The sequence below is a fragment of the Lissotriton helveticus genome, chromosome 1_2, assembly GCF_964261635.1.
Source record: "Lissotriton helveticus chromosome 1_2, aLisHel1.1, whole genome shotgun sequence".
Taxonomy (NCBI): domain Eukaryota; kingdom Metazoa; phylum Chordata; class Amphibia; order Caudata; family Salamandridae; genus Lissotriton; species Lissotriton helveticus.
In genome coordinates this window covers 83,722,522-83,866,700 of record NC_136058.1, presented here as the reverse complement: position 1 = coordinate 83,866,700, position 144,179 = coordinate 83,722,522, and the positions used below count along the sequence as shown (strand labels likewise).

The window sequence follows — 144,179 nt, the reverse complement described above, 5'->3', positions numbered from 1 at the left end:
TGCGGGGGGAGCTGAAAGGAAAGTTCTTGTGGTGATGGCAATGCTGGAAGTTGCACAATTGCTTGGGCGCTGACGAGGCTCACCTATAGCCGAAATGCATCCGCCCTTTTGGAAAATAAAAACTGCTTCCTGAATTCCCCGTTGTGGCTTCTGCTTCTTGATAAGGAGATTTCGTGGCATATATATATATATATATATATATATATATATATATATATATATCAATCACGGTTTACCACATCTGGATTCAGGTCGCTTTCCAAACATCTCGCGGACACGGACCAGTTAAGTGCAGAATTATTTATTCAGGCAGAGTAATCGCATGACGTTTCGGCTCCGTGGAGCCTTGCTCACATGACAACGTTCACAATGCAAAAGCTCATTTTTAAAGTGCAAGTGACCAATCAAAGTAACACCACGTGAATGCAAATAGTCATGGAAGAAAGCTTCACTGAACGTTCCCATCTGACCGTAAAATACAGGCTAGTGAATTTTAAGAATGAGAAAATAGTGGCATTAAATTAAAAGCACTCATAATTAGTCTTTGTTATATCAGTAAAATACCTAGGCCACGTGCTGTGGAGTCAGTATACCTACTCGGTTGTTGAAGTAATTATCGCTACAGATTTTCAACACATGAATTTAAATTAAGTTCAGAGACATTAATATTATGCCCAATTTATACAATATTCATGTTTTTTAGACACCAATGATTGACAACTACTTGGATAAATATAGCCAGTTCAACCCAGGCTGTCACACTGAAGGATCAACGCATAATGTGCAAAATCCGCTGTAAAGTGCAAATATGCAATGTAAACAGCAAACCACAATTTAGGTATTGTGGTAATTCAGATAAAGTGCAAATGCATATATTAATGTGCAAAGTCGCATGAGGTACAACATCGCCATTAGTACAGTTGACCTATATGTGCAAAACTCGCAATTCGTAAACATTGATTAAATATCTTGCGGATCCAAAAGTGTCCCCATTGGAATAGCACAATGGAGACCAAGTGTAACAGTACAGGGGTCAATTATATTATATCTACCATATGTCAATTATAAACACATAGATGTTCCCAGAGTGCTCAAATCTCTACTTTTCCAGACCCTCTCACAACCTGGAAAAAGATAGGATGCTTATACTAGTATAGCTATTTGAAGAATCTTTCCTATGACCTAACAATAGTGAAAAAATTATATGAAATTAATAATCAAAGAAAAGGTGTCCAAATTTAAAAAACTGTGATATTAAAATCATGTTTTACATTAATTATATCAAAAAATCCTCGAGAGTAGCAGTTGCACAATAATCTTGCCAAAGAATACATACATGTAACAGGTAACTAATTCATCCTGGACCGATAGTACATGTATAAGACATCATTATACTGTGTCTAATCATTACTAGTACAAAGTGTACAAGATCAAATGGTTAGAAGCTAAAATCGCCATTTTAGTTGACCTAGGTCCCCTGTTGTTACGGTAGACAAGTGTACATGTTCTCAGTTATATTGAGGCCCCTGGTACCTTAGTATCTAATAATAAAATGTAGCGGGTCTCCAATTTCCGCAGTTTAGCTTCCCTATCACCACACCGTCTGCCTGGTTTGATGGAGTCAATGACAAAATATTTTAAGCTGGTGTTATCGCTATGGTGTTGCTCACGGAAATGCTGTGCCACCGGGTATGTATTATCCTGATTAGTAATTGCTCTTAAATGTTGGAGTATGCGCTTATGTACCGCTAAGTTAGTACTCCCAACATACCTCAGGGAACAGGGGCATTCTAAGACATATATGGCAAATTCCGTTTTACATGTCAAGACCTGGGTGATTGGGTGCACACGTCCACTGAAGCCGTCCCTGAATGACTTTTTATTGATCCCATGTGTACAGGATTTGCAGGTTTTACACCTGAAGAAGCCGCTATTGTTGTGCAGCCAGGTCGTTCTCTCCAAAGTTTCAGGGCAGGTATCAGCCAACTGATCTCTGAGCGAGGGTGCCCTGCTGAATGTTAAGGATACTCTGCTGGGTAGAGTTGGCCAAATTATAGGATCATTAATCAAAATAGGCCAATTTTTGTTGATTATATTGAAAATTGCCTTATGTTGTTTGCTGTAACCAGTGATAATTCTAAAGATCTTACTTTCACTGGTCTTGGATTCCCCTTCCTTTTTCATCACATTCTCCATGGGGTTGGTGTCCTGGCCATAATTGGCTAAAAGATCCTGTCTGTTAAGCCCCATTGATCTGGCTCGAGCTGTCTCAATTGATTTTTCAGAGTATTCTCGTTGTAAAAATCTTATTTTACTGGCTAGTTGAGCTGCCTCTAAATCAGAAGAGTTGCTGCAAATCCTCCTCAAGCGCAACATCTCCTCATATGGGAGACTGGCAATCAGATGGGACGGATGAGCACTGCTGGCGTGCAGGATACTGTTGCCAGCCGTGCTCTTGCGGTAGAGTTTAGTCTCAAGTTTACCTTCTTTGACATACACCTCAGTGTCTAAAAAGGTGATAGATTCTTGGCTGAGTGTGGCAGTAAATGCTAGATTGAGATCATTAATGTTGATATCACTGATGACTTTTTTAGCTTGTAATTCGCTACCTCTCCAGATAACAAACAAGTCATCAATGAATCGAAACCATCCGATCACAATAACTTCAAAAACCTCTTTGTGTGTGGTTTTGAGGACCAGTTCCTCCCATGCTCCCATGTGCAAACACGCGAAGCTAGGGGAGAAACTGGCCCCCATTGCCACACCCTGTAATTGCCAATATAGGAGATTGTTATACATAAACTCATTGTTATGCAAGCAGAATTCCAACATTTGTAACAGCATGTCCTTGTGGTCCCTGAACAATTCAGTACGTCTGGACAGATAATGTTTGACAGCTGACAAACCGTCCATATGTTTTATACTGGTGTAGAGAGCTGTGACGTCCAGTGCCATCAGCCAATCACTCTCTACCCACTGGATATGTTGGATCTTTTGCAGAAAATCCCCAGTGTCCTGTACAAAAGAATCTAGTGAGCGAACATAACCCTGAAGAAAAAAATCAATATACATCGATGTACGTTCCAATAGGCCACCCCTGGCACAAATGATGGGCCGTCCAGGCGGGTTCCCAACGTTCTTATGTATTTTGGAGATAAAATAAATAAGGGGGGTTACTGGGTTCTCAATTTTCAGATATTTAAATTCATCGTCCGATATCATTCCACTGCTTTTCCATCTTAACAATTTGAGGTGGAATTCACTTTTAATACTGTTGAGTGCCAAAATGTTGACTCGCTCGTAACACTGTCGATCATTGAGTTAGAGGTACGCCTCCTTGTCGTAGTTGGCTCTGGTCATCAAAACAATGTTTCCCCCTTTGTCACTGCCACGAATGACAATGTTTTATCCTTAGAAAGTCGAGAAAAAAGTGATGTATATTGTTGCGTCTGTTTGTCATATTTATTCTTGAGCGAACAGGTATTTTTGTACAGATCCTTGAGTCGTTTTACTGTATTTTCCTGAAAGATGTCAATCGCGTTGCGTGGCATAATAGGGTTGAATACCGAAGGGGGTTTGAACGGGGTCTGGCAGGATATGCGATTCCCCTCTTGGTCAACCATCCCAATGGTGTTGCGTTTGGTTTGATGTAGGTCATATCCTGCCCCTTCCGTATCCCATAATTCAACAATGTCCTCTGGGATAAGGCCACTAGAACTGTCCGTTAAAGTAGCCACATTTGGTTGATGTATTGGGCCTCTTGATTTAGGTTTAATGGCATAGAATGTACGCAGTTTGAGTTTACGAATCGCCTTGTAAAGATCGCATCTTGTAGCGGGATAGTTAAAATTACAAGGGGGCGCATAGGTAAGTCCCAAATTGAGGATGTTTTGTTCTTTTGTTGTGAGGCTGAGAGGAGTCAAGTTGATTATTGTGCGGTTGTGTGAGCCACTCATTGTTGATGTTTCAATGCTCCTTGGCCTCTGCCCCTCTTGGGCTTTCGATAATTGCCGCCTCTTCCTCGCCTTGAATCGCCGACGTCGTTTGTAGTTTGCCCATTGTCTCTGTAATTCCGTCAAGTTCGGGGTCTTAGTGTCAGCAATCTCTCTTGGCATAAAAAACTCATTTCTTGCCCAGGTGACGGTTTGGCTTGAGTGCCCATTACTGCATTATTACGGCGTTCGGGTTCAGATTTAGTATCAACATCAGAGCTAACTGCAGAGGCAGAAGAGTCTGTCTGTTCCTTCTGTCTTCTGCTCTGTTTGAATTTAGATTGTGTTTCAGGAGCAGATCCACGCATATCATCATATTTCTTGCAGAATGTGAAGATCTGACCAAGCTCATAGTCATTGCGATCCCGCTGAAACTTATACGTTTTTCTTTCTTTCATGTTTTCTTCTTCTTTTTTTAAATGTACATTCATCTCATTGGTTAATCGCGTTTTCTCGTCCTGCTCGCCCATGGTCTCAAGTTGTTCGTAAAGGGCTGCTATTTCAACAAGTAATGCCGCCCTGTCGATGTCGGCATACTTGATAAGCACTAACACTTGTCGACGTGATGCTTCAAGATTAATTTCAGCCCACTCCTTCATTAAATCCGGATTTGGGTCCTCACAGGGGGGGCGCTGTTAAAATGCGCAAGCCGCGTGATATGCGATTCACGTCTATGTAGCGCTGTAGGGATTTAGATTCCGACCATTTGGCTTGTTCATTTCTGGACTTCTTTTCAAATATCTTAAATATATCTTTCAATGTGCTGCTGCTACTGCTAGTGGCCACATCATTAACCCTCCCTCGTATGTTATCAGGGATGGGTGAGCTGTCGGAAAACATAGTAAGTGCTGCTGCCTCCCGATCTCGAACGTTGTCAGCCGACATCTCTGCAAATATGTATGTAGAATCGTGTTTGGCGTCTTATTCAAACTCAATATATTAGTCGTAGTTCAAAGCGCCAACTCGCACTGTACTCTTCCACCCAGTATTCCGCTCACTTGTTCAGTTGATGTGACAAACGATTTCCCTGGCGTGTTTGCGGCTCTTCGTTTCCTCCGATCCGCTACGCCGCCCAAGGACTCAGTAAAGCAGATTTTCGCGGCTGCAGGGGATCAAACGCCAATCTCCTTCCGGAGCACAAAGACCCAGGACACGCCCAGACACAGTTCCGATTCACATATATACACATTTATACACACCAGTCCCGGTTGTAGGATATGCCAGGCCAACTCACGGGCGGTCCAAGTTGGGGCTACCGGCAGCCCGATATATGATTTCACCACTATGCTGCTCCACAGATTATTCGGACACACCACGCTGCTCGTGAAGATAATTTATTGCAGGAAACCACGCGTTTCAGCTCTCGCCTTGTTCACATTTCAAAGTTGTGATACATCGTGATTGTTTTAAATCCCCCGCCTCCCATAGACAGAGGACTAACACCCTATTCGTGTGGTATTCGTCATCAACCATGGCAGCCATTTGAAATGTTTAAAGCTCATACTATTCAAATGCAATACAATCCTCTTTTAAACATCACAGTTGATATGCACAAATATTTGGAGTGCCACATATTTTATACTATTCTGTTAGACAACTCATCTAATATAGTTTATATATTACCCTGTTACGGCAAAAACGTATTAGCGCTGGTATCCATTGCATTTGTAGTATATTTAAATGAACTGAGAACTGCAATGAGGCTTGCAATAAAATATTGCCGACAGATCTCAACAATACAACATATCATTGTATCTTTACCTAATAAAGTTTCGATTCAAATACCCAAATCTCACGTGTGTAATGTTGACACGCCCCAGTGGGCTAAAATATTCAATTCAAATACAAGTGTATGTTGCCAATTTACAATAGAAGCCTCCGTTCTAAATATAAAAAGAGTTATAACAAGTAGTGAGGCTTGTAGTAAAACATTGCCAACCGATATCAATATTGCATCATATCAATGTGTCCTGAACAATAAAGTTATTATTCCGTATACAACTCTTCAGCCCCTTCGCAAAACCATCCCGCCCCAGTGGGCTTGAATACTCTGCAGACAACCACCTGCACAATGTTCATGCATTCTAGTATGTTCTGCCCAAGTGGGCATCATAGTCTAAAGTTAATTTGAAGGGTCGATTCATAACTGTCATAATGTCCATAATAATCCAAGAGCTATCCATCTCCTTGGGGTACCATGGTCAACACAAATGCCAATTCTTACCTAAAATCAAAAATAAAGTTATGAAAAACATTAAAAACACATGGAGCACCGCATTCAATATATATACATTAATACTTCATTCTATCAGGTGTACCGCTAGTTCTTTGCTTGAAAATCCATTGGGCGTCATGCAATCAAACTTAATAATGTACCTTGACTCCAATTTCCGCAATGACAATTCTCTGTTACCTCCTCTGATTCCCAAATCCACCATATCAATTACCACCATTCTCAAAAGATTCACATCTTGGAAATGGCAGTCAAAAAAATGTCGTGCTACAGGGTATTGCTTATTGTTCTTAATCGCACAAATGTGCTCCATCATTCTTTCTTTGGCACTGTGTATTGTGCTGCCCACAAACCATTTATTGCATGGACATATTAATACATACACACAATACATGGTATCACATGTTAGGGCCTTGCGGATTGTAAACTCCTTTTTCGAATTAGGAATATCAAGTGTAGAACAGTCAGTGCTTTTGCGACAAGTTTTACAGTTCTTGCAACACCTAAACCCAGCTCTGATCTCGCACATCTGCATGGACACCTGCTCCTCCCAACAGCCCATGAATAAATTTGCATAGCTGGGGGCGAAGCAGGTGCCCATCGTGGTGCCCTGTGACTGCCTGTACACTGAGTCGTCAAAGATAACAACATTGTTGGTAAGACAAAATAAAATCATGTCAACCAACATTTTTGAATGTTGCAGCAGAGAGATAGATCGTGTTTTCAAAAAGTGTTCTACCGCCTGTATTCCAAGATCATGCGGATGCTTATGTAGAGACTACACACAACCAGGGTAACCAAAGTATACGATGTTTCCCATTGTGTGCCATCAATTATTGTCAAACTGTGTGTGGTATCCTTAAAATACGCAGGGAGGGCCACTACAAAAGGTCTCAGATAATGATCGCTATAACATGAGGTGTTCTCTAAGAGCGAGCCCATAGAAGAAACTATGGGCCTGCCCGGAGAGTTTTCAGCATTTTTATGGAGTTTAGGCAACAAATACAGAATGGGGCTTCTTGGGTGTGAGCATTTCAGATAGTTAAACTCCTGTTGGAGTGCTCACACCCAAGAATCCCCATTCTGTATTTGTTGCCTAAACTCCATAAAAATGATGACTAAAAATCAAAAAAATAAAAAACTTTAATAAATACTAGAATATTAATTATAATAATGTTGTTTTTAAAATACTCCCCCACCCTAAACCCCTATTTTCCCTGCAAACAGTGCCAGTACTTTTACAATTTTAAGTTATTTTCGTGGTAATGGTATGTGTTGTGTTATTTTACATTGTAAACGTAATTATAATAATACACTATTAAAGTTTGTTGTAATAGATTCGTAGTAAAAACCTGTGTTATAATGTATTTTGTGTTGTACATATTTAGTTGTAATGGTACGCGGGGTAACGGTTTGCGGGCTAACATCATATATTCGAACACAACAATTATACATTTCCCCTGTGCCAATGGACTTTCCTTCAATACAGCAGTTTGAACTGCAGTCAGAAACTTTTCTGTAGATGCAAAGCGCATTTCCCCATTGGAATATATATGTGATTTAGATGCAATTGGTACTGTTTCTCTTTCATTAAATAAAACATATGCAACCACTGTAACCTGCAGTTATGTGGATCACTAAATTAGTAGAGTTAAGGCCCCATTAGGATGGCGGGTGGATTGTCCCCGCCGGGCCGGCATTAGTCACCGCCGGCCCGGCCGGGGCAATCCCCCCGCCATTCCCGTGGAAAAGACCCTCGCCATATCACAATGGCTGGTGGGTCCACGGCGGACGGAAAGAGGTGTTCAATAAGGTGGCAGTGTCTGACAGACACCGCCAGCCATATTACAATGTGGCCTTGGATATGCCTTTCCGAAGCAGCATTGCCGTCACGGAAAGGCATGCGGAGTCTACCAGGGGGGCCCGTTCGGGCCCCCAGGGACTCCGGGGAAGAGGGTGCATATGGGGGGTCCTTTCAATGAACAACGTGGCAGGCACTGTGCGGTGCCTGTCACAAGGTGCATTGTAAGGCACAACCTGCCTCTGTGGCATTGCGGCGGGCGGTGCTCTCTGCACCGCCCGCCACAATGTTGCAGATGCCCAATGCAGCCGCCAGTGTGGCGGGTGAATGCAAATCGGGAGTGCGGGACCCCCGCACCCTCAGCAGGCAGTCCCGGTTCCCGAGGGTATGGCGGGCAAAGTCAGCCCACCATACTAATGGGGCCCTAAGTGTTTAGAGTAACTGTTTACATTCAAACATGTCTGCATGTAAAGTCAGAAGAATAATAGTATGTTCAATCGACGAATCTTTAGCAGAAAATGTAGGACTTATGAAATTGTACAGCGGTCTAACTCGTTGTGCATAATCTGGAATGTACGCTCTTCTAAAATTTAGAAATCCCAAAAGCGATTAAATTTTTTTTAAGGTATTTGGTGGTTGCAATAGAGCACATTTCTCTATGAAATGTGGTGCCAGACTCCTGCCTTTATTGATAAGTCATATCTCAAAAATAAGACCGAAAGATCTTTGAAAATTTTATTTATGGCCATTATCAGCAAATTCCAAAATAACATGATCCATCCTGGCTAAATGTGCGGTTAAATCGTCTGTGATGTAAATGTCATCAATGTAAGACAATGCTTGCAAAATTGACATCACTCAGGCAGCAAATAGACCTGGACTGTTCTTATAGCCCTGATGGAGTCGACAAAACCTTACATGTACTCCCATTGTTGATAAAGCAGTCAAATTCTAGCTTTCAAGTGTGTTGGACCTGGCCCTTTTGGCAGGCTCACCCCTAAACTAGCCTAGAACCTGGTGTGGGTGATTTTAGGCCTTGGCGCACTTTTTCATTGTGGTACAGTGTAAAGTGCATGAGCTCTCTGTGTATATATGGTGAGTGACCTGCCCTCCCATAGGAATGAATGGGGAATATGTATGCCCATGGTAGTTCCTGATGTGTGGGGAGTGCAGGGTCGAGTTTGATATGTGCGAACTCGTGAGATTGAATGCTGAATAATGGTGTATGCGGCATGGTTGTGTCTTGTCTAGAAGTGCCACTTTGAGAAGTTGGCATATTTGTGTAATTTGTGCCTGGCTTGTGATTGGCTGGTGAGCCTGGCCCAGAGTGCCTGGGCCTGCTTGTGGATTGACTGTCTGGTTTGAGAGTGACAGGGGCTGCAGAGCCCCAGGAGGTTGTCTGAGTCAGCCCGTGGATGAAAGGCAGCATCTGCTGCCAAGGAAGTGGGTGGAGATAGCACCTGAGAGTGAATGAGGCTGTGCCTGCCTGCCACAATGCTGGCTCCACCTCCCCGCTGGGCGACTGTCACCTCTGTCCCTGATACTGAAAGGAAGTCCCTATAACCAGTTCTAGCTGGTTCTCACACTGCCTGCACAAAGACTTCAAAGACTTTTCTCTGTATAAGAAGGGGCTGTGTTCCCTTCCAAAATGTTCTTGTTTTTGGACTTGAATCTGCCAGGGGCGTGCTGCTGCTTGGGCCCAGGGAAATCCCTGGGCCCTGCCCAGCCCCTGGATACCTGATGGACTGCTGATGTCTTGGATGCCTGGAGACCTTTTACTGGGTCCCCTATGCTTCACTTTACTGAAGGACCTTGCTGGACTTGGGGACCTTTACTTGTTCCTAGCGCTGGGAGTGCTTTGCTTTCACCCCTAGCGCCTGGTGGCACTTTATCTCTGCCTTTAGCGCTGAGAGCACCTTATTTTGCTGTTTTAGCGCCTGGAAGCGCTTGTATGCTGTCCCTAGCGCTTAGGAGCGCTTTATCTTTGTCCATAGCGCCTTATGTGGTTCTAGCGCTGGGGAGAGCTTTGGCCGGTGCCCACCCGGCATTTGCCTAGGATTGAGGGGCCTATCGAGTGCCCACCTCAATTTGACTGATTGTTTAAAGCCGGTGCCCACCCGGCATTGCCTCGTGTTCTCACCGCCGTGGCCCGGGGGCCTGAAGTTGACCAGAAGCCGAGGAGAAAGAGGCGAAGGGGCCGCGACCTGATTGGTCATTCGTTGGGGAGCCGCACTCTGATTGGCCTCTGCCGTAGGCCTGTCCCAGAGAGCCGCGCTCCCGATTTGCTGCAGTGCCGCAGAAGCTGTGACGTCATTGGAGGCTCCTCCCGGGAGCCGCACTGCCATTGGCTGGCTCCCGGGTGTCTGGAGAAGCCGCCATGAGAGCCGCGACCAGGGAGATGTTTGGAGCCCCGTGGCCGAAGAGAAGAGGAAGCGTTGCCTGATGCGGGGCTCCCGTGTTCTGAGGGAGCCCCGGGAAGAGAAGGAAGCCGAGCGGCGCGAGGAGAGCCCCGCAGAGGAAGCCTGCGAGCCGGTGAGTGGTGCCGGTACGGTTTGGAGCAGCAGGGAGCGTCGGGGCACATTGCCGGTGCCCGCTCCCTCCTGCGAAGTGCTCCCTGCGATGTGCTTTTATTGCCCCGTAGGCTCTCGCGATGGCCCGTGTCCTGCCCTCTGTCTGGGGGGGGGGCATAGTGGGTGTAAGAAGGGCGGCCCCGGTTGACAGTGGGTCGCCCCAACGTTGAGTAGAGTCCATGAGTGCTCCGAGGGGCATGAGTGTGTGGGGAGCCTCAGAGGGCTCCAAGGCGCCTAATTGTTTCAGGGGCCAGAGTGCTCCTAGGGGGCATAGTTGTTTTCAGAGCCTGAGGGCTCCATGAAACATATTTTATTTTCAGAGCCTGTGTGGCTCCAACGTTTGACCAGTGTTTTTAGAGCCTGTGTGGCTCCAGCAGTGGGTGCAGTCACGCCTAACGGTCAGTGAAGGCCCTGTCGCAGTTTTTATTTCACAGCTGCCCAGCAATTAGTGCTGCCCAGCAATTAGTGGGCAGCTGCACCGTTTAGGTTTTGAGTGTTCCCAGGTGCCCAGCAAGTAGTGGGCACCTGCCACGTTTTTGCCCCTGACATTGAGACACAGGGCGTCCTAGCCCCAACAAGGCCAGTTGGCCTAGCGACTGCCACGGGTGGTGGCTTATGTAAATTTTGCGCAATTGTATGGTTATTGCACCTCTGAATGTGTTTTCTTGCATCATGTGTTATTCCTGCACCTCTGAATGTTTTTAGATATCATGTGATTTTTGCGCTATTGTATTGTTCTTGTACCTCTGAATGTATTTTTATTGCATCATGTGCTTTGTTCTTAACACCGCTGAATGTGTAGGTTTATTCATCATGTGTTTCCCTTTACTACTCCTCTGAATGTATATTTATGCATCATGGGTAATGTGTTCCTTTCTAGACCCCTAAACGCTGTGTGATACTTAGGTGGTTGTTCTTTCTTGTACAGGTGGTCCTAGTAAGGTCCTGGTCCCCTGCGTGACATTCTCCTAAGGTGTTTAGGGTTGCGTAGGTGGTACTTACCTGTTCCCAGTATTTACTGGATGTGATTTACAACTGTTATTTTGTGCTATACTTATTCTAAGTTCTAAAAGTGCTATTTCTAAAAGTGTTGATTCTGACAGTGGCCCATGTGGCCCTGTCTTGTGAATAGTCCCTTGTGAATATTGCCCGTGCCAGTTGGCACAATGTACATGTGTGATTTCTATCTGATGTGTTTTGACAATACAAAAGTTATTTTCATATAACCTTGTGTGGAGTCCCTTTTGTGGTGTGCCTAGGATGTTGTTGCTGTTGTGTGCTGGCGCAAATACTTTACACATTGCCTCCGAGTTTAGCCTCACTGCTCGTGCCAAGCTACCAAGGGGGTGAGCAGGGGTAATCTTGGCGTGTGACTCCCTCACCCTGACTAGAATGGTAGTTTCTGCCTGGCTTTGGTGTCAGCCTTAGCCTACCAGAAATAGCCAGTTCTAACATTGGTGGCAGCGGTGGGATTTGGATTTGTGTTTGCGCAGTGCCACAGCGACAACTGGCTACATTACAAAACTCTGCATTTTTATAGATAGTCACATGTTTGGGATTATTGTTTGTGATTTTGTTTTTCCTCAAGAGTGTCATTTTCAAATGGTGTTCCTGCGCTTTATGTTTAGTGGCAGATGAGAGAAAATGACAGGGCGGGACGCCAGTAGAGGGGGAGGTTCCCATAGATTAGGAATCCCTTGCTGGGTCCAGTGTCCAATCCCTATTCCTGTTCCTTTGTGGGTAGATGGAAGAGAGGGAGTGTGGAGGAGAAATGGCTTGCTTGGGAGGGTGGTTATCCCCTGAGTGTAGTGTGTGTGTCTGGATTCCCCAGTATGGTAGGATCCAGTGGTGGCAGCTTAAATGTGTCCAGTGCATGAAGTCCCATTCCCAGTTCCCAGAGTATGGTGCCTGGTGCTCAGTAAGAGGGGTACAGGTTGAGAGTCAAGGGCAGTGAGGAACTGTCTCACCAGTCTGGAGGGGGAGTGTGTGGATGAGTGCTGTGTTGAACTGGAGGAGTTGGTGTGAGGTTTTTTTAAGGAGCTTGCACGTGAGGTGTACCTCTGGTGGTATGCAGGAGGTCATGCAGAGGCACTGGACAAGAAGGTGGATGTCTGGCGGTGTGCTAGATGTCTTGCAGAGACATTAGGGAGTGATTCTAAAAGTAGTGGCTTGTGTATCTGATGATCCTGTGTAGGTGAAGAGGTTCATATGTAGCCCAGCTAGGTCCCATTAGGATGGTAGGGGTGTAGGGGCTCACGTCCTGTCTCAGTGGAGGCGGAGTGAGTGTGGGACGGTGTGTCCCACGTTGGCCCGAAACCCTGTCTCAGGGCCTGGAGGGTTCCCCCGGAAGCGCCAGGTCAGGGGCCTAGCCTGTACTTACAGGTCATTTGAGGAGGATCTTCCTGTGTCTAGAGGACGGGGAGTGTCTGTAACCAGAACTCCGGCAGTCCTGGTGTTGAGGGGAACCGCTCCTAAGTAGAGGGTGCAGAACTCTGGAAGGGGGTGCAGAGGGACGGTGTACTTCTGACCCCGGTGCAACCTGAGGGTTTAGATCCTCGGTTGGGAGATTAGGAAGCTTCCAGGTCAAGAGGAATCTCTACCAAAGTAGATCAGCTGAAGAGACTGAGGGGGCTGCCCTTGCTGTGTGATCTGGGGCTCACCTGGAGTTTGTTGTTTCCGCTAAGGTAGAGGAAAGGGGGCTTTGCTGTGTGCTGTGTCCCCCCACCTGCTTGAAGAGGGACTGTGCTGTGTGCTTTGTACCTCAGAAGTGAAATGGTTTCCAGGTGGTAGACCAGTGGTGGAGTGAGATCCTAATCTGGTAGGAGAGTTGTGTTCTGGTGGGTGCTTCCCTGTGAGGGTGCGGGAACCCAGAAGTAGAGGTAGGGTGGGGCATTCTTGCCTGTGACCTCTGGTCTGCCTGGGGGTGTGGACCCTAGGTTGTTGGATCAGTGGTAGTTGTAGCTACCCTGAGAGGGAGAGTGGAGAGTGGCTATTGTGTGCCAGGGGTTACTGCCCCCCACTCTGTGGTTTGGACAGGACCTGTGATATTTGGATGGCCTAGGGCCTGGTCCTGGCTGTGGATGACTAGTGTGTACCAGTGGAGTACCCTAGTTGTGCCAGAGAGCTTTTGTTGAGAGAAAACCATGTAGGTTCAGAGTGGCGAAAAACTGGAGGGTGTCCCTGCCTTGCGGGCCCGTGTCCGTGTTTTGTCGCCCAAAGCAAGGAAACCCATCAGTGGAGTGATTGATCTACCCTGCGTTTTGGCTGGAAGGGGGTTGTGTTGGACCTGACCCTTTTGGCAAGTTCACCCCTAAACTTTTTGCTTTTTCCCAGCCTGTTTCTAGAACCTGGTGTTGGTGATTTTAGGCCTTGGCGCACTTTTTTACTGTGGTACAGTGTAAAGTGCATGAGCTCTCTGTGTATGTATGGTGAGTGACCTGCCCTCCCATAGGAATGAATGGGGAATATGTATGCCCATGGTAGTTCCTGATGTGTGGGGAGTGCAGGGTCGAGTTTGATATGTGCGAACTCGTGAGATTGAATGCTGCGTAATGGTGTATGCGGCATGGTTGTGTCTAGTCTAGAAGTGCCACTTTGAGAAGTTGGCATATTTGTGTAATTTGTGCCTGGCGTGTGATTGGCTGGTGAGCCTGGCCCAGAGTACCTGGGCCTGCTTGTGGATTGACTGTCTGGTTTGAGGGTGACAGGGGCTGCAGAGCCCCAGGAGGTTGTCTGAGTCAGCCCGTGGATGAAAGGCAGCATCTGCTGCCAAGGAAGAGGGTCGAGATAGCACCTGAGAGTGAATGAGGCTGTGCCTGCCTGCCACAATGCTGGCTCCACCTCCCCGCTGGGCGACTGTCACCTCTGTCCCTGATACTGAAAGGAAGTCCCTATAACCAGTTCTAGCTGGTTCTCACACTGCCTGCACAAAGACTTCAAAGACTTTTCTCTGTATAAGAAGGGGCTGTGTCCCTTCCAAAATGTTCTTGTTTTTGGACTTGAATCTGCCAGGGGCGTGCTGCTGCTTGGGCCCAGGGGAATCCCTGGGTCCTGCCCAGCCCCTGGATACCTGATGGACTGCTGATGTCTTGGATGCCTGGAGACCTTTTACTGGGTCCCCTATGCTTCACTTTACTGAAGGACCATGCTGGACTTGGGGACCTTTACTTGTTCCTAGCGCTGGGAGTGCTTTGCTTTCACCCCTAGCGCCTGGTGGTGCTTTATCTCTGCCTTTAGCGCTGAGAGCGCCTTATTTTGCTGTTTTAGCACCTGGAAGTGCTTGTATGCTGTCCCTAGCGCTAAGGAGCGCTTTATCTTTGTCCATAGCGCCTTATGTGGTTCTAGCGCTGGGGAGAGCTTTGGCCGGTGCCCACCCGGCATTTGCCTAGGATTGAGGGGCCTATCGAGTGCCCACCTCGATTTAAGTGATTGTTTGAAGCCGGTGCCCACCCGGCATTGCCCCATGTTCTCACCGCCGCGGCCCGGGGGCCTGAAGTTGACCAGAAGCCGAGGAGAAAGAGGCGAAGGGGCCGCGACCTGATTGGTCATTCGTTGGGGAGCCGCGCTCTGATTGGCCTCTGCCGTAGGCCTGTCCCAGAGAGCCGCGCTCCCAATTTGCTGCAGTGCCGCAGAAGCTGTGACGTCATTGGAGGCTCGTCCCGGGAGCCGCACTGCCATTGGCTGGCTCCCGGGTGTCTGGAGAAGAAACCATGAGAGCCGCGACCGGGGAGATGTTTGGAGCCCCGTGGCCGAAGAGAAGAGGAAGCGTTGCCTGATGAGGGGCTCCCGTGTGCTGAGGGAGCCCCGGGAAGAGAAGGAAGCCGAGCGGCGCGAGGAAAGCCCCGCAGAGGAAGCCTGCGAGCCGGTGAGTGGTGCCGGTACGGTTTGGAGCAGCAGGGAGCGTCGGGGCACATTGCCGGTGCCCGCTCCCTCCTGCGAAGTGCTCCCTGCGATGTGCTTTTAGAGCCCCGTAGGCTCTCGCGATGGCCCGTGTCCTGCCCTCTGTCTGGGGGGGGGCATAGTGGGTGTAAGAAGGGCGGCCCCGGTTGACAGTGGGTCGCCCCAACGTTGAGTAGAGTCCATGAGTGCTCCGAGGGGCATGAGTGTGTGGGGAGCCTCAGAGGGCTCCAAGGCGCCTAATTGTTTCAGGGGCCAGAGTGCTCCTAGGGGGCATAGTTGTTTTCAGAGCCTGAGGGCTCCATGGAACATATTTTATTTTCAGAGCCTGTGTGGCTCCAACGTTTGACCAGTGTTTTTAGAGCCTGTGTGGCTCCAGCAGTGAGTGCAGTCGCGCCTAAGGGTCAGTGAGGGCCCTGTCGCAGTTTTTATTTCACAGCTGCCCAGCAATTAGTGGGCAGCTGCACCGTTTAGGGTTTGAGTGTTCCCAGGTGCCAAGCAAGTAGTGGGAACCTGCCACGTTTAGGCCCCTGACATTGAGACACAGGGAGTCCTAGCCCCAACAAGGCCAGTTGGCCTAGGGACTGCCACAGGTGGTGGCTTATGTAAGTTCTGCGCAATTGTATGGTTATTGCACCTCTGAATGTGTTTTCTTGCATCATGTGTTATTCCTGCACCTCTGAATGTTTTTAGACATCATGTGATTTTTGCGCTATTGTATTGTTCTGGTACCTCTGAATGTATTTTTATTGCATCATGTGCTTTGTTCTTAACACCGCTGAATGTGTAGGTTTATGCATCATGTGTTTCCCTTTACTACTCCTCTGAATGTATATTTATGCATCATGGGTAATGTGTTCCTTTCTAGACCCCTAAACGCTGTGTGATACTTAGGTGGTTGTTCTTTCTAGTACCGGTGGTCCTAGTAAGGTCCTGGTCCCCTGCATGACATTCTCCTAAGGTGTTTAGGGTTGCGTAGGTGGTACTTACCTGTTCCCAGTATTTACTGGATGTGATTTACAACTGTTATTTTGTGCTATACTTATTCTAAGTTCTAAAAGTGCTATTTCTAAAAGTGTTGATTCTGACAGTGGCCCATGTGGCCCTGTCTTGTGAATAGTCCCTTGTGAATATTGCCCGTGCCAGTTGGCACAATGTACATGTGTGATTTCTATCTGATGTGTTTTGACAATACAAAAGTTATTTTCATATAACCTTGTGTGGAGTCCCTTTTGTGGTGTGCCTAGGATGTTGTTGGTGTTGTGTGCTGGCGCAAATACTTTACACATTGCCTCCGAGTTTAGCCTCACTGCTCGTACCAAGCTACCAAGGGGGTGAGCAGGGGTTATCTTGGTGTGTGACTCCCTCGCCCTGACTAGAATGGTGGTTTCTGCCTGGCTTTGGCGTCATCCTTAGCCTACCAGAAATAGCCAGTTCTAACAAAGTGCAATACTTTGACAGAAAAAACCATTGGAAATGTTTAATGTAGTTTTGTATTTTTCATAAGTACGTTATTTATCAAGCCCGTGCTGTTGGAATACTGTACAGGAAAAGTCCATGTGTGACTGTTGAAATATTGATAGTCTAACAATATACTGTCACATGGTCAGGATAGGCCTGGTTAGAAACGCTGCCATTTTACATGCTTACGTTTCTTAAGGGGCCTTCTCTTTTACACACAGTGACTTTTGAGATACTTTTGCATGTGTGACCATGCAGGATAACAGGAATCTGCATTGCTTACATTTCTGCTTTGTAGGCATTCTATCACGATACCTTGAACATTCAGTACAAGTGATAAAGTTCCCAGTGAAATTGTTATTTATGTTTTTGTCCAGTATGCTACAACCCTAACCAACAAGAATTAACAATTGCGACCTGACAGGGGTTGCGACATGGTCACATGGGTGCTGGTATTATAAATACAGAACCACTTCCTTGTTTAGGCAGAGGAGCACTCAGCTGACATCGCGGGGTCAATACACACAAGAAATCCAGCTCACCAGATTCCTGCATACCACCACGAGGGATGTCCAGCTGTACACCAAGACTGATGACATTTACTCCCAGGTAATGGGGAGTTAGTCCACCCTGGCAGAGATTTGGAAGATCACCTATCCTAGGCAAAACAAGGATCTCCCCATGGGGTACCCTCTCTAATTCCACATATCAAATTGTTTGAAACCGACTAGACACAGTCAACATACTGGGAAACTGCAGACATGCGGTTACACAAATGTTGTTGTAACATGGCCTGCTCCAGACGGGTGGAGACATTACCTTCTTGGTAAAGGCTTGCACAGCATTTAGGACAGAGGTATTCAATTCATGGGGTACATTCCCAGCAGTCAATGCAACTAACAGACTGTTTCAAACATACACTGAAGATACAGTATCTAACAACTATATAGCTTATGAAGCTCTAGAAGTACCATGAACTTATCAAGAACATCAAAATTGGTTTAAAGGTGCCTTACCACATACACATACAAATGTTAGACTTGGTGTCCTTTCAATGAGGGAGTAAAATTGTCAGTTACACACCATATCCATATTTAGATGATCTGGGAGTGCCAGCCCTGTGTACATTGTCCACAGATCTGGTCAACACATATAGATGTTTAACACAGTTTGTCATTTAAACAATGAGAATAAATCATGTGAGGGCCGCTCAAGCTGCATAACCACTATTGGCTACACCAGGCATTAGTCCAGAGACTATAAGTGCTGTTATGGGTAAGATTCCCAACAGATGGAAGAGCATTCCATTCTAGATTACACAAAAAACAAGTCTGCTTCAAGCAGTGTTTCCTCATACAGGAAAACCACATAATTCTAACAATATGCTTGCCAGTGGGAATGGCTACCCCGGTGGAGGACTCCACCACATGAGGTACAGTCTGTGCTGCAGTAATTACCAAAAATATGGTACACGTTAGTTAGCTGTTTTGCAAGATGTGCTTAAAAAGATTTAAAATGAGTACGGGGCATCCACTGCCCTGGATTTGGGGAGGAAACTGATGGGAAATGTTTGCCTCAGTGTCAGCCATTATGTTAAGAAACAACAAAGGGGAAGCAATAGCATTGGCTATATGCCAGCAACTCACTAGTTTGGCTCCAGGACAGCAGGAGCGCAAATTAATACAAATTATTGAAGAAACTTACGCAAGAGTGGGTAGACATAATTTGGGAGTCAGGCCTAGTAAACCTCAAATTAAGAGTAATTCTGAAAAGGAAAACTCTAAGCATACACTGACTCCTCCAAGAAGAAGTGGGATAATAAGAAGCATAAAGAAAAGACTAAGTCGCGGGTGGATCTCCACAACAAGTAGACACTGAAAAATGCTACAATCTGCGTAAATGTGATAACATTAAATTCCCTGACCGGTATCAGGCTCCTGATAAACGTTCATCTCGTTACTTTGAGGAGACATTCGAGAAACGATTGGAGAGAAGTATATGGTCAGAGCACAGATCAGAGGAGTATGTGAAACCAAAGAAGGACTCAAAAGGCTCATCTGCATAAAAAAAGTAAGACCAACCTAAACAGTCAAAACCTCAATTCAAAAAGAAGGTAGTAGCAGGACATAAAGTCAAGCATGCCATGGATATTGAGCACACTACCTATGTGCAGGGAGTGGGTTCTGACCATGCTGGACAGCGCTGCAGAAGTCACAATAGTTCACCAGAACCTGATGGATTGTCTGGTGGCAGTAGCGTTGAGTGACTATATCTAGGTGAAAACACTGGATACTAAGGTGAGCGTCCCACATCGTTTATACAACTTGCAACTCCAGTTGGTGAAAGAAGCACCACGAGACATTAATGTTCTCTTTTGGCAGAACTTGTCATTCGGCTATGATATTGTCTTGGCCGAAATGGATTGGCCACCTGAATTGGTGATGGATTGCCCAAACAGGAACACAGAAATGTTACTTGCCTTCCCCAACATCGTTCCAGAATCAGTTAAACATTCAGATGCCACGGTGTGGCCGTTAGCTCATACGTTATACCACAGACATGTGGGTTGGGATGACTGTTCTGCTTATCATTCAATACCATTCAGGTCAACACAACAACCTCAAAGACAATAGCCCATTAAAAGTGAGGCTAAAAAACAAGTTAGGGGGATTCTCACACACCTTGAAAACCAAGGTGTAATAGAAAGTTGCACCTCTCCTATTAATAATACCTTGTTTTCAGTCATGAAAACTGACCATTCATATAGCCAAGTATTGGATTACAGACATATAAAAAGAGCTACACGTACAGGCGGTATAAAATGCGTACAGCACTAAAGACCAATATAAGGTGTAAAATATACATAACAGCACTAGGTATCTCAAATGGATTTTTCTGCCAAAATATAGCACCTGGAAGCAGGTATTTGACCGCATTTTCTGCCCTGGGTTCTCACAGGCAGTTCTGTTGGTTGCCCCATGGGTAAAACAATAGCCCCGGGCTTTTTTCAGGATGGGTAACCGAACTTCTACAACAATTTGATGATCAGGCAGTGTCCTATATCAATGACATTTATTTGATGGATGTTGACCTTTCTACGCACTTGGAAAGAGTAGATCACATAGATCTGGGATTTGCTACAAATTTAATTTCAAAAACTCAAAAAATGGCCAGCTCAGTGTCCTGTTTCTGGGATATAAGCTGTCAAGTGAAGGTAGAAGCCTTGCAACCCACTTCTTAGGGAAGTGTCCACTATTACAACTACCAAACACTCTGAAGAAACTTCAATCCATAGTAGGATTTTTAAATGTAGGCAGAAAATACATTCCAGATTATGCAGAACGGGATAACCCATTCAAGGAATTAATTCATCCAGACTTTTCAAGCATACATTGGACATCTGAACACATGCAGAGTTTATGCTCAGTATAAGCTGACATGCCAGCTTCAAAACACTTACACACACATGTAAACGCCACAAACTTGGTGAGCCGGGTCATTGTGGGTTCATCAGGGTACATCTATGTTACATTTAATAACAGTGATACTGTACCAATTGCATATAAATCACATTTATACATCAATGCTGAGATGCATTTTGCATCGACCCAAGAAATTCTGACAGCGATACAGACAGAGAGATATATATATATATATATATATATATATATATATATATAGAGAGAGAGAGAGAGAGAGAGAGAGAGAGAGAGAGAGAGAGAGAAAGAAAGAAAGAATTGGATCAGGGGAAATGAATAACGGTTGTGACTCTGGTGCCAGCCTTACAGGCAGTCACAAAAGCTAGCATTCCTAGCGCATAAGCATTGCATCTGAGATGGATACGGTGAGCCAACTCACTCCCTGCAACAGATGTAGACTACCAATTTGACTCTACACTACAAACACAGGCATTTCTGCAATATGGCCACGAGTATATCCTCTGCCTAATGAAGTTATGGCTCTTGAGCAGTATGATTACATCATACTATACTGATGGTTCTGCACAGCTTGCGGTAGGGACAAAGCAACAATATTCTGCAGTGTGCGCTACCGTAAAGGGGAACATGCAGGATGGAGAATTCCATACTGACAAGACCTACGTGCAGTCACTTGGGGATTGCACAGCTCAGCTGGCTGAACTTACGGCTCAAATTCTGGTACTAGAGATTATGGATCCTGAATTTCTCATACTCATTATGTTTGATTCGTATTATTGTGTCCAGTCTTACAATGACAATCTACATTATTAGAGCCAGAATGGATTCAGAGATTTTAAACGGTACACCATAAAGCATAAAGCGCTTTGGGGGAAGTGGCTAAGTTAAAAGAATGCTTGCCTTGAACTCATGTGATTCAGACTTTGAGTCATCAGCATGTAGGGATACACGTTGTAGGGAATTCCATGGTTGATGAAGCTGCAAAAGCAATAGTGCAAATTACTGCTGTCACTGCAATGGATCACTGAAATAATATCGACTACCAAAATATCGACTACCCAAAATATCGAGGAAAAAATATCTACAACCAAAATATCGAGTTTGTATGTACAAACAGGTAAGTACAAAAATATCGAGTACAAAATATCGTTTACAAAAATATAGTTGTAAAAAATTTAATTACATTCATATAAAAATTAATTACTAAAATATAATTAACAATACTTAAATTAACTTTTAATAATTAAATAATTAATGAAAGTAAAAAAATAATATTTTTTTAATCATATTTCCTAAAACATATATATATATAGTAACAAAATTTAATCAAATAATAGCCAATATTATTAACGTACAAATACAAAAGAGTAAAAATTACTATTCCCACTGCAAAGAGTGCAACAGTGGATATATGACGTTACAACGCAACTTTTACAACGCACTACCATTACAACGTAAGTATTGGTAAGTATATAATAATTCTTTTTAATTTAAATTATTTAAAATTATTTAAATATAATTTAATTTAATTTCATTAAATTAAATTAATGTAAATTTAATTTTACTTTATTTTTACACTGTACCCCTGTACCCCTGTACCCCAAAACTGACCCTGAACCCTAAAAAAACCCTTTACCCAAAAACTAAAAACTGACCCTGAACCCTAAAAATACCCCTTTACCCAAAAACTAAAAACTGACCCTGAACCCTAAAAATACCCCTTTACCTAAAAACTGAACCTGAACCCGAAAAATACCCCTTTACCCAAAAACTAAAAACTGACCCTAAACCCTAAAAATACCCCTTTACCCAAAAACTAAAAACTGACCCTGAACCCTAAAAATACCCCTTTACCCAAAAACTAAAAACTGACCCTGAACCCTAAAAATACCCCTTTACCCAAAAACTAAAAACTGACCCTGAACCCTAAAAATACCCCTTTACCCAAAAACTAAAAACTGACCCTGAACCCTAAAAATACCCCTTTAATTTAACATAATTAGCAATTAATCAATTAAATTAAAATAATTACCAATTACATTTTAATTAATTAACAAATATTATTTAATTACCAATTAATTAAATATTACTACCAATTAATACATTTACATATTTAATAAATAATAATTAAATTACTTCCCACCCTATTCCCCTATAAACCCACAACCCGCTACAGGAAATACATTATTTTAATTTACATAATTAGCAATTAATAAATTAAATTAAATTAATTACCAATTAAATTTTAAATAATTAACATATATTATTTAATTACCAATTAATTAATTATTACTACCAATTAATAAATTTACATATTTAATTAATTATAATTAAATTACTTCCCACCCTATTCCCCTATAAACCCACAACCCGCTACAGAATAAAATTACACAATAATTTTAAAAAAATCATTAATTAAAAATAATTATAACATAAAATGACACTTTTCACACATAATATAACATAAAAACACTATAAATAATTACATATTATATAAAAAACGATATTTTTTACTTTCGATATTATTTACAGTCGATATTACTTCACTTACCTTAAAAACGATATTTTGGCTGTCGATATTCTGTCCTGTCGATATTTTCTCCAAACGATATTTAAAACTCGATATTCTGTCCAAACGATATTTTGGAGTCGATATTATGTCTGTGTACCCACTGCAATTACTCGTTCCAACCCGAGAGTAGATAGAGACATCATGATGGCTGGCAACACATCACACCCACTTGCTGAAAGACACCAATTTGCTAAAAGGCTTTCCAACTAAGTACTCCTACCAGTTGAGTGCGCAAAACATACAATTTTCTCATTTTACCAGAGTGGGGGCTATAGTAATACCGAATTCAGATCGCAGGTTAGGTTTAATCCTAGCAGCACATGAGAGCTTAGCATCTGCACACTGGGGTGGTGGCTACAATGTCACTATTGCAGCCAGGTGTTTACAAACAGGGTAAGGACTTTCTCCTTAAGTCTCCAGCAGTTGAAGGGTTATACCGTAGAGCGGCCACCTCAGACAACTCTTTTGATCTCAGACATCTTAATTGTATTCATCTGGAGCACTGTGGCCCCTTACAATCAGATGAGGCTTACAAATTCATCTTGGCGGCAGTGGTTTACTGCTGTTGATTCCTATGGGTTTAGTCACAGCGATCGGCTGAACTGTTATCTAAGACTTGCAAGTTTTAATCAGGATATTCGCAGTTCACACATTCCATTCGGACCAGGGGATGGCGTTCACCTCCAAGGCTTACAAAGATACCATGGGAAAATTCAGTGTGACCTAGAGTACTTCTCCCCAATCATCCAGAGGGAAATTTGGTAGTGGAGAGGAAGAATTGGGACTTAAAGCAGTGTTTAACAGTGAAGGTATTAGGCTATCACCTTTATGGGGTCAAAAGTGCACTAAACAATCCACCTAGAAAATCCTTGGGTGGACATACTCCCTACAAGATCCTGTTTGTGGTTAAGCAGCCATCTTAGAATGGGTACTAGGGCATTGTAGAGGCAATAGTGAGAAGTAGTTGGCAGGGTTCTGAGCTTACCCTGATGATGCTCGATGGTGTAGTTGTACTCTTGCAATTGTAGACCACAACATTCGATGCAAGGAGGCATTTTTGCTTGTGGATTTCCAAAAATAGTCATTAATGCTTGATGGTCGATCACAAGTGTGAAAGACTTCATGTAGAAGAATATGTGGAAATGTTCACAAGCCCACACCACTGTCTGGCTTTCTTTCTCAGGTTGTAAGTATGATCAGGTTGGGACAAACTTTAGATGGCAGATGGAAAAATACGACTTTGAGCATTTAGGTATCTGCTATGCTGTGTAAGGATGATGCCCAACCCAACTGGGCTAGCTTCAACAACAACCTCAGTAAGAAGCTTTGGATCGAAATATGCCATTTCAGTAGTGTTCTTAATGGCTTGCTTGATTTTCCAGAAGCTTTACTCGCATTCATGTGACCAAGGAAAAGAAACATTCCTTTTAGTCAAGTCTTTAAATGGGGCATTGACTGTGGTAAAGTATCATATACATATGTGTCTAGAGCAGTAGCTGGCCATGCCAAGGAATGAACGTAACATAGAAACATCTTGTGGGGGACTGACAGTTGACAACGCTTGCAATTTGGTAGGATTGGGTGTCAAACCCCATCAGAAAAGATATGGCCAAACAATTTTAACTTTGTCTTATAAAACTTGCATTTCTTGGCATTCAAAGATAAACCGGCATCAGTGAGCAACTGACACACTTGCATGAGGGCTTTGTCATGCTCCTTATGTGTAGCTCCGAAAACCAATATGTCATCATTATAATTGAAAACATTCATGACAGGCTGTATGATACGTCAATGGCATCTTGCAATAGCTCTGTAGCTAATGACACACACAAATGTAGTCTCTTGTAATGGAACAGACCAACGTGTGTAGAAAAGGTTGTAATGTACCTGCAATTCTCCTTGAGTTCCAATTGATGATATCCTTTATTCAGATTTAGGCATGAGAATAGCTTTGCACAATTCAATTGTGTTATGATGTTGCCAATGTGCGGCATGGATGTCATTCTGTGTCAATTGCCTTGTTTGCTTGATGCATATCTGTTAGAAATGGGGGTCTCTAATTGGCAGAGGTAGGCACCCTTGTCCAAGTAGGGACCCTTCCTTCTGGTCAGGGTAAGGAAATAACATACTTTAAATAACTTCTGCTCACCTCCTTAATATCTTGGCACGAGCAGATAGGCGTATCCCAAAGGCAGTGTGTAAAGTATTTGCACTCCAAACACACAATAACACAGTGAAAACACCACTAATGGACACCACACCAGTTTAGAAAAATAAAGTATCTATCTAAACTAAACAAGATCTAAACAACAAAAATCCAACATACAGGTAACATGAATGTGAGGTTTAAAACAGTTACTTCAAAAATAGCACTTGCAGAAACAAATAGCTCCACCACCTCAGGCTATTACGACATTGTGACAGGCATAAATCCAAAGTATGGGGCCAACCGTGAGATGCCCGTCATCGGGCACGGAGTTACACAGACCCCCAATCAACATTACCTTGGAAACTAAGTCTATGGACGATGCACAGCATTGTGGTAGTGAGGCGTCGGTGCTGAGGAAAAGCCAGTTCCCTGGTTGCCACAGGTGGTGTCAGTGGTGAGGCATCGGTTCCTGTGAAGCAATGCAAAGTGGAAAAGTTCATAAAATCACCCTTGTCGGTTATCGGCTCCACGATAACGTGATCCTGGCACTGGCGCTGACGGCACCAGTGCAAGCACTGATGTCGGGAAGGCCGATAACTGCAGGTGTCAAGAACGTCATAGCTGCAGTGCATGCAGAGCGATATGTTATGCACTTCACGAGCGGTACCCCTGGCCCAGGTGTGCGTCGCAGCATCGCTGACGGTGTCGCAGTTGTTTTTCTTGCTTTGCGGCACCAACCACACACGTCTCATTTCCCAGGAACTGGAATTTGTGCTCTTTCAATTGCAGGAGTCTAGGGGCTGGTCAGTGGGTTGCGTGTGAAGTCTTTGTGGCTTTGAGACTGCAGAACAGGAGGCAAGCACACACAAGACCTAGGAGATTCTTCTTCAAGCAGGTTCACAGCAAAGTTCCAGTCTTTGTCCTCTCCTTGGCAGAAGCAGAAGCTGCGGGCCAACACAGCGAAGCACATACAGCAAAGGGGCAGTACTCCTCCTGACAGCTCTCCAGATCTTCTCCTTGGCAGAGGTTCCTCTTGAGCCCAGAAGTGATCTAATTCTCTGTGGTTTATGGTTCAACACTTATAGACAATTTTTTCTTTGTTCTGTTTGTGGCAAGGGCCTCTAAACCCAATCCAAACCAGTTCTGTCCTCTCTGGGGCAGCATGGCCACAGGAGGTAGAGACAGCATTGTCTAAAGGAGACAAAGCTTATTTAGGTGCACGTGAAATCTTCCTACCTCATTAAGTGCCTAAATTGGCATTTTCAAACACACAGTTTAAAAACCATCTCCCCAAAAAGATGTGTTATTAAATTCTTTGGTAGAAAGTCTTCTAAAATCTAAGGATCTCCCCAACACGGCATGTTCTGCATATAACTTGAGGAGGCTGGTATGGAATTTAGCCAAAAAGGAGGATATTATGCAAACAGCTGAGGCATTGATTAAGCAGAGTGATCAGGGCATTCAGGGTGACATGAATATGATTATTAAATGGAATTTTATAACAGAGTCTATCGTGGGGAAATTTTCTACTGGAAAGATCAGGAAAATTAACACTAATTTGAATATACATAAAATATGGTTTTTCCCTATACGCCCGTAGATTTTGTCAGACCTACACAGTGTATAAAGAAAACCTGAAGGAACTTAAGAAGAACTACAAACAAGAAATATGGAAAGCAAAATTTAAATATCAAACTGGGATTTGGAATAGCTTACTATCCGCCACTAAGCAAAATAATGCAAAAAAAATGTGGGGGGTTATTAATATCCTCGAAAGGGGAGGCTGTAGGGCTTTTTCTGTAAATATACCCAAACCCAGTTGGGTAATGTTTATAACCAATTTGTATGGTGTATCGGTTTAGGAGGTTAAAAAAAACACTGGGACAGGTTGGCTTCAGGTGAGGTAAATAATATATCACTAACTACTGCAGAGAATGGAGAGTGTCTCGATTAGAACTCTAATGATCATGTTATTGATTCTAGTCCTGATCCAAATTTTGATTTAGAAATTCCAAGCTGTAATCAAGTATTGACCCTGTTATGTGGGCTGAGAGCAAAGGGTGCTCCAGGACCTAATGGGTTACCAAATGCCCTGTTTCGTGTTAATAGTGATCTGTGGGCAGGCATTTTGCATAATTTATTTAGGGATGTTTTGACATTGGGGGTTGTTCCTGGGTTGTGGCAAGGTAGCATAGTGTAACCAATTTATAAAAGCGGCACTGTATCAAACCCCGCTAATTATCGACTAATTTCGTTGACTGATGTCGATGCAAAGGTGTTTGCTTCTTTTCTTCTAATAGAACTCTAAGACTGGGCTATGAAGGAGAGTATTATTCCATTTAATCAGATTGGTTTCCAGAAAGGTCAATCCACTACCACTAATTTGTTGGTTCTAACTTTGCTTACGGAGAATGCTGTCTTGAGTTAGCAAAATGTATATATTGTGTTTATTGACCTTAAGGCAGCATTAGACTCTGTGCCTCGAAACTTATTATGGAAAAAACTGTCAGATCTGAGAATCCCAAAGAAATTGTTGAAAGCTAATATGCTTCTGTATACCAACCCTTGAGTTTAAGTTAAGATTGGGGAGGGTAACTCCTTATCAGGGAGGATTAGAGCATATAATGGCCTGAAGCAGGGCTGTGTTCTTTACCCCTGCTTATTTAACTTATTTTTATCAGATCTTTCACATCATTTGGATGTTGCTAATAGGCATGTTCGAAGGATGTGGGAGGGCAAATTAGTTACCTCCAGTATGCTCATGATACGTTTCTTGTGAGTCATACCCCCATCGGCCTACAAAGACTTATTACTGCCTTTGATGATTATATACTGCAGAATGGCCTTGAAGTGAATGTTAAAAAAACTAAAGTGATGAAAATTGGTGTAGTTAAACAGAAGTTTATTCCCTGGAAAGCCAGAGCAGGTACAATTGATATGATTAAGACGTATAGATATTAAGGTGTGATATTTGACAATCATATGTCTTACATTTCACCTTAAAGATCTAAGGGCCAAGACTGTGACATTGATCCATGCTTTTAAATGTTTAAAGAAATCACTGAACTGCCAATCATATGAGTTTATTCTTAAAGTAATCAAAGCCAAGTTACAACCTACCCTCATTTATGGTTCTCCGATTACTAGAGGAAAAGATGTGAAGGTGCTTGACTTACTGATTGTTAAGGTTTTTAAAGCACCCTTTGGAATTGCCAGGTCAGTGTGTCAAGCAGCAATTAGATTGGAATTCATTCTCCAAAGACAGTGTCTGGTATGAAAAGGATCTTTCCTAAAATGTATGGCTGCATTGTTAACATCAGCCCCTGCATCTTTAGGGAATATCTGTTGGCAAGAAATTGATAAATCTGCTTACACTGCGAAATGGAGAGCTTATATTTTAACATCCCTACAAGATATCGGCCTGCAAATTGAACTGCCAGCTCTGAAAATGCCCAACCATAAATGAATTTAAAAAAGCATATTAAAGAATAATCGTTCAAATTGGATAAAATTGCTTTAGCTGAGAAAAAATATGCATGGTACGTGATCTCTTCATATCAATCCCCGCGTGTTCAGCCATATTTAAATGTTTTCTTTTCTGTAAAGTTTAAAAATATATTTTTAAGGCTACGTATGGGTATAAACCCAAAAAAGGAGGGCACTCGATCTTGGAACAAACAGTGTTCGGATTCTAATTGTAGATTTTGCGGATGGGCACAGGAAACTCTATTTTTTAGACCTAATTTTTTGATGAGTGGTGTGAGATCTGCCCGACAGGCATTAATCATGTCATTATCTGGTGAATCGGTTCCATTACTATGTCAACTGGTAAAACTTTTAATGGCAGTTGAAAAATGTCTAATATAGGGCAGATCCCATCTATTTTTTATGGTCTTGGTGCTATTAGTTTTAACGCCATAAAATGTTATTACTTAAATATTTTTTTCCGATGGTATCAATGTGAAATGTAATAACAGCTGGGTTACCATCGCAGCAAAATCATGCACTTTTTACGCATTAGCACTTTGAAAGGAAGGGGAAATTAATGTTTATTGGTCAATAATATTTCTCTGTGATATCTATGGAAATAGTATGCAAAACACACCATCACTTTAAAATGTATAATGTACAATAATATTCTGTGATTAAGATGTAAGGTGGCTAGATTTGGGCTTAACGATAAGGTTTTAATTTGTATTTATGGGACAGTTTTTTTGTATTATGTGAAGAGAAGATCTTTTGTTTTAAATGTAAATGTGTTTTCTTGGCAACATAAGATGTTGTGACTGCAATGATTTTAATTAAACAAGCAATAAAGATCAAGATTTAGATGTCAAATTAGTTTGTTTGATGTCGATTTGCCTCAACTGATGTGGTAGCTTGGCCTTATGGGTGTGCATTGAACGCCGCTTTTGGAACGCTCGGGCAGAATTTGGGTAATTTCGCGTTCCGCGGAGAAGGAAAAATGTGCTCAAAATTCTGCGTTCTGCGACTTCGTGAAATTTTTTGCTTGTTCACGTTCTCAAAGTGCGTGTTCGCGAGATAGTTCCCCCCGAGCACGCAAACAGCGATTGCGAACAGGAAAAAAGCACGCAAACAAGCAATTCCGTGTGTTTGCGAAATTTGTACGTGTTCGCAGTGATTTTTTACTGTTTCGCAGAGATTTGTGTAGCGCAGTTCCGTAAATTCCGCCCACCCCTGCTGGAAACTGCAAGTGTGAGTTTAAACAACGACAAGAATAACTGAAAATATTGGGATGAAAACCCGGAAGCTTTCCCTCTTTTTTAAAACGGAAATGACAGAATAACTAAACACTGCTGTTATTCGCAAGCGAGTCGGAAAGAGAAGCCAGAGGCAAGCAAATTAGAAAATCAAGGTAATTTCATCCAAGGGAGTCTGCGGCTCCCTTTGCTGATTTTTTAGCCAATTAGACAAGAGCACAAGTGCATTAAGTAATTTTGCTCGCACATTATAGCTGCCATTGCCTTCGCTGTTAGAAATGATGTACATCGGCGTTCGCTTCTTCTAAAGAGACAGAAAACTCGCCATCTTACTGAATAGAATTGTAACACTGCCATTGTTTCTCCACAGATTCCACAATTTATGGAAACTGTCGCGAGCGTCTCCATAATGTTTACAAACGCACATGAAAAGTCTTGTGCCCATTTAATGCAAGATAATTCAAAAGCACTAGAAACTGCCCATTGTTGAGACAATAGTAACCCCTGTGCTGTTATTTGACAGATTTCTTCAATTCAAAAAGTCCCTTCATAACAAACTCCACGAGACGTTGACTGCTGGACACAAAGTAAGTCCATTTGAATGTAGATGTACACTCTCATTCAATTTCTGACATCAGTTGGTTGACCCACTTGATCTATTCTGACATTTGCTACTCCTTTTCTTTTCTTTCTGTTAATCTTGATCTTTTTAAGAATAGAACACTTCATTCAAGTGATATCCGAGATCAGCTGATCTTTAGCATTAGGTAAGCTTTTCTGGTGTGGTTGGTGAGACTGATTTTCGCAAAAATGTGCCTGGTTGAGATTTTTTAATTTTTTTATAATCCTTTTTTTCAGTGTGTGCCTCTGAAGAGAACCCCCATTTTGATTAATGTGAGGTTCGAAACGCGTCGACCAGTCTTTTTCCAAACAAGTGTGGTTATACATATATGTTCTGGTTTCTGCCTATACAAAATTAGTAAAATTAAGTAGATCTGCTCTGTGCAGAAACATGGTGTTTTAAAACATTCACACTGTTTGATGATTTAATATTGACCCTTTCTAAACCACTGTCTATTTTATGAACGTTGAGTTGCTTTATGTTATTTGTTGTATGTTGTCCTAGTCTTGGTCTGAATGTCCTCAAAGAAAGTTGTCATTTAAATGTATTGTTGATAGGTCTGTTCAACCAATTTTTGTTTGTAATGTTTACTTAATGTCCTTTGCGTGTGTTTTTGAAAGTGAGACTCATATTTAAATGAGAAAATAGATGTGTTTGCTCTTATGCAAATAAAATAAAAGCATTTTGGATATGAATCTACTCGGGCCTTAGATTCAAGTCTGCGCACCCATGGGCATTTGTTGTTAAAAAGAATAATCAGTATTGCCAATTTTGTTGTTGATTGGTTATACTGAAATGGGGCTGCACTTTGACTCCACGTATGACAAATGTTGATTCTGCACTTAGACGGAGGCACACGTGCCACGCACAAGCAGTTTGCTGGACCACGTCGAACTGTCTAAGAAAAGCACTGTCAATCTTTGGATTACTTATCCTCTATCCCGTCATCAGTTGTAGCATCTTTCGCAGCCTGGGTACTCGCCAATGACAACACCACACATGGAGCTAAGTATCACAAGTCTTTATTCTTCTGCATGTAAACCTGAACTCAACCTTCTAAACCTGCATTCAGTTCACTATGCTTTAATGCTTACACATCACAGTTCTAATGGGTCCATCAGGAGCTACAAAGGTTTCATCATTACATACTCACACGACACTAGTCACCTGTCTCTTTTCATGTTCCACACTTCCCCCCCTTTTACTCTCTGGGCTGCGCTATTCTTACCTCTCTCACTATCTAACCCATATGTCTGATTCTCATCCCTTACTTTTGTGCGTATTATGCTCTCTCAGGACGATCGCTTTCTCAGGTGTTTCTTTATCATCACTCTCATCTGCTTCCCTTTTTTTTCTTGCTAGGTTGTCTTGCGCCACTCTTCATCACTCTAAAACATCTGTCTTCTCCCTATCTCTCTCTCTTTTGCTGAGCAGTCTTTTTTTCACAATTTACACGTCATCATCCATTCTATCTTGCTTGCCTCTCTTACCTTCCCAGCCCTTCTCCCTCTCTCTCTGGCCCCCTCTTTGTCTCCTTTTAGCTGTCTCTTTCCCACCAGCCTCTGTCTTTATCACATCTCTCTCACGAGTCTCTCCTTCTATATCTCAGCTGTGTTTAACTTATCTCCCTCCCACAAACTGACTCTCTTTCTCATCTGCCACTTACTTACTCTTCTAGCTCTTCTCTCCCCTTCTATCTCAGCTGTCTGCCTATCTCTCTCGCACCTGTCTCCTCCACACTATCACCCTCCGTTATTCATTATAGTTTGGAAGTTCACTCCTCATTGTAAATTTGTATTTTTTTTTCCTGTACATTCCTCACTCCTGCGTGCTTTGTTGGATTTTGTATCTATGTAACCTTCATTTTTAGTCTTCTGTTTTTCTTTGTAATGTTTTATTGTGTTCCACTGTTCTCTTGTAACGTAACTGGTTATATTGTACAGCGCTCTGACACCTTCGGGTAATATCCGCGCTTTATAAAAATGCACTAAATAAAATACATTTGAAAAAAAAACATCACACTCACTTCACCTCTGCCAGCATCAATGATGCATTTTGCAATTTTGAGTGTTTCACTGGTGCTGGAATATCCCACCAAGTCAGGCAGCAGCTGCTGTGTTGTGTTCTGTAGCCTTTTCAAGTTGGATTCAGAAGTGGATGGGGGTCCCTGTTGTGTCGGGCGCAGGGTTAATGATGACATTTGGGAGCTGCAGTACAGGTACGTTAACTTATAATAACGACAGGAGCCAGGGATGTATATTAACTGGAAGGCTTTGTCTCTGCCGCCAGACTGGCTTATGTTTACGTGCCCCTTACTTTTATTTAACTCTGGTCACATGACCAGCACGTCTAACGTGCCCCCATGAGATCATCACGGTCACAACATTACATTCCTCTTAAACAATAAACAAAACAGCAAAACAACAAAGAGTCACAGGATGACAGAGTGAAAAATCAGCAGTATGTAATTGGGAGTTGCCCCAGCACTCTCACATGGCCATGAAAGTATATGAAACAGTCTTACGTGCAATAGTCCTTCAGCTGGCAGAATGGCTCAGGGTTTTTTCACAGTAGATACTGGGACTGGCTTCGCCCCGAGGGAACATCCGCTCCATCCCTGGACGTGTCTTCTCCGGAACTGCCTGCCAACGGAGCAGGAGGCGTTTCCAGCTCCGCATGGCAGGGGTTGAGAGGCCAGGAGTCATCCGAGCCGCTGTAGTCACCATCATCACTTAGGGGTATACCTTCCATGGAACCACTGCACCTGTCCTCATTCTCCGGTTGAGCAGAAGGTGATGCCGCAGACCTAATGTGATATTTCTTGAAATGAGCAACATTGCGATTCACCGTCTCACATCCTCGGGTGGCAATGACCCTGGTGCCTTTGACATTGACAACAGTCCATGGCATTTTCTCGTAGGGTAGCTGAAACTTCCCTGTGGAAAGTCGATTCTTGAGTAGCACCAAGTCTCCTTCCTTGATCTGTATCGATGAGCGTTTCTCCTCTGCCTTGCTTGGGCATACACCTGCTTGCCCCGAGCATCAATCTTTGGATCATCCGGGTTTTGAGGTCAACAGCCAGGGTGATGAGGTATCGAATCCGCGACTACCCGGCCCATCAGCAGGTGAGCCGGGGCTTCTCCCGTGGTGGAGTGAGGAGTCTGTTGGTAGCTGCGGAGGAACGTGAATTCCGCCATTTCTATTGACTGTCTCTTGTCGTGGGCAATTCTGATTACTTTGTTCAGAGTCCTCATAAACCTATCCGCTTCACCATTGGCTTGTGACCATCGGGGGGTTATTCGGCGATGTCAAATGCCACGGGTAGCGAGATCTGCAGCCATTTCTTGTCCCTGAAACAGAGGCCCAGTGTCAGTGCGCAGCTCTTGCATCAGTCCATGAGCGGCCATAATTTTTTCAGTTTTGGGTATCACTTCTGCGGCACTGGGGGATGTCACGATCTCAACCTCCAGATACTTGGAGTGGTCATCAATGGCTACTAGAGTGTAGCGACCATCAGGCAGACTGCCAAAATCAATGCTGACACAGGACCAGGGTAGCCTCGGCTGAGGCTCCGCAATGACAGGAGCAGGACGGGGCATGTCTCCAGTGGCTTGACAGGATGGGCACAACCGAACAGTGGCCTCCACCAGCACGTCCATCAGCGGGAACCACACCTTGGTCCGGAGCCAAGATTTGGTTTTTACCATCCCCTGATGCCCCACGTGGGCTAACTGCACACACCGGTCCATTAGCGATGTAGGAATGACCAACCAATGTCCTCTCAGCAGGGAACCCGTTGGGTCTTCCGTGAGTTCTTCCCTGACATGGTATAGACTTTCCATGATCCGCTGAGCGGGGACCGTTAGAATTTTCCAGTCATCCTTAACCTTGTGCCAGTTGTTGCGTTGTAGAGCCAACTTAGCCCGCTGTAAGCATCAATCTGTGGACGTCGTCTCTGCCAAATCCTTCATGGACAGAGGAATAGGGCATGACCGGGCCGTGACACATCTCACATATTCTTCCGTGTCCGCCGCTTCTTCCATTTCCTTGCTGGTAGCTGCTCGTGGATGTCGGGACAAGTAGTCCGCTGGATTGCGGGACCCCGGTTGGTACTCTACTTTACAATTATAGTCTTGGAGCAGGAGCATCAATTTCTCAATTCTCGGCGGAGGCTTTGTGGAGGTTCCTGAGAAGAGAGCCACGAGAGGCTTGTGGTCCGTCGTGAATGTGAAGGGCTTTCCATAGACGTACAGGTGAAAGTGACGACACCCCCAGTGAATGGCGATGGCCTCTTTCTCAATTTGTGAATATCTCTGTTCCATTTCAGTGAGCGATCTGCTTGCAAAAGCCACCGGAGCCCAATCTTCCTCTAGATGGCGTCTCTGCAACAGCACAGCCCCAAGGCCCATGGGACCGGCATCCACTGCTATTTGCATCACTTTCGCAGGATCAAAAAACGCCAGCGTGGTCGCTTCCGAGAGGGAGTTTTTGATTTCCTTGAAGGCCTTCGTCTGATCCGGACCCCACTTCCATGGTACGGAGTCCTTGGTAAGCTCTCGTAGCGGCAACGTTAGAGTGTTGAGATCCCGGATGAACCTCCCGCAATAGTTTATCGTGCCAAGGAATCTGGATTGACCCCTTCTGTGGAGAAGGTGTATCCGAAAAATTGGAGTTTCTTCTTCAGGAACTCGCACTTTTCTCTATAGAGAGTGAGTACTCCATCTCGTAGTCGGCGAAGCACTTGGGTGAGCCGGGCATTATGTTCTGGGAGTGACTTGGCATGCACCATGATGTCCTCACTTACGTTGATCACCCCAGGGATGTCCATGATCACCTCATGTATAATGTTTTGAAAGACTTCAGCGGTGTTTGATACTCCAAAGCTCAGCCTGGTGTAACGTCGTAACCCCACGTGGGTTGAAAACGTGGTAATGTTCTGTGATGCCTCATCGAGCACCAGTTGATGGTACCTTGACCATAAGTCAAGCTTTGAGAACCAACAGGCTCCAGCCATCTCCCCGATAAGATCATCAATTGTCGGGGTAATGTGGCGCTCTCGTTTGATTGCCGCATTTGGTAAGCTCATATCAATGCAAATCCTCACCGCGCCAGGCTGCTTTGGTTTCCTCGTGACCACGATGGGAGAAACCCACGGGGTGGGCCCAGAGACTTTCTCTATAATTCCAGCCGCCTCCAATTTCTTGAGTTCTTCTTCGACTTGCGGTCGTAGGTGGAATGCTATCCTCCGGTGTCGTAGGGCGACAGGTTGGACTGTGTGATCAATGTGAAGATGGACCTCTTTTCCTCGGAATTTGCCAATCCCTTTGAAAACTTCTGAAAACTCGTCTAGTAACTGCTGTATGGATTTGTGATGTACACTAAAAGCGAATGACACTATTCCCAGGTCTTCGGCAGCCCGACACCCTAGCAGCATCCCTTGGCCATCTTCAGTGACGTATACATTGGTGTTGACAGTGCGTTTGCCAGTCATGCACCGCCCTCGGAACTTCAGAGGAGTCTCTTGTCCGTATGCGAACACCGTGATCGCTGAGGGATATAGTACGGGTGCGGGACGTAATGTCCGGTGTAGGGCAGCTGCCATGATATTGATGGTGGCACCGGTGTCCACCACAGCCATGACTTCTTGAGATCCCACACGGATGTTACATTGTTGCAAACGACGCGCTTTGTGGGTGGCGGTGCTAACCATGTGTACCTTGTGTACCACCTTCTCTTCCTGCTCCTCATCATCGTCCATGTCGCTTGGGGACTTGTCCCCCTCCACCACTGCATTGGCCCTCTGCCTGGGCCTTCGATATTTCTTGGCTCTGCATACTTTTTCAAAGTGGTTGAATCACCCGCACCCGGAGCATCTCCTCCCTTGTGATGGGCACTCAGCTGGTTGATGCGGGGGCCCTCCACAGTATCCACACGTCTTGGCTATCCCGGCCGTCACGCCGGTAGGTCCTTTCTTGCTCCATTTCGTCGTGGGGTTGGTGGTCACCGCATTGACTGGTTCCGTCTTCACCGGGACTTGGAGGGCGGCATCCATGTGGGCAGCACGGGCTTTGGATAGCTCTTTGGTACGCCCTAGCGTTAAGATGTCAGCGAGAGGCTTGCCCGATTCTTCAATCAATCAATCAATCATATATATATAAAGCTCACTACTCACCTGTTAGGGTCTCAAGGCGTTGGGAAGAGGGGATGCTACTGGTCGAAAAGCCATGTTTTGAGGCGTTTCCTGAAAGTTAGGAGGCCCTGGGTCTGACGTAGCTGGAGTGGTAGAGAGTTCCAGGTTTTGGCGGCGAGGTGTGAGAAGGATCTTCCTCTGGCGGTGGTGCGGCGGATGTGGGGGATGGTGGCGAGAGCATGGTTGGCGGAGCGAAGATGGCGTGTGGGAGCGTGGAAGGAAAGTCTGTAATTGAGGTAGGCTGGACCGGTGTTGTAGAGAGCCTTGTGTGCGTGGGTCAGGAGCTTGAAGGTGATCCTTTTCAGTACGGGTAGCCAGTGTAGGTCTCTGAGGTGGGGGGAGATGTGGTTGCGGCGTGGGACATCAAGGATGAGAAGGGCGGATGCGTTCTGGATACGTTGTAGCTTGGTTTGTAGCTTGGCCGTTGTTCCTGCATATAGGGCGTTGCCGTAATCCAATCTGCTGACCAGGGCGTGGGTGACGGTTTTCCTGGTCTCTACGGGAATCCACTTGAAGATCTTGCGGAGCATGCGGAGAATGTTGTAGCAGGAGGAGGAGATTGCGTTGACCTGCTGAGTCATGCTGAGGGTGGAGTCCGAGATGAAGCCTAGGTTGCGAGCGTGGGTGGTGGGTGAGGGTGCGGTGCCTAGGGAGTTGGGTCACCAGGAGTCGTTCCATGCTGAGGGGTTGGTGGCGAAGATGAGGATCTCTATTTTATCGGTGTTTTGCTTGAGGTGGCTTGATTCCATCCAGTTGGAGATGGCGTGTAGTCCGTTGTGTAGGTTGTTTTTGGCAGTAGTGGGGTCTTTCGTGAGGGAAAGGATCATCTGGGTGTCGTCTGCGTATGATACTATGTTGATGTGGTGTGTCCAAGCGATGTTGGCGAGAGGAGCCATGTAGACATTGAAGAGCGCTGGGCTGAGGGAGGATCCTTGAGGGACGCCACAGATGATCTTGGAGGCTTCAGACAGGAATGGCGGAAGGCGTACTCTCTGGGTTCTGCCGGTGACAAATGATGAGATCCAGTTGAGAGCCTTGTCGCGGATTCCGGCGTTGTGGAGTCGTGTGCGGAGGGCGTGATGGCATGCTGTGTCGAATGCGACAGAGAGGTCAAGCAGGATGAGTGCTGTGGTTTCTCCTTTTTTGAGCATGATCCTTATGTCGTCTGTGGCAGCGATTAGTGCGGTCTTGGTGCTGTGATTTTTTCGGAATCCGGATTGGGAGGTGTCGAGCGCCTTGCTGTCTTCTAGGAAGCGAGAGAGCTGGGTGTTGACGACTTTTTTGTTGACCTTGGCCGAGAAGGGGAGGAGGGAGATCGGCCGGTAGTTCTTCGGGTCGTCTGGGTCCGCCTTGGGCTTCTTCAGTAGTGTGTTGACTTCTGCGTGTTTCCAGATTTCCGGGAAGGTGGCTGACTCGAAGGAGCTGTTGATGGTGTTGCAGAGGTGAGGAGCGGTGATGTTGCTAGCTTTATTGAAAATGTGGTGAGGGCAGGGGTCCGATGGGGATCCTGAGTGGATGGAGGCCATGGTGTGAGTGATGTCTTCTTCGTTGACGAGGGTCCAGGTGTGGAGGAGGTTGGTGTTGTTCGGGGCGTCGGCTTCGTGGGTGTCTGCGGTCTGTTTGGGGCTGAAGCTGTTGTGAATTTCTTCTATCTTGTGGCGGAAGTGGGTGGCGAGGGAGTTGCAGAGCTCTTGTGACGGAGGGAGTTTGTTTGAGCAGGTCCTGGGGTTTGAGGGACGCAGTGGCGGGAAGGCTGAGAGCGTCTCAGGGAGAGCCGGCAAGGGGAGCACACAAGGGGCGAAAATGGCACAAAAAAGGCACAAAATGAAAAACGATCGCAATAGAAGCACAGTAAAAGCAAGGCACAATAAAACAAGGAACAAATACACGAGTCTAGGAACGCTTACCAGCAGCCCACAAGACACCAGGTATGAGGCGCAGGCGGGTGCCTGCGAATGGAGGAGGGCCTCGAACACGTGAACAGCAGCGTGGGCGGGGTCAGGGATGTCGTGTTGTGCTGGTCGCGATCAGCGCATGAAAACACAGGACAGCAGGTGAGTGTGTTTACTTTCTTTATTGTTCTTGTGGGAGCGTGTCACAGCACGTCTGTCCTCTTCGTCGTCCTTGGCTTCTCTGTCCACTTCCTGTCCCTACAGGATGTGGTGTCCAGTGACCTGGTCACTGCCCTATGACCCACAGGGTCCTAGTGCCCTATCGTCGGTTGTCACCCTACAGTCAAGGCTGCTACAAGGGACACGGGCACAGCTAGGTGGTGCTGCGCTCGTGGGGGAGCGAGCTCCTGACCAAAGGCAGGTCAGAGGTCACTGCATTCTCGAAGTTTGGCTGAGGCACACCCATGAATTATTTGACCCCTTATCTCTCTGGTAACGTCCTGGAACCCACAAGTGGATGCAAGGTTCTTCAGCCTCGCATGATACGTGTCCAGCGATTCTTCCGGAAGTTGTCGCGCTTGTCTGAATATGAACCTCACGTAGTCCTGATTGGCCATTGGCTCAAAATGCCCATTGAGCGAATTTATAAGTGTGTGGTGGTTCTTGGGTGTGACTTCCACAAGCGTTTTGGCGATGGTGTGTATGTCCTTCCCTTCTACGTGTAGTAACATTGCTCGTTTCTGATCCTTGTGTACCTTGGTGAATTCAAAGAATATTTTTAAGCGATCTACCCAGTCTTTCCATTTGGGCGCAAGGGAGGATGGCGATCCTTCTACTACGAAGGGCTCTATCGGTGGTATTTGAGACATGGTTTGGCCTCAGAAACCTGTATCGGTTACTCTTCCTGTCGCTGGCACTCTCCACTGACCACCCACCTTGGGATTCCTGGCCGTGATAAGCAAGTTACTCCTTTCCAGGTGCAGCACAGTTGTCTGCGGGGAAAAGTGGGTGCTCCCCTTAACAAAGCGTGTGTCCATGTGCCGCCCTGTGATCTGTTCACTGCGCTCCCTGGAAACGTGCGCTCTTTGAAATCCCTTTCCGGTGTCCCCACTGTACGTTAAGTGTTGTTCCACAGTTGGCCTTATGTGCACATGGGTGCCCCTTTTCGTGTATTGGGCCTGCGTGAAGGATGCAGTGGCTGGGCAGCTTGGAGTCTCCAGCGAGGCCTTCCTCCGCCGTTCTGGGCGTTCTTGTGGGCATGGCAGAGTGCCGGGCCTGCTCGAAGCTCTCCGCCACGGCCTGCACCTCGCCCCATGTGGCAGCACTCGCGCTGGGAAACGCGCGCACCAGAGTGCAGGCCTCACACGAGCCGGGAGCAGGGATCAGGGGAGGCAGCACGGGAGGGCTGAGACACCGGGAATGAGCGTGGTCGAAGGCCGCACGCAGCCGCGGAGGTGGTACAGGCGGCGGGCGGTCCCTCCGATATGCCAACGCTGAAACAGCCTCACCAGGCCGCGCTGACACGAGTCCCTGCACGGGACGGGGGCACCACTCCAGACTGCAGGTGCCAGGGGACGATGTCGCCAAACACCGGGGCACGAGCGCCGCGAGCACCAGGTCACGCTCGCGGCCGCCTCTCCGAGGAACACGAGGCACGACCATCCTCGTCGCCAATTGTTGTGTCAGGCGCAAGGTTAACGCCGACACTTGGGAGCTGCACTACAGGTACGTTAACTTATAATAACGACAGGAGCCAGGGATGTATGTTAACTGGAAGGCTTCGTCTCCGTCGCCAGACTGGTGTACGTTTACGTGCCCCTTACTTTTATTTAACTCTGGTCACATGACCAGCACGTCTAATGCGCCCCCGTGACATCATCACGGTCACGACATTACAGTCCCATACACAGGACCACCTGCGCCCCGGTAGCTGCGAGAGTTATGCTTTACGCCCCTGTATATAAAACTAAATGAACATTAGGCAGGGACGTTATCAGTGAAGGAGTAGTTTCTGTCCTGTAACTCCAGTTCTGTAGTAGGGGTATCTCTGTTATAGTCATAATCTAGTGAATAGTCCCGCCCATGTGCGTGGACCCCGGAGCAATCAAAAATAATCTCTTACAGTGTCAAAAAATGCAGAAATGCATAGACACTTAAGAGAGAATTTAAAGACAGATAATGCAGCCAAAAAAGGCTACACTGTCCAGTACTTCAACTAGAAATTCCACCACAAAATCCACAAAACAGCAAAGCCTGTACAGATTTCCCTTGCTTAACAGCAAAATCCCTCAGGAATGATAGAGAGAAGAACCTGGACAGACAAGCCCCATAGGATGCCATTATGTGGCTTAAATAGGATACTGTGCCTTTAAGGAACCTTCCAGAACCTTCTCCCAGTATCCCAGAATGCATAGCAGGTCCAACTTAGTTTCAGTTCTTTTTGAAGGCGTAAAAAACGCCAGATCTGTAGCATTATGTACCTGAACAAATCTCCACCGGGGAGGAGGGAGGGCGCTTATGACTATAACAGAGATACCCCTACTACAGAACTGGAGTTACAGGACAGAAACTACTCCTTCTGTAGTAGGGGATCTCTGTGTATAGTCATAATCTAGTGAATAGAATGGCAAGCCCATCCCCACATCAAGCGGCGGTGGAGAATATGAAATTACGCCACTATTGTGCGAACAAATTCCGCAGCGAAGCCTGCCCAACCTGAGCGTCTGCCCTGGCATCAGTGTCCAGGCAGTAATGCTTAGCAAAGGTATGAACCGACTTCCAAGTGGCCGCCTTGCAGATCTCTGCAAAGGGAACATTACAAAGCATAGCTGTCGTGGCAGCCTTGCCTCTGGTGGAATGAGCCTTAGGTTTACCCCCTAAGGTCTTATTAGCTTTGCAGTAACACAATTGTATGCAGGACACAATCCACCTCGAGATGGACTGTTTAGAGGTAGCAAGACCTGTCCTGACTGAGCCATAATTAATGAACAATTGGTCTGACCTACGAATATCTTTAGTCTTATCAAGATAAAACTTCAGCACCCTCCTCACATCCAGGGAATGTAAAGACCTTTCCGCTGGAGATGACGGATTCTGAAAGAACGTAGGCAAAGTGATAGTCTGATTGATATGAAAATCAGAAACAACCTTGGGAAGAAATTTAGGGTGAGTACGCATAACAACCTTAGCAGCATGAAATACAGTATAAGGTTCTTGGCAACACAACGCCTGAATCTCACTCACCCTGCGGGCCGATGTAATGGCCACGAGGAACGCCGCCTTCCAGGACAGGTGCTGCAAAGAAGCCTTATGAATGGGTTCAAAAGGCTCCTTCATCAATCTGGACAGCACCACATTCAAGTCCCACGAAGGCGAAGGAAGCCTGACAGGAGGGAACACTTTCTTCAAGCCTTCCAAAAAATCTTTGATCACAGGGATCTGGAAGAAGGAAGTCTGTGAAGGGCCTTTCCTGTAGGCAGTCAAAGCAGCCAGATGAACCTTAATGGAATGGACATTAAGGCCCGACTGCGCCAGATGTAGCAGATATGGAAGGATGACATCTTCCTTGCATGTCGTAGGGTCATAGTTCTTAGACTTGCACCAGATGCAAAACCTCTTCCACTTGTAAGCATAAGAAGTCCTAGTGGAAGGTCGCTTAGCCTCCTTCAGTATGTCCATACAATCCTCTGGGAGATTCAGATGGCCATATTGCACTATTTCAGGAGCCATGCCGCCAAACTCAAAGACGAGAGGTTGGGGTGAACCATCCGCCCCCCGAACTTCGTGAGAAGGTCCGGCCTGCACGGCAGCTGCATGTGAGGAAGGAGAGAGCGGTGAAGTAGGTCCGTGAACCACCACTGTCTGGGCCATTCCGGGGCAATCAGAATCATTCTCGCCCTGGATTGGGACAGCTTGATGAGAACCGCCGGAATCAGGGGAATTGGTGGAAAAGCGTACAGAAAGCTGTTCGACCAGTTGATCCATAATGCGTTCCCCAGCGTCCCCGGCTGGTAGTACCTGGAGGCGAAGCCTCGGGATTTGCTGTTTTCGGCGGTGGCGAACAGATCCACGTCTGGAGTACCCCACCTTGCGAAGACTTCTCCTAATACTTCGTCGTTTATGACCCATTCGTGGTTTTCCTGAATGAGTCTGCTCAGTTCGTCTGCCTGAACATTCTGCACACCTGGCAGATGGGTGGCCGTTATCGCCAGTCCTCGAGCCAGAAGCCAGTGCCAGATCGTCTGCGCCTCCTGCGACAGAGTGCGCGATCTCGAGCCCCCCTGCTTGTTGAGGTAATACATCGTTGTCGTGTTGTCTGTCTGAACAAGCAGAGAGTTGGTCTGAAAGGACGGGTGAAAAGCCTTCAGTGCCAAGTGCACAGCCCTGAGTTCCAGGAAATTGATGTGGTACGTGGACTCCATCTGGGACCACGTCCCTTGAATTTGTAGGTCTCCGGAGTGCGCTCCCCAGCCCTGGAGAGAAGCATCCGTCACGATAGTCTGTGTGGGAATGTCCTTGTGGAAGGGAACCCCTCTGAGGAGATTCTCCTTCGAGCACCACCACTTCAGAGACTGAAGAGCATGCAGAGACAGTCGTATCTTGTCGTCCCAAGATCCTCTCCTCTGGTCCCATTGATCCTCCAAGCACTCCTGCAGCGGTCTCATGTGCAGCCGCGCATGTGGCGTCAGGAAGATACACGAGGCCATCGATCCCAGCAGAGAAGACACCGTCCTCACTGTCGTGGATGGAGCAGACATGAGAGCCTGAGCCTTCCGAAGGAGTGATAAACGTCGCTCTTCCGAAGGAGACACGCTTGCTGACAGCGTATTGATGGAGGCTCCCAAGTACTGGATGCGCTGGACCGGAATCGGGACCGACTTGGACATGTTGATGTGCAACCCCAGCTTGTTCAAGAGAACGCACGTCTTCTGGAAGTGTGCTTGAGCTTCCGAGAAGGAGGAGGCCTTGATCAACCAATCGTCCAGGTACGGGTAGACAAACACCTTGTTCTTCCGCAGGTGTGCCGCTACCACTGCCATACATTTCGAGAATGTCCTGGGTGCAGACTTCAGCCCGAAGGGCAGCACCGTGTACTGATAGTGATTGGTGCCGACTTGAAAGCGCAGAAACTTCCTGTGTTTGCATGCAATTGGCACGTGGAAGTATGCGTCCTGTAGATCTATGGCACACATCCAATCTCCTCGTTGCAACTGAGGGTAGATCTGATGCAACGACAGCATGCGAAACTTTTCTCTGCGAATCCACTTGTTTGCCTGTCGCAAATCCAGAATGGGCCTGAACTCGTTTTTGTCCTTCTTGCGGACAAGAAAGAACCGAGAGTAAAGACCTCTTCCTCTTTGAGACAGAGGTACGTGTTCTATCGCCCTTTTCCTTAGCAGAATGTCTGCCTCCGCCTGAAGCTCGCGCAGTTGATACCGCGAGCTGACGGGAGGAATCGATGGGGGAGGGCTGGTGAAACGCAGACTGTATCCATTGCAAACAATATTCAGCACCCACTTGTCCTGAGTAATTTTTCTCCACTCTGCCAGAAAAAATTGAACGCTTACCCCCACCGGAGCGGGTAACGGACGAGGGGGAAGTAACTGCTCAGGGTCGAGACCCGGCCGGGCCCTTGGAAGCGGTAGAGGACTGCTGTCTACCTCTACCCCCCTGGCGTTTCTGGAAGGGCCTCCTGTACTGCTGCTGCTGTTGCTGCTGCTGATGTTGTCCGGCAGACTGCCCCCTTCCACGACCTTGCGACCCGAACCGCCGTTGGAACTGGCGGTAGGGTTTCTTCTCTTTGGGCTTCTCCAAGCCCACCGCCGTCAGGGTCTCTGCCTCGGCCTTCATCCTGGCCATCTCGTCATCCGCGTGTTTTCCGAAGAGTGTATCTCCGGAAAACGGGAGATTCGCCACACGTTGTTGTGCTTCTGGCTTAAGAGACGTCAACCGGAGCCAAGCATGGCGCCTCTGGTTAATCCCGTGGCAGTATCCGTGCGCAGACAGCAAGGAGATATCCGCCGCGGCGCTAATGGCCTGGTTAGAGACCAGCATCCCCTCCTAGACGATCTCCATGAAGTCCTCTTTGCGGTCTCGAGGAACGAGGTCCGCAAACTGCTCCATTGAGTCCCACAGTGCACGGTCGTATCGTCCCAACAACGCCGAGTCACTGGCAGCCTTCATTGACGAGGAGGATGTACCACACGCTTTTCGCCCAGCAGAGTCGATCCAGCGGCTTTCCTTGTCCGGAGGCACCGTGGATGCAGGGGAGGTGGCATGAAGCTTCCGGGCCGCCGTCACAATGACCGAATCCGGCGCCGGGTCCTTTCTCAAGAAGGCTGGGTCCGAGTCCGGAGCTCTGTATTTCTTGAGGAGCCTGGAAGGCGCAGACTTCACAACCGCCGGCGTCAGGAAAAGCTGTTCAGCCGGCTCGAGGAGCCCCGGCACCAAAGGCAGTAGGGGGCGAGACATGTGTTTCTTGTGTAACGTCTCAAAGATGACAGAAGTCGAAGGTGTAGGCGCTTCAACTTTGATCCCCAACTTCGCCGCTCCGCGCAGGAGAACCTCTTGGAATGTGCCGATATCATCTATCGGGGACACCCTAGTCTCCCGCGAATCAGACAGCGTGGGTGAGTAAGAACGGGTCCCAGATGAGCGAGACCTGGACCGACGCCTCCTATGGCGATGCCTGGATCTCGATGAAGATCCGCGTCCACTCCTAGACTTGTCCCGTCTCCCCGAGCGAGACCTCGATCTCTTGGGCCTGGGACGGTCCGCCGGCCTCCCCGGTTCCGGAGTCCTAGGCTTCGGCTTCGATTTAGGATTCTTCTTCGTCGGCGTCGGAAACTTGGGCATCGACACCGCCCGCGGTGGAACCGGGGGTGGGGGAGTCACTGGAAGCGGGGCCTGCGGAGCCGGTAGAGCAGGCAATGGAGGGGGGGTCGAAGCCTTCGGAGGCGGACCCCTTGGTAAAGGAGGCAGAGAAGGAGGCGCTGAAGGCTTCTTCGGGGTATATACCTCGGAATACGCCGTTCCCGGCGAGCCATCATCCTGTCCGGATCGTGGGGAGCCCCCCACAGTCCTGGGCCTGTCTTTTCGACCTCCAGACGCCGAAGATCGGTGCCCAGACGGCGAGCCTGGGTCCCTAGACGTCGAGCGGCCCTTCGGCGTCGACCGTTTCTCACTCCTCGACGTCGAACGGTGTCGACGTCTCGACGTCGACCCCGACCAGATGGACGAGCCACGGAATCTCGACGACGGGCGATGGTGCCTCGACGGCGACCTCGACCTCTTCGTACGTCTCGACGTCGACCTCTTGGATCGTCTCGACGTCGACCTCTTGGAACGTCTAGACGCCGATCTCTTTGAATGTCTCGACGTCGACGTCTTCGGCTCCGGAGACTTCTCCCGTCTCGACGGCGGTCTCGACGACGAGGATCCCCTCGATGACGATGTCCTTGACGGCGAACGGCGGTGTCGCCTCGACGGCGAGCGCCGACGCCGGGTCCTCCGATGTCGACCACTCGACGACGAGGAGATCGACACCGGCTTCGACGGCGGCCAGAACACGTCCCTCGACGTCAACGGGCAACGTTTTCTCAACCCAGAGCCCTGGGGAGACCGGGAACTGGCCGTGGACCTCCCTCTCGACGTCGTGGTCATCGCAACTGACCCAGACGGAGATCTTGGGCGCGGGCTGGACTTCCTGCCCCTGGGGAGCCCCCCAGAGGCCTCAGCATGGGCAGAAGGAGCCCCTCCTGACCCACCTCGTGCCTTTAATCTTCTTTCTTCAAGTCCCTGAAGTCTGATTTTTCTCCTGTCCTTCAGGGTCCTTCCAGAGAGGCCTCTACAGATCACACAGTCCTCAGGGATGTGGGAAGAAGGAAGGCAGAGGATACAGACCTCATGGGGGTCTGACTTGGCCTTCTTCCTGGAGCACTCCGGGCATTTGTCAAATAATGCTGGCATTATGGACAATAAAGAAGTGCAGGAACCCAAGAAGAAAGTCACTAAAGTACTTTAAAAGCACCAAAAATCGAATTTAGTGTAAAAACACCAACAAAACCCTTGAAAAGGGAGAGCTCAATGCTCCAGGGTCCTGCTTGCAGGAGCCGTAAAAAAGAACTGAAACTAAGTTGGACCTGCTATGCATTCTGGGATACTGGGAGAAGGTTCTGGAAGGTTCCTTAAAGGCACAGTATCCTATTTAAGCCACATAATGGCAGCCTATGGGGCTTGTCTGTCCAGGTTCTTCTCTCTATCATTCCTGAGGGATTTTGCTGTTAAGCAAGGGAAATCTGTACAGGCTTTGCTGTTTTGTGGATTTTGTGGTGGAATTTCTAGTTGAAGTACTGGACAGTGTAGCCTTTTTTGGCTGCATTATCTGTCTTTAAATTCTCTCTTAAGTGTCTATGCATTTCTGCATTTTTTGACACTGTAAGAGATTATTTTTGATTGCTCCGGGGTCCACGCACATGGGCGGGACTATTCACTAGATTATGACTATACACAGAGATCCCCTACTACAGAAACTGCCTTTCAAATAATGAGTGTTAAAGGAAATATGCGCTGAGAAACGACATTTTTTTCCAACTTTCATTTATTTTGTGCAGTTTTATATATGGACGATCTTTACAGGAGCACCGATTACATTACTTTTGTAGATACGTGGAGATAAAGTAATTTGCTCAAAATTACAGGATCCTGAGCCGACGGTGAGACTAGAAACTGGTCCCCCAGCTCCAAGGGTGTCAGCTCTGGCCGTTAGGCCACATACTCTCTACATGGACAAATATTCAAGTAACAATAGTGTGTCCATACGAACTTTATTTGGAAACCGTGGTCTGAATACAATTTGAACTAACTGTAGTGTTCACTAACCTGCTACATGTTACCAGTGTAGTGGTTCTTCCCACACTGTTACGTGCGATCAAGTATAAATGATAAAGACGATTTACGCAGTAACCCGAGTAAACCATACAAGTCATGTGTGTTGGTGAGAAAACCATAGAAGCTTGTTGGTATGGTTTTTGCTAGGCCCTGTAGGCCTCTCCGCCAGCACTACATTAACCACCCTTCTCTATGTCCGCTTCCCGCTCGACTGCATTTCCGTGTATAGCTGCACACTTTCTCTTTTCAGGCTAAGGCGCCGGCCCCTTTTTCAGCAACTTCTGTTGGCTGTGAAGTTCCTTTGAACTGGAGGTGATTGGTGAGTCCCGCATGAGCCCGCCTTCCTTCTAAGAGTATGTGTTCCCCTGGCAACGGGACGCGGTACACTGGTGCAAGCGGTGCTGTCAGGCGTGTGAAAGGAGCGGGAGGCTGTTCCGAGAACACGGTAAGTGCAGTCTCCTGATCGTATCGTTCGGCTTCACCTATGATTTCCTCAGGTGGAGGAATGACGGTTCTTGTAGTTTGCGCCCTGCCTCTGTCCTGTTTAATTACTCTGGAATCTGAATGTCATCCAAAACCATCATGCTCCGTTTGCGCTCGATTAGGACTTCTGCACGCCTTTGTTATCTCGGATGTGGGACGTTTGTCACTTGGCACACATATTATGCGCTCATTAACGTCATTCGATCTATACCCACTGCATTCATGCCTGTGTGCCTACGTGCCTACGGCTATTGAGGTTACTGAAAATGATAACGCTTTCAGGAAACTCGTACCTGCCTATTTATCCTTTGACCTTTTCCTCCCAGCTAGCGCCAAGATGTCTTCGGTTAGTAGTGCACTTTTTAAGTTTTTTATTTCATGTAGGGGTTGAGGGTCATGTTTGAAATCTCGTTTAGTTCAGTGCAACAAATACACGAACAGGAAATGCAGCAACATAATTACCCACTGTTATTAGCTTGTTCGAAGCCACTCTTTCCTTTTCAGGACGGTGTAGAGTTACAGTGAATGTGCTGCTTGTGTTGTGGATTGGTGCTCATTTGGTGAGAATCCACTCTTAGAAACGGACGTTTCATAAAGGATTTTGCCTAGATTGAAAAGACTGTGTTCACTTTTCCACAGTGTTATCCCCTGCACCCTCTCACTTTCAGGTTACACATCTAGTGTCTCAATCCTCTTCTTTAACTGATGCTGAAGGGTCCTTGTTGACCTGGCAGCCTTGGCATGGGAGTCCCCTGCATTTTTTACCTTTGCCTCCTGTATTTTACAGTGTGAAATTTTTAGTTTTTGCTGGTCTAGATGCTTTGGGCACTCTTGCCACTGCTGTTCAGTGCCCAAAGTGCGATTGCTCCCTTTATAAATTGTTATTATGGATTGATGTTTCCATGATTGGTTTATTTGGATTACTGGTAAGTTCCAATTCAGTGTGTAAACCAAATGCTGCTAGTTGGCTTGCAGCACTGATTGTGCTACCCACACAAGCAGGCTGGCAACAAGGTCTCAGGCCTGCCATTGCAGTGCCTGTCTGCAGTCTAGTACTGCCAGGTGCACTTGCCAGGCCCTAACCGTCCCTTTTCTTACATGCAAGTCACACCTAAGGTAGGCCCAAGGTACTCCTGTCGGCAGGGTGCAGTGTATGTGAAAGGTAGGACATGCTCTGATGTGTGTGGCATGTCCCGATAGTGAAATACTGCCAATTTCGTTATTCACTATTGTAAGGCTATCGGTCCAATAGGATAGAATGGGGAGCTGCACCAGAGGACAGAACTAGTTTTGGCTGGGCAAAGACCTTCTCTCGCATAAAAGAGCACAGGATGTTTGTTATATAAAGTGGAGCCAGGTCCCAGACTGTTAGATTACTTCTGGAAATCAAGAGGAACCTTTGCCAAGGAAAAGAGCTGGAGAAACTGTGGAGGAGTACTGCCCTTTTGCTGTTTGCTGTCTGGGGTTGGCCTGCAGTGTCTGTTTCTGCCAAGGAAAGGACAAGGACGTTGCTGTGTGCTTTAAGGTGGTGAACATTTAGGGAGAGGTGTCGGGCAGGACCCAGGGCAGCTGACTCCGGAGCACGGGGGCTCATGGTTTGATCCCCGGCACCGGCGGCAGGTCAGCTTAACATCATGTGACTCTGGGCAATAGCTTGCTTAATCTTTCCAACGGCCCCCAGCGGCTTGACACCCTTGGGTACTTGTTTGCCCTTTTCAAATACTGCATTTACATTTACATTTACTGTTCTCATGCATCAGATTGTTTCCCTCTGAATTAAGAGAATAAGGATGTTTTACATGGATTGGCTGTTTTAGTGCATATAGCAGCTCCTAATGGGCCCTTTTTTATGACTATGGCCTTCTGGTGCTAACTGCATATTAGATCTGTAGGAAATGCATGGTAGTGGTGCGAGTGGGCACTGGTATACTGCTCATCTGTGTCCTGTGGTCTTTGCTTGTGCCTCCTCAAGGAAGTGTCACTCAAGCACCCTAAGCCCCTTGTGAGTGGGTTGCTAAATTATGTTCCTTGTGAAATTCAGTGTATGTGAAGCAGAGGGATCATGACTGAATATTGGGGTAGTTCCAGCACCATTGCAAATTTCCTCTGTTGAATTTCGGTAAGTCAAACTTGCTAAAATGTACAAGGTGAAAACATTAATTATATTCTGATACATGCAGAATTTTGGGATGAAATTACCAGAGGTAATTCATTCTTTTCCAGGGGAAAACTCTTTCTATAGGGTAGTTGTGGAAGCTGCTAAATACAGTTCCTCTTATTTGGAGGATGAGACGAATGTCCCCAGCCGAATCATATTTCAGGCCATAGGTTGGTGATGAGAGGACATGTGTTCTGTATATATTGCCCGCACATGCTGCGAGGGCTGTGGTCTCAGTGTGTGGTCTGAATCATTGCAGCCAGACTCCATTTACTACCAGCATGTTCCTGCCTGCAAACACCTACCAGTAGCTGCAGCTGCATTGGATGCCATACTTTGTCCATGGTTAAGACATTTATATTCTGCTGGGTAAGGCAAGCAAGTATGTTAATGCTGAACTGATTATTGGCCCCCATTGGGAGGCGGGGTATCTAAAAGCATTCCTGTTTGCTAGAATCACAGTGTTTTCATATCAACCTATACTGTTGTGCTGAGTGAGTGTAGTGGATCTGACAGTCAACAGGAGGATTTTATAGGGGAAAGTTATATATCTCCCTACAAGACAAATGTTTTTTTTGTCAGGCATGATAGACGATGGTCTTTCCATCCCTCTATCCACCCCTAAATGCAGCCACGGTCCTCACTCTACCGGGGGGTTTCCATGTCTTCAAATGAAGATTCCAACCATGTGGCCCACCTGCCCTGAAGATTTGATCAGTTGATTCAGTCTCCAGCATTTATTCTTAATGTGTAAGATGATCCAGGCCATGTCAGTACGTATGTCCCCATTAGTCCTTCGTTTAGAACATTATCATCCATGTCAAAATTTAGGTACATATCAGGGGGAGATTGGGATAAAACTTTGGTGGAATTTGATTTTCCTACTTAGTTTTCTTGCACTGTAGAATGTTTCAGGTGGAGTAAAAGTAAAATGACAGAATTTTCTGCTGAAATAATCTAAAGTCTCCTGCCTAAATTGATTGTTGCCATGTATTAATTAGGCGTGTATACATGTTCTCTAATGTAGTGAAAACCTAGCTGAAGAGCAGTGACACAGGGTAGCATAGAGGGGGAGAAGGACAGAGGGGACCAATGATTCCAAAAAGGTGGGGCCATGGACTGAGGTGAGGGGATGCTCTTCTGAAAAGCCATTGAGCAATTATCAAAGAAATAGATAACTCCTCCAAGCAATCATTACTTGTGCACCTCACAAGGGATAATGTTCTAGGCTGTTTCTTGCTCTTGCAGTCACTGGCCAAGTGGACGATTATAATGTGCTTAACATTCGTTTTGGGCCCCATTTCAATCCTGACTGAGATATGTGGATCAGTGACAGAATATCGGAAACACCAATATTGTGTGGATAGAATATTGTGTCAAAAATATCTAGCACAAGAATATTGAGTAGGTAAGTGCAATAGGTAAGTATACATTTACTATTCTTAACCCCAAATCTACGTACCTTGATGATATATATATATATTGTCAAGGTACATATATGTGGAGTTATATATAGTAACATTTCACTTACCCATAGAAAATGACCCACACGATATTCCTGCCCTCTACATTTTTCACATGATATTCTGTCCCACGTTATTTGTATTTCCAATATTTTGTCCAAATACCAGATATGCCCTCCTCAGGCCAAAAAGGCCAAAGAAACCTGTTAGACTTGGCCCTTTTTGCAGGGTCGACCCTGAACTTTTTGCCTTCCTCCTGGTATTTTTTCTGACCTGGTGTTGGTGATTTTAGGACTCTGGGGACTTTATCACTGCAGTCCGAAGCCCGGGCAAAGGGCGGGACCTCTGTGGCCCTCAGGGGACCGAGGAGGACGGGACGGGGCCACCCCCCTGAAATCCCGCCTAGCTGACATCACCTAAGGTAAATACCAAGTGCTTTTTCCATCCATTTGCACTTGCAAGCCGTTAACTTTCTTTCAGCAATATTGCTTACAGCTTATAATAATTCGGCCAAGATGCATACATGTCGAAATACCCCCGTGGCCACAAGATCTGCAACGAGACTGAAAGACGTCACTAATACCCCTCTTCCCACAATAACCGCCATAGACTTAATGCTACAAAAAACGATCAATGTAGTGGCGGACGCTATTCAGGACTCTGAAAGACGCCTTTCACTTACCCCAGACCTATGTTTTCCGGACCTCTCTTTACACACCACCGGAAACATTAACATACTGGACAATACTATAAATTCCCAGGAGTCCATTCTAACGTTGTCATTTACAGGGCTCCCTAGTCCTCAAACAAGAGACAACACACAAACAGCCTTGCCTATACTCTCCATAGGCAATAGCAGGAACAACAGTCTTGTGCTACTTGGTGAAAACGGCATTAATACTCATCTGTCACCTATAGCCCACTTACATTCAGTGGCCCCTTCCCCGGGTGGTTTAACATCTACAACGACGAAACCCGCCACCAAAGTAAGTCGTATGATAAAGAGCAAAACTAGGCCCATTGGTACACGAGGCAAAATTAAGTCATCTATAGCTAAAAAACAAAAATCTCATCTCAAGGCTAAACATCTTATCTTAGCTAAAGACATCTGGTCTACCTTTAGACTGGCCAAATCTGTCCCCGACACAGCGTCCTCTTGTCCTTTCATAAGTAGTCAAGACCCAGACCTGATCTTGAGTAAAGAGCCGACAGTACCCACAAATATGCCTACACATACCACAGTTAGGGCTGATCACACAATGATAAACACAAAATCACTCCTGAGTGACCTTGAAAGCTTAATCAAGTCCCTCCTGTTACCCATCAGCGAGAGAGTCCTTAATATTGAGAACGCTTTAGGGAAGTTTGAAAGGGCCCAAAATGATGCAACATCTACCTTGCTTAAAACATTGAAGGCACCACAATCAAATTCTACCTTTACACCAGCCAGTAATTCCCTCGCTTCGACTAGTAATAAAAATCTCAGGGCAAAGAAAGCCATAGCTACTTCTACCTCTACTAATAAGCGAAATTTGCCACTATGTCAGGAAAAGACTTCTCCTACTATCCCAGTGACAACTCAAGATAGTGGTATTAACATACCCCATCCAGTGGCTGCCATTCCAAGTAGCCCTCAAACTTCACCTGACGCTGAGATAGAAGATTGTGAATGGGCTGCTGAAAGCTCCCCGATTAAAATAGTAACTACTCAGGTAGAACAAACGAGACAAACCAAAAATCTCAAACAGGGTATACCTATAAAACAAACGGGTGCTACCCTGATAAAACCGGTGGTAGCTAAAAGACCACTTCACGTTAATCTCCCGCCTGTATCTAGCCCGTACACCATTGTAATGATTGGAGTACCTAAATTAGTGGGGGATAGGGTAGAATCTCACGGGGACCTAAAAAACAAGGTGAGCCATTGGCTTACAACCCATAGACCGATCCCTAAACATATTAACGGCCATATTGCACACGTGAGAAGAGTAGATTGGGTGGGAAACAGATTCAAATCGACCGAGGGTGACTGCATTGTGGTAACCTTTGGGGATAGTCGTGCTGCCAGTTTTATAAGTAGCTGGAAAAGTGGTGTGACAAACAGCTTGATTCGTACTATGGCCTTAAGCTACTTTTACTCAAATAACCTTGGTCATTACCCAACACAAGTACAGTCAACTTATGGACAGGAGGGGTTGCTTGAGCCAATAGCTGATAACCAACCTAGGGCTTATACACGGCCTATTGGTCCACATACCCGAACAAACTTCATCGACTATAGGCAGGAACACCCATGGCTGAGTAGGCCAAATAGCCATCTTAGTAGATACCAAGAGAGAAGTGAGTTTTTTACTCGCCCTCAACAGCAGCTCTATTCATACCCCTATTATCCAGATACACAATACGGGGTCTCCATCTCAAATAGATTTGATGCTCTTCACGATACTGATTACCTAGACGAGATTGATTGACAAACCGTATACCCATCCTCCCATTCTATTTCTACTGAGCCCTCAACTAAGGTAGCTCCCCTTTATAGATTATCAAGTATTAGATTGGAGTGCACACATGTCTCCACTCAAGAGACTAGTGAAGCATCCAGGGTAGCTCCCATAGTACAATCTCATGAAAACACACTGATTGTGAAAGGGTGTAGTCGTTCATGTCCCTCAAATCAAACCCAATGTATAGTGCCCAGTGGAGTAAAAAATTCTTTAACCACTAGCAATGAAACGCAAGCACACTTAACAATGGGTCATGGGGTTCAAGCAATTTCTTCATTCACAAACAAGGCTCAGATAGCAGGCTTGGGCCTCATTGAACAACGTTCCATACATCTCTTATCCTGGAATATAGCCGGTCTGGCCGTTAAGGTTAACGATCCAGCCTGGTTAGCCTATGTAAAAAATCATACAATCTTATGCTTTCAAGAAACCTGGTTAGTAGATGAAAATGTACACATCGAGGGCTTCCAAAGTTTCTTCTTACCAGCTGCCCCGTCAAACAGCGGAAGATCTAAAGGGGGCCTGGCAACTTATATAAGCCTTGCACTTAGCTGCCAGGTCTCAAACAGAGCATTGGACAACAGACACATTCAAACCTTAGTGCTCAGGAGTGGTAAAAAGGCACTGACCCTTATCAATTTCTACAATGCAGCGTCATCAAATAAGGAGTGCAATATTCTTAACTTACAAACATTTTTACAAGCAAAAGCGGATAGTCTACCTCGAAGTATCATCATAGCTGGAGATTTTAATGCTCACCCCTGCGGCAATCCTGAAATGACACCTATTGGCCTTTTAGGCTGCAACAATAGGTCTGGTTTTCATTTTGACCACTCGCTTCGTGGCACCTGCGTCAACAACCTAATTGATGATAGGAATCTAACTGTCGCAATGACTACGCTGGAGGACTCACACATATTTAATGTCCCTACGTATAAAGGCCATGGTAAAGGCTCCTACATAGACCACATCTTTCTCTCAAGTGACCTTGTTGATTTAGCCACTGACTTTGAAATTCAAACTAGTATCTTCAGTGACCATAATCCTCTGTCGATCAGGATTGGAGGCGGCCTTTTCGAACTTAGGAAGCCTCGTCCTGATCATGGCGTTCTAAAACCTATCAATGGAAACCGTCGTCTGAAGTGGTCAAAGGTTAACAGTGACTCCCTGTACAGCTCAATCAACACTAGTTGTGGTAACGATTTAGACCTTTGTGTCTCTCCTTCCAACTTGCCTGAAGCGACTCTGATTGCCTTTGCTGCTGTTGTTGATAAAATTGGCCAATTGCTATCTGTACCAATAAAGGGTCACCATGAAAACCAACCAGGGTGGTTTGATCAAGCTTGCTCAAAGGCCGGATGAGATCTAAAAAAAGCACTCAAGGCTACCCCAAGAGACCCTGTCCTTATAAAGACTTTGAGATTTAATTACAAGACAGTCCTGGCAGCCCGGAAAAAAGAAGTAAAAGCTGGTGTTTGGGAAACTCTATGTGACCCTGCAATTTTGGGCAATAGCTCCAAGTTTTGGAGTATCATAAACAAACCTATGTTTGATGTCCCCATTAACCCTATGGCTGGGACTAACATACCCGAGGAAGAGTGGATATCACACTATAGTACAATTTTCAAAAGTGACAAACCACAAGCAGACTCTGTTTTTAAATCCTTCGATGCAAATGTGTTGTGTTTCACAGTGGGTGAGGTAGTAAAGGGGATCCAAGGACTATCTTGTAATAAAGCACCTGGCCCTGATGGTATACCACCCGATCTATTTAAATCAAATACCCTTTTATGGGCACCAGTTATCACTGCAGTTGTAAATGCCGGAATCCTGGCTGGCTGCCCAAAAGCTTGGGGGTCCTCGACTATCGTCCCTGTTTTCAAGAAGGGCGATCGTGGCAGTGTTACATGCTACAGACCCATATCACTGATTAATTCAGTTGCAAAGGTGGTGGGGGGCATCATCCTAAATAGATTAACAGCTTGGGCCAATGAAAATAACATACTGTCATCAATACAATACGGGTTCAGACCAGGCCACTCTACGATAACCCAATGTCTGAATCTATATTTAATAAACAGTAAATACACCCTAGCAAGAAAAGGGACGACCCATATGGCCTTTATGGATTTATCGTCCGCCTTTGACTGTGTAGACAGAGGCAGGCTTTGGGAGGTCCTGCTAAAAATGGGAGTGGAACAAAACCTGGTCAACTTCCTTGTTGACCTCCACTCGGACACAAGAGCAAATGTCCGCTACACCTATGACATGAAGGTAACAAGGGATTTTAGTATAAATCGAGGTGTCAGACAAGGGTGCATCCTCGCCCCCTTTCTTTTTAATCTTTATATTAATGAGTTGGAGGAGCACTTACTAAAAACCGGTACAGACTTTCCTTATATTGGTAAGAAGGGCATACCTGTCCTATTATATGCGGACGACGCCGTTTTAATATCTAGAACGGCGCTCGGTCTTCAAATCTTGTTAGACTCTTTTAATAATTTCATGAACTCCCGTGGCCTGAGCATCAATAACTCGAAATCTTTTACAATGATGACAGGTGTAACACCCAAAAAAATATACCCTCACTTTGTAAATGGGGACAAAATACCGACCACCAAGACCTTTTCGTATCTTGGTGTCCTTTTTGATCATAAATTAACTTGGGCACCAGCAATACAAAAGAAAAAGGGTGAGGTAGTGTGGGCCAATGCAGCAATACTGGACTTCTCAAAAAAAATGGGCAACAGTCCGGTGGCGGCTGTCTTGAAGTTATATCAAGCCAAAAGCACTGCAATCGCACGTTATGGAAGTGAAATATGGGGATCAGAATCACTAGGTGCCCTTGAAGTTACTGAGAATAACTTCCTAAAACAGGTCTTACGGCTACCTAGGGGCACAGCCAACTTTCCAGTACATGAGGAACTTGGTATCCCATATCTAAGTGATAAGTTGGCTGTGAATCCTCTGCTATGCTGGCTAAATAGCTGGCTAAACACAGCCATACCCCTTACTAGAAATATCCTTCAAGAGGCACTAGAGTGGGACGGCAGACTCAAGATCCCATGGTTAAAATATGTAAGAAGATGGCTCTTTGAACTAGGCCGACCAGATCTATTTCTATCCCCTGAGACAATAACTAAAACTGATGTAACCTTTGTTAGGAACACTTTTATGTTGTCCAGGTGCATGGCGCGGGAGGGAAATGAGTACAAGAAAAGTAGTGTGAGACAGTATGTTCTAACTAAAACTTGTCTACACATGGAATCTTACCTGGCTTGGCCTCTGTCCGGTTATGACCGTTTTTTACTAACAAGGTTCCGATTTAACATGTTCCATCTTTTATTAGCTGTACCAAGTGGAGCACATAGAGGACAAGTGTTGCCAGCTTGCGGCTGCGACAATAAGTCTCCGCAAGACCTGGCACACTTTTTATTTTTTTGTCAGTTTTATACACTCCCCCGTAATCTGTTTTTAAAACCTTTACTCAAACAGTTGAACTTTGTACAATACAGACCTGCACTTTGCCATCTCCAAATGCTAAACAGTGAATGTACTATGTTTGTATGTAGTTTTTTAAAACTCGCAGTTAAACATAGAAAAAGCATGGAAGGGTAACCAATTTTGCTGCTGAATGTACTTTCATTCCCACTGTATTTTATCTTTTTTAACCATATTATCGTTTTTATGCTTGTGACTGTCTGCTGCAATATCACTCTTCCTATTTCTATCTTTAATGTATGGATAAATGTTTATGAAATGTACTTTTATGATTGTTATATGCAAACAATCGAATAAAGATATTCTTATCTTATCACTGCAGTCCAGTGTAAAGTTTATGTGCTCGCTATGGTAAAACATGGTAAGATTGGTCTACACTTTTTTGGCGTATTTAATTTATCTATCAGTCCCTTGTAAAGTGGTATCTCAGCTACTCAGGGCCAGTAACTTAAATGCTACTGGTGGACTTGCAGCTCTGCTTGTGCTACCCACCAAAATAGCCTTTCAAACCGGTCTCAGGCCTCTACCATTGCAGGGCCTGTGCGCAGTTTACTGCCGCTGTGATGTGGCACATAAAGTGGGTGCTACACCTGTGACTCCCCTTTTACTAAATATCAGTCATCCCTAAGGTAGGTCCTAGCTAGCCCTATGGGCAGGGTGCAATGTAGGTAAAAGGTAGGACATGTGCCTTAACTGTGTGGCATGTCCTGGTAGTGACAAACAGCCATTTTGGTTTCTCACTGCTGTGAGGCTGCCCTCTCATAGGAATGCATTGGGGTTTCCCTGATAAGTGTTTAAGTGGTAATTACTGATCTGAGAGGAGTAGCGCGATCAAGTTTGGTATGTTTGAAATAGTGGTAATAAATGCTGCGTATTGGTGTGCACAGATTTATTGTCACTGTTTTAGAAATGCCACTTGTCTGGCTCTGGAGTGACAGGGGCTGGGGAGGTGCAGTTGCTCCAGAGGGGTTGGGTGAGTCAGCACTAGGCTGAATAGTCCCATCTGCATTTGGAGTCGTGGGAGGACTAGCACCTGAGCCTGATTAGGACAGAGCCAGCCTCACACAATGCTGGCTCTGCCCCCCTGTGGTGTGTTTCGGGCAGGACCTACACTGACAAAGGATGATGTTTGTGTACTGAAAGGTTGTTCCTAAGTGCCCCCCAGAACTGGTTTTGACTGGGCCTAGGCCTGTGCCAGGGGTAGAGAACAAAGACAGCAAGTTGTGTAAATATTGGGGCAGTGACCCCATTTAAAGGGTGTGTGCTGTTGGTGCTTACTTGGAGCTGTGTTGCTGCTGTCCCCTGGTGGTCCCTACATGCCCAGCTCTGCCCCTCTGGACTTTGGGACTTGGGGGTGCTGCTAGAATCCAGGGTGTCGAGCCCCTGGAATGGGCTCATTCCGCAGCAGCGCTGGTGAAGCACTTCATGCTCTCAGCCTCTGTCCTGGAGAAGAATGCACTGTGAGCACTGTGAGGCCAAATACCCCACGAGGGGGGCTCACTTAGTGCCACATGAGAGGAGCGCTTGTTGGCCCTGCGCTGCCCTCTTCCCGTGGCCAAAAGGTTGGTCCTGCAGCCGGGGCTCTATGTGGCCCCAAGCTGCGAGAAGGGTGCAAGTGCCAACAAATTCCGGCTGGAGATTACCCCCCACAATGTCAGGAGAGAGCGAACGGGAGGTGAGGCCGCTCGTCAGCGAGCCCGCAGGAAGGCACCTTGCCGTTGCGAGGCACCACCAAAGATGCATGGACATGGGCGGGGCTCCTGGAAGGAAGGGGAGTGCCCCGCATGCAGCCTAAGCCTTTTCGTAGGAGGAACTGGCCACCATGATAAGGAAGTCAGACGGCAGCTGCCTGACGTGGGGGGGAGTTTTCCCCCGGATGAGAAAACCAGGCAGGAACTGTGCCTGGAGGTGGGCCGGGTCCGCTGAAGGAGACCGAGAAGGAGCCTTGCATGCTCCTGGGATTGAGAGAGAGGGCGCCCACCATAGAAGCGGAAGAGACACGAGGCTGCAGTGCCGTGGCCTTTGAGAAGCCCCACGTCATCTTCCTGGGGTCCGACTCGCTGGAGTGAGGGTGACTCTGGCCATTCCGGGATACTGCCTTCTTGGGAGAGACCGAGTGAGGTCTTTCCGCCCTTGAGGACATTTCGCTACCTGTTGGTAGCAGTGCCGCCCCCTGTGCATTACGGGCCTGATTTCTCCTGATCGGCAGCAAGCGGGCCAATTTGGCGAGTGGGGCTGACATAGCACACTGTTGGTGCTTATCGGTGTGCTCAGCTGCGCGGCCAGATTGCGGGCAGCTGCAACGATGTTGGCATTTCTTTTATTTGCCTCATAGAGTCCCAGACTTTTGTGGACAGAGGGCATTGCGGGGAAGCCCAAGACGGGGCCCCGAGGACGGCCACTTGCCCTGGGATCTACTTGCGTTTCTGTGGGGCTCAAGACCCTAAGGTGATGTGTGCACCTTGTTAGTGTTACTAGGGTGCTATGCTGAATTAGGAGTTATGCCTAATGTGATTTATGCCTAATGTGGTTTATGCCTAATGTGATTTATGCATAATGTGGTTATGCTAAGTGCCATTGCCAGTAATTACTGGTTGCTTTTTTAACTGTGCATTCTAATGGTTATGACAGTGGCCTAATTGGCTGTGTAATGTATATAATTCCCTGTAAAAATATACCTAGTGCCAGGTGGCACAGTGTACCTATGTGATTACGTTCCAATGTGTTTATAAGTAATACAAAGGCTATTTTTTTAACCTCTTCCATGCTCATGATGGCTCTCAGTCGTCATGAGTCACGGTGGGCATGTGCTGATGACGGCCGGGAGCTGTCATGACCACGGCCGCGATAGGAATGTTCAGCACTGCGGCGGAATTCGCGCCACAGCGATGAGGTTAATTTACCTTGTGCGGAGTTTCTTTTGTGGTGTGCCTAGTGTGTTGCTGCAGTGTGTTGCGCAAGGACTTTACTCATTGCCTCTGGGATAAGCCTGACTGCTCTGCCAAGCTAACAAGAGAGTGAGCAGGGGTTGTCTTCGGTGTGTAACTCCCTTGCCAAGACTAGCGTGGTGGTTTCTACCTGGCTTTGTCTCTTGCCCTAGCCAACCAGAAATCCCATTTCTAACACAACCATAATTGCTTTCCACACAAAGTTGTCAGCATGTTGGAATTTATTACATCATAGAAAGAAATCCATGCCCATATAATTCAAGGCTGCTGCTTCACAAACACACCCAACCAATCCTAAGAGGAACGAGAATGGAACTACACAACATGATGACTCTCGGGCAATCACATTAAATTTCCTAGACTTGTGCATCCCATAATGGTAAGACTGGGCCTGTGGAATTAGTAAATGAATTCTCTATCCACTCAATCCAGACGGTTTGGCCCAGAAAGAAAAGCCCAGATTGATATTGTAGGCCATGGTCCCACACCAGTCCAGCACCCCCGCAAGGAAAAAAATCTGCTGGATGTGCAGTAATGCAAACCACTAGCCCAATGTATGTCACTCTACTTCACAATCCCTAAGCTACAAACGTGAACTGCAACAATGTGATTAAATATAAGATTACTACTGCCAAATAATACAGAATCACACCTGGAAAAACTAGGTGTTATCGATTATGATAATCTCCACATAATATTAATTGTGGGTGGCAAAACTATAAAATGGAAATCACACCCAAAATGTAACATACAGATTTAAGATGATTGTAGCACCAACTGTGATAGGTGCTTTCATTGATTCATGTCGAAAAGTTTTTCAACAAATTCATTTATTCGCAAGCTGATGCGACAGTGCAATGAGATGCACTACAACACTGTCATACATTTCTCACATATGTACAAAAGTAGTAAACAAACCCAAATAACTTGGACAAGTGGGAATAATTTAAAAGTCACATTTCTCAATACCATAGCTCTCGTCGGTAGTCAATACAAAAAAACCAAAGCTACCTGGAAAAGTTCGGTTTTCTGTACAAATGTGCATACCTAACGAGCTCCTCAGAAGAAAAAGATGCATCAACCACATGGTGGATAATTTAGTCTCTGAGGTGAATGGTTCTAAGTGGTTCTCCTATACTAATCATAATGTGGAGTACCAGCACCTCTTTTTGAACAAATCTTCACAATGTATCGCCGCCTTCTCAATGCTTGTGTGATTGGGATTTCTAGAACTGCATGCAAGAACTGGAGTCCGTCATTTTGAGAGTCCTAAATATCATTGACAACATCCTGGTGCATGCTGCCTCCATATACTTCGGCAGTACTCAAAAGAATCTGGCATAGCAGTTTGGCACTGTAATGCAATAAATGTGAGGTTCTAAAATCAAATATTCAGTTTGTCAGATATCAGTTTGGGTGCTGGTGGGAGACACTACTGCTGCTTTTGTTACTGCGGACTGATTTTGCAGCACTGCTGCAAAACCGGCTCCCAGTAACAAACCCCCCCCCCCCATCAGTCAAAAAATAGTCCCTACCCTTCTGACCCACCGGGAAAATGCCTGGTGCCCACTACGACCCTGCCAACCAGAGGTACAGGCACATAGACAAATAAATGGTAACATTCACAAGGGAGTGCTGCCATATTCACATCTACATATTTTGCATTGAGTTACAGATTGCCACACAAACAACCCTTTAATAACTCTCTTTCAAGAATTATCTTCAAAGCCACTCAAAGAATTTAAAATGGATCCTCCATTTGCAGGAATATTCATTCAACACGACACATTTGCCTCTTCATGGCACACTAGCTGGTTACGTTCCACGAGATGCTTGGCAATCAGTCGTGGCCAGCATGAATCGTTGGTGGGGGTGTCGTGGGGTGGGGGTCGTGCAGGGAGGGGGAGTTAATTTAATTTAAAAAAAATTAAGCTTACCATCTCTTCCAGTCCCTCGTGGTGTCACGTCTCCTCTCTCCTCTCCATACAGGAAGCAGGCATCCTCTCTTCCCTCCCCTAAGCCAATCACAACGCTGCCATTGACCCCCACAGCATCTATGGGAGGCCTTTTTCTCTTTGTAGGCTGCATGCAACTGTATGTAGCCTACATAGAGAAATGCAGAGTGAGTATGACAGGTTTGGTCCATCAAACAGCCAGCGCACTCAGAGTGGGCAAGCCACTCCTCCCCTGGACTTCTTCAGGACCGGCGACCCGTATACCCCCAAACATGCATACCCTGCTTTCATGCCAGGCCCAAACCGTCCCTTTTCTTACATGCGAGTCACACCTAAGGTAGGCCCAAGGTACTCCTGTCGGCAGGGTGCAGTGTATGTGAAAGGTAGGACATGCTCTGATGTGTGTGGCATGTCCTGATAGTGAAATACTGCCAATTTCGTTATTCACTATTGTAAGGCTATCGGTCCAATAGGATAGAATGGGGGGCTGCACCAGAGGACAGAACTAGTTTTGGCTGGGCAAAGACCTTCTTTCCCATAAAAGAGCACAGGATGTTTGTTATATAAAGTGGGGCCAGGTCCCAGACTGTTAGATTACTTCTGGAAATCAAGAGGAACCTTTGCCAAGGAAAAGAGCTGGAGAAACTGTGGAGGAGTACTGCCCCTTTGCTGTTTGCTGTCTGGGGTTGGCCTGCAGTGGCTGTTTCTGCCAAGGAAAGGACAAGGACGTTGCTGTGTGCTTTAAGGTGGTGAACATTTAGGGAGAGGTGTCGGGCAGCAGCCAGGGCAGCACGGGGGCTCATGGTTTGATCCCCGGCACCGGCGGCAGGTCAGCTTAACATCATGTGACTCTGGGCAATAGCTTGCTTAATCTTTCCAACGGCCCCCAGCGCCTTGACACCCTTGGGTACTTGTTTGCCCTTTTCAAATACTGCATTTACATTTACTGTTCTCATGCATCAGATTGTTTCCCTCTGAATTAAGAGAATACACCATCATACTCTAAATCTAAAACTTGTACCACAACAATAATAATTAATAAGTTAATATATATATAAATACATGTTAATAGAATTCATAAAAAAGAATTAAATATATTTTTTGGCAAAAAGACTTAATCTTCATCCGTTAATTTACAGTAATTAGATACTTATAAACCACAAAATACGTTAATATACAAGCAGTTTCCGCTATTAAAAGGTCCCATATTTCATCATTGACATCTATTTTGCCCCCCCATTTTATTGCGTAAGGCCCAAGCCCAGCTCAAGAACTTTGTTACACCAATTACAGCTAGGTTTGTACTGTCTGATTTCAGTATTCTCTTGGCAACCATTGCCGATCTTGTATTCAGAGTCAGGCATACTGGTTTCAGCCAAACACTCCTCGGCTGGTGATAAACGGGGTGATAAACGGTGTGAGAGCGCTCACTTTAATATCACTGTGAATCCCCACTTTACTTTCTCAGGATTATTAATCTACAGGCCTCCTGGTCCTGAGGGTGCCTTTCGGCTCAGCCTTCCGGAAGTAGTCGCCTCTTTAGTTACGAAAACTGTGAATTTTGCGATTATTGGCGACCTTAATTTGCACATGGAAGTTCCACTCAGTAACTCGGTCCACTGCCTGTTGGCGGATCTTGAAGCCTTCCAACTAAGCCAACTGGTACAATCACCGACTCACATAGGCGGACACTTGTTAGATCCTTTTTTGACGAATCTGACCACCAATATCTCAGTGCTCCAACCTAGACCTATAGCCTGGACCGACCATTATCTGATCGAAACCCGCATCATTACCCCTACCTCTCCCCACAGAAATAATTCTCCTGACATCCTCAAACGTCCTTGGCGAAATCTAGATCTTGAGCATTTTCATCAGCTCCTGATGAAATACCATCCTCAACCCCCTATAGAAGTTTCCCTTGGCAATGACAATTTCTGCGAGTGGTTAAACCAATCTTTGGATACTCTCATACCAGTCAGGTGGAGTAAGACCAGATCTAGTCCCTCCAGTCCGTGGTATGACGAATCCCTTAAACAGCTCAAATCCTCCTGCAAAAAAGCGGAACGTGCATGGCGCAAAAAATATGATGCTGACCTTAAGTCGGCTTATAGGGCCTGCACCAGAGTTTACCATCGGGCTATTTGTTTAGCCAGGGCTGCCTTCTACTCTCAGGAGATTAAGAACAGCACTAATCCCACCAAGGTCATATTTAGGGTATGCAATGATCTTACTAGTAAAAAGACCAATACTACCTTTCTCGAAGCCTCGTTGGCCCATTGTGAGGATCTGGCCTCGTTCTTCGTGGAAAAGGTAGAAGCCATTTACAGGTCTTTCTCTCAGGCCCCTATTAGGGATAATATCATTGCTTCTACGGTTTCTAAACCACTGCTTATTATTCCCAGCTCCACAATGGAGGAGTTTAAAGCCTTAACGACAAAAGTCAAATCTGGCTCCCCGGACGACCCTATGAGACCCACTCAATTTCGGGAACTCGCCCAGTGCTGCTACCCCGCAATGCACAGTCTGATGGATTTGTCCTTTAACACCGGCACGGTTCCCAGGGCTTGGAAGCAGGCGACTGTTATCCCAATCCTTAAAAAGCCTGCCCTTGACCCTACCAAATCTGAACACTACCGGCCTATTTCCCTTCTTCCCTGGCTAGCAAAATTAGCAGAATCTCATGCTAATCAGATTTTATCTTCCCATCTGCAGGAATCCAATATTCTGGATAATTCCCAGAATGGGTTCCGTGCGGGCCACAGCACCGAGACCGCGCTCTTGGTCGTGGTTGAACACATTAGGAAGATGCTGGACCAGGGTCAGACGGCGGCACTGATCCTATTGGATCTAAGTGCCGCCTTTGATACGGTTTCCCATCAGATCCTTCTGCACCGTCTCATGGAGGCCGGAGTCGGAGAGTTGGCACTTGAGTGGTTTCGATCCTTTCTTTCGGATCGAACCTTCAAAGTATCCACACCTCCTTTTGTCTCGGCCTCTCGCCCCATTCAGGGATCGGCCCTCAGTCCTACCCTTTTTAATTTGTATGTTCAGCCATTGGCGGAGGTAGCCCATAGTTTTGGTCTCACCATGGTGTCATACGCCGATGACACACAGCTGGCGGTGGCACTTAATGGTGATTCCAATATGGATGCCCCTAACTTTCAGTCAGCCCTCAAAGCTGTGGCAGGCTGGATGGTGAACAACCGACTACAACTTAATGCCTCTAAGACCGAGGTCATTATTTTTGGTAGGGAAGGTGGACTCTGGGGAGATCAATGGTGGCCATCTGAATTGGGCCCTGTTCCCACCCCCGTTGCTGAAGTTAGAAATCTCGGGGTGTGGCTCGACGACAAACTTTCTTTCACCTCCCACACTAAACGTGTAGCTGGTACATGTTTTGGTGCCCTGCAATGCCTCCGACCCATCTTCAAGTTTTTTGATGCGGACACCAGACAGATCATAGTCCAAGCACTGGTTCTTACCAGACTGGACTATGCCAGCTCTCTGTTGCTGGGTGTGAATCAGGCAGAACTGGCCTGCCTTCAGAGGGTGCAAAACGCGGCGGCCAGGATGCTTGTTGGCCTCCCGAAGTTTGTCTCTGCCCGTCGTACTATTCGAGACCTACACTGGCTGCCTGTTGGGCATAGAATTAAGTTTAAAGCTTTGTGCTTAACTTTCAAAATTCTTAAGTCTGCCTCTCCTCCTATCCTACTGCATACAATCCAACATTATGTTCCTTCCAGAGCCCTTCGATCCTCAGGCTCAAATCTCGCCATTGTGCCCCGCTTTAAAAGAGCTAGAATGGGCGGACGCTCTTTTTCAGTGTTGGCGGCAGCTCACTGGAATTCTTTACCTACTACTCTTCGTTCCATCCCAGATCTGCTCCCTTTTAGGAAGGCATTAAAAACCTTCTTATTTTCTTCAGTTTAACATTGCTTTTCTGGTTATTTCTGCTGTGTTGTGTTCTACCATCTCTGGAAAGCGCCGGGACGCCTCTTGGCTGCGGCATCTGACCGCTATATAAATTAAAATAACATAACATACAAATAAGAAGTGGTCAATGCTTTCACTAAGATCATGGCAAAATATGCACTTATCGCTACTTGCGGAGTTCCATTTGCTTGTGAACCGCCGTAAAGGTAATGTACCTATTCTAAACTGGTGGTACAGTTTACGGTCGTGAGGCTTCGTAATAAGATCCCTGTATCCTTCCATAAGAGTTTCATCCTTTAGTTCCAGGAAATCCCTTGACAGCGACTGGGAGATGAGAGGAAAATCTCTTGATTTTAACCACCTCCCAGTAAGCTGCTCTAAAATACTTTTTCGGGGGAAATTCTACAACATCTGGGTGATCCCATAAATTCTTCATCCCCATATCAGTCAACAAAAGCCTTATTGCAGACAACCATGGGATCTTATGTGATCTACTCAATACCCTCACTTCTAATAAAGCCTTAGCATACAGTGAGAGTTCCGGAGTGGTCCATAGACGCCTCCAAAAATCAAGTGGTCTGTAACGTGCTACGTCTACAAGTGCGTGACAGCCAAGGTCAAGAAACAGTGGTAAGAGGGGGGACGATTGCGGCAAACCTATTATCAATCTCATAAACTTGTTTTGGGCTAAAGATAGTGGAGACAAATTGCTAAAACCCCAGATTTCTGCACAATATAATATGGCTGGACTAATTTTGGTTGTTTATATATTTACAATGGGGGCTATGGGTTTGGTTAAGGACAGCTTATGATCCTTAACCAAGGCACCAGCCAACTGGGAATGCTTTAAAGCTAGCATTTCAACTTGGGGCTTCCAACTTAATTTATCATTAAATGTAACGCCCAAGTGGGTAAAGACATCTGTCTGCTCCAGTAAGGCGCCGTCCATATAAACGCTCACATTAACTGGCTTGGACCTGTGGAGCACCATAAATTTTGTCTTTCCTACATTTAGCACTAGCTCATGTTCACGGCAAAACACCCCAAAACGAGACAGTGGCAGACAGTAATCCCTGTCTTGTTTTGGAAATGAGCAAGGTGTCATCCGCGAACATGAGCAGTGGAGCATCATTTGGGTGGTTTTCAAAGTACTGGACCACCCCGTTTATAAATAGAGAAAGCAGGGCGGGAGCCAGCACACACCCCTGGCGAACCCCTTTAGTGACCTTGAACCTTTCTGTTGTTTCACCTGGTTTGCCCCATCGAACCTGTCCATAAGTATGTTCATGTAATTTAACCAAGATGGCAAGCAAACAATGAGGCATCCCCATTTTCAATAACGCCCTCCATAATTTCTCCCTTGGGACGAGATCGAATGCGGATTTTAAATCCACAAAGGCCGCAAAAAGCAAACCCCCCCCCCAAAACCACCTCCTTCCAATAAATTAATACGAATCTGAAAGCCTTGTCAAGAGTCCCTATATGTGACCGAAACCCTGCCTTTAGGGCTGATAGGATGTCCCCTTCAGTTATCCATCCCTGGATCCTCCCCGGCACAAGTCTCGCCACAATCTTTTGGGCAGCGTCAATTAGACTGATGGGTCTATAATTTGCAGGTGCAGAGCGATCCCCCTTCTTATAGATCGGTATGATCTCTGCACAGGACTAAGATGCTGGGAGAGGGGTACCACTAGCTTGGCATTTGCTAGAAGGTTTAAATAGGGGACCCATAGATCTTGATTTTGTTTGAACAGATCTGCAGGGATGGAGTCTGGCCCTGATGCCTTACCACTTGGACCTAGTTTCAACACAGACTCCACCTCTCTGCATGAAAACTTCAATGGTTCTTCCAGTAGGGTAAGAGGAGTGATCACATCGCTGCTAATTGATGCCCTGAACAAAGCTCATAGGTTACGATAGGGATACTGGTGCGCAGACTTATTAGTTTGCCAATGCTTGTTTGGGGTTTGGCATTGTTTAAGGCAAAACACATTGTAAGATGGGCAGCAGTGCTTTCACACGCATGCATAGACTGCAATCTTAGAATGGTCTTTGCAATGCTTTATGAAAAAACATTTCAAGATGGCATTTATGTATTATGCACACAGGTGGGTTCTTGGAATGTCTTTTCATAAAGCTTAACATAAACCATTCCAAGATGTCGTCCGCCTCATATGCGCAAATTCTCATGCCTTAGTGGCCATCTTGAAATTGTTTAAACATTATTCAAAGATTGCTGCCCACCACTATTAGTACCAGATTTATGATTGAGCAGTGGCCAGCAAGTAGGTGCTGAGGAAGACAAGATTTTTAAATGAGCAGAGCAGGAAAAAGAGGAAAGAAAATAGTCCCTCACGAAATGTAGTGAACTATCCTGATGTCAGCAGTGGAAAGATACAACTTATCCAATCAACAGATAGTGAGACAGAGACCTCTCTGGTAGATGCAAACATAAGAATAGTGAGGAAAGTGACCAATTGAGGAGCAGGGAACTTCGAAAGACACGAACGCTATTGACTAATGGATAAGGAATGGATCCAAAGCCCAGTCTAAATATATTAGTTATAATAAGTCTGTTGCCAACACAAAATTTACACAGCCATTAGGTGAGAGAGAAATAAAAGGCCTACTCAGCTTTACTGATTGAGAATGGACCTGGCATTTATCAAATGACAAAAAAATATAACCGATGTTGCATAATTAATATAAAATACCATGTTATGTTGATTTGTGCTTTCTTAGACATGTCTGAAATTGCCAAGGATAAGGCTGCTCGTTTTTTAAAGAAAAGAGGCAGTGTGTCATCTTTAAGCAGCCATGAAGTCAAAGCAAAAGAAAGCATTGGGAAGACCAAAGAGTAAGTTACTTTTGTGATTTAATTGTGTTCGGCTTCCTCTTTGCCTTATTATTCACTTACAAAGTCCACACCAGAATGTACTTTAAATGTTTGTTAGATGAATTTGCTTATTTTAAAATAGCAATTGAAAATTATTTCTTTTATTTGATTACAATAATTGGAGTTTCTTATAGGTTTAAATTTCGACCCAAAAGTGTAAGCACCCGATCACGTGCTAGAGCAACAACACTTCTCAACTAACCACAGCGTACATTTACTTGAAGGAGGCAATTAAAGTCTGAGGAAAACTACAGGGAACGAAGGAGACAACGCTGGGCATTAGTCACCTACTATAACATACATGGCCATGTTTGCCAAGCACACAGTGGAAGTATTCCCACCTACCAGTGGCATTCTCAAAGTGATTGGGAATGTCTGATTCACCAAGGGCTTTCTTTACAAGAAAGTGACGCAGCATGGTACCACAAGCCATTTGGCTGCGCCATGATGGGCCACTTTCAAAGCACAGGGATGCGTCATATTTACAACAATATGTTGCATCCCTGTGCTCTACCCTGCGCTGGCGCACTATTGGCTGCCATGCACCAACGCAGGCATCCTTGCGCCATGGTGCAAGAGTGTCTGCGTTTTAGGTGTCCCTTTTTGCACAAACAAAATCTTGTGAGGTGTATTCCTCTTTCTACGTGTGCTGCAGAATGCTGCACGCATAGAAAGAAGAAAAAACGAGGAGAAATAGAAGTATTTCTCCTCGTTGCACCTCCTTACGCCTCATAAGATTCTAACGCATTCCCAGGTTCACGAAATGTTGTAAATCTAGGAATGCGTCAGAGTCCATAGGTGTTACGTGGAAACACCCATAGCAACACCCATGGTATGCCTCTTTCACCTGAAGTGCTGCGTGAAAAGGGACCGTATTTACAACGCCACGAAGAGCCATCCACGAAAAGCCATGCAGGGTGGCTTCACATGGCCTTGTAAATTTGGAACACCACACTACACAGCCGATGGGTCAAAAACCTGTGTTTGCTGTGGCAATATATAGATATATACTTGCATATATAACAGTTATGTCCCACAATAATACCAAGACAATACTGTGCAAAGGCCAGCAGCAAATTGTAAGTTATACCTCTTACATTCACATAACAAATCTGTTATGAGAGCTGTCCATCACCATTACTGTACAGCCAAAAACTAGACCACCACATGAACAGACATAGATTAATTGAAGAGACCTGTCACACACTACTGGATGATTGTAGGACCTTAATATAGTCCACCACTGCAGGTTCCAAGTATCTATGCACTCCAACTTCTTTATATCTCATAATGGTACACATATATGGTATGATAATAACAATGCCCATCCCAACAGATCTTTCCTCGTCTCTCTCCCTCCAACCATGCCAGCTCAGGACCACAACTACACACAAAATCTCAGATTAGACAATTCAGTGCAGTAACCACCGAAGAAGACTATAATCATAAGGAATACCATAAAACTACTTCTGTCTCTTACACCTCATCATCCACCACACTGCTACATGCTTTGTCCCATAACACAATAACCGCACCTTGGTGGTTATCACGCACAACATGGAAACACTCCCCACATTGGATCAAAACAAAGACAACATCATTCCAACCACACACCCTACACAGTGTAGTGTGATACCCTTGTAGGCAAGAGCCTCAGTTCCTGCACATAGGGTTAGTAAGCACTATATAAATACTGCAATACAATACAATTACATTCCCAAAATAAAATATTTACCCACACCTGCTCAATGTGTTTTTGGAGTGCAAAGTGGTGTAAATGCCCAATCAAGTTATACTTCAATATTGATGACAAGCAAATATTTATTTTTAATTCTTATATTGTGCTTTATGACCAAAAGCGTGGTACAAGGTGCTTGATGTAAACCACACAAATAAGACGAGCAATTTGTGTGGTTGTTGAAGAACAAAGTTCTTTAAAAAAACATGCAATACTTTCTGAGCTGCACATATTGCATAACATAATGGTTCACAAAAGTTAAATCCAGACATATGTTTTTGTCCTTAACTAATTTAGGACATTCAAAGGAGAGGAGTGCACTTTTACGCATCTCTGGCCCTCTGTATTTGGCAACCTCTTCAGAAAAACCTTGGGCCCCTGCACTTATTTTCTTTGAGAAATTAAGCACTGCGTGTGCCTTTGGTGATGAAGACACCGAATCATCTAGCCTCACGTGGAGGGGAGGGCATGACACACATTGTAGTGAGCCAGGCTTGCGATGGGCATGGTTACTTACCAAGTGGGATGACTAAGACTTGTTTGCTGGATAGGGCTAGCTCTGCAAACATTTTCACTAACATAAGGTTGCATGGTGAATAAGTGTCTATGAATCTAAATGTTAATCAGCATTATTACCCTTGCTTTTCTCACAGTTCCATGAGTACAGTGTCTTATATTGATGAGCCTGGACACCATGATGATATTCCCCGTCCTGCTGTTCAGTTGGAGAATACTTTTCAGTTGGGTAAGCAACATATATCCCTCTCTTCTTTCAAGACGGCTGCTGTGAATTTGTTGGTAACATTCCTATTGTGTGGCATAGATATTGCTTCTTGTTAAGGGCTGAACATCGCCCACCGAGTACCTTCAAATTGTGGGCTGAATTTTATTTAGTGGCTTTTCCATGCCAGAATAACTGGATAAAATTTATGATGACTTCAGCTCTTCAACAGGCCATTATAAGACGTGAACATTTGGGAACTAATTTTCAATTTTTATTCCATTTAAACCATCTGATCCTAGGTCATTATGTATAGATTAGTAGCGAAAAACTACATAACAGAAGAGAACATACTTGGAATAGTGCAAGAAACCTACAGGCTGAGAACGATGTGATTTTTCTACCTTTAAAGGGCAACATTCATATTTTATTTTATGAAATTAGATTGTTCTGCCTGTATTCTTGACAGAATTTGTTTTCAGCAAATAAAAATAATTAGTATGACAGCAGATCCCATGATGTGGACTAAAGGATAAGCCTGGCAACCCAATCCACTATTGAGCCATTCAGAAGGTATCCAAACATACTAATGCTCTATATAAGTTTAACTAAACCCCATTTGATAGCTTCTAAACAAGAAACAAGATGTGTGCTCTAAATGTCCATTCTTCTAAAAACCCAATGGTACCAAACTTGAACCTCTTGCTTTACATCACTTCTATGTGATTTTCGTCCTTGCTTGATTTGTCACCAGGAAATCTTCGAGCCTCATACAATCACTGCAAGCATTGGTGCGCTGGCGCTCTATCCTGAGAAAGTTATTGGCGAATGGCAAAGAATGAAAAGGAACTGTGACATAGAAGCTTCCAGAGTGACCATCACCATTGTGCTCCATTATCTCCACCTGTAAACATCCCCTGAATCGTAGCTGTGTCAAGAGGCCTGAACCCTCTCTCTACTTCACCTGCTCTGGGGAGCTCTTTCACTCCACTAGTTGTCTACCAGTGTTTTGGCATACCCTGGATTGAAGCCATTTTGGCTCCCTAGAGGAGCAACACTGCTACTGGTCTCTGGTGCTCTGAATTAAGTACAACTATTGTAGCTAGAACCCAGTCACCTCATGCAAGGGAAGAACAGAGCTAAATCAGTGAAGTGTGGGATGTATACCAGAAAATGAAAACGCACCAAAAGCCCCAGTGAGCTCATTGCGGGTGCAAAAGCTCAGAGGGCGAATGACTGTGTCACAAAGGAACGATAATAAGCACAAGGTTCCACCTGTTGCCATAATTATCTTTGGAAGAATTATTTATGGTCATCTCCAATTGAAACATTGGCTTCTACACATCACTGCACCTTAGAAAGTGTGTAATATGCTCCACACCACATTCGAGACTTGAGTGTGTAGAAATCCACGGGAGGCGAGGTTGTTTGCTTGGATAGCTTTATTCAGATTAGAGATGCAGGAACAAACAGTTGGTCATGTCGTGGTCTAAGCCAGAGTGAGTCACTAGTAGAACGCACTCTGTGAGCACAACAGGATTCCATGAATCCATGGTGATAGAACATAGGGGATAGACATATGTATTGAGTTTATATATAACAAGGGGAAACACTCAGAATACTACATCACCTCCTTTTCTTAAAAGAACAAAGTTACAATAAAATAAACAAGGTTAAAATTAAATGAAATGAAACAAAAGAAAACTTATTAAAACAGAAAATTACTCTCTAAACCTCAATGGTTTATTAACCACACGCGAACTCTTTCTGACACTGAAATGTGTGACAGGAGCTTTTGAGGATAAGGAACTAGAGGAATTGTTGGGAACATCAGAGGTTGAGGAGGCTTCGGAGACAACAGACGAGTTGCCAACCACTTTGGCAATTCTGTTGAGATTCCACCAAAAACCACCCTCAACTTGTACAGCATTTCCTACAATCTTAATAACTTTCACAGGAGGCCCAAACTTGCTTTCCCCTTTGCTGACATGAACAGATTTTCTAATCCTCACACGGTCTCCAACCTCCAAAATACTCTCCTTAGCACCCCTTCTATTGTCAAAATTTTCTTTTTGTTTGGACTGGGCATGTGAAACATTACTCTTAACAATGGACATGAGACTTGAAACATCAGAACAAGACTTCATCCACTTGGACATCCATCCTGGACAGAATGAAGAGTTAGGCTTTCGACCCCTCATTAACTCAAATGGAGAGATCTTAGTAGAGGAGTGAGGTGTGGTCCTATAAAACCAAATCATGCTCTTCAAAGCTTTGCCGACTTCAACATTGTTACTTCTGGCCCACTTCACACAGTCGCCAATAACTCGGTTCATCCTCTCGACAAGACCATTCCCTTGAGGATGATAGAGTGTTTAACACTCGAATTGGATAAAAATTCATCAAACTCACAACTCACAAATTGTTTCCCATTGTCGGAAACTAGTACTTCAGGAAGACCTTCTCTAGTCCAAACCTCACACAAGAATTCAATCACACTTTTAGAGTCAGCATCTTTAGTTAACTTATATTCTGGCCACTTGGAAGCGTAATCAACTAAGACTAAAATGAACTTGGAGGTCCCACTCAATACAGCATAAGGTCCCATAATGTCGATGCCTAGTTTAGCCCAGGGACGATCAGGGCATTCAACCGGCATAAGAGGAGGTACCCAAGTCTTAAGACTCTTGTCAGAAGATCTGCAAATGCAACAGTCTGCGACAAACAGATCAATATCTGTGTCCATCGCAGGCCACCAGAACACTTCACGAATCCTGCGCTTAGTAAGTGAACAACCAAGATGACCCTCATGAGCTTTCTTAATGATGTCATTTCTAAACGCAAAAGGAGGAATGATCTTATCATTACGAAGTAAAATGCCATCTTCAATGGAGATCTCATGGCCAACCTTAGAATAGGGCTGAAGGGAGAAAGACAAGACCTTCTCATGCGGCCAACCCAACTTAACAAAATGGCAAACATCCTGCAGGACATTATCTTGTTCAAAGGCCTTTCTCCACTCTGCTTCAGAACAAACTTGTAATTCAGGAATATCCACACATGCAACGAAACAATCATCACAGTCTTCCTCAATGAGACTAGAAAAGGAAATGTCAACATCATCATCGCACACAGGAGGAGCAAACCGAGACAAAAAATCTGCTCTCACATTTTTCCCTCCAGCAATGTACTCAACATCAAAATGGAATTGCAAAAGTCTAGTTACCATCCTTAAAATTCTAGGTGTGCAACATTTAGTAATACCACCACCCAAGATGCTAACCAATGGTTTGTGGTCAGTTTGGAGCAAGAAACGCCTGCCCGAAATGAATGGTCTAAACTTCTCAATGGCCCATGTGCATGCCAACAGCTCCTTTTCTATTACTGAATATTGAGCCTCAGTAGACCTTAAAACTCTGGATGCAAAACTAATGGTTCTTTCAACACCACCCTCACGTTGTGTCAAAACAGCGCCGAGACCAACACAACTTGCATCAACAGTCAAACAGCACGGTAGAGTTGGATCTGATTTGCATATGGCCATGTCTGAACTGGGGTGGCAGAGTGGGCTAAAGAACGGTGATGGATTAAACCCAGATCTGTTGACTGGGTGTGAGTGTTTGATTGGTTCAGGTGCTCCGTCCATCACCACCCCTTTTGTACTGCTAATAGTTCTAGGCAGTTGACATGTAAATCCTCCTGTTCTGTCTATCGCCCCCTGTCGATGAGTCGCTGCATCTTGCACCTCATTCCCTCTAAGCTCGCTTCCGACTCTATTACTGTCTCTGGTTCCTCCCCAAGAGATGGCGCTGACATTCCAGGCCTCTGCAATTCTCAACCACCAGAGTAGTTCTTTCCTCGTATCAGAGTCCAGGGATACTGTCTGGGAATAAGATTTATTCGATCTCAATGCTTTGGCCTTGAGTCTCTGGAGGGCCTGGTAATGCAGGGAGCCCAGATATATGGCTTAGATCGTTAAGCACAAGAGGCTAATGTTCTCAGTAGGAATCTCTCTTTCTTTAGTATTTTCCTTAACTCCTTTCGAACTTTCCTTACTTTTTCCCCAGTTAGTTTTAACTCTGCTTGAACTGTATTTATGATAAACCCCATGAACTGAGTGTCCTGGTTTGGAGTTATTGACAAATCCTAGGTTTCCTAAAAGTTTGATTGTGAGATCTGTGTGTTGTGACGCCACTTCCTGGATTGGGCCATTATTAGTATTTCGTTCAAGTACAATGTCAGTCTTAGCCCTCTTGCTCTTTACCATCCAGCTATTGGACATAGAAGCTTGGTAAAACACCAGGGGGGCTGATGAAAGACCAAAGGGGAGGCTGCAGAACTGCCAGTGTTGTATGACGTTTTAAATTCCGAATGGATTTTCCCGATTCATACCCTTGTATAGGTACAATTCACGTTGCCCTTATATAAGCATATAAAACAAGCCCTTATTTATGCATAGCCTATGCTACCTAAATACAGGCATGGCTACTTCCATCCGTTCAATCAATCAATCAATCAATCAATCAATCAATCAATCAAGTCATTTATAGAGCGCACTACTCACCCGTAGGGTCTCAAGGCGCTAGGAGGGGGGGGGGTGCCGTTACTGCTCGAACAGCCAGGTCTTGAGCTTCTTCCTGAAGGAGAGATGGTCTTGGGTCAGGCGCATGTCGGTCGGGAGTGAGTTCCAGGTCTTGGCGGCCAGGTAGGAGAAGGACCTTCCTCCTGTTGTCGCTCTCCGGATGCGGGGGACGGCGGCGAGGGCGTGGCTGGTTGATCTGAGGTGGCGCTTGGGAGTGTAGAAGTTGATTCGGTTGTTGAGGTAGCTCGGGCCTTGGTCGTGTAGGGCTTTGTGTGCGTGGGTGAGGAGACGGAAGGTGATTCTTTTGTTGACGGGGAGCCAGTGCAGGTCTCTCAGATGTCCGGAGATGTGGCTGTTTCGTGGGATGTCGAGGATGAGTCTGGCTGAGGCGTTCTGGATCCGCTGGAGTCTCTTCTGGAGCTTGGCGGTGGTTCCGGCATAGAGGGCGTTGCCGTAGTCCAGTCGGCTAGTGACGAGGGCCTGGGTGACAGTCTTCCTGGTCTCGGTGGGGATCCACCAGAAGATCTTCCGTAGCATGCGTAGGATGTTGAAGCATGACGAGGAGACGGCGTTGACTTGTCTGGTCATGGAGAGGGAGGAGTCCAGGATGAAGCCCAGGTTGCGTGCGTGGTCCGTCGGTTTGGGTGCGGTGCCCAGGGCGGGGGCCACCAGGAGTCGTCCCAGGCGGAGGGCGAGGAGCCCAGGATGAGGACCTCCGTCTTGTCTGAGTTCAGTTTCAGGCGGCTGGTCGTCATCCATTCAGCTACATCTCTCATCCCTTCGTGCAGGTTGGCTCTGGCGGCGGCGGGGTCGTTGGTCAGGGAGAGGATCAGCTGGGTGTCGTCGGCGTAGGAGATTATGTTGAGGTTGTGTTGGCGTGCGATGGCCGCGAGGGGGCTCATGTAGACGTTGAAGAGGGTGGGGCTCAACGAGGATCCTTGAGGGACGCCGCAGATGACTTCGGTGGCCTCTGACTTGTACGGTGGTAGGCGGACTCTCTGTGTTCTTCCGTCGAGGAAGGAGGTGATCCATTCCAGTGCCTTCTCCTGGATTCCGATGTTGCCGAGGCGCTGCACTAGGGTGCGGTGGCAGACAGTGTCGAAAGCCGCGGAGAGGTCCAGGAGGATGAGGGCCGCTGTTTCTCCGTTGTCCATCAGGGTTCGGATGCCATCGGTGGCAGCGATGAGGGCGGTCTCGGTGCTGTGGTTGGCTCGGAAGCCAGACTGTGAGGGGTCGAGGGATCCATTCGTCTCGAGGAAGGCGGCCAGCTGTTTGTTGACGGTCTTTTCGATGACTTTGGCCGGGAACGGGAGGAGCGAGATGGGACGGTAATTCTTGAGTTCGGTGGGGTCCGCTGTAGGTTTCTTGAGGAGAGCGCTGAGTTCTGCGTGCTTCCAGCTCTCCGGGAAGGTGGCGGTGTCGAAGGAGGTGTTGATAATGTCCCGCAGGTGGGGTGCGATGACAGCGTCGGCCTTGTTGAAGATGTGGTGAGGGCAGGGGTCAGTCGGAGATCCGGAGTGGACGGAGTTCATTGTGCGGATGGTGTCTTCGGTGCTGATCGGAGTCCAGGTGCGGAGGGTGGTGGTGGGTTGCGTTGCTGCGGTTGTGGCGTGCGTTGGTTGGATGCTGAAGCTGTTGTGTATGTCCGCGATCTTGTTGTGGAAGTAGGACGCGAGGGAGTTGCAGAGGTCTTGCGACGGGGTGATGTCGTTGTTTCCGGCGTTGGGGTTGGAGAGCTCTTTCACGATGTTGAAGAGTTCCTTGCAGTTGTGTGCGTTGTTGTCCAGCCGGTCCTTGTATGTATTTTTCTTGGTGGCGCGGATCAGTTGGTGGTGTTTCCGGGTGGCGAGCTTGAGGGTGGTCATGTTGTCCGTTGTTGGTTCCCTTCTCCATACTTTCTCGAGGGCTCGGAAGTTCTTCTTGGAGCTCTTGAGTTCGTCAGTGAACCATGGGGTTTTTCTGCTGCCGGGTCTGCTGGGCGGGGTTCTCAGAGGGGCGAGTTCGTCCGCGCAGTTGCTGATCCACTTCGTGAGGTTGTCGGCGGCCTGGCTGGGGTTCGCTGAGCCGGCAGGAGGGTGCTGGCTCAGGGAGGCGGTGAGCTGGTCGGCTGTGATCTTGTTCCAGCTTCTTCGGGCAACCTGTTGCTGGTGGTGGTGGATCGTCGTTCTTTTGAAGGTGAAGTGGACGCAGCTGTGGTCCGTCCAGTGGAGTCCTGTTGCGTGGCTGAAGGCGACGTCTTTGCTGGATGAGAAGACGGCGTCGAGTGTGTGTCCGGCGAGGTGGGTGGGGGTGGACACCAGCTGCTTGAGACCGAGGTTGGCGAGGTTGTCGAGCAGGATGATGGTGTTGCGGTCGCTGTTGTTTTCCAGGTGGAAGTTGAGGTCCCCCAGGAGGATGTAGTCGGCGGAGGGGAGGGCATGCGGGCTGATGAAGTCGGCGATGTCCTCGCTGAATCGTGTGCGTGGTCCCGGGGGTCGGTAGATCAGGGTGCCTCTGAGGGTGGTCTTCGGGTCGGTGTGGATCTGGAAGTGCAGGTGTTCGGCGGTGGTTAGGGTGTCGTCGGTGTTGGTCGTGATGCGGATGGTGTCTCTGTGGATGATGGCGATGCCTCCTCCCGTCTGGTTGGCGGTGCGGTCCCTCCGGGTGATCTTGTAGCCCTCTGGGATGGCGATGGCGATGTCGGGCGCTGAGGAGGCGTTCATCCAGGTCTCCGTGAGGAAGGCGATGTCAGGGGCTGTGGTGTCGAGGAGGTTCCAGAGTTCTACGGCGTGTCTGTGGACGGAGCGGGTGTTGAGCAGGATGCACTTCAGGTGGTTGCTGCTGGTGTTCGGCTTGGCGAGTGCTAGTGCAGGGTAGGTCCGGATGCAGGTGAACTTGCAGGCGTGGCAGCTGAAGGGGCCGTGGGTATGCTTCGGGGAGGCGCGGTGACATCCCGGGATGCCGCCGGTGTTGAGTGCGATGAGTTCGGCGGCGTTGTAGGTTCGTCGGGTCGGCTTCCGTCGGTGGGGGCCAGGGGTCCTGGCACTGGGCTCGGTCCAGGCGCGGACGGGCGCAGACGGGCTTACCTTTGGCGCGCCTTCGGCGCACAATCGGCGCGCCCGCTGCGCGTTCGCACGGTCGCCATATATGGCGAAGTGCGCGGGGGGGGCGGAGCAGCTGGGAGGCGGGAGCGGGGAGGGTACACAAGGCAAACGGGGCGGGGTTAGCGGCGGTGGCGGGAAGCGGGGAGCGGGGAGGGGGGACGAAGGGGCTGGCGCAACAGGAAAAAACAGAAGGAAATAAAACACCAACAACAGGGGAAAACAGAAGGAAATAAAACACCAATTACAGGGAGACAGGCAACAATATCAGCAAACAGTAAAACACAGCAAAACCACGGGGGCAGGTCGCGGACCACGCTGCAAGGAGGCAGGGGGCGTGGCCACGCGGCGGAGCTCGGCTAGCGAGGCAGCAGGCAGGGAACACGCACACAGCAGCTGGTGGCCGTGCGGCGCGGGGGTGTCCTAGAGCTAGGTCACACTCACCTGCGTCGCACGGTCGTCATATATGGCCAAGTGCGCGGGGGGGCGGAGCAGCTGGGAGGCGGGAGCGGGGAGGGTACAGAAGGTAAAAAGGGCGGGGTTAGCGGCGGTGGCGGGAAGCGGGGAGGGGGGACGAAGGGGCTGGCGCAACAGGAAAAAACAGAAGGAAATAAAACACCAACAACAGGGGAAAACAGAAGGAAATAAAACACCAATTACAGGGAGACAGGCAACAATATCAGCAAACAGTAAAACACAGCAAAACCACGGGGGCAGGTCGCGGACCACGCTGCAAGGAGGCAGGGGGCGTGGCCACGCGGCGGAGCTCGGCTAGCGAGGCAGCAGGCAGGGAACACGCACACAGCAGCTGGTGGCCGTGCGGCGCGGGGGTGTCCTAGAGCTAGGTCACACTCACCTGCGTCGCACGGTCGCCATATATGGCCAAGTGCGCGGGGGGCGGAGCAGCTGGGAGGCGGGAGCGGGGAGGGTACACAAGGCAAAAGGGGCGGGGTTAGCGGCGGTGGCGGGAAGCGGGGAGCGGGGAGGGGGGACGAAGGGGCTGGCGCAACAGGAAAAAACAGAAGGAAATAAAACACCAACAACAGGGGAAAACAGAAGGAAATAAAACACCAATTACAGGGAGACAGGCAACAATATCAGCAAACAGTAAAACACAGCAAAACCACGGGGGCAGGTCGCGGACCACGCTGCAAGGAGGCAGGGGGCGTGGCCACGCGGCGGAGCTCGGCTCACAACGATTTCTTGGAAAACCAGCTTAAACCGTTAGGGACGTCCCCTTGCTTGAATATTATTTTCTCCAAGAACTCAGTTAGTTTTTTCCAGTGAACAACTATTCCCCAGGGGTTCATTCATGACGTTCATATGCCCGACTTTACGTCAAACATGGCATTCCTAAACACCTTCAAGGTATAAATATACCTTCACTCGCTACAGCAAAGCACGGTGGTTTGGAGCAGTTCGAAGACTTACTTGCCCGACGTAGCTCGCTACAGCAAGTGCCGAAGGAAGCTGACTCTCCAGCTGACGCACTGATCAGGAAGCTGCTCTCCTCTGCCGAGAATCCAGCTCCAGTGTTTCTGACTCCCCTTGGGAAATCGAGTCCAGAGACAGAGATACCAGACCTCCTTCATTCTAAAAGGTATGGAGCTGATTAGAACCTAGAGAAACCTTTGGTAGATTGTTGGCAAAAACTAAACCTATGCAAAAGACCATACTTACTTCTTCCCTCGTACTAGACATAGGTTAGGTACATTGGGGTAGGCGTATTTTAGAAGCACCAGTTGAGTATTTTAGTCTTTTATTTATGTATGTATTTTTATATGGCTTAGAAACCATAAAAGGCTCTTACAGTATTATTTCATATTACTGTTTACGCTGTACGCATTATACTTTGCATTCTGTCTAACGATTGTAGCAGTGCACCTCTCTTGCATGAGAAAGAAGACTGTTCAATAAACCTTTTATTGAAAACTCCCGTCTCACTATTTCTCTGCAAACACTGTAGAAACGAAACATGCACGATTGACTGAGTAGAATAATTATCTATTGTTTCTACGACTCTGAAGATAGTTATTCAAGTCCTAGGGAAACAAAGTTGTCATGTTTATGCGGTTGTCTGAAACTAACCCCTTCTTGTGAATTCGAGAAAGTTTTCAGTGACCTCTGAGCTAGCTGGCACTCACAATTAAGTTTAGAACATTCGATAGAGACCTACTGACCTAAGTCCTACGTCAAATCTATAGGATATATTATTCCAATGCGCAGAGCCTATTGGGAATATAGGAACTACACTACACCAGAGTTTTCCCTCCCACTTGAACTGGAGAAATTTCTGGTGTGGAGGCCAGATAGGGATAGTGAGGTATGCTTCTTTTAGGTCTAGATGAGGTACTCAATCCCCTTTCCTCAGTACGTCTCAGAGTAGGTGAATTCCCTCCATTTTGAAGTGGTGGTAAACTACCCATTCGTTCAATTCTTTTAGGTTTATAACAGGTCCCATCCCTTTGCCTTTCTTCTCCACTAGGAAAATATTGCTGATGAAGCCTAACTCTTTTCCCTCTCGTATTGCCCCTTTGGTGTATAAGTCTTACCTCCTTTGACACTAGGATTGAATCTTGCTCTGAGAAGGTCCTCTCCCAGGGTACCTTCCTTTGTATTGGTAAGTCTATGAACTCTATCTTGTACCCTTTGACTGTATCCATATCCAAGGATCCTGGCTCATCAGAATCCAGTTCCCACAGAATTGGGCTATTCTTCCTCCCACCTTTATATGGGTATCTGAAGGGTCTTTCTAATTCTTACCTGCTGAAAAGCCTCTATGTCCCCACTCGTCCCTGAAGCCTCTGCCACGCAATCTCTGCTTCTGAGGGTAGAAGGCGTGCAATTCTGCCTGGGAGGATCTTGCCCCCGTCCCATGTAGGGTCTTGATGAGCTTTCACCACGGCAGAGGAACCGACCACCTGTTCTCCCCGCCCTGCCAAAAACCGTGTTGTGAAAGACTCTTTTTATGTTCTTCTGGGACTTTGGTATAGAATTAAATATTCCCACGTATTTAGCCATTTCTTTAATAAATTCTTCCCCAAAGAGGAGGCCTTGGGAGGCTACTCCCCTTTCCTTGTTAGCCAGTTCCAATAGCTTGGGGTCAATTTTCAATAAGACCCTTTTCCTTCTCTCATTTGAGAGAGCAGTGTTGGCGTTGCCAAGTAGGCAGATGGCTCTCGGCGCCCACTGACGCTGCTATCTGGGGTCTCCTCAAGATAGGCCCTTTCGGCTAACTCGAACATCTTGGTTAGATGGTCGGTAAGATCCAACAGTCGGTTGTGGCAAGATTTTAGACCCTTTAAAAAATGTTTTTTATTGCCATTTAACCATGCAGAGGGCATTTTCAATACAGATACTGAAACATTCGGACAATAATTAATCATTTCTAGCCACTTATGAGAGGATCATCCGACCATAAGCAAGCCTTCTGCCTATTCCTATAGCTTATATAACAAAACATTCTTAGAGAATACCCTCTTGTCAACATAATGTCTTAACTCACCTATATTCCCCCCTCCCTCCCTCCTCCGTGTCTGAATGTGTACTTGTAATCCTGTTTTAGTTCCCTATTTACGGCTCCTCTTATGTCCTACTCATGGCTCATCAGGCTGTTGTTAGTCACTACTGTATTCTCTATGGAGTGTTCCCAGTTCCAGAATTCGAGGGTGAAGGAGCTCCAGGTAGTTGCGTTTCCCTTAGGTCCTTGATCATTGTCTCCCAGGCCCGTACATCATCTTCAATTTTCTCACCGTGTTATATTTCTTTCAATCGAACTGCCTCTGCTGTTACCCATTCATAAACATCCTTCACCCACATCGCTACTCTAGGTGAGGCGTGACTTCAGGATATGGCTACACTGCGCTTTGCAAGTACAAGCCCTAACATCACACATTTCCTACTAAGGTTTTTGTGCTTAGGAGTAGAGAGTTATCCCAACAGGACTTTACGGATCTCCCTAGGGATTACCCATCCTGTTGCTTACTTTAGTTTGACAAAAAATGTGGTCTAGTAAGGGTCTAAAGTTGACCAAGCCCAGGTCATATGTATAAAATCAGCGTAACTTTCACCACAGCGGGGACATTGCCCTGACTTATCTGGGTATATTCTATTTAGCGTTTTGGGGGTAAGGTAGGTTTGATACACAAAACTGTATAGTGTCAGCTTAAACCGTGTATTCAAACTCACTCGTTTAACCCCCTCATGTATTTTAGTCCAATCTTTTTCTGTTAAAGGAGTTTCCACTACTGTTGCCATTTGGACTGAACGGGAAGTACCCGGATCATCTTATCTTCCAAGCTGGCCCGGTATAGGTGCCAGATCAGATGACCTCCCTGGGCCATACATAACATTACTCGCAGTACATTTGTGACAGGGGATTCTTCCGCGAACGAAGGCCATATTTCCCAGGTTACTTGGGATATCTTCCTATATTCCAGGAACTGTCCCCTACCCAAGTCAAAAGCAGGCTCTGCGCTTTCTTGCGTGATGAATTGTTTATTTTCAAAGAGCTCCCCCATTGTTAGGCATCCACCCTCCTTCCATCTACAGACAGACATAGAAGCTGCAATTTTAGAGCAGGGCTGTGTCGCCCAAAGTGACATCTCTGGGGCATATGGCGCGAGATCCAGCACCTTCCTAACCGTATGTTCCCATACCGCTGCAAAGTACCGTATTATGTAGTGGCAGGCAGGTGGTACTCCCTCACCAACATCAAGAGCTCAGGAAGTAAGCTTCATTTGAAGTTACCCTCTAACAGACTCTTCTCCCAGTTCTCGGCTTCATCCAGCCAATGAACTGCATGCTGCAGTTGAGAGGCCAGATAATAAAATTCAAAACATGATACCTCCAATGCCCCAGTCTGCCATGTTCTCTGTAGAGTGGTCAGGCTTGTCCTCTTACGTTTGATACCCCACAGCAGGTCCATTTACAGACTAGCCAGTATTTTAAAAAAGTGCTGTGGGATTTTATAAAGGGAGTGCTGTATCGCATATAAGCATTGGGTATGATGATAATTTTTATTAACGCAATTCTTCCCATAAGGGACAGAGGCTTTTCCCGCCAGAAACGCACTGAGCCTCATATTCCTTCTATTACCTTCCCATGTTGAGCTTCAGGTACCTCTCAGGCATAGCCGCCAATCTGATTCCCAAATATCTTGGCTCGGTCTCCGCCCATGGGAGTCCCACCTCTGGCAGTGTCTCTCGCGGATCCGAGGCCACCTGTTCAATCAGGAGTAGTTTTGATTTACCCGGATTTACTTTTAACCCGGATACATCACCAAATCCCTGCAGCGTATCCAGAAATATAGGAATCGCTGGAGCAGGCTGTTGGATGTACACAAGCGTATTGTTAATGTACATTGATACAACATGATTAGTGTCTCCCGAGGAGATCCCTCGTGCACTCAGCTTCCTCCTCAAGGCCACTGCCAGTTGTTCCAGCGCCGCTGCTAATAGGAGTGGCGACATCGGGCATCCCTGTCTGGTGCCTCACTGTAGAACCATCCTCCCCATTTGCACTCTTGCATGGGGGCCCATGTAAAGTAATTGTATCCATGTATGGTATTCCTCTCCTACTCCCATTATTCGTAGGACCTCCCAGATATAGGACCAGTTTACAGAATCAAAAGCTTGTTCTATATCTAACAGCGCCAGAGCATGGTCATCCCGATTTATAGCTGGGGAATGCCATATATGAGCCAGTCTACGCAGGTTATTAGTGGTACATTTGGAGATAAATCCCGCCTGGTCGGGATGTGTCAGGTGCTGCATATGAGGCAACAGCCGGGTCGCCAATATTCCGCTCAGGATTTCTATATCTATATTTAACAAGGACAATATTAACTTGGTACCTGAAGGTCTCTGTCCGCCTTGGGGATCATCATCAGTAGGGCCTCTCTAATAGAGGCTGGTAGGGTTTGCATCTGAAAGGCTTCATTTTATATTTCCAAGAGGTGGTCCACCAGCAACGGTGCAAACCTCCGATAAAACTCAGGTGAGAGACTGTTACTGCCTGGGCTTTTAGCTAGCCTTAAAGCTTGTATGGCCTCCAATAATTCTTCTTTGGAGATCGGGTTATCTAACATTTCACTCTCTGCATCTTCTACTCGGGGTAAGCTTAGAATGGCCAGAAAATCAACAACAATCTCCAAAGGTGGAGACGGCCATTCAGTGTACACTTTAGCCAGATAATCCAATAGGACCTCAAGGATCGCCACTTGGCTGTAGATTGTGGTACCTTCCCTGGACTGCATCTGGACTATGGGTGCCACAGGTGTTTCCCTCTTGATTAATTTGGCGAGCAAAGCCCCGGACACGTCTCCCTCCATGTGCAGATGCTGCAGGTACGCTGTATATTCAACATTTTCTAAGTGACGTAAAGACTCCAACAATGATTCCCGAGCTGTGCGCCATATGTCCAGGAGCTGGGGGCAGTCAGGAATGACGTCTCTATAACCTCCAGTTTTCCTTCCTGCACCTTAATGTACCAATTCAGCTGCTGGCACACTCCATATGTGTTTCTTGATGCAAACCCCTCTGATCACTACATTCATGGCCTCCAATTCCACTGCTCTTGAAGTCGCCAAACCCCAGTTGGTTTCAACGTATCTGGATATTTCTTCACCCAGTGTTGCCGTGAAAGGTGGGTCCATGAGTGCCTCCACATGAGGATCCTCGATCTGGGCTTCGTGGTACCCAGGGATAGCAGCACTGGAGAGTCATCCGAAATATATCTAGGGAGGTATACTATGCCTCCTACCATAGGGACCAGATCTACTGATAAAAAACATTGGTCCAGCCTACTGAACGTATTTGTTGCCAGCGTGTGACAGGAAAAGACTTTTCCCTCCACACATCCCACAACCGCAACCCCTTCAGGGTGTCTCTAAGGGCCTCTGTCATCCCTGGTTTTGTGTTCTTTCGTGGGGGATCCCGGCCCAATATCCCATTCAGCCTACAATTCACATCCCCGTCATAATCACCCCACCACCTAGATATGGGGTCGCTGCAGCCACCACGTCGGGGAAGAAGCCCGGGCCATCTGAGTTAGGTGCGTATAGAATAAAAAGGCATATCTCTTGGCCAACGAGTCTGCCATGTAGAATCACATACCGTCCCTCTGGGTCCGTCACATGATGTAAGTATTGAAAGGGGACCCGGGGGGCCACCCAGATGAGAACCCTGTGCAAACCCGAGTAGGAAGTAGCATATATCTGCCCCCGCCATCTGTGACTTCTAGCTGGCAGGGAATCACACCAAACATGAGTTTCTTGGAGGCATACAATCGATATTCTATATTTTTTTTAGGTGAGCAAATACCTGTCTCCTTTTTTCGAGCATTGCCATACCTCGGAAATTCCAGGTAATCAATTTCATCATGGGTGAAACCATAGTCACTCGTAGTTGGTGATACATTTTCGTCCCCATATTCCCTCCTTCCATAGAGATAAGCCTCACATAAATAGACTGTACCTCAGACACGGACCCCCTGAACCCTTCTTAAACCTTTGCAGAACATACATAACAGCTTTAACTCCGACCTCCTGCCCTCCCACTGGGCAGTGGTGCGGATCCATCTCTCCCATTATCCTGGAGAGCTAGTATCCAAATCCCCCGCCCCATTCCCTCCCCCCACAAATTCCTAAAGAAGAATAACTATCCACTGCGTCAATAGCCATAGTCTTAGCTGAATGTTCTCAGATCTTTCAATATGCAGTGGTCATGTTCCCTTAAGTAAATGCCTTGCCAGTGGCCGAGAGATAGCCGGAATGCGAGACTACGAGACTCAGCCTCTAAAGGGGGCGTGGTGCTCCCTGGTTATGGGGGGTCAATACTCTGCTATTCCCACACTCATACCAAATTCTGGGGGTCAGCCCCCCATCAGTACTTATCTGAGCTTCCTGATCTGTGTCCAAATGTTCTTAGGCAGAAAAGTCTCAGGATACATTAGAATCAGGTGCTATGTCATGCAAGGCCAGATCAGAGTCCGATAGCACCTCTGCCACCTGAAGGGTACCATCTGTACACACCCATACTCGTCCAGAATTGTCCGCTTCTTTTAGCTGCGTCCCTCCAGATGATCGGTTCCTTCGCGATCGGCACTCTTGATTTCGGCTCGGTCGTCAAGTTTGGTTGTCCTTTTCTGCAGGTCCATGACCGTTTCCCAAAGAGACTTAACTTAAGACTGGAGGGCCTCTATAGTATGTTCAGTCGTAGTGATCTTATCTGCGACCTTATGCAGGTCACAGCATAGAAGGTTGCTGTCGATGGCTACTGCGTTTATTCGGCTAACCATGTCCTCCCTGGTAGTTTGAATTGCTGCCAAGATTTCCATCAATGAGGGGTCTTGTTGACAGTGGCGTAGCAAGCACTTTGGCTGCCCTTGGCAGTCCCCATGTTTGCCGCCCCTGCGGCCGAATTAAAGAGCGGAGGAGGGGTGCTGCTTTTTTACCTTCTATTTCTGCCCCTCTGCAGCCGATTGAAGAGGGTAGGGGGGGCAATTTGCCATCCTGAGAACGGCAGGTAAGAGCGGGGCAAGCAGGCAACCCCAAAACCTGTGCTGCACGAGGCAGACCGCCCCCACTTGCTATGCCACTGCTTGCTGTGCTGCGTTCAGAGCCCTCTCATCATTGTCCTCCACATTCACATTTGGGTGTTGTTGGTCTGGTCCCTAGAGTAAGGGTTGCACATAGTTCAGAATCTTGTTGGACTGCGCTCGGTTGCACTTGTCTTTCACCATGTTGATTCCGTCTTCTAAATGTACCACTAAGCTCTGGCAGTCCCAACGGTGGGGTTCCTAGCACCTGTTTCACTCTGTGGGTGTCAACCTGTGGCGGGTCACCTTAGCGAACTCTGGCACCTGTTCGCTCCCGTCTACAGGCAGGAACCTTCCTCCCCCCAGATATATTATTGCCTCTTGAGGCTCCCCCTTGACTCTCTTCTTGTATTCTATGCCTGCCCTAGTACCTCCCGGGGCGATCTCGCCTCTGTGTTCGAACCGGGTCATTCATTGGCGGGGGGATCAGGGGTCCAACGGCCAGGGGCAACCCCCAATGAATCAGGAGGCAATGGTTAACGGCGATGAAGTGTCAGTTAAGGGATAGATCCGCCAGCAATCAGGGCATAGGACACTGTTTCGTTCCCCCAGTTCCTAGCACGCACATCAACGGGTCCGAGAGTTTCCGTGTGTTAAGTAGTCTCTCTTCTCTGCCCAGCCGGTTGATCCCAGCTGTTTACACTGCTATATTTCTGCAAATCTGCCCCATGTTTCCACCCGCTCGATCTCAGCCCTCCAGTAGAACTTCTGGGCCCTGTGTATCGTATGCATCAACCGTCCACTGCATCAGGATTCTGCAGTCCCCAGGTCATCTGGCCCGATCAGGGGAGAAGCTGATTCAGTCCGCTCCCGTGCCCCGACTCACCCCCTATTGTTGCCGGTAGTCGTCGTGTGGTCAACCCGTCCTGGTCTCCACCGTGTCTTACAGCAGCCGATGCAATCCTCTGGCTGGTCTCCAGGTAGCCTGATGCTCACTGCGAGCCGCACCTCAGCCATGGTCCATAGAGGGCGGGTCTCAGACCAAGGACACACACACACCCCGGGTCGGGAGATGCTGCCCACTGGATCTTGGTCGGACTTCACTACACCACCAGACTGGATCCCCTATAGCCGGATCTCCGTTCCCGCTCCCTGTATGGTGCCGTTCACATCCTCCCAAGAGGGTGTACCCGTCTCCTCGCTCACCATGAGATACAGATCTTCCTGTGGCATCAACAGGGCTGGCCCGCTCTTTTAAACACACCAGCAAGCAGTACCAGGTCGTGCCGATGATCGTGGGGTCAATGCCAGCTCAGCATCGCAGGATGAAAGCAGATCTTCATGTTTCCATCGGTAGCACCAAGCAAGCACGTCTTATTCAGCCATCTTGTCGTCCATGCCCCCCCAAGATTTTAGACCCTTATCAAGATCTTTCCTCAGGTCTCTTGCGCTTTTGGCGATGAACGCCACCACCTTATGGTCTAGGTCTGGGGTTGAGGCCACTTTATATGGGAGGGATGGTTGAGGGCACTCAGACCTCAGGCGAGACCTCACCTCCCTAGGAATTTCCTCAAGAACCAGAAGGAGAGGTATTCGCCCAAATTTTGCGATGGGACCTACTCGGGGGTTAGAGGGTGTTTGATGAGGAGCGGGTCAAACATGCACTCCCCAAAGGGGTTTACAATCTCCATTTTTGACCCTGGGCCTTAGATCCCTCATCTGATATACCCAAGTTCCATATCTCTCCCCTTCCTCTAAGTCAAACTCGGAGGAGTAGGAAAGATTAATCTCGTCCTCTAGACCATCGTCACTATCGATAGGGATAGGTAGCACCTGACCTTTTTCCTGCCCATCGGTTGTGCCCCTAGGCACTGTCTCTGTCACTGCCACAGCGTGATGTCAGTGAGTTCAAAGTTTTGGCCTTTTTAGCAACCCTACGTAGGCTATCAGCTGTAGCTCTCTTCCTTTGGGTTATATCCGCCTCCTTGGCCTCTTAGGGCGTGCACTAACTGGCCAACCTTTTTTAGATAGGACCTCCATTTTTCCTATTAATGGTGTCATCAAGTGATGACCCTTTCTATTAACCTATCTAGGGCCTTATTAATGAGACCCTCCAGTCTATCCTCCATGGAGCTAGTTGAGGGTTCAGTGGACATAATAATCAATATAGAGTCTAAACAGGGAACTGGCGATTAGAAGGCAGCTGTCCTAGCAGTTAGTCAGGTTTCAACTGTCAAACACATTAAGATTGACCAGTTAAATAAAATGGCCGCTCTAATTCCTGTAATTAATTTGCCCAGTTTGATAAAATGGCTGCCTGGGGTCGCTAAGGGTCTTTCCTTAGATTTGGGCTTCCTGCTAGTGTCCCTCTTCTATTTTGGTAATGTGTGTGACCCTTTGCCCTTCTTCTTTTTAAACCCCCTTATCGGCTAAACCGGCAACCACTGTCATAGAGGAATAACCGGCATTAAGAGCAGAAGGTTGACTCACCCCATTATCATGGAAGGGTGAGTCACCTTTAGCATTCGCGTATTCCGTCTGTTAATATTATGTTTTTTTTAAATATGCAAAGACGAGTCCCTCCGTGAGCCGATCTCTTGATTCGGCTTACGGGAGGTCCTCGCTCATTTCCCCGCTGTCATGGCAACCCCACGCTGTCTTGTTAGAGCTCCTGCTCTAGCTGTGGGGTTGCCAAGCGAGCCGGACAAAGCCAGTCGATCGGGTGCCGCCTGGAATGGATCGGACTTTAAAAGATGCCGATCCTGTGTAGCAGGTACTTCCCTCGGCCTTAGGAAGCCAAGAAAAGCACAGTAGCAAGTCGGTGTAGAGGTGGAAAGCTTTCACCCCGACTCCAACAGGGACCAAGCTAAAATAGTTAAGAGGGCAACACGAGGGATTTAGAGATACAGAGCGTGGAGACAGGAAGTCTCCGCTCCGGTTATACATGAATAGGCATTAACTAACTGTCTGGAAACTGAGGCAGAAAGCCTCTGGTCCAGAGTCAAGATAACCGTGTTATTAAGGTAGACAGCCACCCCCCTTCCCCCCAATAAGGCAAAAATGTAGAAATATACAATATATAGTTAGTAATATACAAACTACAGTTATAGGTTGGATGGGAGGGGTGGGGATCTAACCATTAAACAATCAATCAATCAATACTCAGGCATACATCAGGCATACAAAGTATGAGAGGTATACTTATATTGTGAGCAGCAGCAACAAAGAAGGGAGAAGACTACATGTGGAGGGACTTTATACACTGTTAGAATGTTTTTGAAGTTTTAGATTACTTCAATTGTTGCTGCTGTGAGCTGCGCAATAAAGGAGATTTGCATAATCTTAGCCTCCGTGTCTTTAATAAAATCCAGATTTTCTGCCCACCAGGCTGTGAAAAATCTAAATTTTACTCATATAAAACCATTGAAATTCAGCAGTTATAGTTACCTAAGCTAACTATAACTTTTGCTCCTGCAATACACTGCTTGTGACCTCACATATTACATCACTGATGACATGGTCAGTGACATCACTGATTACATATTTGAGTTATAAATTATGCGGCATAGGGGAGACTTATTAATATAATGACTTTGTTACCAGGGGCATTGCAGCTATGGTTTGTTGGACATGCCCCTGTTTGCAAGGCACCCCCAGATTGTTGCCTTCTGTTGCTGCCAATAGGCCTCTTCGCACTTTGCCCGTGTCAAGCAGTGCGAAAGTGCTTGTACTCTCTCCATAAAACATGGTAAAATTGCCTTACACTCAAATGGCACATTGATTTTTCATTGTAAGTCCCTAGTATATGGTACTACATGTATCCAGGACCAGTAAATTAAATTCTACTAGTGAGCAGCAGCACTGCTTGTCTCATCCACCTAAAGTAGCCTTTTCAAAATATGTCTCAGGCTTGCTACTGCAGCTTTTACTTCAGTTTTAAACTGCTATTAGGTCTGGCAAAGTAACCCTTTTGCCAGGCCTAAACCTTCCTTTTTAGATTGAGGCTGGCGCATCGCCCATGCACTGCTTTAGGAGATAACCTTTTGGAATATGTCTGTACTTTTCAAGAACTCGTGCTTGTGGCAGCATCCACCTTGCAGGATGGAGCAGCTGCGCGCAGGGGCCATCTGTTTCCAATTAACGTGGTCGCGTGCTCTTGTTGACATTTCTCTACTCTCGTTCCCCTGCTCACCGCTCGCGGGCTTGTTTTTCCTTCACAGCAAGCGGCGGCTTTTACAAAACACAGTGGCACGCTGCTCCTAATTAGCAACAATGGCGGTCGCGTTTTTTTTGGGGTGTCTGTGCATCTTGTTTTTATCCTTGTTTTATGTAGCGCAAACTGCACCATGAATACCACTTATGCTACACAAGGATACATTTGAGCCTCGCGCACCTGCTTCCTGTGTCTCGCTGTTCCTGTGCTGTAGGAGGTGCCTGCCTCCCTCGTGGTTACCTGGTGAGCAGCAGACTTCCTGGGTCCTCGGCGAGGCTGGACCGCTCTACCGCTCCTGCTGCAGGCGGCTTTTCCCTCACTCCTACCCACGTTGTGGTTCCGTCTCATGCCTGCAGCCCACACTGCAGGCTCAGCATCAATGCAAGTCAGGACGTGATAACACCTCCAAGGCAGCCACACTCGACGCCAATGGGCCGCCGATGACGGGTTCCTGCCAGTTATAGACTCTGTCGCTCCTCGATCTGCGCAGGCCTCCCGATCAGCAAAGAGTGTGCATTGTTGCTCACCGAGTCACAGAGAGCATGGACAGGGGGTTCCCCCTCAGAGGGGTGGATCCAGCTCCCCAACACAGGACTCCTCTTCACACTGTGTTGCATGCGGTTTGTAGTGTCCACCTCTTGACACCTTCTCACAAAGACCCCTACCAGGTGCTGAGCTGGGCCCATGCGAGCTGCTACGGGACTTGCCACAAGTAGCAATCATACATCCATCAAATCAAACACTCCCTGTCCTTCTCCATCCTTGCTCCTTTCCAAAGCAACATCATTAACTTCATTGTCATGATCAGGGCTTTAAGTGGGATGAAAAAACTGGGGAAGGATGTCTCCCAAAGGGGCGTGGCCTATGTAATTAAGGGCGTTGCTTAAAAACACCTAGGCTAAAAATCTGAGCTTAGCAAAATGTGTCAGTATTTTGCTGCTTCTGTCATTGCATCCAGATATATAATACAACAGGTAACATTACACCTACAACAAGCCAGGACTATTGGCATTGCCAATGGTAGTTTGTTGCATATGATCAATAAGTATTAACTATGGCTTAGTTGTATATGATACTGAAAATGTTTCAGTTCTGAAATGACGAGACTGTGAAATACCTACGAGTCTCTTCAAAGTTGCATCATTTTACCTGTCTGTTACTACCTTCTTTTTATTTACTACATTATTTATGTATGTGTGGTTTTGTATAACACCTACTTGGATTTGCACAGTATGTAATTGGGACTGAGTAGGGTCTCCACCCCTTAGTCGGAAGGCCAAGTATTAAAGAATGTTTGTGGTGTGATACTAGCTTGTGTGATAGGAATAGCCAATAGGTCAGGCTTTTTGGAACTTATAAGTATTTAGTCATGCAGCACAATGTCCTTGGTGCAACAGCATCAACCGTTACATGACTAAACACTTATAAGGTCCCAAAGGCGAGATCTATTTGCTATGCCAATGCTTGTTATTACTTATAAGTCACACCTAAAATACTCCCTAAAGGCTAATAGTGCAGGGTGCATTGTATTTAAGAAGTAGGAGCTTGAGTTCCATCCTAATGTTGTTAAATATTGTGCTCCATTGGATGTTTTGTGTTCTCCTTTTTGAAATCCATCATTATTTTGCAAATTGTAAGGGTTCTTGCAACATTAGATAACATCCGAAATACGCAAGATTTTATTGGGTCTAATGCACCACACTGTGCCTAGTTTACTGATATCGTTTTAAAGAGCATGAGCTGTGACAGTTTCTTTTAACAGTGAGTAAACTACATCAATTTGCAGCTTCAGATATACTCCTTTCATAATTGCATTTTTAGTCGAGAATCTTTAATGTAGGATTTCCATACTTTTGTCCTGTCTTGGTGACAGCCACTAGGCAGCCATTCTTGCTCCTAGATAGCCACCGGTTTTGTACCAGAGGAATCAATTTGCATCAACCCCTAGTAACTCTTTAATTATTTGGTCCATCTCATCTGTCACTATCACTATCATTTTTATTTCGTAAAGGGGAGGTTTGTAGGGCTTTGCTTTTGCACCAAACGATGTATCCTAGCGTTTTAAACCTTTCTCAACAGTTCCAACTGAAAACCAATTAGTAGGCTGATTGATACATATAATCTTGTGGATACTTGAAGCACATACGTTTCATCTGACAAGGACTGCCCATTGAATTTACATGAAAGTGAGTCTTACATATTTGTGAGCAAGCTGTAGATCATTTAAGTTCTGAATCCTGTGATCTTGTTGAATCAAACTCATGCTCATAGTTGTAGCAAATGAGTTCTTTCCATTTAGTCTACCAGGATTTTTCGCTTTTGGCTACTTGTTTTTTCGACCTTTACTGTGGGTGAGTCTCACTACCTGAGTCTCACTCATGGTAAATTCACAGTGATTGGTGTTAACCGCCAGTGTCCGTCTTTTAAGATAAAGTTGCTGCTGCTCAGCTAAGGGAAGGGGTGCGGGATAATTACACATGTATATGTGTGCAAATGTGTATGTAGGCTGTGTGTGTGAGAATACCGTTGTGTGTAGCCCGGTAATTGTGCACAGGTTGCCTGTTGCAGAAAAAACTCTACAAGGATTGGTGCTGACCTGAGGTAGGCCTTAAATTAGTGGGCAATCATAGAGTAGGCCGGTAGTTCTTACTGTAAATTCAATGGTGATTTCATTGTATTATACATGTAGGCGAAATCTGCCTTAAAGTTAAATTTTGGCTCCACGTAGGACTACAGGGTCCAGCAAGGTACCAAACTGGAATACAACATGCATGGTGAGTTTGAATTTTCTGTCCCCAACACACCACATCCACATCTTATGAGAGAAGCACCAGGAGCCACGGAAAGGACAAGGCTGGCTTAGAAAGTCAGAAAACCCAGTTACCCACAAAAGGCTCCTACAAAGAGGCCTGGAGGACTGACAACTGTGATCCTGGGGGCTAGCCCTAGCCACAAAGAGCAGAAAAAACAGAAGACGAACGAAATTGCCCCAACAGGGTCAGAGATATGCTGTTTTAAGGATTTGCTGTGAACCAAGATATGTGAAAACCGACTCATAGCACTCTGCGTATTTTCTTTTAATGACCACTAGGGTGGGCCATGGGTCGACTGAACAGGTATTTAATACATTTATGGGGAGAGGGATGTGCATGGTGGCCCCTCCCTGTACCAATTTTTGGCACCTGGGAATCCCATCCTCTGGGATGAAGTAAAGAAAAGCACTGCTAGGGGCGGCTCAGTATGACTGGGACTGGGACCCCTTCCCTGGACTCCGATGTGAGCCAGGGGAGGGGATCACCATTTGGCAGCCTCTCCAACTTCGGTGTGGTGCCCCAGCTCACCTTGTCTAGGGGGAGCTGGGCATGCACATCAGCCTCTACGCAATGGAGGGAGCAGGTAGAATGAATATTTCCACTTACACGCTGGGAACGAGTAGCGCCAACTGAGTGGAAAAGCATCCGGGGCATCTTGGATTTGATTCCTTGTGCTGCTTTCAACATGGTAAAGCATCCTGGTACCCAGTGGGCATCAGGCAACAGGGATTTTAAAACAAACTAAAAGAAAACTCAAAAGATGTGCAGCACAAGGTCGAATGGGATTACCACTCATAAAATACTCACTGACTAGAACCAGATATGCTCTATAATGCCCTGCTGCGGTTTATTTGGATATTATGTCTTACACGTGGTGCCATTCCATGTTATGATGCAGAATTGACCCCCTGGTGTGCAGATATTCATGTATATCGGTGGTAGAGAATGAGCCCCAATATATGTGTGTCAAATGTGGTATGAGCAACGGGCCTGCAGCTGTTCAAGAACTAACAAAATAACCCCCCCCCACCTCCGCCATACTTCATAAAACTGGAAGTAACTGTTGCAGCTTGCACTCCTACCGAGCCCCAACAGGGGGGAACAGGAAGGCCACCAATAGGACCCACTACCCCAACTCCCAAGGAACATGGCCTCTAGAAGGGATTCCGAGGAATGACTCTCTGAGGTGACAGGGCGTCCCGCCGGCTCCAGCCCATGTCTGGTAGGCACACAAGGTCCCTCCATGCAATTGGCCCTCCAAATGTCTGCCTCATGCACAGGCAATATAGATAGGGGAGGAGAGAGTGTGTGATCCCCATAAAGTTGGAAATTAGAAACCGTAGAACAGTTGAAGAGAAATATAACAATTAGTATTCAGTCCAATGTTCAAAATATCTTTATTCGATTGTTGTGTGCAATCATAAAAGTACAAGTAAATTACAGATATACAAGTTAAAAAGAGAATATAAAAATACAATAATTCATTGGATTAAAAAAAAAAAGTCAATTACATTTTTAAAGTGCAATTACAGTTATAAGAGCATTTATAAAGTGCAGTTATGGAATGATACGTTTCCTAATAATCATCACATTCCTTAGGTACAAAGCTGTTCTCGCTACAGATACATGATTATCTAACATTTGCATGCTAATCATCGCCGCACGGCAATGACGAAATCCTAGAACTCTTAATAGTGGCAATAAGACAATTTTCCTCAATTCATGATATAGTTTACAAAATAAAAGTACATGAATGGTACTCTGCGGAGAGACATTATCACAGGGACAACATAATAGATCGTGCGTCCAGTTGTTAATCGTAGGAAAGCTAACCAATCTGTGGAAAATATTGAATCTGAAGCGTGAAAGTAAAAAACGCTCATAATTGTTGTTTACATAAATTAAATAGGGCTGGATCTTAAAAGTTGCTAAAATCAATTGATGCTGCTGGACAGAAGGTTTTAGGGTCTCCACAGCAACCCGGTGAGATTCTAAGAGAGCTAAACACTCTTTTTTTAAATCTTTTCGTGAGATTTCTGAAATATCCAAGGGATTCGTGAAGTATTCCTCTCTCCGAATATCTTTCAAAAAGTTAAAAACGTACTTCACCCAAGGTATTTTGATAGCACCTTCCAATTTCAAAATGTCTGTTAGAACAGCTCTGTTTAAGTGTGTTGCCTCTTGGGTCCAGAGTCTGTGCCATAACAGAACTGGCTCTACTTTAATCAGATCTGAGATGTAACAGAGGCCCAGTTCAGAATGGCAATTAAAATTGGAGGAGCTTTTAGGGAGTGCCAGTATATATTTTAAAAAGGAATTTTCAGGAACCTGAATGGGTAATGGGTTAGCAAAACCCCAGACCCCACTACCGTAGGTAGCACCTGCTACACATTTGGCTTTGTATATTTTTATCAATTCTACAGGGGGTCTGGTCCCTAATTTACTAGAAAAGATTTTAAGAGCAGCGGTTGATCTAGTAAGCTCAAGTTTTTTTCGCAGAGACAGCTTGAGACCATGTCTCGTTTTGGGCAAAAAGTATCCCCAAGTAAGAAAAATGTTTTGCGATTTCGAGCTTCTGTCCCGCTATAAATATTGGTCTCTTAGATTTAATTTGTCTGCCACAATACATAGTGAAAGTCTTGGAGGTGTTGACTTTCAGGCCTAGCTCATTCATAAAGCGGGAAAAGCTATCAACCACCCGCTGTAGACCCACTTGAGTACGTGACATGAGCACAGCATCGTCAGCGTACAAAAGTGCTGGTATTGGGCGACCACCTACAAATGGGGGATCCAAACTGTCTTTGCACAAGGCTTCTTCCAATCCATTTATGTACAAATTAAAAAGGAAAGGGGCTAAGACACAACCCTGTCTGACCCCACTCCTGATTGGTATTTGGTCTGTGCACTCACCCTTAAGGCCATAACGAGCGCGGCCGACGCATTACTGTAAAAACGTTCAAGATAATAAATATTATTTGGATCCACCCCTAATTTTCCAATATCATCCACAGTTTAGAGTACACCACACAATCAAACGCGGCCGAGAGGTCCACGAAGGCCAGGTACAAGTTACCTTGTTTAGCCTTCATGTATTTCCCGACCAGCATCATCAAATTCAGTCCCTGTTCTACTGTCCCCAAGCCGGAGCGAAAACCATACTGGAGATCGGACAGGACGGAATTTGCATCTGCCCAGTCCAAAAGACGGTCTAGAGTGACTCTACCCGCTATTTTAGTGAAAGAGTCCAGTAAGGAAATGGGCCTATAGCAGGCTGGGTCCTGTCTATTTCCTTTTTTATAAATCGGTACAATGACCGATTCCACCCAGGTGGGGAGGAAGTCAGTGGCACAGCTGGCATTAAGCACCTGGACCAGAAGGGGTGCCCACAGAGATGGAATACTTTTGAATAGGTCTATGGGAACCCCGTCTGGGCCAGGCGCCTTGGCGCCCTTACTTCTACTCAGGGCCTTTTCGACCTCCTCAAGAGTAAAGAAAAGGTCGGTACTCGGGGGGTAGCATGGAGAAGGGGTCAAAGACCCCATATGTACTTCGCCTTCATGTACACCACCCTCGTATACTCTCGAGAAGTGACTAACCCAGTCTGTTTCAGGTATTGCTATATCTATTTTTGGCCCCGCCTCCTCATTAAGAAAAGGGGTTCTCACTATTTTCCAAAAGCTTGCGCTGTCATTTCTTTCGGAAGCTAGATGGAGAGCCTCCCAGGCTTCTGACCTCAAAGTATTTTTCCTGTCAGTAATGGCCGTTTTATAATCCTTCCTGAGTCTGCGGATGTCCTCTGCAGATTTAGGTTTTTTGTGCAGCGCCTTTTTTAGGGCTGTATAAGCCCTTGTGCATCTGGAATCAAACCAGCCTCTCTCCTTCTTTTGATTCTTCAAGTGCCTAGTCAGAGAATTTTTAATTTCATTGGAAATAGCTAAAAAGGATGCAAGATAAGTTTTAGGTGGTAAATCCGTCTCCAAACATGTAGCTATTTCTGAAAAACATGTTCCGACCACCTTTTTAATTGTCTCTGCCTCATTTATCGTAGCCCAATTCAAGGAATAACCATTAGTTTTGCCAATTGCCAAATCAGCGACTAAGCTGTTACTGACCCCAGCACTAGACAGTAGTGCTGGGGTAGGCAACAGGACAGACACACAGAGTGGAAAATGGTCACTCAATGCCAAGTCACAAACATTAAAGGAATGTATTCTATTCCCATATGAATTGGAAATTGTGATATAGTCTATAGTTGATGAGCGACCTCTACCATTGAATGTTGGGGCTAATATGGGGACAGAGTTACACATTTCGTTAGCAAATCCTAAATCAAAATTGGCTAGCAAAGTATTGAGTTGTTCCCCTAGGAGATTATGACTAAAATGGAAACGTCCCACACCATCATCTTGTGCTACACCGCACCTATTGTCCCTAGTCAATTTGCACAATTTACAATTAAAATCGCCCAGTAGAATCATCATCAATTTCTGATTAAAAAGTTTCCCCTGGGTAAACAGCCCTTTAGTCAATTTCCCTAGAACATTTGTGACATCCTCACAGGGAATATTATTGTATATATTTACAATGGTAGTCAGACAAAATATCGAAATTAAAATATCGATATACAATAATATCGATGTTTTAATATCGATGGTATAGTATATCGATGTGCCATAATATCGACAGACAGAATATCGAGATTAAGGTATGTATGTTAGTAATATCGAAATGTTGTTGTTTAGTGTTATGTATTTTATTTTGTTGTTTATATGTTTGCTAAATATGTTTAGAAATGTATGTTTGAAAATTAGTAATTTTGTTAACATTTTGCGTTTTAGTATTAGAGCGGGTTGTGGGTTTATAGGGGAATAGGGTGGGAAGTAATTTAATAATAATTAATTAATTAATATATATTTTTAAATATTTTGTAATTAATAATTAATTGGTAATTAATTAAGACGAATTAGTTAATTACATTAAATAGATTTAATGTACTAATATATATAATTTAGTGTTATTGTTAATTAATATTTAATTGGTAATTAATTAATATTAATTAGTTAATTAAATTAATTAGATATAATGTGCTGATATATTTAATTTATTGTTATTGTTAATTAATAATTAATTGGTAATTAATTAATATTAATTAGTTAATTACATTAATTAGATTTATTGTGCTAATATATTTAATTTAGTGTTATTGTTAATTAATAATTAATTTGTAATTACATAATATTAAGTAGTAAATTAAATTAATTAGAGTTAATGTGTTAATATTTTTAATTTATAATTTTTTGATATTGTTAATTAATAATTAATTGGTAATTAATAATTATTAAGTGAATAAATGAGTTCATTTATTTATGTGTAGTGGGTTGTGTGTTTATAGGGGAGTAGGGTGTTATATAATTACATGTAATTAATTAAAGAGATTGTATTTATTTATTGGTATTTATTGTTAATAAATTGGTAATTAATAAGTGTTAAATAGTTCATTTATACTTACATTAATTTAATAATATTTATTGTTAATAATTGATTAATTGAAACTTTTATTAATTGTTTTTTTATAATGTTTAGTGTGTTGTGTGTTACGGGGGAGTAGTGTGGGAAGTAATTTAAACCCTACGCAATCCAACGCTTTCCCTACTTTTGCACCCTCTGGAGTGGGAATAGTAATTTTTACCCCTACGCTATCCAACGCTTCCCCTACTGTTGCACCCTCTGGAGTGGGAATAGTTATCTTTACCCATACGCTATCCAACGTTTTCCCTACTGTTGCACCCTCTGGAGTAGGAATAGTAATTTTTAGCCCTACGCTATCCAACGCTTTCCCTACTGTTGCACCCTCTGGAGTGGGAATAGTAATTTTTACCCCTACGCTATCCAACGCTTTCCCTACTGTTGCACCCTCTGGAGTGGGAATAGTAATTTTGACCCCTACGCTATCCAACACTTTCCCTACTGTTGCACCCTCTGGAGTGGGAATAGTAATTTTTATCTCTACGCTATCCAACGCTTTCCCTACTGTTGCACCCTCTGGAGTGGGAATAGTAATTTAAACCCCTACGCTATCCAACGCTTTCCCTACTGTTGCACCCTCTGGAGTGGGAATAGTAATTTTGACCCCTACGCTATCCAACGCTTTCCCTACTGTTGCACTCTCTGGAGTGGGAATAGTAATTTTTACCCCTACGCTATCCAACGCTTTCCCTACTGTTGCACCCTCTGGAGTGGGAATAGTAATTTAAACCCCTACGCTATCCAAAGCTTTCCCTACAGTTGCACTCTCTGGAGTGGGAATAGTAATTTAAACCCCTACGCTATCCAACGCTTTCCCTACTGTTGCACCCTCTGGAGTGGGAATAGTAATTTAAACCCCTACGCTATCCAACGCTTTCCCTACTGTTGCATTCTCTGGAGTGGGAATAGTAATTTAAACCCCTACGCTATCCAACGCTTTCCCTACTGTTGCACCCTCTGGAGTGGGAATAGTAATTTTTACTTCTACGCTATCCAACGCTTTCCCTACTGTTGGACCGTCTGGAGTGGGAATAGTAATTTAAACCCCTACGCTATCCAACGCTTTCCCTACTGTTGCACTCTCTGGAGTGGGAATAGTAATTTAAACCCCTACGCTATCCAACACTTTCCCTACTGTTGCACCCTCTGGAGTGGGAATAGTAATTTAAATCCCTACGCTATCCAACGCTTTCCCTACTGTTGCACCCTCTGGAGTGGGAATATTAATTTAAACCCCTACGCTATCCAACGTTTTCCCTACTGTTGCACTCTCTGGAGTGGGAATAGTCATTTTTACCCCTACGCTATCCAACGCTTTCCCTACTGTTGCACCCTCTGGAGTGGGAATAGTAATTTTTACCCCTACGCTATCCAACGCTTTCCCTACTGTTGCATTCTCTGGAGTGGGAATAGTAATTTAAACCCTTACGCTATCCAACGCTTTTTCTACTGTTGTAATATGTGGAGTAAGTATATTTATAAATGGATATGTACAATTTTAAATTTATTTTAAATGTATAGGTATTAGTTATAATATTTTAAATATGTTTTAATGTTTTTATTTAATATTTGTAACATTATTTGTATTTTTAAATTAATTTTAAATTATTATTAATACATTTAAAAAAACGATATTTTTGTACAACGATATTATTTTTTCGATATTTTTGTACTTACCATTATGTAGATATAACTTCGATATTTTTGATTTCGATATTTTTGTGTCGATATTTTTGTATGTAGATATTCTGTCTGTCGATATTATGTCATAGATTCATTTACAATGACAATTGGGATGTCTCTAGTCTGGTGAAGAACCAGCATTTGAAAATAGATGTCTTTAACAGGTTCGGTAATATTCGCAAAGACCAGTCTATTTGAGAGATAAACACTCAGACCACCTTTCGATCTCCCATGGGGAACTGCTACAGCAGGAGTACAGAAAGTTCTGTAACCTATCAAATGCACAGGTTCAATGCTCCATGTTTCTTGAAAGCAAAGCAAGTCCTGAGATTGAACAAAGTCCATAAAAATAGAATGATCAACTTTGGATCTAGTTCCAGCTATGTTCCAGGAAGAAATTTTAAACTCCGTTAAGCTCTTTGATGGAGTAGGCTGGGCTGCAGGAGATATCAGGGTGGAGTTGTCATACAAAGGAGGGGCCACCTGATTGCCCCCCACATCAAGTTATCTTCTGCTGCCGAATTGTCCCCACCAGGCTCCACAACATCACACGTGGTTAACCTAGCTGGTAAGTATTTCCCCCCAAATTCATCTACGTATTCTTCCATGCAATACTCGACAGATGTTACCTCGTTTGAAACTGACACCATAGGAGTTGTCAAGATAGGTCGCAGTCAGTCGATATTTTCCAACCCACTAAGAGTGTCATAATAGTTAAAGGTGGGAATCCCATATCTTCTGATTCAAGGTGTGGTAACGATCATGGGGTATTCGCCTAATAGGTGGGAGAGGAGGATAAAAGTAACCAAGGGGAACGATGTTAACAGAGTGCGAATCATAAGACCCCATGGCAGCTCTTTCCAGTATTGTATGGACCAATTCAGGGGATCGAAAAGATAGAACTACACAATCACCCCTCAATGTTTTGGTCGAAGTACCCACCCACCTAGCTCGTCTGGCCATTTTAAACTCAGAGAAGAGATTACTTTTTAGTCCTACCCTAGATGACAGAGAATAGAGGGATTTATTTCTCAAGGTTGACCAATTTTCAGTGGTGTTAAGAGGAATTGGGGGTACATTTATTAGAACCACAGTGTAAGGCGTAGCTTCCGGGGGAAGATTTAAATTAAAGAGATTCGGTGTTTCTCCTTCCCCATGTTGAGGCCCTACAGTTCTATTTTGTGATGGTGGTGCAAGCGAGGACACGTTCGGGGTTACCGTGAGTGGGTCAGCAGACCCCTTGTCCTGGATTAAAGTGTCCCCCCTTGCACCCTGGGCAGGCCGATCAATAGGCTTTGAACTCAGATGTTTAGACTTTGCTAGTGCTTTAGCTGGAGCTGGTGTTTTAACTGACGTTTTGGCTGATGTTTTAGCTAGAACAGGCACTTTGGCAGAGGCCAAAGGGCCAGTTTTAGAACATGATGCATTAGGTTGAGGTAAAGATTTAACCTCAGTTAGGGTCGATTGATTGTCAAGTTTACTCTCAATAGTAGATAGCCTAGACTCTATGTTGGTAACTTTTAGAGTTATAGGCTCAAAGAGGGTCATTAATAAAGTCTCCATTCTCTCCCAAAAAGAATCATCGTTCAAGTCCCTATTAGTAGTAGGAGGAGGGGTTGTTGCTGGGTGGTCAGTCATCTCACTTCCTATACTCCTATTTAAGTGTTCTATACGTTTAGTTCTTTTGAGTTTAGCATTCCTTTTGTTATTTTTATTTAACTTGCTAGATTGCCTTTCTCTGGCAATATGTTTTTGTTTAGATCTAGCCTTCTGCCCTCTGGTTCTAATACAGGGGCTATCACTAATATTTACAATAGGGATTGGGCTTCCCAGAACATCTTGACCCTCATTATCTGGGGCATCCTCATTATCTGGGGCATCCTCATGTGGGGTAGTAAAGTCACCAATCTCATGGCTATGAGATAAGGAGGGAGTCATGGATAACCTTTCAGTTAATGGTAATAAATCATTAACATCCGTGGAATCCCTGCAAGACCTCTCAATTATTGGAGTTATACTAGTCCTTCTAGGCAAAGCTGCAAAGGAGGGAGCTAATAAGGAGTCCTGGGAATGAATAGTCATCATAGTCATATTTGTGTTGGCTAAGGGAGGAAGTGAACCGGATGGCAGGGATAAACGTCTTTCAGTACTTTCAATAGCTGAAGCAACCACCCCAATTGTCTGCTGCAGCATTCGATCTATTGCTGTCAGAGTTGGTAGAGGAGGGTTAACAGCATTTTTGTCCTTAACGTTTCTCACCATGTTTACTGAGCAGTGGATCCAATGATGAAAAAATTAAAAAGAATAGTGCACGGACAAAGTGCACTATATTAACACACTAAATATGTTACACTGATTGCACTAATGGAATAAAGATTATAAATAATAATATTTACAGACCATAAGCTATGAAATGGAAAGGAGGTGGCCCAGCCCAGCCATGGACAGCCCCGGACGGCCAGCCCTCTGCCCGGGCTCAGCCCGGCGTCGCCCGCGCGCGTCCCGCGACGCGGGAATACTCGCGGTCTTTTGAGCCCCCCTGGTCATGTGCTAGAGTGGGGGCGTGGTCCACAGGGCTTCTGGATGGTGTAGTCCGGTTTCCCCCGCTCGGCGGCCGCTCGCGTTGTCAACTGCGGCGGCGGCGGGAGGAAACCAGGCAGCAGTTCAAGGTCCGGAATGATAGCGCTGAAATGAGCTTGCAAAGCGCTTAGGAATATCCTCACTGGCAGCCAAAAGAAACGATGCGTCGGGACCCGCTCTGCCGCAGTACTCGCGGTCTTTTGAGCCCCCCTGGTCACGTGCTAGAGTGGGGGCGTGGTCCACAGGGCTTCTGGATGGTGTAGTCCGGTTTCCCCCACTCGGCGGCCGCTCGCATTGTCAACTGCGGCGGCGGCGGGGGGGAAACCAGGCAGCAGTTCAAGGTCCGGAATGATAGCGCTGAAATGAGCTTGCAAAGCGCTTAGGAATATCCTCACTGGCAGCCAAAAGAAACGATGCATCGGGACCCGCTCTGCCCCAGTACTCGCGGTCTTTTGAGCCCCCCTGGTCACGTGCTAGAGTGGGGGCGTGGTCCACAGGGCTTCTGGATGGTGTAGTCCGGTTTCCCCCGCTCGGCGGCCGCTCACGTTGTCAACTGCGGCGGCGGCGGGGGGAAACCAGGCAGCAGTTCAAGGTCCGGAATGATAGCGCTGAAATGAGCTTGCAAAGCGCTTAGGAATATCCTCACTGGCAGCCAAAAGAAACAATGCGTCGGGACCCGCTCTGCCGCAGTACTCGCGGTCTTTTGAGCCCCCCTGGTGACGTGCTAGAGTGGGGGCGTGGTCCACAGGGCTTCTGGATGGTGTAGTCCGGTTTCCCCCGCTCAGCAGCCGCTCGCGTTGTCAACTGCGGCGGCGGCGGGGGGAAACCAGGCAGCAGTTCAAGGTCCGGAATGATAGCGCTGAAATGAGCTTGCAAAGCGCTTAGGAATATCCTCACTGGCAGCCAAAAGAAACAATGCATCGTAGTATTCAGTCTCACATAGGACGACAGCCCCTTAATAACGTCAATAGTTATCATCTGTATGTGAGCTCCTCCAGGACGATCGAGATCTATTGCAGTGTTTTCAGGTGGACTTCTTGGAGCGGTTGCACTGATCGCTGTGTGATCCAACTAGACAACGGCGAAACATCAGCCCTCAACCTCCTGGACCTATCGGCCGCCTTCGACGCGGTCTGCCATCGCACCCTAAAAACACGCCTCCTAAAAGCCGGAATCCAAGAGAAGGCCCTTGACTGGACCACGTCCTTCCTCTCTGGCAGAACCCAGAGCGTCGCTCCCCACCCTTCCGATCCAAAGCCACCGACATTATCTTTGGCGTCCCCCAGGGCTCATCCCTCAGCCCGACACTGTTCAACGTCTACATGGCCCCCCTCGCACAAGTGGCCTGCCATCACAACCTCAACATCATCTCCTATGCCGACAACACCCAGCTCATCCTCTCCCTCATCAAGGACCCACACACCGCCAAAACCAACCTCCACGAGGGAATGAAGGCCGTCGCCGACTGGATGAGGAGCAGCCGGCTGAAGCTGAACTCAAACAAAACAGAGGTCATCATCCTCAGACCCACCCCCTCAGCCTGGGATGACTCCTGGTGGCCTACCACACTGGGAACAGCACTGATACCCACGACCATGCACGCAACCTTGGATTCATCCTCGACTCCTCCCTCTCCATGTCTAAACAGATCAACGCAGTCTCCTCCTCCTGCTGCAACACCCTCCGCATGGTCCGCAGGATCTACAAGTGGATCTCGACCGAAACAAGAAGAACGGTGACACAGGCCCTCGTGAGCAGCAGACTTGACTACGGCAACGCGCTCTACGCAGGAATCCCAGCCAAACACCTACGACGACTACAACGCATCCAAAATGCCTCCGCCCGACTGATCGGCAACGCCCCCCGCCGCAGCTACATCACCCCCCCCCTGAGAGACCTACACTGGCTCCCCGTAGACAAGAGGATCACCTTCAAGCTCCTCACCCACGCACACAAAGCACTCCACAACGCTGGACCAGCCTACCTGAACAGCAGACTCAAACTCCACACCCGTCAGCTCTGCTCCTCCAGCCTCGCCCTCGCCGCCGTCCCCCTGCATCCAACGAACGACTGCCGGTGGAAGATCCTTCACCTACTTTGCCGCCAAGACCTGGAACACCCTCTCTACCCACCTACAGCAGACCCAAGACCTACTCGCCTTTAGAAGACTCCTCAAGACCTGGCTCTTCGAGCAGTAGCGGCACCCCCGCCCTTCCCCTCAGTGCCTTGAGACCCTCATGGGTAAGTAGCGCATTTTATAAATACTCTGATTGATTGATTGATTGAATTAGAGTCTATTCTAGGTGGGGTATGAGGTTTGATCACCACTGATTCGTCTATCCACTGGAAGGCAGCCGCTGGAGTTTCAAAAAACATTGTCTGAGAATTATAGACTACTCTCAGCCGTGCTGGATATAGCAACATATACTGAATCTTGAGGTTTTGCAGCTTTTATGTAGTGGCAAGGAAGGAGTGGTCCTGTTGCTGGACCAGTCTAGTATAATTGGGAAAGATCATAATGTGGGCAGGTTCGTACATGATTCTTTCTTGGCTCCGGGCATATCGCAGGACAGCGTCCTAATCTAAGTAGTTCAGGAGTTTCGGAATAATAGGCCGGGGTTGTGCACCGGGTGGGTGCTTCCTCACTAGTGCCCGGTGAGCCCGTTCAACCATGAGGCAAGATGAAAGGCTCTCTGGCAATACCATAGATCTCATCACTGTGTCAGGAATTGTTCCCCAGAGGAGCTTTCGCATCCCTCAGGAAAGCCCTTCTGGCCAGCTCCTTAGTCATGGCCATCCACGTTGTAACCTTCTGCTGCAAGGTTGCCACTGAATCCTCAACCTCAGACACTCTTGTTACTGCCTCTGTTATGCGATCAACCACATTACTTAGATCTTGGCACAACAGGTTCACGTCGGAGCCCACTGCCTCAATCTTAGCCTCTATGGCCTCCCGTGATTGAGTAATGGCCGCGAGCAGCATGGCATTGTCGGGAAAGCCCGATAGGGACCTCCCCCTGTCTGTACTGCCAAAGTTCGCACTTGTGTACTGGTCTATATTACTCTGTTTGGCTGAGGCTGGTGGTGGTTTATCCTTAGACATTGTGAGAGCCTAGGGGCTGCTTAAATCCACGATGAATGGCTGGCCCCCTCCACTCCCAGGGCCGTCGGTCCACAGCCGCAGCAGGTCCTTGATCCAACGTTTTACTTGGGCCACCACAGCCACAAACTGTACCAGGACCTGGCCTGGCTGCTTCTGCACCAACTGGCGGACCGCGGCATGGTACTCCCTAATGGAACACCGCATGGTATCAGCTATGCAGATGAATGCGCTGCCACCAGTACCCCATGGAAAGGGTAGAGGCTCATGCAAGGAGATGGAACGGTAACATCACTCAGACCCACCACAGCCGCACACCTCCGGCAGGGCACTGCCTCTCAGGGTCAGAGCCGTCCTTCGACAGTGTCTATTTGTAATTTAATGTGTAGTAGGTATTAGTGTGTGTGTGTGATAAATACTTTTCCTTCTTTTTTTTTTTTAAGGAAAAAGCACTGGCTGAACAATAAATAATAGAGAGTTGTTTTCTCACCCATACCACCTCCCCGGAGTCTGAGCAGGCCTTGGACTGTTCTGCTTTGTTAACCTGAGAGAATCAAGTGCTACAGTAGGGTACTCAGTTTCTAGTAATAATACAATTGTGGCCCTATTACCTATGTAGGACTCACATCCTTCACTGCTAATAACCCAATTGCTTACCAATATTGAATTAGACGTCCACAGAAATGCATCAATATCATGAAGGTAGAAGTTTAATTCATTTTGCCATAATTGTCAAAATATTAATGACATGATGGCCCAGTTTACTAGAGCTTTCGTATTTGGAATAATGTACAAGAGACGTCATTGGCTAATGTTGTGAAGACCATAAGGCTTCCCAGGAGACTGTTGAGAGGTACCTTGTTTATGAAATTGCTCACCGGGACAGGACAGGATTCACATAGTCATTCTATTTGGACCCTTCGTGTTCTCCCTTCATGTGATCTCCCCTTTGACAGTACTAACCTCCTAATTGTCACATCTGTTACTTGCAGCGCTACAAAATCATAACACTGTGGCAACACATGTGATACAATTAAGTTATCGATATTGGTAATGATCATGATCCTAAAGGTATTATAATAATATTCTAAATTTAATTATGTGAATTCTTGCTCCAGTTACTTACTCTTGTCATTTTTTGTGGGTATTTTCTCTTGCCTAGGAGAACATTTTCAGAATGCATAACATATTCACATCAGCTATGTTTTAATAACTACTTTGTTATATCCTTTAACTGACTTCAATGTATACATCTTTAAACTGTACGTAAAGCATACAGTCCGCAATGCCATTCATATATTATCAATACGCTGCTTTTAATAGGTCCTACTAAACGTTTCCCTGTGGCCACAGTAAACAACATTTTAAAGGATGTTCTTACAAGTTATCTCCAAGAAGAAAGATATGAAGCTGAACTATGTAGGCAAATGACGAAGACCATCTCCGAGGTAAAATATACAAAAACATGCATAACATTTACATTTGTTGCCATCTCAACACTCTGCTATGCCTGTTATTTTCACTTTGCTACATTTTTTAATTCATGATGCTTGCATAAACCTATAGAAGTCTCAGTAACATGACAGAGTCTTTAGTAATGCACAAAACAGAAGACCAAGTCTGTCAAAATGTCTAGTTGAAACGATTGTAATCGCTATCTTCATTACAGACTGTACCATGACCCTTCTCCCTCATATGTAACATGAAAAAGGGCCCATGTTGGGGCTGACACTCAGTCCTGCCAGAGATTCAGCGGATTAGCAATGGGCTCCCCTGCAGCCTAAATCCCAGCTCAGCACAATCATAAAGGCGTATGGATTCTTATACTGAAAGATTTTAGTGTAGACCAACCACAAACAGTATCCCAAATATTTTGACAAGAGAGAATGTAACAAAAGCGTGCAGAATGATATAATCAGCGCTGGAGGTGGTTTGTGGCGTGCACCCTTTGAAAATCAAGTTTCTAACTGGTGAAATTTAGCGGGAGAAGAATCCTATACACAGCGCCCTGAGTGGGAGAGGCGCTCCTCCCTTGTTGTCAGCTGAACTGACCTACCGCGATCCTTGGGGGACTGCAAGTCCCAGGACTCTCTCTGTTGCCGCACACCTGGTCCGGACTCGTCACGCCCACAGCCTCAGGTGCGATTTAACAGCACTTCCTCCCCCGTGGCGCGGGAGCGCGCGGGGAGAAGCCCGGGACAAGGCCGGGACCGTCTGTGGCCGTCCGGGGCCAGAGGAGGCCGGGTTGGGCCACCCCCCTAAGGTCTTGAACATCGGTGTGACTGTAAATGCAGGTGATTAAGACGATTGCGAATACTAAAGGACTGAGCTGATATATGTTTAAAATACTCGCTATTTGTTTGTTTTTATTATAAGCACGTGCTGTATCACTAAACATGTCCACACAATCAGATAAAGGGGTAAAGCTAACATCTAAATTCACCGGTGGAAGCCTTATCGGAACTCTAGATAATTATATCACCCGGGCAGCAGCCGCCCTTGACCGGGAGATAGTAGACACCGAAAAACGGCTCTCACTAGAAATATTCTCCAAACGATCCTCTTTGGGATCTATCAAGAGTTGCACAACCCCTGAAAACCGAATAAGTCAACGTCTTGTTGATCTAGGATTGCCAGAGATTAGCATAGGGTTGGATACACAAAGTATCATTACCCTGGAGAATAGTACACAGAATACACAGAATAGTAATACTACTCACGAGGAAAGTGGGCATTGTAAGACACCCCCCACGAAGATACATGTATGCCCCACTGTTGAAACGACATCCACAAACACCAAACTAACAGGGAAAAGAAAGCGGGGTGGGGGCGGGCAGAAAGGCAAACGGGCACAGATCCCCAAACTAGCAAACACAATGGCTAACCCATCGGGCACACAAAACCACACACAGGCCGCCGCTTCCGCCCAAAATAAGAGCGTTCCCCTTCTGCTGAAAAATGGCCAATATCAGTCTACGAAAAGATTGCCAATGACTGTACAGGGAGATGGTGAGTTGATAGGGCAGGTGGAACAGATTTTAAAGTCCCTAATGCTCCCCCTCATTGAGAGACTGAAAATAATTAATGAAAATTTAGGTAAGTTACAACAGGCCACATCAGATAATACCCAACTGCTACACTCTCTAACAGACAACAAGAGGTCGGGGGGACAGGCTATATACCTAAGCAAACGGATTGATATTAAGCAACACCCCGCATCCATCCCCAGTCAACCTCTAATGTCAACAGAAAAAGGGACTTTGACTAACAGGGATAATAGATCAGTGGATATAAAGGACAGACCTCAGGGCACAGAGGGAAGTCGCACTCTTGTGGGGGCACCCCAGACACATCAGGATGAGGGCACACAATCAGCCTTATTGACTAATGGACCCATACAGACCAATAAGTCGGCCCAGGGTGTGGGTAATCGAACTATCCTAGACCTACCCTCACAAAGTACCCCCTTAGTGATAGTCCTCGGAAATGTTCCCCCTCTCCGTCAAGGAGAAAGAGAGGATTTTTCCCAGATTAAAAACAAGGTCACACACTGGCTTTCCCGAAATACTGTAGGAGGCCATATGGTAGCGCATAACATAATTATGGCCCGACGAGAAGCCTGGCTGGGATATTCTAGGAAAACCAGAGATGGAGACTGTATAGTAATACATTTTAACAGTCCGGTACCAGTGGAAAGGATACTTAGGGAAGCAGCGGGAGGTACTTCCCTGGGGGGACAGGGTATAGAAATATTGCCCCTTGGGTTTTTCTATAGACCAGGGCAGCAGGGCGCTTTCAGCAACTTCAACAATAGGAACAGGATGTTCGCTAATAAACCACCTTACCCTAGAGGACCAGATGAGTGGGACACAATACCTCTGAGGTCCAACGGAGTTCAAATGAGGGGTGGACCTGGATATTTCCCGGATATAGTGGTCACAAACAGATTTAATGCCCTCTCGGGCCTTAATGATTGCGATTGACAGTGTGGTAACCCATCTAGCTACCCCCCTGATAACGGTTCTAGCACCTTGCCCGTATATCCCTTACCCCTGGTTAGTTCGGTGAGAGGTTTTAATAACCTTGTTGTTATTATCCCTAATAATACTGCAGCATCAGTAGATGAAGGTTCCGGTGAGGTTAACCACTTTGGAACAACTCAACTTGATTCACCTAGAAAGCCTGTTCGTGTGACCATAGAGGCTAACTCAGAATTTAATGTTCTCTCATGGAATGTTGCGGGGCTGTCAGGAAAGGTTTTAGACCCCTTATGGGTGCAGTTTGTAAGCAAACACTCTATCATCTGTCTCCAAGAGACACGGGCCACCAACTGTAATACTTCATTGGAGGGTTATAAATCATTTTGTGTTCCAGCAACAAGCTCAAACAGTGGCCGTGCATCGGGAGGATTAGCCATCTTTACCTCCCTGGCATTAAGATTCAGCATAAGGGCCTTTTCCTCAGGTAACAGAAACATCCAGGCCATTATCTTGGGGAAAGAAGACAGCAGCCTGTGTGTGATAAACTTTTATAACGCAAGTAACCAGGGCGAGGGATGTAGGATTACTGAACTGCACAATTTTATTACTCAGTGTCGTGGACCAACAAGAAGGAACCTGCTACTTGCAGGCGACTTCAATGTACACCCTTGCGGCGACCCTATGTTAAATACTCTAGCGACAATGGGTTGCCACACGATAACGGGGTTACACTTTGAACACACAAAACAGGGAAATGCGCTGAACCTTATACTAGATGAGCATGACCTTTTGTTTACCATGAGTATTGCACCACCACTATCCACACAAAAGGAACCTACTTTTAAGGGTAGAAGTCCTGAGACCTTTATAGACTTTATTCTAGTTTCTAGAACTATTATGAGCCTCCTTTTGGCCTTCTGTATAACACCAAGCGCACACAGCGATCACAATCCAGTCTGTGTGTTGTTAGGAGGGAACCTTATAAAAAAAAAGGATAAAGTTGTAGGAGGAAATATGCTGCAACCTATAAATGGAGGGCGATGCATTAAATGGAATCAGGTCACACCGCCCGTCTTCCTTGATAGACTTAAAAAAGATTGGGCTGCTGAACTTTCAATCTGCCTTAGCACTGAACCCTTGGGTAAAGGAGTACTTAAAGCCTTCAAAAGCATAGCCCTTTATGTAGGAATCATGTTACATGCCCCGGGGGGAAAAACCCCATCTGGAGACACTTAATGGTTCTGCCACAATTGGTCTAAATCAGCCAGAGACTTGAAGAAGGCCCTTAAAACTCCCCGGGATAGATCCATGATCCGCCCACTTCCGATCAATTTATAAAAGTGTACTGGCTAATAGGAAAAAGGAGTTGAAAAATGAGCTCTGGAAGGAGCTCTTAGATCCTGTGACTCTAGCAAGCAGCTCAAGATTCTGGTCCACAATTAACCGCTCACCTTTTTTAACGTCAGGGGTTAAAGAAGTGGGGTCAAATATCAGGGAGGATGAATGGGTGTCCCATTTTACCACAATTTTTAAGGATACTGTTATATGTCCAACCCAACCAAAAGAGGAGCTGGGGTTGGCCTCTATGGTGTTCTCAGTTGTGGAAATGATGGAGGGAATTAACAACCTCTCAAACAAGAAGGCCCCTGGTCCAGACGGCATCCCTCCTGACCTATTTAAATCTAGCCCCCTATTCTGGGCCCCAATTCTGACAGCAGTGGGAAATGCCGCAGCGGAAAAGGGTTGTCCATCCTCCTGGGGACTATCAACAATTGTACCCGTATTCAAGAAGGGAGATCGAAACAGTACTTTAAACTACAGGCCTATTTCCTTAATTGATTCTATTGTAAAAGTCCTAGGGGGCGTTATATTAAAGAGGCTGACTACCTGGGCGGAGGAGAAAGAGATAATTTCTTACACCCAGTATGGGTTCCGCACAGGGCACTCAACCTTGGCCCAATGCCTAAACCTCTATTTGATTTTGGGCAAGTACACCCTGTCACGTCCTGGGACTATCTACATGGCCTTCATGGACCTTTCCTCGGTTTTCCACTGTGTCAACCGGGGAAAGCTGTGGCAGTCCATGGAGGCCATGGGGGTAGAGCAACATCTGGTGAACTTCCAAAAAGATCTACACAGAGACACAAAGGCAAACGTTAGATACACCATGGATCTCAAGGTAACAAGAAATTTTAGAACTAGTCGGGGGGTCAGGCAAGGGTGCATCCTGGCCCCCTTTCTTTTTAACCTTTATATAAATGACCCTGAAGAAACACTGGTTGACACAGGGGCGGATTACCCCTATGTGGGTCGTCGGGGACTGCCCGCCCTGCTGTACGCGGACGATGCTGTCCTTCTAGCCCGCACCCCGAAAGGGCTACAAACAAAACTTGACGCCTTTCACAGGTTTATGGCTAGTCGCGACCTATCCATAAATAACACAAAATCCTACGTGATGCAGGTGGGGAAAGGAGCAAAAAAAAGTACCCATTTAGGGTAAATGGCACCAGGGTGCCTTCGTGTACCTCTTTTTCCTACCTGGGTGTCTTCTTGGATCATCAGCTGAACTGGGCCTTACTCTTGAATAAAAAAAGGGGAGAAGTTATAAGGGCTAACGCAGCGCTCTTTGATTTTGCTGCGAGAATGGGCAACAGACCAGTGGGGGCCATGTTGAAGGTTTATCGTGCAAAGAGCATCTCGATAGCTACCTATGGAAGCGAACTATGGGGATTCTGTAACCTAGAGGGTCTCCAGGTGGTCGAAAATAAATTCCTAAAACAGCTCCTGTGTGTCCCACAGGGGACATCGAATATGTCTGTGCATGAAGAGACCGGTATGCCTTTTATCAGTGACACCCTGTCCTTGCGTCCCCTTACCTTTTGGCTACAATGCTGGCTCAATAAACAGCTTGGCCTAACTCTTAGTCTCTTAAAAGAGATATTGAGCCTAGATTGTATGACCAAGATTCCCTGGATGAAATACCTTAAAACTAGTTTCGGGAAGGAGGGACGCTTGGATTTGTTTTCAAACCCGGAAGGAATCACTAGAAAAGACATAGCATATATTAAACAGTCCTTCACTACACGAAAAATAATGGAAAGGCAGGAAAAGGACCTGTTGAAGCCCAATGTACGTCTCCATATGATGCTCAAAACCTCGCCAGGCGAGGAACCATACCTACTTTGGCCACTACCAGCCTATGAGCGTTTTTTACTAATTAGGTTTAGGTTTCATTTGTTTCACTTTTTAATAGCAGTCCCAAGGGGGTGTCATAGAGGGACAGTGATAGCACCCTGTGGCTGCGAGAATTTGTCTCCACAGGACTTGCTGCACTTTATGATTTTTTTGTAAACATTATGAATTCCCCAGGGCTTTTTATCTTAAACCTATTTTAAAAAGATTGCAATTTGTACAAGATCGCCCTGCCCTACTGTATTTACAATTGTTAAAATCCGATTGTATACGCCATGTGACCGGCTTTTTCAAAAGCTCAAAGAAGTATAGAAAATGCCTGGATATATAGAACTGTATAAGTAAATCCCTCGAATGATGCTCTTTCCAACGTGCAATAGATGGATTTTAATGTTATGAAAAATTTGTTTTAACCAGTGTATATTGTAACATGTTTTTTAACTGAAAGCTTGAAATATATCTTGTCTTATGAACTTTTATGGTTTTGTACAAAAAAAATCGAATAAAGTACTTTTGAATTGAATTGATATAATCATCATTAGAGTGGTGTGTATATTTATTTTTCAACATGCCTTCGGTTTAATTTCTGGTAGCTAGCAAATCTGCAATTACGAAGAATGAAATACGGATTTCACACACCTGAAGCCTGAGTTGGCAGAGACCATGAATCGTATCAGGCAAGAGTGCCAAATGTCCTTGGAGATGATGGACGGAGCGCTGAAACTTTTCAGACACTCACCCCCAGTCACAGATCTGGGTTGAATCCATCGTTGTTCTTTAGCTCACTTTGCCACCCCAGTTCAGACCCAGCTATATGCAAATCAGTCTTAACTATGTGTAGCTTGGGAACACTCCAGCTCGAACTGCCAAGCCAGGTCTTCCTTGGACCGGAAACAAGCATCCTGTGATCGGTTTCGGGGTAACACCCCTCATCCGCCAGGCTAGCTTGAATCCAATGGTAAAGTGAGCAAGGGATCCACGGCTGGGCATACCTTGCCAACTTAGGGTGAACAAAGCAAACACAAGGAGATGTGGACGGAGCGCTGAAACCTTTTAGACACATCCCCCCAGTCACAGATCTGGGTTAAATCCATCATCGTTCTTTAGCTCACTTCGCCACCCCAGTTCAGACCCAGCTATATGCAAATCAGTCTTGACCCTGTGCCTCATGGAAACAGTCCAGCCCGAACTGCCAAGCAGGTCTTCCCAGGACTGGAAACAAGCATCCTGGGACTGGTTTCAGGGAAGACCTGGCTTGACAGTTCAGGCTGGACCGTTTCCATGAGGCACAGGGTCAAGACTGATTTGCATATAGCTGGGTCTGAACTGAGGTGGCGAAGTGAGCTAAAGAATGATGATGGATTCAACCCAGATCTGTGACTGGGGGCGTGTATGAAAAGTTTCAGCGCTCCGTCCATCATCTCCTTGTGTTTGCTTTGTTCACCATAAGTTGGCAGAGTATGCACATCAATTGATGAGGCGCCACAGCTACAGGAACAGGCAGGGGGAGAGGAGTCAGACCACACAACACAGAAAACACCTACACCAAGACCACGCCGTTACACTGTGGCTCCACTACAGGAGTTGGAGGGAGGAGAGAAAGCCATTCAGGATGAGCCACAGCAGAGGCCCGAAGAGCAGGCACAGCCTCAACATGACCATTCTCCTGTGCAGCGTAGCGACAGCAGTCGCACAAGATGCAGACCAAGGGCACAACACACTGCTGACAAAGGAGAGGAATCCTCTGTCTTTTCTGGGCTGGAGGGCACAATGGTTAAAGTGCAGCGGCTGCAAGTGAAAAGCATGCGGCCAAAGCAAAGGCAGCTGGTGTCTGTTTATCACAATCTGACTGACATCAAGGATGGCATCAGGGGGCTCAACAACACTGTGGCAGAGGGTAGTAAGGCTACTTCAAACAGCATGAAGGACATGACCGTAGCCATCAAAGAGCTCTGTGCCAATAAGCAGAGGGACCATGCCTCCAGATGCAGGGAAAAGCAACGCCTAATTAGCTGTCTGGATCATTACACCAAGGCAGTCAACCGTCAGTGCAATGCCACAGCTGTCCTTTCCAGACACACTGTGTCTGTGCAGGTTAAAATGGCACACTGCAGGCAGGATGTTGCCAAGGGGCTGGTGCAGGTCACCACTGCAGTTGAACAGCTACAGACAGCCTGTTGTATAGCTTTTTAGGACCCGAGTGTAATTTTCCCGATTCATGCCCTTATATAGGTATAAAATACCATATCCTTATATAGGCATAGAAATCACAACCATATTAAGACATGGCTCAAGTAGTCCTAATACAGCTTGGCTACTTCCACTAGTTCCAAAAATCTACAACGATTTCTTGGAAAAACCCGCCTTCAGCAGTCAGGGACTTCCCCCTTCATGAATATTAAGTTATCCAAGAAATCATGGAGTTTTCAGAGAATTAAGTCTCTGATGACGTAATTATGTCCAATCTTACGTCAAACTCGGCACCTTCAAGGTATAAATATGCCCACACTTGCCCAAACAAATACACGGTGATTTGGAGCAGTTCGACTATCTACTTGCACGACGTGCCCTGCTGCAGAAAGTGCGGAAGGAAGCCGACCCTCCAGCTGACACACTAAGAGACGCTGTACTTTCTCCTGTCGAGAAATCCAGCTCCAGTGTTTCCAGGCTACACTTGCGGGTTGCTGGGAAATTGAGCCCTGAGAGAGAGAGATACAAGACCTCCTACATTCTAAAACCAAGGTACGGAGCTGATTAGACCCTAAGAGAATTCTTGGAATAGATTCTTGGCAAATAATACTAAAACTAGGCAACACCTTACTTACTTCTTCCCTTGTACTAGACCTAGGTTAGGTACACCAGGGTAGGCGTATTTTAGAAGCACCAGTTGAGTACCTTTAGTCATTATTTATCATTGTATGTATATTATGCATTTTAGGTATTTTATGGCTTAGAAACCATATCATGCTTTTACAGTATTATTTTATAATACTCTTCGTATTGTATGCTTTGTACTTTACCGCCAGTATTACTATTGCAGCAGTTCATTTCTTATGCTTGAGAAAGAAGACTGTTCAATAAATACCCTTTTATTGAAAACGCCTGTCTCTCTTTTTCTCTGCACCTCTGGTGAAACGAAGCATGCACGATTGACTGAGTGAAATAACTACCTATTCCGCGACTCTAGAGATATATTTCTTATTCTTGGGAAACGAAGTTGTCATGTTTTGAGCGGTTGTCGGAAATTAATCCCTTCTTGTTTATTCGAGAAAGTTTCTAGTGACCTCTGAGCTAGCTGGCACACACACAATTAGGTTTAGTATATTCGGTAGAGACCTAGTTGACTTCAGTCCTATGTCTAAACTACAGAATACACTATTCCAATGCGCAGAGCCTATTGGGAATATAGGAACTACACTAAAAGCCAACATAGCTGGCACAGGTATTCTGGGTGCAAGGGACAGTGAGTAGGTCTCCTGTCGCAGCAGCATTACTCCACCCGTGACTGAACCCAGACGGCGTAGTGTGAGGCAGAGAACAGCATCCGAAGCCTCATGAAGGGAGGGCAGTGTGAACATTGACCGTGCAAGTGCTCTGCGTGGGCGCAAGAAATAGACAGTGTTGTGACCGAGTCATTCAAATGGGTGAGGTAACCCATGGCATACATGCAGAAGTCATGTAAATGTGCATGGACTGTGTACATAGCATGTTAAACACCAAAAGCCACACATAAGTTGTGACTTGTAAGATGTGTGAATACATTTTACCTAATGGTAAGGTAAATTAAAACACAGTTGCGTGTTATTTCATCATGTCTCTGTCGACCATCTGCTGCACCTACTCCTCCTGCTGGTCTGAGACGTGGACCTGGTTCCTCCTCTTCATCTGAATCTGTGAGGTTCAATGGTATGCCTTTGTTTGTGGCTACGTTGTGGAGCATGGCACAAGTGGCCACAATTTTGCAACAGGTCTCTGGCCTATATTGCAGTGCTCCTCCACTTTTGTGTAGACAGCAGAACCTACTCTTCAGTAGTCCAAATGTCTGCTCTATGACATTGCGCGTAGACTTGTGTGCAGCATTGTAATTCCTCTCACTCTGAGTAGAAGGATTGAGGTATAGTGTGAGGATGAAGGAGCGCACAGCATAAACACTGTCACCTCCAGGATGAAAGGCATATGATATGGTTAATCACTGTCCTATTTCTACAGATCTAATGAGTCCATCAGAGTGAGTAACATGCATTTACCTAGCAGGTATCCTTCGCCAAATTCACCCTCAGTGAGACGTGTGTATATTCCACAGTCTAAATATGAAGGAATCGCGTGTACTGCCAGGATATTTGGCCACTATGTCAGTTATTATGTGTTTGGCGTTACAATTGACCTGAATGTTGAGTGAATGGAAGGATTTCCTGTTCCTGAAAACGTACTCATTATCTGAGAGAGGACAGATGACTACAAGTCCCATCAATGCACCCAATTACATGTGGGAATAGTGCTATCTGGTAAAAAATCCAATTTGGTCTGCTGCAATGCCTGTTGTATCGTGGGGAATCTGATATAATGGTGTATCCTCTGTACCATTGCATCCAAGAAAGCATTTAAGAAGATGAAAGGCAACTTTGGGACACCCCTCCTGCTGCAGCTATCACCCCCTGGAAGCTCCCTGATGCTAGTAGGTACAGTGAACAGAGGACCTACACATGTGTTGGAATGGCTTTGGTCCTGCGGGTTTGATGCTCCAGTATTGGTTGTAGGTCAGCCTTCAGGTCTAGTATAGTTACTGAGTCTAGTCTATATTTATCATGGATTTCTTCCTCTGTCTGCTGAAACAAGGTTATGCGCACTCTGTAAATGCACTCCTTTCTCCTTATATTCTCTGGGCTGCAGCTTGAATCCACATCCTCCTCACTATGACATACAGCTCTGCCATTGTGAAAGACACTGAGGCACTCTGGGCGTGTTTACATAGGTTGCACCTGGTTACCACCTGCCCTGAGTTGGTGGTAAATTGCAGGTGCAAAATTGCAATTTTTGACTTATTCACAATTTGCGACTGTTTCATACATTCTTTTGCGAATTCGCAAATTTGCAAACACCATTTTTGCAAATTCGCAATTTAAGACTTTAATTGCGAATTTCCAAATGATTTTCGCAGAATTGTTGCTTCACAAATTTGGAAATCGTAATTTTTGCGAAATTCGATTTTGCGATATGGATAACTGTCATACATTGGAACATGCTATTTTGCATTAGAAAACAAACTATTTTTGCGAATCGCAGCGTTTGCGTATGCAAAATAGCTGGATACATCTGGCCCATAATACTTTGCAAAATCTTATGCAGTGATTTACAGTTGAATATAGGTTCAAATACAGTTTGTTGAATTATAGGTAAGTCAGCAGCTTGAAATTACTTTTCAGTTACTTTACAGATTACTGTGCACATTACATTTTAGATTACTTTTGAAGTTACTTTTGCTATTCAGGGTGCTATGCATAGATATCATACTGAGACATTTCCTAGGCAAAAGGTGAGTGATTCACTTTTAGTATATAGTCAGGTTTTCTTACCAGCTCTGGTCGTGGTCGGGGGATCCTCCAGAAAGGGACTGCCGTCATTGATCGGAGATTCGAGGCAGGTCAGAGATCACCATATTTTGGGTCAGGATTGCCAGAGAGACCACCTCGTGGTGTTGGGCCACTTGAAGTCGGGCCGTGGGCGTCGAAGGCAGAGTGGTGCAGACTTGCAGATTTGGCCGGTGCCAGAGTCTGTGGGTGAGCAAATCCGGTGCTCAAGGGAGACAGTCTTTGGTTGGAAGGCAGGGCAGGTCCTCCAGGTTCTTGGGGGCTGCTGGCTGCAGGACACACCAGGATTTCGCTGGAGCAAGTTCGAGGTGGGGGCCAGGGCGATCGGGCTGAGGCCAAGTCAGTGGGTGTCCTCCTCCTCCTGCTTAGTTCAACACAGCTTCTTCGGTCCTTCTTTTTCTCTTCTTGTTGTCGATTCCTGTCTGAGGAGGCAAGGTTCCGGGTTGCACTTAATACAAGATTTAAGGGAGTAAGGGTCGGAACCAATGGGTCTGTTCCTTCCTTGGGTTGGGTACACCCCCTATTATGCCACCCTCCAGTGGGAGGGGGGACATATGCCCCTCTCTGGTTGGCTTGTTCCCCCCATCTGCAAAGTAGCAGGGACTGAGAGTTGTGCTTTACCTTTCCCCCCCACCTGAGGGCTGGGGTTGGCATGGGTGGACGCACCTCCCTTCCTCACTTGATTTTCTGCCGATTCTCCCACCCAAAGTGGGGGTCAGAACCGGTGGGGGCCAGTTGCTGGAAGCAATAAAGGCCTGGGTTAGCTCACAAAGGCGGCAAGCCTTTGAAGCTTCCCCTTCGTGGACCCTGCTCATCATGGTGGAAGAGGCTTGGCACCTCTCCCCAGGATGTACATAGTTACAGGCCCCCGAGAGTAGCAGGCTCTTGACCCAGGTGTTGAGAAACATGTCCGGGGTTGGCAGCTGGCGAGCAGCCACTCAGCCAGGACACTTTAGTTAGGTCGTTTTGTTTTCTAAGATGCCCTCTGACTGCATTTTTGATTAAATCCCACACTGGCATCAGTGTGGGTTTAATGTGCTGAGAAGTTTGATACCAAACTTCCCAGTTTTCAGTAAAGCCATCAAGGTGCTGTGGAGGTAGTAATGACAAACTCCCAGCACCATATACTCTTAATGGCATTACTGCACTTACAATGTCTAAGAATTGGCTTAGACACTGTAAGGGTACAGGGCTCATGCACCTATACCCTCACCACTAGTATAGTGCGCCCAGCTGAATGGGTGGTTTACCTATGTCAGTGGCTTGTAGGCATGACACACAGGGATGTGTGCCATGTCGACTCTTCACTTTTTTCTTCACCAAAACACGCAGCCTGCAAGGGCTGTGTGTGTGTAAAGGTACAGGGCCTCTAAGGGTGGCACAATAAGTAGGGCAGGCATTAGAGGCCTTCCCTGGCCACAGTGCCCTTGGTACCTGTGGTATCAGTTAAAAAGGACTTACATGTGGCCAGAGTGCCTATTGAGTTTTGTATCAATGCAGTTTAGGGAAAGAACATATGCCCTGGGTACCTGGTTGGCAGGAACCCAGGGCACACTCAGTTAAAGTACAACAGCAGCTTGGCAAAATGTACGGAAACTATGCAAAAAGAAGGCCCTTGCTTACACACAAAAAGTAGGCATACATAGAAAAAAGACTAGAAGGGTGGTGAGCAGAAGTATGACTTCCTAGAGATTGCCTCTTAATCTTCAGACCCTTTGCTGACAAAATCGAACTGGAGGTCGACAAAAGATTGGTGAATATGATTAAGCAAACCTAGGCTCATCCTTGAGGACAACACTTCAAGGAGATTTAAATTTTTATATTACACAAATTCGACCCGAAAGTATCATATCGCTTTACATTAGCCCCATTTGCTTTACAGACTGACACGTTCATTTTGTTAGGCATGGGGTGATTAAGTGATTTGCCCAGAATCACAGGATGTTGAGCGTCCCTGCCGAGACTCAAACCCAGTTCCCCAGCTTCAGCAACATTGCTGTCTCCATAATTATTCAATCATTGTCCTCTTTGGAATTATCACTTGTCAGCACAATGCAATGTTGTGCCAAATCTAAATCTGTCCTTTGCCTCTTTGCTATATATAGTCAGTTGTTTATTTATTAGTTTTATAGAGAGCACAATTTCCCCATGGTGGCCTGGCGCAAGCAAAATAAAACACTGAATACATCAGCTTGCATACTCGATGGCTCCAGGCGAATCCTTTATAAACAAATAGTTTTTTAGAGCCCTAATACATTTTAAGATATTCAGCTCTAGGTGTAACTCCTCTACGGTATGTTACATACCTGAGCTATAACCACAGAAAAAAACAGTCCCCCTAGTCTGGCTCCCGGGTAGTCAGGTACTGTGATCAGACAGGTTGAGGTCAAGCAAAGCCCTTTGGGAGGAATATATTTTATAAACATATCAGATGTATACGAGAACAGTACTACTGGGTAAAGGGCCTTATGAGCCATTCAAAGGGCCTTGACCCGGCATCTCATATGAACAGGGAGCTAGTGTACCTGACCAAGTAAAGACAAGACTGTAGAGATGTCTTCATATCTTCATGCTGTAATGGAACATGGAACACTCTGCATGGTAGAATGGTATACTTTGAAAGTAAAGGGGTGGTTAAAGTTGTGAAGCTGAAGTGTGAGCTAGAGGTGTTCAACTCTATATCTTACCAAGTAAAGAACATACTAGAACCAAACTAATTTCCAGGATCTCATCTTTACAAAGGACACAGTCAACCTTACTCCTCCAAACAGTCAGCCTAGCTGCGGCATTCTGTATAAATTGCAACATCTTTATAGGGTAGTCCGGAAGTACAAAATAGAGAGCATTGCAATAGTCCAATCTGTTCAAAATCAGGGCTTGTACCAACAACTGTTGAAAAAGATGAGGAATAAAAGGGAGGATCTATTTTAGTTGTTTCATTAGAAGGAAGCACATCGACATTCACTTATTAATCTTATTCTCAAATTAGTGTTTCCTATCAAATATAACACCCAGATTTTGGCCAGTGGATGCTGGTTCCAGATATTCTTCTAACAATTTGGGCTACCACATAGAGGACCAGATTGAGGGATTACCAAATATAAAAATCTCAATTTTATCTAAATTTAGCTGGAGATAATTGGCATTCATCCAGCTAGCTACCTTGATAAAACAGTCTTTGATTTTTTGCTGGAATTGTAAATGTTACCCTCCATGCTGATGATTATTTATATCATTGTGCCTTAACATTGAAAGCCAAAAGAGGCAATCAAATCTGCCACAGGAGCAACATATATATTAAAAAGAGTGGGACAGAGACCCGACCCCTGAGGAATACCACAAGCAATTTCTTTCAAATATGAGTGAAAAGCTGTCCTCTCGATGGAATGAGTTCTGTTTTCCAGAAAGGATTCAAACCATCTGAGTGCCCAACAGCAAATAACCTTTCCAGTAAAATAGCATGGGAAACCGAATCAAAGGTTGCTGATAAATCAAGAAGGATGAGTGCCGCAAAACTTCCTCCATCCAAGATCCTAAAGATGTCATTGGTTGCTGCCGCAAGTATGGTTTCATTGCTATAGCAGGATCTGAATCTAGATTGGTGCTTATCAAACACGCCATTTTCCTCAATGTAAGAAGCTAGTAGTGTATTTATCCAGCTTTCCAGGATTTTGCAAAAAACTAAAGACAGGAAATGGGTCCATAATTTAAGGAAATGCTAGGGTCTAGAGTCTGACTTTTTAAGAGCAGAGTAACTAATGCTAATTAAAAAAAAAAAGCAGGTAGTAAAACCCCTCTTTCAGGAATTATTACACATAGGGCCCGATTCCGATCTCGCTCGGAAGGGCTCTGAACGTGATCCGGCCAGAAAAAGTACGAGCTGTATGCGTGTTCTCCGCCCAACTCGTACAGCTGTACGAGCAAGCAAATACGATGTGAGAAACGCAAAATCACCGACCAAATCCGTTCCGGGTCCGAATCGCTCCGTTTTCCTCGCCCGCAAGCAAACCGTGCAGTGCAATGGAGATGATTTCCGACTGAGCCAGTACAATGCACATGTCGGACAGCTGGATCGAGCCAAAGTTTCCGGCTCACAAAATATCTGGGAAGCTGCATTTGGGAGTCTGCGTCGACCCACCGTCACCCACAGTCTTACGACTCGGACACAGGTGAAGACCCAACGGTCTCCCCAACACAGGCATGTATGGTGCGGATGGCACCAACAGGTACCCACTGTAGGGGGCCCCCTTGTGCGAGACGTACCCATTCAGTCAATGGGAGCCCATGTACGCGTCGAACGACCGGCTCCCATTGACTTCTATGAGAGTCCGACCCAACCGAGTCTGGCAGCATGCGGCCACATCGTACGCGCTCGGTCGGACTGCAGGAGTCTGGCTCGGTCGGAATACACTCCAGTTCCGGCTCGGCCGGAGAGCTTTCCGACCCAAATCGGAATCGACCCCATAATAGTTATCAAAGGAGAGGAAAAAGGGTCTCACTCCTTAAAAATCCTAATAGGATAAGAGTTGAGATACCTCCTCCTCTATCATAAGGTTAAAATCTGACCCACAGTTAAAATGGTGAACACCTTGATTCAGTCTGTCTTTAGATTCCACTGTCAAGGTGAATAATAATAACATCAAAGACAGTTTATTTTTAAACAAATCTGCCAGTTCTGGCAAACCCTTTGCATTGGGGTAGCATTAGGTAGACACTGGTTGCTTTTTACCAGAGTGTTGTAGACCACAAAAAGTTCTCTAATAGGGTTATTTGCGGAAATAATTTTGTAATAAAAATACACCTAGAAGCTTTCACAAGTCCTTATATATTCTAAATTCTATTTTATAAGCTTCTTTCCCAGCCTCAGAATAATCTTGCCTCCAAATCCTCTCAAGCCTTTCACCTTTCCTTTTAGCCTCAGTCAAATTTTGAGAATGCCAGGGAGCTGATAGCATTTTACGTCCTTCATACAAGTAATTACTGGTTCACTGATAGAATATCGATGTTAAAAATATGGATGTCCAAAATATCGAAAAAAAAATAGACTACAAAAATATCGACTCCCATACCTACACCGGTAAGTACAAAAATATTGAATCAAAAATATAGATGTAAAAAATATTGTTTTAACTTTATATATACAATAAAATAATATATATTAAATATATTAAATATTTATTATTTTAACAAAATAAACTACATTTAATATAAAAAAATTAAAATATTACAAGTAAAATAAATTAGAAAAATAAACACAGAAACGTAATAATTTATACATAAATATTTACTTTAAACTAAATAATAAACTATTATCTTTAATCTATTTTAAAACTTTAAAATGATATAAAAAAATAAAATGTGTGTATATATATAAATAATTTAAAATATATAAAAAAAATAGAATAAATTAAAACAAACTATGAAATAATATTGAAACTTAAATTTCCCAATACAATCAGTGCAACAGTAGGAAAAGGGTTTGATAGCAAAATAATAAAATGTACTATTCCAACTCCAGTGAGTGCAACAGTAGGGAAAGTGTTGGATAGCGGAGGGGTAAAAATGCTTATTCCCACTCCAAACAGTGCAACAGTAGGGAAAGTGTTGGATAGTGGGGGGTAAAAATTACTATTCCCAATCCAGTGAGAGCAACAGTAGGGAAAGTGTTGGATAGCTGAGAGGTAAAAATTACTATTCCAACTTCAGTGAGTGCAACAGTAGGGAAAGTGTTGAATAGCGGAGGGGTAACATTTACTATTCCCACTCCAGTGAGAGCAACAGTAGGGAAAGTGTTGGATAGCGGAGGGGCAAAAATGACTATACCCACTCCAAAGAGTGCAACAGTAGGGGACATGTTGGATAGCGGAGGGGTAAAAATTAGTATTTCCGCTCCACTGAATGCAACAGTGGGATAAGTGCTGGATAGCGGAGGGGGAAACAAATGTCTTTCCACTCCAGTGAGTGCAACAGTAGGGAAAGTGTTGGATAGCAGAGGGGTAAAAATTACGATTCCAACTCCAGTGAGTGCAACAGTGAGGAAAGTGCACGATAGCAGAGAGGTAAAAATTACTATTCCTACTCCAGTGAGTGCAACAGTAGGGAAAGTGCTGGATAGCGGAGGGGTAAAAATTGCCATTCCCACTCCAGAAACTGCAACAGTAGGTAAAGTGTTGGATACTGGAGAAAATGAAATTACTATTCACACTCAAACACTTAAAAACATTTTTTTTTTAAAAACAATATTTAAAAAATAAAACATATTAAACATATAAAAGAACACATATTATAATAATTACATATAGCAAAAACCTACACATAATATATAAAGTAAAATAATAAATACATTTACAATGAAATTATTTTAAACTAGAAAATATTTACAAAAAAATAATAGTTAAAACATAAATGTATTTATTATATTTCCTAACCTATAACACCACACCAATACCAAAACCCTTTTAATTACATGTATTTACATAATTAACATAATTAATAATCAATAAAAAAATCATTTTTAAATAAACCTAATAACAGGAATTGACTACACATACTTTAACACTATAATATCCACAACACACACCTAACAAACTATAAAATAACACAATTAAAACGTATTTTAAATTAAAAACTATTACTATTATAAACTAATAATTAAATAATTAATGATTTATTTAATACACACCCTTTACCCCTTTGAACGTAAAATCAACACACAAAAAACAAACTATTACCCAAATATATATCAAATAATTAACATTAATTAACAACTATATATTAATTAATTAAACACAAATTACTTCCCACCAGTTTCTCCTATAAACACAACAACACATACCTAAAATTAATGACAAAATTACCATAATTAATTACCAAATAATGAATTAAGATTGACACCCAATTAATAATTCATCAATTAAAAATAACTTACTTCCCACCGTACCCACCCTTTACACCTATAAAACCACAACACACACCTAAAATGAATTCGACAATTACCAATATTAATAACAAATCAATTAAAATTAATTATCAACCAATTATTCATTCATAAATTAAAAATAAATTACTTCCCACCCTTTACACCTATAAACACTACAACACACACCTATAATTAATTACAAAATTACCAAAGTCCGTCTGCCATCGTAATCAGCCCCTATGTTTGCAGCCTCAGACTTTATCTTACCTAATTATTTTCTTCAAATGCATTTGTTAATCGAAGAAAATGAAGAAAACAATACACAGCATGTCTTGATGTGTTAAATGAAAGTCCAGCCTACATGTAGCAAACTAAATAAATATTTATTTTTGCATTCCTGCTTAGAAACAATTTCGCACACGCCTTGACATTTTACTAGATGAACATGTTAAACCCATTCATTTGAGCTATTTTACTTCGCTAAACGTGTATTTAGCATTTTGATGTCTTACTTTGTGTTCCTAATTTTCACACGAAGTAAGTATATTTGACTTTTGGTAACATGAATAGAAATTGCTACCAGTTTGTTACATTCTTCTACCATTCTTGCTGTGCTTTTGTTGTGTTTGTTTCTGTAGGACAATTTTTCCATGCAATAAATCATTGAAATGTGAGAAGGACGTGGCACACGGGCCTTTGCTGTGAATCACAGAGCTATCTCTACCAATGCTTCTTCAAATTGCCATACAAGTACAACCCAAACTTTGGGCTTGATCTAGACCAGAGTTTGACAGATGGTTTGATGTCTGTCAAGGTGACAGAGTAATTTACTTCATTGCCTTGATGGACATCCGTCCCACCAAATTTTGAGATGTCTGTTGCCCTGCGGACATCTCCATGCATAGGCAAGGAATGCAGTCACAGCGGTACCTGTCAATGTTGGAAAAATTTGATGGATGGCTCTGTCACACATGAGGTCCACTTGTCAAACATTACCAAATGTTACATTTTTTTTAAAACAAACTCCCAAAGTGGGAGTTTGTTTTTGACAAATGGAAAACTAATGGCCCTGTACCATGGGAGTTTTCTCCCATGTCGTAGGGATATTTTTTATTTGTACTGTCTCTCTCTGGCTGTGAGAAACAGCAACATAAAGTCTTCCAACTGCCCATTGCAAGTTTGACAGACAGTCGAATGGCTTACCTACAATGGTCTATTCTGTGTCCACCATTGGAGGAGTATGCCAGCAACAGATCCAAGGTAGGTTCCATCATGGACAATCTGTTGGTCTGTCCAGACCTAAATCGGGCAGGCAAACCAAAAGCTTGGTGAAGAGGGTATACCGGTGCTGTTGCGACTGATGTCCATCTCCCCAAATTCTAAAGTAGCCCCCTTCTTTCTATAGGTCCAGTGGACCTGAAGCAAACCATGAACGAAAACTGTATTAGGAAATGAGAAAGGCAAACTGCAGTCCTAAGTCATGATAGATGTGTACTTACTCATACGACAAATCATAAACTAGTTTATTGCCTTTGTGTATGTTCTATAAGATGAGTAGCCATAAATGGCTCAGGTGTCAATAAATTAAACCTAAATATGGTCATAAATGTGTGTTTGTGTGTACGTATGTGTGTGTGTGTGTGTGCTCCTATTTTTAGATGAGAACATCCAGGTATTTTTATTTGCAAATTATAATTAAATTCTTTTCACCTGAATGAGGACAATAATATGCATATTTGTATTTTACAGGTGGTTAAAGCCAGAGTGAAAGAACTAATGATTCCAAGGTACAAGATTATTGTGCTCATCCATATAGGGCAACTAAATGATCAGAGCATGCGCATTGGAAGCCGCTGCATTTGGGACCCTGCCAATGATACATTTTCATCTTATGCTTTCAAGAACAGCTCCTTGTTTGCTGTCGCAAACGTCTATGCAGTTTACTATGAGTGAAAGAAAGTTGAGAACTGTGAACTAACTGATAAAAGATACTATATTTGTTAATGTATATTCATGTTTATGAAGTGGACATCTATAGAAAGATCAAATTGAACAAAAAGTTTATTACAAACCATAATCATGTGCACTCATTGTTAACTGTACTAATTTTCAACTTAATTTAGGATTCCAGTCACTCTAAAATCAGGTCATGAAATACTTTTTTAAAACTATGAACAATTAAACGTGCTGATTAATGGCTTGTTTAAATGACCAGGCTGGGCAAGACATTTTTCTTACCAGTTTTCAGGTGAAGTTGATTCTAAGAAACAGAAAAGCTTATCAAATACATATTATCAAAGAAAATAGAAGAACTGTATATTTTCAGTTTGCTAACTCCCGCAACATTTAAAACTGCCTTCATTTAACTATTTTAAAATGTTAGTAGAATTGTTTCAACTGAAATGTTACATTTTATTGCTGGTATGGAAATATTTGTTTACCATTATGTTCTGAAAACATTTCTACAAAGACTGATGTATTGTCTAAACAAGAGCATAATGTAGATTATTGATAATACCTTTCTCATGTCATTTATAATTATGAAAAGCACTGTAATATTATGTAAAAATGTATTTGAAACTATCTGTACAAGAATATCCTGTCTCGCATTATAAATAGAGTAAGTTCGTTTAGCAGACTTGAATCTTTGTTTTTTGTTCTGTTTTTTGAAGAGTATTTATATTTCTCTATTTTTAGCAGGTTGTGATTTCTGTTGGCTTCCATTCTATGTTTTTTTTTTGTGAGGTTATATTTTATCTCATGTGCCTTCAACTCTTGCTTACCTTTGCCTGAAGGTGTTTTAGGCTGATGTTTGGCTATCAGACAACCACCTGAAACTCAACCAAGATAAGACGAAACTCCTCCTCCTATCCAACAATGAAAAGACCATCCCAGGTCCAAGAGTGGCTAAAAACCATTGATGCTTTTAACTGCAAATTGTCTCTAGCTTACTCCGTCAAACCTCTGGACCCAATCTGAGCATAAGCCAACACATGAAGAATACAAGGAAGACTGCATTCTACAACCTACAACTCCTTCACAAAATCAAGCCCTTCTTTCCCCGAATGAGTTAAAATCGCCACGCAGGCTATGGTTCTGTCAAGACTGGACTACGGGAACGCCACCCTTTCTGGCACTGCAAAATCGTAACTAGCCCCGCTAAGAGCCACACTAAATGCTGCAGCAAGGATGGTCACTGGACTCAAAAGACACAATCCCTTCTCACCCTACTTAAATCTAAAGTGACTCCTGATTGAAGCCTGTTGCTTCAAAACTGCTTGCCTCACTCCCACATTCCACACTAGGAGACCAGCCTACCTTGTGTCTAAACTCACAAAGCCAGGCAGACAAGAAATCTAATGAGCACCAACACTCTGGTTCCCACTCCCCCCACATTTTTATTAGAATTGTTTTGAATGACCCCCCAACCCAAGCAGACATTTCATATTACAATCTATTCGAGTCCAACAGAGCCTACATTCCGATGATTACAAAGAATTTTATTTATCACATAAAAGATATTAAATAAAACATGATTCATCCAAAAGTGCATAGGATTTTAGATTTGACCTGCCCTACCACCATATTTCGGGTTCTTCCCCCTCCTATCCCTCTGTCATCGATAAGAGCCATTCCATAAAAGGTGACCACACCCTTAATCCTTTTTCCAAGCACCTTTACCTTTTCGCGAGTAAACTGCTGTCTCTGTATGATACCAACCAGGCTTTTACTACACAGTCTTAAAACCGTCATTGCTATAAACATAAATGCCTGTGTCCATTTTGGAAGTACTTCATTATAAACCCCTAAAAATATAAGTTGAGAAATCATTTCTAGATTTAAACGCAGTTTTGCCTCCAAAAAGACAGGTCTGTCTATTATCAGACACCCCCCCCCCTCCCAGCCGGGCATCCTGCAAACATGTCTATCAGATCAGGGCCACATAGTTGGCAGCGAGGCAATGCACACTTTTACACTTGCCCCATTTTGCAATTTTACCCGGAGTATAGTATAACTTAAAGCTTTATTTAAAGTGCTGAACTTGTAGATTTGCTGAGACTAAAATAGACTGAGCAAGATCCAGAGATTCAGAAAATACATGTGTTCCTACCCGCGTCTTCCCTTGCCACCACCTATTGTGCTTATCTATATCATCGAGCATTATGCAAGTCAATAGTTTGCAAAATGACCCAATAGGGGTTTCTTTGCCAGGACCCTTTCCACCAACTTGATCCTAGATAACCCTTCTACCCCACCCCACCCCCTTTTTTCTGAAGAAAATCATGGATCTGCTTGTATTTAAAAATTGATTATGCCCCAGATTAAAATTACTCAGAAGGATCTCAAACGTGATTAATTCATTCCCCTGGTAAAAATCGCCCAGTCTGAAGGGGCCACGCTCTTCCCGGTGACTTACGTGAGAGTCCCAAAAGATATCTGGCAGATAGAGTTCTTTTGTAAGGAGTATAAAAGTTGTACAGACCCAAACCTACTTTCCTCCGGACCAGATTTTATAGGCACAATGGAGGGTCTTGAATCTCACTCTTTTATAATTCCTGAACTGTAGTTGCCGTAAAAAAAAAAACCTCATGCCTATTCCCAAATCAACAGCTCATATGGGGTAGGCGAGTGAGTAATGTCAGGCCCCACCTCCTCTTTTATCCTAAAGAGAGTTGCCATCTGTTCCAATGTAGTGGCCCAATAATAGAGTTTAAAATTAGGGACAGATAACCCCCCCTGAACTCTCGGGAAGAACATATATTTAAGTGCCCATCTGGGCCTAGCATTTGCCCAAAAAAATGTGAGATCATCCCGTCAATTGCCTTGAAACACTGGTTTCTTACCTCAAGAGGAATGGCTCTAAAAATATTTAGACTTTTAGGTATAAAGATAATTTTTACCACCTCTTCCTAACAGGGATTGTCATAAATTGTTCATTCTTCCAAAATCCAATTTGGTTTTCCTAATCAATGGATCTAAGTTAGTCTTGCCAATTCTCTCCACTTCAGCTACTATATTAACTTCCAAATAGATAGTCCCCTCTACCACCCGCCTGTCCTCAAATTTCACCTCCCCATTGATGATAATTTGAGTTTTATCTTGATTTAAAAAGTATCCTGAAAACTTGACAAACATGTTCGCCTCCTTCTCTATTTCTCCTAACCCCTTCTGTGCTCATGACAGAACGGTTCGGTCATGAGCACCAGTGCTCCTGTGCTCATGGGCTGGGCTATCAAGTCTACTAAAATCCTCGGCCGCAATCTCGCTCCTAACAAATGTTGATCTACTGTGCCTACAAGAAACATGGTCAACAAGTTTAATAACTATCCCAGGCTTCCGTGAAATACATCAAGCTGTGAAAAAAACAATATTTTTGGAAGGCCATCTGGAGGAATCTCCATATATCTCATTGGCATGGAACTAAAAGCCAAAGAAAAACCAGCCTCAGATGAAATGCTACAACAGATCACACCGGATGGCTTTAAAGCAAATGTCTTCCAAACAAAGATCTTGCTGATTAACGTCTATTTTAACTCTTTTTGTCACTGAACGAACGAAAAGGTTGACCCAGCTTTGTGACAAATTGGACATAGCGCTATGTGACCATAATAATTTGCAGGGACTTTAACCTGCAACATTTGGGAGCAATCTCGGTTGGTTGTTTGCCAACAAACTCCCCTACTCACTTGCTCTAAAGCTTCCAAAAATAAACATGGGCTCAAGTCTATTGAGCACATAGATAAAAATTCACCAGCTCCACAAAAGTTCCCAAAGGCATTCAATGTAATAAGCATCAGTGACTACATCTTCGCCTCAACCAAAATTGTTCAGCTTCTGGAGTGTTTTGAAATCCTCTCACTACAGGGAAGCGACCACCTCCCACATTGCACAGTATTGAACCTCAGCTCAGCCAAGCTTGAATGGCAGATAATGTTGAGCACCTCACAAGGCGACAAAACTCTACACTTAATATGGAGAATAAAATGGGGCCCAGTCTCCTCGCAAAAACATAAAGTCTGGAAATCTGCCAATAGTCTGAAACTTACGACTCAAAGTTGTAAACATCTGCTGGCCAACTGGGAGTCCATTATTAAGGATATCCATCTAACTTTATACTCTGCTATAGTTCCTCAGATGTTCTCCATAAAAAACTCTCAAAAAAAATGCCTGATAATAGAAAGCAATACCAAAGGGGGTGATGGACGGAGCGTTGGAGCAAATCAAACACTCACCCCCAGTCAACTGATCTGGGTTTAATCCACCATCATTCTTTAGCTCACTCCACCACCCCAGTTCAGACATGGCCATATGCAAATCAGTCTGACCCTGTGCCTCATGGGAACAGTCCAGCCCGAACTGCCAAGCCATGTCTTCCCTGGACCGCAAACAAGCATCCTGGGACTAGTTTCTGGCTAATCAGCCGTCATCAACCATTGATACTGATGTCTTTCGGGGGCATAGTTACTGAAGCTAGGAGCAGTTTTGAGTATCATTAGACAAAGAGGATGGTATCCAGCTCCAGTCTGCTATCTGCTTACCCTCATTTGATTCTAGGGCAATTCTCCTGATTCGGCCCCAGGTGTTTGAATAAGACCGGGCTATACGCATATTTCCTTGGTATGACAGGAAGGAGTTGATCTTTTACCACTTTGTTTTTAGATTTTTTTGCCTCTTTTTCTTCTCTTTGAGAGAACTGTAGTCCATTGGTTCTCCGTGGGTTCCTTTTTACGGTTACTGATTCTTGGTGGTATAGTTTCCTCGAATTACGGTTCAGAAATTGTGGAAACTTGGAGAGCTACCTTGGTAGCATCTTCCCCTGAAATAGCGGGATAGTTAGTGGTTGGTTCAATCGTGGTGCAACCTTGCCTCTTTGGTCCATTTTGCAAGGCTGTCATTGCCTCTGCCTTGCCTCTTTGGTCCATTTTGTGGTGGGCTCTTGTCTCTGAGGACCCATTACCGATATCTATTAGTGCGAATATTGAGAGCTGCCTTTTGTTGTGGATTGAAAAGCAAAGTTCAGGTCCAGTATCATTGAGTTAAGGACCTCAGGCAGAGAGCATTATTTTTCCACTACCAGATAGCAGGCGCATGAAGCAGACTGCATTTTGTCTTTTTCAGTTGATCTAGTGCCTTGTGTACTATTTTCCAAAGAGCTGAGCTTGGCCTCCAATGTGACTATTGATGTAGCTAGGGCTTGTATCAGGTCAAGCTGCAGTTCCAATTTATCTGACTGCCAAGTTATGGTGATGATTGTGGCAACTAAGTTGGCGTTTATTGAGGCAGGTATATTGCTTTGCTAACTAGGAGTTTGGATGGTTAGCAGGATTGACGTGAGGGTATTTGAAATTATTGGAGGAGTAGTTGTCACCTAGGACTGTTAATCAATTTTGACAGTGCACATTTTTGCACAACGGAGATGCTAGCATGGAAGCTAGCAGTATTGACAGCAGTTTTAATAGCGCTCTCGCCCATCTGGTCCTTTCCCACTGCCTTAGTTGTGAGGTCAATCTCTGCCAACAAACAATCGTACAAGCTGCTAAGGAGGAGATTTAATAAATTGTAGGGTCTTCCATCCACCGCGGGAGGGCTGAGTTGCATTCGCAGTTTTCTTTGGTAGCGGCGTTATAAGCAATATTGTGTATTTCGATGGGCTTGCCATGGCTGCAAGGTCATTTATAAAATCTAGAGGGTCACGTTGATTGCTTAGGGGAGAGCTATGCACCTGAGATAGTTTATGTTGGACCTAGATTACCCAAGCCTACATATGGTAGCTTGGCACAGTAGTGGTCTACAGCTAACTCAAGGCGTTGGCTAAGTACTTACAAGTCTCACCCACAGTAACACAGTGATGAACCACTAAAATAAAGACACAACACCTCTGTTTGGAAAAATACCGTTACCTTTTATAAAAATAATATGTCTCTTTGGATTCAAGTTATACACGATACAACATTAGTTTCTTTCAGGAGAAAACATTCCACTTTTACTTTAAGAAATTACTTTTAACTCCTCAGCTGTGGAAAAAGGACAATAAACCACATTCTTTTGTCAATGGTACAGTAAAGCATAAGGGTAACTCTTTGGTTGGTTAAGAGAATCTCATTAGCTTCACACTCTGTAAGGTTACCTCACATTATTATACAATGACACATTACTCCACCAATAAATCTACTGAAAAGAAGATGCAGACTGTTAGTGCAATACGTTTTTACAGGTTCATTAATAGGTACTTTACCCCACAGCACTTAAGCACTGCCCAACTCAACAGCAAGACCTGAATGTAGATTTTCACGGTATGACCCACCAGTTATGTGCTAAAAGGGAAGACACAATAATATTAGTAAGGTTCCTCTCCCTCTGATTGACAGGCACACCTAGCTGGTAGAGAATCTACTTCTTCACTTATCACTAATCTGTAGGGGATTTTACCCAGGAACCCTGTGGTTCCCTGCACCATTTCCACCTTTATTTTCTGAGTCAGATAACGGATAAGTTTTATTCTATGTTATTCAGTTCACTAACTCGTTTTCCTCGAGTCAGGTTCCCCTTGACAAGTCAGTCACTCGCGTGGGTCGTAGCCCCACTGTTCTGCTTCATTCACCTGGCTCTGCCGCCTCCCGTTCCCACGCTACCCGGCTTACTTGTGAGGTTGGGGGCGTGTCGCGGGTGTTTCCTCTACACGCGCTGGAGCCCGGTAACAGACGGGCTGAAGGGGGAAGGCAGGGAAGGCTTTCCCGGCCCAGGGCTCTCTACCGAGTCGTCCGTTGTGGCGCTTCTGCCTCCTCTGAGGGGATCGACCTCCTGGAGCTCCGACGCGGCGCTCCTCAGCTGGCGCGATGACTTTCCTTCCGCTGGCACTACTCGGCGGAGCATGCGCGGAAGCGCTCGTTCCTCTTCCGCCTCGGCGCACCTGCTCCCAGGAAGGACGCTGTTCTCCACAGGGACGCTGCTCGGTCTCTTCTGGGCCTGCTCGATCCTAGGCCCCTCCTGCCTCGCAAAAGCGTTCAGTCGCTGGTCATGCGCGGAAGCGCCTACCTCTTCGTGTGACGCGGCCGGTGCCCCCGGGGTCCCGACGCCGATCGGAGCAGCGCCACTGCTTCTCCTCAGGCACTTCTCACTCCGGCTTCACAGGAAGGATGTGCACACACGGCGTCCTCGCTCTTCAGGGTGCTAAGGTGCCACAGACGCCCACCTTCACTACAGCTACTCCACGACACCGGTGAGCACAGCGCTGGGTATTGACAAGCAGGAATACCCCCAATTAAGGGTGTTCTGAGTGGTTTTACTGGGGCTCTGAGATAAAAGGATCTTCTTCCTCCAGTAACTCGATTTCCTTGTCAGTAGTTGTTGTCTTGATAGAGGGATCGGTCAAAGGCTGAAGGGGGAACAATCCTCTGAAGTAACTGTCAGCCTCAGTGACAAACTAGCTGCTCTCAGTGTGTCCACCTCCTCTCACCACTGCCTCACTCCTCTACTCTGGGGTCAGCACAAAATGGCTGCTGGTCACTGGCCTTATATAGGGTGGCCTGAGACCTGCAGAAGTCTCTAGTCAATTCTAGAAAGTTCCCTAATGTTATCCTATGGACCTGTCCTCCAGTAGTGTCCGTTATGGCAGTTGGTGGACACCATCTTAGGTTTCTGGAGATCCCTAGATTTTCAAGGGGGCTGACTAGGCCTCACAGGTTATGAGGGAAAAATGGCGTCATCGCCAAGGAACACCTAGCCCCCTGACAGCATTAAAAAATTCCTGATGAACATATGTAAAAATAAAAATAGAAACTCTGGGAGGCTAAGGGGGACAAAAATAAATAATAATGGTTAGAGTCTCTCCAGAAGCAGACAGGTCTAACAGTTTCTACTTGAAAAAGTTGTCTATCAAGGTTTTCTTCCCGGGTGCTGGCACGCCACCCTTATAGATGCTCCTTACTTTGTTACTGCAGGTGTAAGTATGTTTTGGCATGCCATGCCGTCAGTAGCCGTCTCAAAGGTGGAGGCACGCTCTGAGCTCTCATTACCTTCTACACTTGCTGTTTGGTGCAATGGTACTTCTCCTTACACCTTCATCAGGGTGGTCCTAACTGTTGTGGCTCACCGTGTGTTGGCCTGGGGACCTCTACTTCTTGCCACTGCATTGGTGCACTGCTGATAGAGTAGTCTATGCGACAGTTTCCACCCCAGAAGAAAAAGACTTGTGCTCTTACTAAGATTTGTTTCTGGAGCTTTGATTATCCTTTGTGTCAGTTGGCTACCTGAGATGAGCCAAGACTCAGCCGGAGACATCATGAGGTACGTAAGAGCTTACTTGGGCGTAAGGCCCACTGTGGCATATTGCTCTATCATTCTACACTTCATTTGTAAATCAACACATAGGCAGACTCCAAGGGCAACTCCTTGTGGTAATCTGGGGTTGCTGATGATGATGTAGTATGCATATCCTGTGCAATGCTATATAGCTCATGGAGCAAACCTGGATGACGGTGGATTTACAAGGGATTGCAGAAGGTTATAACGAAGGTTAAGCGAGCACCGTTTGCTGATTGCAGACCCTCCGATAAGGCAAGCCTCACTGACCTAACGCTGGCCGCTTCCGCTACAAACGAGGGAGAGATGCAGCTCTGGCCTTACCCTCTGAGACTAAGGCCTCTGACGCAGCTGTGGTTCACTCTGGTCTGGGTCCACTCTGCCCTCAACTCCACTGCACCACACTGACCTGAGCTGTGGAAGAGGATGAGGCGATGAGGGACACTGTGGCGCAGACTTCACTGGTAGCTGCTGGAAGCCTTGCATCTCACCCCGTCCCACTCGTCTCACTCAGTGCATCTGGCACTGCTTTTGGATCCGCAGTGACTGATAGACAGCAGCTTCACCCTCTACCTCAGCTGCTGGCATCCAAGAAAGGAAGATTTCAGGAAAATTCCAGAGGGTGAGCCAGAGGGCTATGCAGGAGCCCACAAGCCTGGCCTGCAAGCTGCATCCAGACCTAGCTGGGCTGCTTCTGTAGGACCGCTAGGCTCACTCTTCGTGTTGGCTGTGACATAGGGAAATATAGGACACATTATACGAAAACACACAGAGCTGAGGCCTCCAACCTACATGCAACGGTTTCAAGTTAGAAGCAGTTTTAGGCCCCAGTAAGAACTTGGGCTTCTACGTCAAAAATAGTTTAAAAAAATACTATGCTACGAAAGAGAATGGGTTTAGCTGAATTAATCAAGTCAGTCATACAGTTTGTTGAAATGTCAGGAAGTAGCCTGCAAGGTCAGGAAATAGCTTGCAGTTAGCAAGTTGAGCACCTGCATGAAGCATAGATCATAACTTCCTTCAGACTCAGGAAGCCAGTAGCGCTTAAGAATAGAAACTACAAAATTAGGTCACCACACTTTCCATCTGCTACAGAGACTGCGTGAAATGTGCCAATCATATTAAAGTCTATTTCCTTTGTGATAGTGTTGCTGATGCATGCACACATAGATTAAGTACGTACATAGGATGGACGGGTCCCCGTGCGAGCTTTGCGACTGTTTATAATTAAATAAATGTCCCCTTCTGTTGAAAACGACATGTCAAACTTACGATGTTTGGGTGTGATGGATGAAACCACAGGCAAAAGGTCAGATAAGCTTGGCAAGTCAGCGTTGAGCACGACATAGCCATGCGTTGTGCAGTTAGATGAAGATATCTTTGCTCTACTTAGATTCTGAGAACCGAAACCCACAGAGGGTTTTCACACTTATCAAGTGTGCGCTTCTGTTTCTAAGAAATTGCTACAGATGCTATCTTGTATGTCCTATGTGAACATTGCTTATGTCAATGGTCAAGTTGTGACCTTTTCCTTTGGAAGAATAAATAGAGCTGATTCTGAGCTAAAAAGAGAGACATCACGTTGCATCTCCTCTGAGGTGAACTGATCTCTCCTGTAGTGAATGATCCTCACTGCAGGATTGTAATAAACCCATAATGTCAACTTGCTTTTCTTGGTGTTTGTTTAATAGATTTTTACTTTACCAGCTGGCTACAGCCTCCACGCGTGCGTCTCCTCACTGTGTAGGCAGATTCAGCAACGAGCCAAGCTGGGAGGCAACACTCGACTACCTTCATCCTGCGTTGCCACAAGCGGCCTCGAGTGGGTGTCTGGGGGTGTAGCTGGTAACAGGCTGCTGAACTCCGAGTGTGATGCTCCTCTACAAGCTTGGGGCAACGGGAAGTAGTGCGGCGAGGCATCGGCACCCCTGCAAACTAAAGCCAAGCCGCTGTGTACCAGGTTCCGTTCCCCTCAGCTCAGTAAAAGACTGACCAGCCAGGAGAAGTCAAGAGCTGGGGCCAGGTGGAGACTTGAAACCAATACCTGCAGGCTGGGACCACCTCAATGGAACAACAGAGTGTGACGTCAACGCGCTCAGCATTCAGTTCCGCAGTTCACAGTCCACTGCACTTACTCCTCTGCTGCCTCATGATTTAAAGTTGTTTATGTTCCAAGTAATGTTGGTTCTATTTTTAATTAACACATACCCTTATAATTCACAGAAATTATCTCAGGAAGATACATGGATGTTGGAGATTGTGAAGCCCTTAGAGCTCACAAAGACTTAAGTCTGCACAGATGGAAACAAGTTCCTAGTATCAGGATAGTCTATGGTTATTACTTATTGTTTGTATGTGATGCTGACTTTTTTTTTAATAGGAAAGCATATTGAAAAAAGAAAACAGTAATATTGAATATAGCTCTCTCTACTGTTTAACATATATTAATGGGTTCTTATCTTAGTATGTTAGGAAGCAGGAAGAGCTGAGGTTGTCCATGGCATAGTTTACATTTGTCAGGCCTAATGTGTGCACTAGAGTTATCATCCGTAACTAGCATGTTGTCAGGTTTTATACATATAATAAGCCCTTTTTATCTGTGATTGATTTGTTTGAATTCTATTTCTGAATTTATTGCTATGCTATGTGTGTCTATGTGACTGTCTAGTTGTGTTTGTTTTAGTCTTCTGTGTGAGTTGTATTTCCTTACTTGTGCTGGTAAAGCGCTCAAATAACTAAATTGTATCGATTGATTTATCCTTGACTATAAAGAAAAGGTCACATTTACTATTAAAAAGGGACATGGGGCTACATTAAATATAGAAAACACTATATAGAGGTATCCTTCCCACAAGATTGTCACCAAGTTGATTGTGGTGCAGGACTATTATGCCAGATGTTCTGATATAGCTGTTTGTTATGGGTTTAAGACTAGAGCAAGAACGTTTACTAATAAATACAAGATTAAGAAGTAATTTTCCATAAGTGGAAAGGGGAAATCAAGGTGGAGTATCAGTTATAAAACAGAAGACTGTTTTCAGTTTTGGAAATATATATATGCAGCACATTTGGGGGCACTTAAATACTTTTCACTGCATACCTCATGTGTTGTGAGGGCAGTGCACTTGTAATGTTATAGTGTGGATATATATTACCTTATAGTATCCTTCCCCAGACATGTCTAACCCCTGTAACATTAAAAGCAAAAAAGACACAAGAGCTCGTTTGAAGTTGAGAGTGGAGACTGGTTAAGTTGAAATGTGGCATGATTGACATAAATCCACCATGTGGCAAAATTGATTTGTGACAGGCTACACTTCTCTTATCCAGTAAATATAAGTTCCTCTATACTGACTATTGTTTAGACTCCCAAAGTATGTGTTTCTGAATCAATAGCAGTTTAGCATGGAGTAATATCTGTGTCAGATATTATCTACATTTGAAAGGCAACAGCCAGGAGGCTTCCGGAATTGTGGAGCAGGTCAATGGAACTTTGAAATCCAAATTGATAAAGGTGTGGGGTTCTACCTCTCTGAAGTGGTCTAATGTGTTGTCTCCTGTGGGGATGAGTTTACGGAGTACTCCAGACAGAAGAACAGGGTTGTCACCCCACAAACGTATCGTGGGGAGGGCTATGAGACAGCCAGCAATACCAGCAAATGCACTTGTGAACATTACAGATGATATGATTCTTGATTACTGTGAATGACTGGCTGATGTGGTGCGTTCTGTGTCTCGCCAGGTTGAAGAACCTACTGCCCTGCCTCATCAGCAGCAGTGCCGTGACCTCAGTCTGGGAGACTGGGTTGTGGTGAAGAAGCACATGAGAAAGTAGTGCTTAGATCCTGATTGGCGAGGGCAGTACCCAGTGATTCTGGTAACCACAACTGCTGTGAAGTGTGGAGGTCTCCTGAATGGGGTACACACTGCCGATACTGGCAGAGTCCAGTGTCACCTGGATGAAATGACAGCACCTGTTCCTTATGTGCTGGTGATTACAGTGAGACAGAGGGAGCAAGTCAGTCAAGCTGTTTTGGACGAGCAAGCTGCTGGGACAGCACTTGTTTGGACTGAGGGGGATCTGATAGTTAACTGTTGTTGGTACAGAAGGGTCGAGTGCAGGAGAGTTGAGTATTCAAGATCTAGACCTTGTCGAAGGGCCTAGTGCAATAGGAACACAATTTGTACCTGGAGACTGTTGGCCAGATGACAGGAGAGAGGAAGACTCTGTCTGACTGAAGTGCAGGAGCCCTGCACAATCCAAGAGGGTACTGACAAATCTGTCCAGAGTGATAGGGATGAGAAGGGCCCGCAGTGAGAAGATCTAAAAGAGCAAGAGCACCCTGCCAGAGGTACTCCTCACCTGAATGGACTTATTTGGCAACAAATGATTGGGAGAGAGAGTTTCATACCTTTTGCTATAACATTTGGCATCTACTTGAACCTCCTTGAAGTAAACTTGGTCCCTGAACGTATATGTGAAATTGCATTGCAACTAGAAAGATTGACTCAGCTTGTTCTGGAAGTGAATTTGAACTGCGCACTTATTGAATTGCATTCGACTACAAGAAGAGACATTTGTACTGTGTTTTGCTGCTCATGCAAATTAAACTAACTGCAAAAAGTAATTGTGCTGCTATCTTCCAAAAGCTAACGGTCCACTTTTAGAGAACTTCTGGAGTCTGGTGCTAAATACTTTAGACACAAATGCATATGTGTATGTGTAGTTGCTGTTGCTACTGTGGTGCTAGTTATTTTGCTCATAACATTAAATTTGCCTCGTCACATACATGATGAAGAGCTTAAGCCTACACACATTTCCCAAAAACCAAACCCTACTGGTAATAGTTTACATGCCGTAGATGAGAAATACTTGCATGTAGATGCTTCTAGAAGAGATTATTCATTGAATATGTACCTGGAACTCTTAGAGGCGCATGTAGACACTATGGATGGTAGGGATTGCTACTAATGCATGCAATTACTTGTGTCAGTTGCTGAGGGAATCACCTACCACCACATTCCCCTGACGTATGGAATTTCTTGTAACTAATTGACAAGCCTATTTTACGGTGAAGGCCATTTCCAATATTATTATTCCAATCAAGATTTAGTTCTTTCAGAAGTTACTGTGTTAAAACACTTGAATAGACAGCAAGAAGCTAATAATGCTGAAATAATGGAACATTTCTTTAGACCCGTTACAACACTGGACACTGTTTATGCACACGGACACAATTTGACTTGTTCCTTGACAGGTGTAGAAAATAAATGTATTGATTCTGTAGAAGACAGAAGACAAGATCTTTTAGCCGAAGTCACAAATCATTCAAAAGTTCCACCTTAGGGAAAGGAAGAAAGTGAACACATACTAGTGGGGTACATGGCTGCATCAGCTCCAGATTGGCAACATAAAGGGAAATAGTGCACTGCTGTTAGAAAATCCACAACTTGCACATATTTTGTAGAAACAAGTGAATGTGATCACACATTGGAAGGTTGAGAAAACTGGAGTTCATATTTAGATGGAGGAGATCCTGTGTTCGCTGGAGTCTGTTATGTTTGTGGGTGAAATGCCTTTTACAGGTTACCCAAAAGTTGGTATGGAACATTTTATTCAGGAGTGGTTTTCCCAAAGAGTGACCATGTACACCAAATTGATGACTGTACTACAATGAAACATGTGAGGACAAAGAGGAGAGCTAGTGCCATTGAAATAGTGGGTAATATTTTTGGTGCATTGATTCCAACTGTGGGAGTGATATTCAATTTACATAAGGTTAGGTTTTTTACAGTAGTGGATAAATAGGCTACTAGTACTGTTGGAAGACTCTTAGTTGTAGACACTAAAATAGTTGCCATCAGATCGATGGTGTTGCAGAGCCGAAGGAGGGTGGCATCTGCCAGATGTTGAATATTCAACAATGTGGTGTCTATATCCCTGACAGGAGTAACAAACCTAAGAAATACATTAACAAGATTACTGACATTAAGAAAGATTTGAAAGGGTTACTTGCTCTTTTGGATTACTTTTGTTTGTAATTATTAAAGGGCACAGATGTACACAGGTAAAAAGGGGAGTAAAGACAAGAGCAGATGTAGCGTTAGAGGAGAGACGAAGTCAACTCTTTGATGACTTGAAAACTCTGGAGAATTCTAAAAGGAAAATGAAAAAAGACAGCCAAACTGTAATCTGAACATCTGATAAAAGATTGATTTGATGGCTTGATTTGCCATCAGAGTGCGACTGGTGCAGTGCAAAAATGCCCATTCTTTTATACATCAATAAAACCTACATTTGACCGACTTTTGATAAACAAAATGAGTGTGCACTTTGCACATGAGCCTTACATGT

The 144,179-nt window shown here is 45.3% G+C and overlaps 1 protein-coding gene across 1 annotated transcript; it reads left to right on the top strand.

Annotated features, from left to right (window-relative positions):
• The first annotated feature begins 47,658 nt into the window (after positions 1-47,658).
• Positions 47,659-130,160, top strand: DYNLT5 (dynein light chain Tctex-type family member 5). Its single transcript, XM_078673430.1, has 5 exons — positions 47,659-47,870; positions 69,116-69,230; positions 71,661-71,752; positions 109,167-109,291; positions 129,272-130,160. Exons 2-5 carry the CDS (start codon positions 69,118-69,120, stop codon positions 129,473-129,475), a joined length of 534 nt encoding a protein of 177 aa, XP_078529556.1. The 5' UTR covers positions 47,659-47,870; positions 69,116-69,117; the 3' UTR covers positions 129,476-130,160.
• The last annotated feature ends 14,019 nt before the right edge of the window (positions 130,161-144,179 follow it).

Coding starts and splice junctions, on each gene's coding strand:
- DYNLT5 (XM_078673430.1), top strand. CDS start 69,118: ATGTCTGAAATTGCCAAGGATAAGGCTGCTCGTTTTTTAAAGAAAAGA. Junction 71,753..109,166: donor GGAGAATACTTTTCAGTTGG/GTAAGCAACATA, acceptor TGCTTTTAATAG/GTCCTACTAAACGTTTCCCT. Junction 109,292..129,271: donor TGACGAAGACCATCTCCGAG/GTAAAATATACA, acceptor TGTATTTTACAG/GTGGTTAAAGCCAGAGTGAA.